This window comes from Pleurodeles waltl, chromosome 3_1, assembly GCF_031143425.1.
Source record: "Pleurodeles waltl isolate 20211129_DDA chromosome 3_1, aPleWal1.hap1.20221129, whole genome shotgun sequence".
In the NCBI taxonomy this organism is placed as follows: Eukaryota; Metazoa; Chordata; class Amphibia; order Caudata; family Salamandridae; genus Pleurodeles; species Pleurodeles waltl.
In genome coordinates this window covers 1,498,267,269-1,498,411,447 of record NC_090440.1, presented here as the reverse complement: position 1 = coordinate 1,498,411,447, position 144,179 = coordinate 1,498,267,269, and positions in this window count along the sequence as shown.

Genomic DNA, 144,179 nt, shown 5'->3' with positions numbered 1-144,179 from the left:
AAAACCTCACAGCTTTTGTCACACCCATCGGGCCTATTAGTTTAAATGCATGTTTTTTCAACTAGGGTCTGCGGTGGCAGTCTTTTAAAGGGTCATGTCAGGTATGCTCCAAGGGACCTCTGCTGTATTTTGCTACCAGGATGATGCGCTGGTTTTTGATCAATCTCAGGAACAGCATGACAAAAAAATCAGGGACGTTTTACAGAGGTTAAGAGAGCAGGGCCTCACTGTGAAAAAGACAAATGTTAAATAAGATGTTCTGAGATAAATTATTTAGGCCACATGATTACTGCTCAAGGTATACAATCCAAAACCAAACTGTTGATTACCAGAAGGGGGCTTGTCACACCAAAAAACAAGGATGAACTTAAATCATTTCTAGGAATGATAGAGTTCTACAGAAAATTAATCAGTAATTTTGTCAGTAGAACATACCATATGCGATCTCTGTTAAAGAGTAGAGTGAATTTTGAGTGAAATGAATAATGCCAAGCAGAATTTTGAAGATGCAAAAATGGCTTTATCCACAGCTCCTAATCTAAAACAATTTACGCCAGGAAGAAAAACAGTGGTAGTGACCAATGCTAGTTTAAAAGTTCTAGGGGCAGTAGTTTTGCAGGAAGGTGAGATGAGCGAAGAAGCCAATTTCTTCGCCTCAAGAACATTAAAGCAAGCTGAAATAAATTATTCAGTTATTGAAAAGGAGGCATTGCCAGTGTACTGGCACTCAACAAATTCAGACATTATGGGGGTGATTCTGATGTTGGTGGGCGGCGGGAGCCGCCCCCCAAGCGGGAACCGCCAGAAGACCGTACCGCGGTCGAAAGACTGCAGCGGTCATTCTGGGTTTCCCACTGGGCTGGCGGGCGACCGCCAAAAGGCCGCCCGCCAGCCCAGTGGGAAACAGCCTTCCCACAAGGACGCCGGCTCAGGATTGAGCCGGCGGAGTGGGAAGGTGCGACGGGTGCAGTGGCACCCGTCGTGTATTTCAGTGTCTGCAAAGCAGACACTGAAATACAAGGTGGGGCCCTCTTACGGGGGCCCCTGCAGTGCCCATGCCATTGGCATGGGCACTGCAGGGGCCCCCAGGGGCCCCGCGGCACCCCCTACCGCCATCCTGTTCCTGGCAGGAGACCCGCCAGGAACAGGATGGCGGTAGGGGGTGTCAGAATCCCCATGGCGGCGGAGCGCCCTCCGCCGCCATGGAGGATTCTCAAGGGCAGCGGAAAGTCGGCGGTACACCGCCGACTTTCCGTTTCTGGCCGCGGCTGAACCGCCGCAGTCAGAATGCCCAGCGGTGCACCGCCAGCCTGTTGGCGGTGCTACCGCGGTCATTCGCCCTGGCGGTTTTTACCACCAGGGTTAGAATGACCACCTATATCTGGGGAATGACATTTAAACTAAGAACAGATCTTAAACCACTTACAGAAGTCCTTACTAAAAAAGGGTTGGATTCTATATCAAGCAGGATCAGACGGTGGGGGGTTAGCAGTGAGAGACGTTTTGCAGCAACTGCCTCTCCCACCTAGTCAGTAATGTGAAGAATGAAAACGATAGTGAAAATGTCAAAGGAGAGGATTTCGAGTTACTCAAAGAAGATATAGAATAACAGAAGGAATTATTGAAGTAGATCTCTGGAAAAAAGAGTTGGACTTTGACTCGCGCAAGTGTGATGTGTGAAAAATTAACTAGAGGTCGGGGGACAAGAAAAACATGATAAACATCTTAGACCATTCTGGATGGTCCGAGAAGAATTGTCTGTGGTTGATGGTTGTCTCTTCAGAGGTATTAAGTTTCCCCTGTTTCTATAAGAATGTTAACACCTGACTGTTCTATGTCAAGCTTCAGACATGAGACAAGATTCTGAAGGAGGGCTGTTGATGAAGTTGTGGCTGAGGTGTAAAGAATAAAGTCAGGTCTTCTCATTATTTTGGGGTGATATACAAATATTACAGTTGTATTTTGGAAAGGATGCCCTATTCCTGATAACCAGTGACCTTCTACATAACTGAGAGATATTGGACATTTATTTTGCATCTCTATTACTGCTTGTGGACATCCTTTAAGAGCACAGAACTATAGGTGTCCTTCTCTAGCACTTCAGGAACGAGGAGATTTTTTTCCATTTCCCTCATGGTAGGCACAAGGCTAATTGGTAAAGTCACCAAAAGGTTTGGTTTAATTCGTGGACTGAGTAAATTACCCCAGGTGTCAATTGAGGGTACAGCGCACACAACAAAGTAGCAAAGGGTGTACTTAAGACACACAATAGAGGGGGGTAAGGGCCGCAATAATGAAGTGTAGGAGCTAATGCGTAGACATTTGGGGCCATTAGGTCCTTTCTCAAAAGCTACAGCTGCAATTAGAAATGTGTTTGTTGACATCGCTGGAAGCTGGAAGAAACGGGGTGCTATGACACGGAAAGACAAATGTTCTTCGGCGTTTGTCATATATCAGTGACTACAAAGTAGGGTCATTGGGAGAAACTGAACACCGTGCAGTGCATTTAATTTCGTGAAATTATATCTTTGCAGTCTTCATTATTTTTCGAATAACATCACTAATGATATGAAAACATGACTGACCTTATTGTGCTAATAATGATTTGTCATTTTTGTACTATTACAGCTGCCTCTATATTCTGACCAAGATTCAGAATGCAATATAATTTGTGACGATTTCCATTTAATTGAAAGGAAGTTTATGTACGTTTCTGCAAGTCAAAACAAATGGCATATCCTTTGTTAATACCGCTAATATGGTTTTAAATTAGCGCTAAATAAAGCAGCCTGTCTAAACATTATGCAGTGCACAATACATTTTCTTCAAAATATTTATCAGTTTGTTTTGTCTGCATATAAAGGACAGAGTAAAAGTTGGAAAGGTTAGAATCTTTGAAGAGAAACTTGGGCATGGCATGCAACTTGTGGAATAATTAGAGGAGTTATCATCTACCAGCATCAAAATGTACAGATATGGAACTGTTGTGTATTCCAAAGGATGGAAAATGATTAACTCATGTTAGTTTACAACAGGTAAAATAGCAATTAAACTATAATTGTATTGGTACCTGGAAATGTTTTAATTACTTGCTGTAAGTGTTTTTGTTGAAAACCTGCTTTAGATATAGTTAAGACTTTTGTTGTTATAAATACCTCCCTTAACAATAAATATTTACACGGACATTCAGTCAGCCCTTTGGTCTGCTGTATTGTCATTCTCATTTGCTTGCGCCCCCTACAGTACACATCATGGGGCAATGGGACAAACCCCTTCTTTCATATTACCCTATCTTTGAGAGTGATTGCCTCTGCAGAATGTAGTCTCTTTCAGACTCTTGCACAGGTGTTCGAATGTATCCTTTCTTAATTAAAAAAAATGTATTTTTCCAGTTTTTTTTTATTTGTATTTGTTTTGCAAAGACCAGCAAGCTGTCAGTCACTGCCACTGAGCTCTCACCGCCACTTATGTTTGTATGACTTAACAACGGATGCATTTACAACACGTGCCTTCACCACACACCCATTACCATGCAATTCCTTTACCACGCATTGCCTTTACAATCTAAGCCTTTACCACACATATGCCTTTACCACTCATGACTTTGCTACCCAACAAACCCATTTGAAATGTTATCAGTAATGTCATAAATGAATTCATTGAACAATTCAAGAGTGATGTAATCTGTGAGATCAGAAGCGGTGCATGGCTGGGGCCAAATTATAGTTAGCTATGCTAACTATAACTGGTATATTTTTTAGGTTTTATTTCAGTTTCAAACTTTAATGTTGTCACTGACATGGTGCAAGGGTGCCTGTGTTGCAGGGCTGATTGATTATGTGCAAGAAGGGACACCTTCCTGCAAATAAATCATGATGCAGCACACATAGAAAAAGCAAACAAACAAGGCAAAAAAGGTATTTCCCCAGGGTGGCATAGGAGTCTGACGCATTTCCAGGCTTAAGAAACGTTGCAAAGATGGGAAGGCGTCAGATTTCATGGGCAACTCCCAGGAATGTACCTTTCATGCAGAGTTATGCATGAAAGGGGACCATAGTTACAAGGCCATGAAAAGCTATACATGATACAAATGATGCTCCGTAGGGGGTTATTGTGGTGCAGGGCTGTTGTAAATATGTTGTAAATATGCCCCTTTGTGTTTGCTCTCACTTGGTGGGAGTTACAAACATGCTGCCATCAGGTGGAGCAAACACAAGTTTCCCTGCCATGCTGGTGTGGGCAGGGAAACCATTGTGGACTCTCTAGGACATAGCAAGTGAGGCGGCCCTGGGGGATGGGGTCCCAGACAACCAGTTTGTCTTTTTTTTGCAGTGATCCCGCAGGTTCTCCCGTGGGATCAGCAAGAATTGCTGATTTTAAAAAGTTTGGCCCAAGTGGGTTCCATCAGGGTCCCCCGTAGAGCCAGGGCTCTCCTGCCCTTATTGATTTTTTTAGAATGTTTTAGAGTTGAGGACAGAAGACTAAGGACTCGATTAGGAATTTGACGGTTGAGCTCCCTAAACTCAAATACAATGGTAGTGAGGCGACCGTCAATGCAGCAGCCTCTCCTCCATTGTATTACGATGTTTTCACCGAGCTGACAGGCGGAAAGGTTGGATTACGACATTTCTGGCAGTCAGCCTGGTGGGAACAGTGCAGAAGCTGTCACAAACTAGCACCCTTGGAATGCACACTGTCTACTATGCAGACAGTGTGCATTCAAAGGATGCTAGCAGGAGGGTCCCCTGCACTGCTCCCGAAATGGTTGTGGGCAGTGCAGGGCCCCCCCTGTAGCTCCCAGCACTACCCTTCCACAAGCCTTTTCAAGCCTGGCAGAAAGTGAAGTTTTGATCAGCATTGTGATGCTAAACTGTACACCGCAGTGGCTGACCATGACTTTGAGTGCTACCAACCCATAGGTGGTCCTGATCCTGGTGGAGGTGGCGGTCTCCTGGCAGTACAACTGCCAGGATCGTAATCTGGCATTTAGACTGCCAGGAGTGCAGAGGTCCGACTCAAATTAGCCACAGTATAAGTCTAGTACTAAGTGCCAGATTTAAGAAAAGTGGTGCTACATTTCATGTAGTGGCATTTAACTTGCTGGCCCTTGCATCCCCCTACCGCCACCATGTGTGTGCCATATTTAAAACATGGCACACCATGGTGCGGGGTAGGGGGAAATAGCATCAGACTTTCCAAAGCTATTGATGCACTGTTCAGAGTTGGCACAAAAATGTTGGTACTAACCCTGAACCGTACATAGGGGCCCACTGAAAACAATGGCATGCCCATTTAACACCTGCTCTGAGCAGACCATAAAAATGCCGGTAAAAATGACGCAAAGAAATCTTTGTCCAATTTTTTTGCCCCTCCCAAAAGGGGAAAGCGACCCCCCTTGCATATGTTATGCCTGGCACACGTATAATGTGGTGCAAAGGGTTACTAAGTGCCACAGTGCATGCATTTCACCACTTTGTAAATCTGGTGCGCCAATTTTGGCCATCTAATGCCACATTAGTTTAAAAAAATGACGCTAATGTGTCAATAGTGGGCGCTAGGTCCTCTTAAATCTGGGCATAATGTTTTTAAGTTAATCCACCACTTACACAGGTTAACTTTAGCACCTCCACAAATGCTAGCTTCAAAGCACAAATAATTGTAAAGGTATCTAAATATTGAAACCAATTCTTCTGAAAGAGAACCATTTATCCGCATCAAGGCACCAACCATTTTATGGTCTATGCACATGTTATGCATGCACCTCACACAAGACTTTCATAACGCCAGTCACATGTGCAATCCAACAGATCAGTGCACTCACATCAACATACTGCCACCATGGAAGAGTCTATGTCATTCATATGCAACAGGAAGGAATCCCCATTTATGTCCAGGCATATTGAAAGTTGATGCATCCACAACCTTAACGAATGAAAAAGGTTTATCCACATTTTACCACCTGTCAATTACCCACCTCCATTCTGAACATTACTGAATGCATACCTAGTGATCCCCATACTACTGGCTCACCTGACAGCCATGTTATACTCAGGAAGACATGTCTTACATGCATCTTTAGCACACTCACTGTGGAAAATCCAACTCTTTCTAGTTTGTGGATGAAAGTTGAGGGTGTCTGAGAATACTTCAAGAAAGAGTCTACAATGTATACCACACCATTCAATTACTCAGACAGCTGCGGTGGGGTAAACATATTGTTCCGGTAAAGTATACTCTTGTATTCTGTGGAGAAAGTGGTAAAACCTACACATACAAGGGTATTCCCAGACAAAGTTAATGTTGGAAAATGGCCTGCTCAGTTCCTTATATAGTCCCATAGAGGTAAATGGATTACTCATGAAACGAACACCTTTGCATTGTGTCATGCCACTGCAGTATTCTTGCTCATATTGCTTACAAGATGCCTTATTGAAGGTCCCAAGTTGAAACAGTTTCTAGGAAAGTTTAGTCAAACAGCTTTTGTTCTGACCCAAAGACTAACTACAGGCCAAATCATCAACATACCCTCCCTAAGTTGCTTCCAAAACATGTTATGGCTCCCCAGGAGAGACCATATATGAACAGACAGGATCATTTCTTATATTTGATTGATATAAAATCCTATTCAACCTTGGGATTTATAGAGTATCCTTTTCTATTTTCTTGCAAATATATGTGTTGACTGTCTGAGCACAACATCGTCTACACTAAGTTGGATAAATACCAAAATGTATCTTGCCCGTATACTAAAGATGTTAAAACAATCATCATACAGGATATTGTGTCTTGTACCCTTTTTCACTAACATTGGTAGTGATACTAGTTACTAATTGAATTTACACACTTTCAAAGCAACTAGAAATGTTAGTGAATAAGTCCCACAGGACATGTGTTTGACTTATTACACTTTGGCCCTAATTATGACACTGGCGGTAAATCCTGCTTACTGCCACGCGGACGGCCGCCAACGTACCGCCAGGGTGGCGGGTATCCGTTCACCATATTATCACACACACACACCAATCTGACAGAATACAGCCACATACACAAATCCACAGCCCAAAGGTCAGTGATAAACTGGCAGTCCCAAAATCTACACCGTAACGCCAACAGAACAACGCCCATCACATTATGACCCATGAATCACCACAGTGGACATTCAACAGCGGTAAACTATTGGCGGTACATACCGCTGCACTCACAATGGACACCCACATCCAAAACAACACTACATTGGCCAATTCAAACAACACACACTGACACTCATACACACACCACACCCACACCACTATAAAACACACACCCACATTACCCACAATCCCTTATGAATACAAATCATTGGCACAAAACTGACACCAAGACCCCTGCGACAACTAGAGCCGCACACCACTCACACCCATACACACCTCACACACTCCTCATCACACACCCCAACATATTACCCAACATACTCTCACCAACACACATCAAATAACATCAATGGCACCACAAAGGCACCCCCGTTTCACTGAGGAGGAGTTAAGGGTCATGGTGGAGGAAATTGTCAGGGTAGAGCCACAGCTATTTGGATCAAAGGTGAGGCAAATATGATTAGCAAGGAAGATGTAGCTATGATGGAGAATCGGGGACAGGGTCAACGCCGTGGGACAGCACCCAAGAACAAGGGCTGACATCAGGAAGAGGTGGAACGACCTACGGGGAAGGTACGTTCCATTGCAGCAAGACTAGCGGTGGACCCCCCACCTCCTCCCCCACAATTTACAGCATGGGAGGATCTAGTTTGGCAATACTGCACCCGGAGATGGAGGAGGGCTGAACTCTGGAAAATCAACAATTATCACCCCATACCTGCATGCCATCACACACCCTCACCCTCACTCCCATCACTCCACTCCATCCTACACACTCCACCATCACATCACACTAATCCCAATTCCAAGCACTGCATAGTGTACCAATGCATGGACACCCCTCACAGCCCTGCATGGGCACTCATCACAAAGCATACAAAGCATAGGGAAACTAACAATCCACCATACACCAACATACACAGTTAAAAGCTGGCAGGGCAACACCAACGACGGAGGGGAAGCCAGGGATGTACAATATGTCATACACATGAAGCATAATACATCATTTACATCCCCACGGGTACCCCAGCCAATACCACTGGAGAGGAGGTGCCATCACTATCCAGTCCCCCAACAGAAGAGGCCTACAGTGATGACAGTAACTCTGGTCTTCATGATCTAGACGACCTACCTGGCCCATCAGGGACCACTGGACTGCCGGTCACCCAAGCCCAGTCACAGACCACCACAGAGCCTCCCCCATCAGAAACCAACACCACAGCACCCACCCAGCATCCCCAAACCTCTGTCCCCAGGACACATCAATCAGCAGTGTGCCCACCTGTACAGGGACCCCAGGCCACACCTCGCACACAAGACAATCAGGGACCTGGGATCAGTGTCAGCGGGCACACCGTTCAGGGGTCAGAGGCACAGACCAACAGAGACACTAGGAGGACTGCTGTGCACCAGGGGGAGGACAGGAGCAGGGAGCTGACTCTCCAGGAGGCACTATCTGAGATCCTGGGAGCCTACCAACATTCCCAGGACACTATAGGCCAGATCATAGACAACGTGCAGGAGAAGAGCTGGCTGCAGGAGGGACAGTATAAGGGGATGAGGGAGGGCTTGCAGGCCATTAACAACACCCTGATCTCCATAGCATGGGTGCTGGCAGACATGGCCAACATTATGTGGGTGGCAGTGTCACACCAGCAGGCCCCTGCCACTAGCCAGTCATCTGAACAGCCCTCCACTTCCACTGCTGCTAGAGGCCAGGTGGCCCTGCCACAGGACCAAGAGGCCACCAGCACCCCTTCCCCTGCAGAAGGTGAACCACTCCGCAAACATTCCCTGTGAACCAGACAGAAGCCAGAGACACTTACCAAGACCACCACCAGGAAATAAGACTCTCCTGATAGTCCCCCTTGTGTCCCTCTCAGTCACCTTGTCCACCGTGAACTGTCATTGCCCCCCTTCCTATGTTCCCATGGACAATGCATCTGTGCAAAAACAGACTGGGACAATACCCTCCATCATCACCCTATCTCATTGCACTTTCCCCCGTACATATCAGCACTACAATAAACACCCTTGGATAAAAATCGACTTTGAGTATTTCATGTATTTTAGATATGTATTGATTGAAACAGCTGCAACCATTGTAAAAGAACTGTACATAGAATGCACATTGAATTAATGACCTGTAGCTGGCTTTTGTGATCACAACAGGAGAATTTGTCAAATCACCAACATCTGCAAAATGAATATACAGAGGGAATGGTAAATGGCATAGAAGTGGGAAATGCCAGCATGCCAATGCCAAACAAAATATAACCAATGTCATGGAAATGTAAAGTGGCACTGTCTCACCTGTGTGTCATTGGAAGTACTGACATATCACAGATGTTCTGTTGTCCACATCCTCATTCTTTACCTCCTCATCCTCACTGTCCTCAGGGTCCACTGCTGCCACAGGGGCATCTCCAGTCTCCTCCTCCTGCAAAAAAGGCATATGTCATCTGAAGGCCAGGTTGTGCAACATGCAGCATGCCACTACTATCTGGCAGACCTTCTTGGGTGAGTAGCACAGGGATCCACCTGTTCGATGGAGGCACCGGAACCTGGCCTTCAGGAGGCCAAAAGTCCTTTCAATGATCTTTCTGGTTCACCCATGTGCCTCATTATAATGTTCTTCTGTCCTTGTCCTGGCATTCCTCACCGCCAGGATAGGTTGGGGGTAACCAGAGTCACCTGCAGATATTGAGGGACAATATTTAGCCACACACTATCCTATATGGCCCACACTATAGGCATACATCAACATATACTGGTGGGAACCAGGGCTCAACTAATAGCCACACCCTGTGCCTCTGTAGTTGGGCCATCAAATTAGGACAAAGGCATCATGCACCGAACCAGGATACTTAGCATTGACATGGGAGATGTGGTTATATGTCTGAACCACGGGTGCTTCAAGCACTCGTGGCTCAACAACGAGGTCGGAACAACGACCTCATTCTAACCACTAATGTCTTTACCACAAATGCATTTACAAAGATTTTACCACTGTAAACACATTCCTTGTAAAGGAATTAGTGATTAGCATGCACGGTTCCAGCATGCTTCCCCCCTACCCCTCACCCCCAAAAATTACCGCGAACCCCAGTCCCACAAGTACCCCAACCCCCACCCCAAATTTTTTTACCAGAACCCCAACCCCGCCCCTAAATCCTAAACACCCCAGCCCCTAACCCACCCCTTAAACCTAAACCCTGACCCCTCCTCCCCCAAACCCTGATCACCCCGAGCTACCCATCCCCCCAAGAAAAATCCCCAGTATCAGCCCAACTTACCTCCTCCTTCACCGCGTCAACTCCGATACCATTCTTCTGTACCTTAACCACGCATGTACGTGGTTCAGACATATGTGGTTAATGTACCAAAACCAGGAAGTCGTGGAAAACGAAAGCATTGTTTCACTTTCGTTTTTCATGACTTCATGGTTTCGGAGTCGTTGTTCCGGGTGTTTCCCAGGAGATGTACTGGTCCGCCATCTGCATATGCATGGAGTGGAAACTCTTACGATTCCAGAACACCTGTTCATTGTGGCAGGGGCACAAATGCAATATGTGTTCCGTCAATTGCACCAATTATATTGGGGATATGTCCCATTGCATAGAATCCGGCCGTCACAGTGCCAAATCCTCAACCTGAGGGAATGCAATGTAGCTGCAAATGTGTTTTATCAGGCCAGACAACACTCTTGTTAGCACATTTGAGGACATTAGCTGTGACATCCCTGCTGCCAAGCCCACTGTCACTTGGAAAGATCCAGTTGCCAGGAAATGGAGAACTGATAGCACTTGCACAAGAGGGGGGATCCCAATGGGGTGACGAATAGCAGAGATCAGGTCAGGCTCCAATTGGGCACACAGCTCTGTGATTGTGGCCATGCCCATTCTATATGTGAGTTGTATGTGTCTTTCCTCTATCGTAGCCAAGTCCACTAGGGGTCTGTACAGGGGGGTATGTCTCCATCTCCTATTCATCCACAGTGGTAGGTATCTAAGGGTCAAAAGAGTGAGGAGCCTGTCACAAACTGAACAATAAAGCCACAACAGCAGTCCGCAATGTGCAAATATGTAATGGGACAGTGTAATTTGTGAAGTATGTGCCTATTTATCGACTGACGCAGCATTAATCAATAGGTCTGTCCCCGCCCCCGAAATGGCGGCGGCCTGTCCTGTGTGGAGGTACAGGTGGAAGTGAGGTAATGCCGCCGATGTTGTGCGCTGTGGCGGAAGGCGGTCGTGAACTGCAGTGTAAGTCATCAATGGTTATAAATGGGCCCTATGGGGTACAGTGGCCAATGGTGATCTACGCCAGCAGTGACCTCCATTTTCTATCAAATTCCTCACTTGTTTCCTGACCTTCCATAGGAGAGGACCTACACAGCATGTGCTGCTGTGACCTGTGTCTGGAACCTACCATGGCCCGTGTGACGGGGGAAAAGGCCCCAGCCTTCACTTCTGAGGAGTTGGAGCGACTGGTAGATGGGGTCCTACCCTAGCACAGACTGCTGTATAGGCCTCCATACCAACAGGTAAGTACACTGTGGGCACTTTGCATGCGGCATGAATGCATGGAGTTGTGTGAAGGCCTCGTGTAAGGGGGTGGGTGGATGTCCTCTTGGCAGTGTACATGTTGTGGGCTGGGCTATGTGTGTGCCAATGGTGATGCAAACATGTATGGTGAGCCATTTGTGTGACAGGCTGGACTGTTTGTCTAATGGTGTTCTCCTATCTGTATTGCCTGTGCAAGTCAGCGCCCATCAAAAAAAGGGAATATGGCATGCCATCGCCAAGGACATGCGGACCATAGGGGTCTAGGGCAGGCGGAACACCCACTGTCGCAAACAGTGAGAGGACCGCAGACGCTGGGCTTGAAAGACCGTGGGGGCCCAGCAGGGGATGGCCTCTCAACGAGGAAGGGGTGCACGTCTGACCCCCCTGATGCCCTGCATACTGGTGGTGGCCTACCCTGAGCTGAATGGGCGCTTGAGGGCCACATGGGGGTGACAACAATGGCTATCATTGCAACTTGCGGCTGGAGGGGTGATATCCGCATTGTTGTTGTGTGTCAGTGGGTGTCCCTAGGCCAGGACAGACACCATAGTGTAGGCTAAGGATTTGAATGTGAAATACTGCTTACTTAGCTTGTTAGTATTCACTCCTGGTCAGGGCTTCGTGGGTCCCAGGTGTGCTGCAGTTTGTGGTGTGTGCCCCTCCTCATTCCTTGGTGACTAGCCATTTCACTGGTAGTGCAATGCATAGTGCGTAGGCCTGAGGGTGCTGTGTACACAAAGGGTGATGTAGGTACAGTCATTGACCCTGTGTATCCTTTGTCTCCCTCCCCCCTTTCTTGTTTTGTCATCCTGTCCTCATGCGCATTAGCATCATCTGGCGGAGGAGCAGAGGTACCGGCGCCAGAGGGAGCTGCATCCCACAGGACCCTGGAGGCAGAGTCCACTGATGCTGAGGGCACCAGTGGGACATAGGGCTAGAGGAGCACCACAGGGGAGACAGGAGGGGACAATACAGACTTTGATACCTCTTCCGATGGGAGCTCCCTAGTGGTGGTGGTGGACACCTCTGTGACCACCCCAGCTACAGGTACATGCTCCACACCGTACCAGCACCACATGGTGGGCATTTCCTTCGCCCCAGGCACCTCAGGCCCTTCCCCAGTGAGCCCTGCTGCCCTGAGTGAGGAGGCTATTGACCTCCTGAGGTCCATCTGGCATCCCAGATGCAGCAATCTAATGCATTCCTGGAGGGGATTCACTGTAGATTGGCGGCCCAGCAGAGATCAATTTAGGCTCTAGCCACCTTTCTGATGAACACCGTTGTCCCTGTTTCAACCGTCCCCCTCCAACTTCCAATTCCCAGTCCCATTCTCCTCAACCCCATCCTATCCCAAGCACACAGCCAGACGAGCATGCACATAAAACAATACCCAAGAGTGTCACAGGCAAACACAAGCACCACACTTCATCCCACAGGCACTCGCAGACACAACATTCATTTGCAGACACAACAACACTATTTCCACTGTCTCCCACTCCTCCTCCTCCTGCACCTCCCACCCAGTCACACCTGCATGCACAACATCAATATCCACTACCAGCATCATCATCACACCAAGCAGAACACATACTTCACTGACAGACACTTACACAACATCCATGCACATGTCCCCTGTGTCCTCTCCCACCGTGTCTGTCCCCTCTCCTAAAGTACACAAACACAAGCACTCAGACACCCAACAGCTATCCACCTCACAACAGCATACAGCCCATGCACCTGCCCCAAAATCCAGCAGACAAACACCTCCAACAACTCCATAATTCTCCACTCCCAATACTCCCCTTTCTTCCCACCCCAAAGTCCCTAAAAAGCTTGTCCTTTCCCAGATTGACCTCTTCTCTACCCCTCCACCCCCCATCCTGCACGTATGGATACGGTAGCAAGGACCCAGCCAAGCACCTCAGCCAAGCGGTAGCACCACCTACTCATGGTGGAAAGGATTCCAGGCCAACAATACTGAAGGGGAGGGAGCCTGCACCAGCCACAAAGAAGGGGAAGGAGCCTGCACCAGCCACAAAGAAGGGGAAGGAGCTTGCACCATCACAAAGAAGGTGAAGGATCCTGCACCAGCAGCAGTCACAGAGCCCCTACCGCCAGCCATGGTTGTGCAGCAATCAGAGAGTGCAGGGGCTGAGCAGGAGCCTTCCACAACCACCACAACTGTGAGGCAATTGGAGGGTACAGGGGCTGAGCAGGAGCCTCCCACATCCACCACCACAGTGGAGCCATCGGAGGATGCAGGGGCTGAGCAGGAGCCTCCCTTAACCACCACCACAGTGCAGCCATTGGAGGGTGCATGGGCTGAGCTGGAGGCTCCCACAACCAGCACCAGAGTGCAGCCATTTGAGGGTGCAGGGGCTGAGCTGGAGCCTCCCACAACCAGCACCACAGTGCAGCCATCAGAGAGTGCTGGGGCTGAGCAGGAGCCTCCCACAACCACCACCATCTGAGTGTGCAGGGGCTGAGCAGGAGCCTCCCATGACCACCACCACAGTTCAGCCATCTCCGCCAGCGAACGCCATATAGTCCAGCTTTCAAGAGCTGCTGTGCAGTCTGCCCCCTCCAGAACCAGTGGGGAAGTCACCCACCTGAGAGACTGTGGCCTTGCACTCCTCAGGACCAAGCACAGGGAATGTTGCCCCCTCTTGAACCAGTGGGTAAGTCACCCACTTGAGAGACTGTGGCCTTTCACTCCCCAGTACCAACCACAGGGCATGTTGCCCCCTCCAGTGTTGCAGGGGCAATGGTATGCCCCGACCTCCTGGAACACCTCTCAGCACTTCCTGATGGACACAGAAACCCCAGTATGTGTCCCAAAATGAAAGGGGGAGTGGAAGAGAAAGAGACAAAACACAGCCACGTCTTGCCAGTCCAGCCAGGCACCCTGTATCTTCGGGGAGCAGGTTGTTGTTGACAGAGTGATAGTAGAGTAAGTGCACTCAACTTCCTTGAAACTGAATCTCTCTTTCTGATATGGCATGGGAGCGGTAGAAGAACATCAGGATTCCCCAGCACTTTTCTTGGATAATAATAACTGTTGGCACAATTACTAACACTCCATTACCAAAAACCCAAACTGAGTACCATAACAATAAGTACTGCGACACTAGGGCTGGCTTCACAGAGATTCACTGTTGCACACTACAATTAGAACTGTGGTTGGACTTATCATACACAAGAAAGACAAACAAGGGCATTCATTATATCACGTATGACTTTCCTGCATGCATAGGGTTAAACTAAAAGGAACAAAAACAGTCCAAGAAATACAAATGTCCACTCTGGGTTTAAACAGTTAGGGTGGCACTGTTTGATTTGGATTCACTGTGTGTGTGAAAAACCCTTCAAAAGCAAATTCCTCAAACATTAAACACAGGCATGAATGACACAATTTAAAGCCAAGAGTTATGCTATTAGAGAAAGAAAAGTCACGTAAATGCTCTTTTAAAATTGCACGGTTACTTTTTGTACTACTTGAGCTCAAGCAGATTTCCTGAAGCACATTTAGGCAAGTAACACAATATACAAGGTCTGAAATACACCAGCTTCTCTAGGAAAGCGTGGCGCTCAAAGAACAAACTCCCTGGAGAATACTGGTCTTTTCCAGAGTGCTGTAGTAATGCCTGGTGTCAGCTGGTACAGGAACGAAGAAAAGAATTGCCTTAAAAGTCCTGAATACAAGGATGACAGCAGGGGCTGGACTGCCAAATCAGATGCTGAGATCAGGAAGCAAGACAAAGCCAAGCAAAGAGGCATGCTTCACTCTGCTATTTATAGCCCATCATGAAAGCAGTTGAGTTTCCACATGTGGATAAGTCACCACACCCAATTAGAAGCACATGTCTACACCACACCCAATTAGAAGCATATGTCTACACCTGCTCACATTAGCAAACACGCATTGGTAAAATAAGCATTAATAAAACCAATTGTGTAACACAGGATATTATGTTTACTTAGAAACATGAAGATTTAACCAAGAACAGAGATATGATTTAACCCTAATCCCTGGGGATGATGACAGATAATGCCGGAGGCATCTTGGGGATTCCTGACATCCAGAAGCAGTGGGCAAGTCACCCACTCCATAGACGGTGGCCTTCTACTCCCCAGGACCAAGCACAAGGTATGTTGCCCTCTCCAGAACCAGTGGGCAAGTCACCCACTTGAGAGACTGTGGCCTTGCACTTCCCAGGACCAAACACAGGGCATGCTGCCTTCTCCAGAACCAGTGGGCAAGTCACCCACTCACGAGAGACTGTGGCCTTGCACTCCCCAGGACCAAGCACAGGGCATGCTACCCCCTCCAGAACCAGTGGTCAAGTCATCCACTCGAGAGAGACTGTGGCCTTGCACTCCCCAGGACCAAGCACAGGGCATGTTGCCCCCTCCAGAAGCAGTGGGCAAGTCACCCACTCCAGAGTCTGTGGCCTTGCACTCCCCAGGACCAAGCACAGGGCATGTTGCCCTCTCCAGGACCTGTGGCCTTGTTTACGCATTCAGCTGAGGTGCCTACCTATCTGCTGACTGATGTCCATGCAGTGTGCTCTCCATATTGGGGCAGGATTCAAGTGGGGGGTTGGACTTTGCCCTGTGGCCATGTGGGCCCTGTGAACTATGGACTGGGCAGTGTCCCTTTTTTGTACATTTGTACATATTGTTTGCATTGCCACATCAACTATTAATTTTGATGTTGATCTTACTACAATCACTTTAGTCAATTCCTGCTGTCCTCACATTATTCTGCCGATTATCGGGGACAAATTGTTTTTCTTGTGCAGCTGTTTGTGTGAATGGTGTGTGTGTGTCGGATGTGTGTTGGTGTGTTGTGCATGTGTGTGTCACTCTCATTTTCCTCCCACCCTCCCTCGTGTGCTAGGCATCTGTACTCACCGTCATCGTCTTCGCCGGTGTTGGTGTTCCAGGTGGAGCATGACGTAGAAGATCATTGGGAAAACTTGCAGTTCTGGTTCCATTGTGGCATAGTTCTTCCCTGTTTCTCCAATAATGAGTCCTTTGACTTTTGTGCTCTGTTTCTGCCAGCCTTTTGATGGTGTTGGTACCACCCCAAAAAAGGTGGCAGATTGAAGGGTCAAAATATGGTGGGTGGTACTTTGTCTTCCACCTGGCAGTAGGTGACTACCGCAGTGGTGACAGTTGTTTCCGACCTTGCGGACGGTGTGGTACATTGGCTGTCTTTCGGAGATATCACCGCCATGGCAGTAATTTGGATGTAGTTACCGCCTGCCTGTTGGCAGTATTACCATACCTTTATCAGCAACCACCAGGGTCGTAATGAGGGCCTCAGTCTTGTTCTCATGAGCAATCAGGGTGATCCTTCTAAATCAAGCTAAGCCTTTACAATTTTGCCACACAGGATACTCTGTGACAAGGTGGCTAATGTTCTGTCCACCATTATTTGCTGTCTGGAGACTATAATTAACTTGTCAATCAACGAATAGAACACCTGCCACATTCTGATGGCAGATAAAGGTGTCAAGCAGGCCATAAGGAAGTCCATGATTTCCTCAAGTAGAGAAACAAACATTCTACGTCTACTTGCCTTGTGAATTAGTGGCCCATGGAAGGTAGGTATCCATGAACAGTCATTGAAAGGTGCAACTAATGGCAGCTCTACCGTAATCAATTTCTCAATATTTCACTTTTGTATGGTACAACATAAAGCAAGTGCAAGTAGGAAAACACTGGGGATAGTATAAAATACTTTCCTGCCTCTTCCCCTGCTTAAAGTAAACTCTACAACAATTACATGGTTGAGTCTTTTTAGCCGTTTCAGAAATGTGATCAGCAAAGTGTAGATTCTGAAGCCTTGCTATGTCCGCCAAAGTGTATAAAATGGAGGCTTATGCTTCAGTAGCACTAAGACTTTGAATGATGGACAACTGAAAGTCAAGGAAAGACATGAGTCTTCTTGTGGTTGTCTGACGATAATGATATACACACTGCATGTTGCCATCTGAATCATGTAGGTAAACAGTTTCTTATACCAAGTGCTAGTTTTATGACTCACATTGTTTGGCTCAAGAACATTGCAATTCTTTTCTACTCTGCCCATGTAGTTGTTGTAATCAAATATATAGGTGGGTTTCTAAACTTCAGCCATTTGACTCCAAACTTTGATGAGGAGGGGCTCTCATCATGAATCGTAGTGAGCACATACACATCACACCTATAAGTGAACTTGACTGAAAGCGGTTTGTTAGAAAGCAACACCTTGCTCTGGAGTTCCTAGTGATTCTTACAAACAATCTCCTGTGGGAATTCTTTGCACAACAACAAACTGTACAGCATGCCACCATGCCAGCATTGTACAGTTCACTGAATAGCTCTACTCCAGTAAAGAAATTGTCCACATAATGGTTATAACTTTTATGAAAGAGTGACAGGAAAAGCTCCCATACAATTGTTCTTGTGACTCCTAGCATGAGAGGACAGTTTACAGGGTTTAGAGTGGAGTCATTCCCTGTATACACTATCAAGCTGTACACATAGTCAGTAGAACTCTCAAACAGCATGTACATCTTGATGCCATAGGGTACTCTTTTGCTTGCAATGCCTGAACAGTAGCCACCCCTTGTAAAGAATCAAGGACTCATCAATGGCTACATTCTTTCCAGGAGTATAAATCTCCGGAAACTTGGCAGAAAATGTTCCATGACAAGGATAATTTTGAATAACCTGTCATGGTCTGGATCATCCCAGGGCAATGCAGCAGGACTGTCATTGAAATGCAGCATATGCTGCAAAAGCAAAGAATGATCTCTGCGCATGTATCGTGTGAAGACAGGAGATACCCAAACCATGTGTGTAGACCAGTAGGACTGAAAGTTTGGAGTCTGCACTAACCACATTTTAAGTGTAAGGTGTAAAATTATTTTCATCTCCTCAATCCAAATGAGAGTCCACTGATGTGCTCTAGAATGAGGCCCTAGAGTGCATCCATGCTCCCTTAGAAATTGTTCAACATGCATGTAGGTGCTGGTTGAGCCAGGGTCCAAAATCTAGAGCTCCTCACATTGGAAAAAAGGCTCAGTGTTTAGTGGAATAAAGTGTTGCATCCATGTTGTGTTTTGGGCTGTTTCCTGTCCAGGGCACTTGTACTATGCACACAAGTAAGATAGCATTTTCATCAGGAAACATGGGTAAATACCGGGAGGACAGAGGTTTGTGGCTGCTCAGAGATTTCAAAACATTCCATCACATAACTGACAAAAATGTTTTTAATTTGTCAAACTTCTAGGTTTCTCTAGGTTCTGTCAGAGATGGGGTCCAAAATCTACAGCTACCTACTTTTCAAAAAAAGGTACAATTTTAAGTGGAAAAATGTGATGAAAACATGTTGCGTTTGGGCTGTTTCCTGTAGCAAGTACTAGTCCCACACACACAAGTAAAGTACCATTTTAATTAGGAGACTAATGGGGATGCTGGGTAGATGGAAGTTTTTGATTTCACAAAGATTCTAGAACTTTCCATCACAGAAATTTAAGGAAAATGTGTTTTTGTTTAAGGTTTTCAAGGGATTATGGGTCAAAAAACTTTGTGAGAGCCACCATACACGTCAGCCCTTCCTGGATACCCACAGAAGTCTAGTTTTCACAAATATAAAGGTTTGCTAGGTTTCCCGAGGTATTGGCTGAACTATGGGTCAAAATCTACAGCTGCTCACGTTGGGAAAAAGGGTTAATTTTCATTTGAAAATGTGATGCATCCATTTTGTGTTTTGGGCTGGTTCCTGCTGCAGGAACTAGGCCTACCAACATAAGTGAGGTACTATTTTAATCGGGAGACTTGTGGAAACACTGGGTGGATGGATCTCCAAAGATTCCAAAACTTTCCATCACAGAAATATGAGGAAAATGTGTGTTTTTAGCCAAAGTTTGATGTTTACAAGGGATTGAGGGTACAAAAGCTTGGTTGCGTTGGAGCAAAATAATTCAGCCCACCCTGAATATAACTAGGCATCTCGTTTTAAAAAGTTTACAGATTTGCTAGATTTCTACTGAATGAGATACTTCCAAAGTATACAGCTATTCGCAATAGAAAAAATGGTCAGTTTTGAGGGGAAAATGTGATACATTTATATTACATTTTGGGCTGTTTCCTGTCATGGGCACTAGGCTTACCCACACAAGTGAGGTACCATTTTTACCGGGCGACTTGGGGGAATGAAAACGAAAGAAATATGAGGAAAGTTTATATCTTATTCAAATTTGATGTGTACAAGGCATGATTGGTAAGAAAACCTGGTGAGAGCCACATGAGTCACCCCACAATGGACACCCCCTAATTTTTAAAAATTCACAGGTTTGCTAGGTTTTTTTAGGTACTGACTGAGCTTGAGGCTAAAATTTAGAGCTACCAACTTGGAAATTAAAGGGTCAGTTTTCAGTGGAAAAATGTGATGGAGCCATGTTGTGTTTTTGCCCATTTCCTATTGCAGGCACCAAACCTACCCACACAAGTGAGGTACCATTTGTATTGGAAGACTTGTGGGAGCACAGAGTAGTAGAACATTTGTTGCTAGCAATTGCATTTTGTGGCATTTGTGCCTTTCAAATATATGCCAGTGCATAGGAAACAAGACATTTTTTAAAATACCTTCTAAAGTTTATGCTTGTATGGGTACCTACAATTCAGTGAATAATCATGCTCCTAAACTTCATATCTTGTGCCCATTTCAGAAATACATAGGTTTCCTTCCCCATTTTCACTCTACATATTTCACTACATGAATTGGTCTATACTCTGTATTCAATGAAAAACTATTGTAAAGTGCAGCTCCTTTGTTCTTTGATCCCGTAGTTACTTTGGGTTCACAGAGAATCTACAAATCATATATATCCCCACAACCAGAAGGATCTAGTGGATGGAATTGTATATTGCTTTTGTAAATCACCATCATAGCAAAAAATTACAGATGGAAATGTTGTCACAAATGACAGTTCTTTCCTACTCATTTTCAATATTAATTTATCTCAACTGTTGTTATTTTCCCTTGGGAATACGTAGAGGGATCTACACTTATGATTCCTTGCTGAAATTGGAACTTTGACTATGTTTCAGAACCATGTCCACACTGATTTCCACCAAAAACTGGAATTAGGTTGAGAATAGAAAAATAGTTAAAATGGACTACCTCTTCTAAAAATACCAAAATAGTGATTCAAAACTAGGTTTTTTGATTCGGGTCTGCATGCTCCAAAAATGTGGGAAAATGGTGACGTTAGTACAGCAAACCGTTTGTTGTTGACACTTTTAGGAAATTAAAAACAATATTGTCTGGAGAACTTTTCTCTATTTAAAAAAAAAAAAACTCAAAATGTTGCTCTATTTTCCCTACTTCATCCCTCACCTCCAGGGGAATCCATAAGCCCTGGGTAACTTTAGAATCCTAAGGATGTTGGAAAAATGGATGCAAATTTGGTGTGCTCTAAGTGCAAATCTCCAAATAGCCAAAGAAAGGGCTCAGCGGCTGGGGCAGTTTGAAGGCTGAGCAGGTAGGGGGTTAACACATACACAAACTTCATTTACATCTGGTAATTCTTTGGTATTTGTGTGAAAGAAATTATTGACAACATTTCTTGCATTTTTATGCAAGTAGAGGAAGGTAAATCTAACTTAATCTGCATTAGGGTACTTCTGTTACAAGCTACGAAATAAATGCATTTGAAATTATGTTTTTTTTTTAGCTCTTGGTTACAGCCAGCGTGAAATACCTATTGTTTCAAAGACATAACATATATTTCTATTTCAACATCATTGCCATTTTATTGTCATTCTAGTTTAAATTGTTCCCTAGAGACAGGCAGATTAATTGACAACTACTTTCAATTCGGTTACAATCAGAATGAAATACCAGATGACAAGACTAGAACCATTTTTCATGAATACTGCCATGACGTTTATACATATGGGAAACTGTAAGTCACTGAGGTGTTGTATAACCATATAGAGGAATAAGGCAGAAGGCTGAGTTCCCTTATAAGGTTATGGAACTCTGAGATAACGTGCAATATTTTTTTATGTATGGCAGTGAGTACCTTATCCCATATAATACAAAGGCTCTCATTATAACACTGGCGGTAAGTCCCGCTTACCGCCACGCCGACCGCCGCCAACATACCGGCACCGCGGCAGATTACCACCACCCATATTATGATACAAACATACCAATCCATCACTATAAGACACACACAAGTCTGCCAGCCCAAAGGTCAGTGATAAATTGGAGGTACCAACACCCACACCATTACACCAACAGAACTACGCCCACAGAATTATGACCCACAAATCACAGCTGCGGACATTCAGTGGCGCAAAACCATTGGTGGTACATACCACCACGCTCAAAATACACACACATATACAAAACAACACCACATTAGACAATTCAGACTACACACACCTGACACACACACCACACCCACACACCCACACCACTATAAAACACACACACACACAATACCCACAACCCCTTACAATGAAAAAATATTGCCAACTGAGAGAGACAGACCAAGAGCACCCACAGAGCCAGAGCCACAAAACACCAAGTCCAATACACCATCCACGCACCTTACAGCACATACCCCAACACATCACCCCACACACCTTCACACACCACACACACTACACCCATGACACCACAAAGACACCCCAGGTTCTCAGAGGAGGAGCTAAGGGTCATGGTGGAGGAAATCATCGGGGCAGAGCCACAGCTATTCAGATCACAGGTGCAGCAGAAAGCCATTGCAAGGAAGATGGAGCTATGGGGGAGGATCGTGGACAGGGTCAATGTCGTGGGACAGCACCCAAGAACAAGGGATGACATCAGGAAGAGGTGCAACGACCTACGGGGGAAGGTGCTTCCGTTGCAGCAAGACACCAGAAAGCCGTACAGAGGACTGGCGGCAGATCCCCACCTCCTCCCCCACAACTAACAACATGGGAGGAGCAAGTCTTGGCAATCATGCATCCTGAGGGCCTGGCAGGAGTAGCAGGAGGACTGGACTCTGGAAAGTCAACTCTACACTACTATCACTCCCCTACATGCATGCCATCACATACCCCTGCCCTCAATCCATCACCCCATCACCTCACATACACCCCACCATCATAATCCACTCATCCCAATGTCAAGCCCTGCAGGTAACACCAATGCACGGACCCCCATCACAGACCTGCATGGACACACATCACTAAAGCAGGCACACTAGAGACAGTCACCTAGCCCACCGAATCAATCACTACTCACACAATGCTAAGCTGCCAGGGCAACAACAACCATAGAGGGCAACACACCCATGCACAAGATGGCACACATAGAAACAATAACACTGCATTTATATCCCCACAGGTCCCCCATCCAGCGTCACTGGAGAGGAGATGCCAGCAACATCCAGTCACCCCTCAGGAGAGGCCCACAGTGATGACAGCAGCTCTCGACGCCTGGATCTAGATGATCAACCTGGCTCATAAGGGAATTCCGAACAGTCGGTAACCCAGGCACAGTCCCATACCACCACAGAGCCTCCCCCTTCAGGAAACACCACCACAGCACACACCCTGCGGGCCCATACCACTGTCCTCAGGACACGTCAATCAGCCGTGTGTTCACCACTACAGGAACCCCAGGCCACCCCTGTAGGAAAGTACCATCTTGCCTGACACGTTACCCCCTTTTTTACTTATGTGGCAGTTTGTTTTTGCCTGTCTCATTGGGATCCTGCTATCCAGGACCCCAGTGCTCATAGTTTGTGGCCTGAATGTGTTCCCTGTGTGGTGCCTAACAGTGTCACTGAGACTCTGCTAACCAAAACCTCAGTGCTTATGCTCTCTCTGTCTTTAACATTGTCACTGCAGGCTAGTGACCATTTTACCAATTTTGATTGGCACACTGGAACACCCTTATAATTCCCTAGTATATGGTACCTAGGTAGCCAGTGTATTGGGGTTCCAGGAGATCCATATGGGCTGCAGCATTTCTTTTACCACCCATAGGGAGCTCAGACAATTCATACATAGGACAGCCACTGCACGTTATTTTACAGCCATTTTACACTGCACTGAAGTAACTTATAAGTCACCTATATGTCTAACCCTCACTTAGTGAAGGTTAGGTGCAAAGTTACTAAGTGTGAGGGCACCCTGGCACTAGCCAAGGTTCCCCCACATAGTTCAGGGCAATATCATCGGACTTTGTGAGTGCGGGGACACCATTACACGTGTGCACTACATATAGGTCAATACCTATATGTAGCTTCACAATGGTAATTCCGAACATGGCCATGTAACATGTCTAAGATCATGGAATTGTCACCCCATGTCAAATCTGGTGTGCCAATCCCATGCATCCCTGGGGCTCCAGCATGGACCCCAGGTAATGCCAAACTAGCTCTCTGGGGTTTTCACTGCAGCTACCACTGCTGCCAACCCACAGACAGGCATCTGCCCTTCTGGGGTCTGGGCAGCCCAAACTCAGCTGTGCTCAGTTTTCTTGAACCCATGTTCAAATGCCAACCCACAGACAGGCATCTGCCCTCCTGGGGTGTGGGCAGCCCAAACTCAGCTGTGCTCAGTTTTCTTGAACCCATGTTCAAGTGCTTCTACGGGTGTTGCCTGCTTCTCATGGGCTCTCTGTGTTGCTGAGTGACCCCTCTTTCTCCTCCTCCAAGGGGCGACCTCCTGGTCCTTCCTGGGCCCAGGCAGCACCCATTTCCTTCAACCGTGAACTTTGCAGCTTGCAAGGCTTGTTTGCGGTCTTTCTGTGTGGAAACAACTCTGCATCCTCCAGCATGCCGTGGGACATCTTCTGTGCAAAGGAGAAGTTCCTCGCATCTTCCATTGTTGCAGAATCTTCAGCATCTTCCACCCGGAGGCATCAATTTTTTATCTTCATTCAGAGTTTAGTGGGCTCCTGCACCCCCTTGACACTTTTGTGACTCTTGGACTTGGTCCCCTTCCCTTACAGGTCCTCAGGTCCAGGAATACGTCTTCAGTGCTTTGCAGTCAGTTGTTGTCCTTGCAGAATCTCCTATCACGACTTTAGTGTGTTTCTGGGGAAGTAGGGTAACTTTACTCCTACTTTTCAGGGTCTTGGGATGGGTATCTTAGACACCCTTAGTGTTTTCTTACACTCCCAGCGACTCTCTACGCACCGCACTAGGCCTGGGGTCCATTTGTAGTTCGCATTCCACATTTAGAGTATATGGTTTGTGTTGCCCCAGGCCTATTGCATCCTAATGTATTCTACAGTGATTGCACAACTTTTCTAACTGTTTACTTACCTAATTTTGGTTTGTGTGTATATTTTGTGTATTTTACTTACCTCCTAAGGGAGTATATCCTCTGAGATATTTTTGGCACATTGTCACTAAAATAAAGTACCTTTATTTTAAGTAACTCTGAGTATTGTGATTCTTATGATGTAGTGCTATATGATATAAGTGGTATAGTAGGAGCTTTGCATGTCTCCTAGGTCAACCTAAGCTGCTCTGCTATAGCTACCTCTATCAGCCTAAGCTCCTAGAACACTCCTAATGTACTAATAAGAGATAACTGGACCTGGCACAAGATGTAAGCCTCCTACATTGGTGGCAGTGATGGGATAAGTACTTGTAACTGTTTTACCTCTTCGTCATTGATGCTTTTCATAAGAAAATCCTACACCAAAGAATATACACGGTTAACCCAGACAGTTTAACTTTCTGAAAAGTTTTAGAAAAGTTTTTAAAAGTTTTGAAAAGTTTGAAAACATTTTTCGCTTTCCTCTAAAAGTTTCTAAACTTTTTTTCTCTGTGTCCTAAACTCTTTCTAACAATCATGGCTGCAGTAGAACTTACTCCCACAGTTGTCCAGGCACTCTATGGTAGTTTAAACTTTAAAGGTTTGTGGGATCTCTGCATAGAAAGAGGTTTAAGCTTTGGAAAGAAGCCTACAAAAGATTTTCTCCTTAGCCTTCTCCTAGAAAGTGACCAGAACCACTCTGGCCCATCCCAGGATCAGGAGGTAGAGGAGGGGGGTACCCAGCAAGACTCAGAGGAGTCCACTGAGGATGCTGGGAAGGGTTCCTCCAAAGACCTACCAGCTAACAGGCCATTTAGTGAAACTGGTAGTGGGAGGGGGTCACACATTAATAGGGCACCTTTCACCCCCAAAGCCCAGGTTACTAGAGTTCAGCTAGTTAGGGACAGGTCTCACTCTGCCAATTCCCATATTTCTTCTGTGTCTCAGAATTTCCAAGCCTCCCACCCTGAGAATAACACTATGGAAAGGTGAATTCAGAAAGCTGAGGTTGGAAGAAGCCAGGCTGAATCTAAGACAGCAGCAGCTGGCCTTAGACAGGGAATCTCTAGATGTAGAGAGGTAAATGCAGAGGTTGGGGTTAGTTCCCCATGGTGGCAGCAGCAGTGTTTGTGATAGCAATCCTGTGAGAGAACAAGATTCCAGAAACCTGCATAAGATAGTCCCCCCTTACAAGGAGGGGGATGACATTAACAAGTGGTTTGCTGCACTTGAGAGGGCCTGTATGGTACAGTTGGTCCGTCAAAGGCAGTGGGCTGCTATCTTGTGGCTATCTTTCACTGGTAAGGGTAGGGATAGGCTCCTTACTGTCAGAGAAAGTGATGCTAATAATTACAAAGTTTTGAAGGTTGCACTCTTGGATGGATTTGGCTTAACCACTGAACAATACAGGATTAAGTTCATAGACACCAGAAGAGAGTCCTCTCAAGACTGGACAGACCATGTAGACTGTTCAGTGAAGGCCTTGGAGGGTTGGTAACATGGCAGCAAGGTGACTGATTATGAAAGCCTGTATGATCTAATAGTTTGAACAATTGTTGTCTGATTTGTTGCACCAGTACTTGGTAGACTCAGATCTGACCTCTCCCCAAGAATTGGGAAAGGATGCAGACAAATGGGTCAGAACAATAGTGAACAGAAAGGTTCATACAGGGGGGTGACAAGGATGGCAAGAAGAAGGATGGTAAGTCTTCTGAAAAGGGTGGGGACAAAGATAAAAAACATTCTGAGTCTTCACCAGGCCCAAAAAAATCCTCTGGGGGTGGTGGGCCCAAATCTCTTCCCACAATCAAAAGAATTGTGGTGGTATTTATGTATAAGCAAAGGCCATTGGGCAAGTGATTCCACTAGTCCAAAGAAAAACACAAAGGCTCCCACTACCACAACCCCAACTGATACCTCCAGTGCCCCTTGTAATAGCAGTGGTGGTGGGAAGTGTACTACAAATAGCCAATCTAAGGGTGTAGCTGGGCTCACCATTGGTAGTGTAGTTGGGGTTGGTCTTGTTAGGGAGAACACAGAGGCTGTTTTAGTCTCTGATGGTGGTATTGACTTTGACACCTTGGTTGCTTGTCCCCTTATTATGGGTAAGTACAAGCAACTACCCCTAATTAACGGTGTTGAGGTTGAGGCCTACAGGGACACAGGAGCCAATGTAACTATGGTTATAGAGAAACTGGTTCACCCTGATCAACACCTACTTGGTCAGCAGTACCAAGTGACTGATGCTCACAATAACACACTTAGCCACCACATGGCTGTTGTGAATCTCAACTTGGGGGGGGGGGCTACTGGTCAAAAGAAAGTTGTGGTAGCCACTGAATTACCTGTAGATTGCTTACTAGGCAATGGTTTGGATACATCAGCTTGGGCTGAAGTGGAGTTGGAGGCTCATGCAGCAATGCTGGGCATTCCTGGGCATATTTTTGCTTTGACAAGGGCTCAGGCCAAAAAGCAAAAAGGACAGGGAAACTTGGATCCTGGAACAATGGACCAAGTGCTCCCAAAAGCTAGGGGAAGGAAGGGTAAATCCTTGCCCACTATCCATCCCTCACCAGAAGATTCCCCTTTTGAGGAAGAGGAATCCTCTCCCTGTGAAGAACCTACAACATATGAGCTGGCAGCAGGCACTGCTGAGCTTTAGGGTGCGGGGGCCTGCTAGAGAAGAGCTGAGTGTGGCACAGCAGACCTGTCCCACACTAGAGGGTTTGAGACAGCAAGCTGTCAAGCAGCAGAATGGGGATGTCAGTGATAGCCATAAGGTGTATTGGGTGACAACCTCCTGTATACTTAATCAAGGGACCCTAAACCTGGGGATGCCAGGAGATTGGTCTTCACTTTACAGTACAGGAAGTTCCTTCTTACCTTGGCACATGACATTCCCTTGGCTGGGCATTTGGGCCAAAGTAAAACTTGGGACAGACGTGTTCCCCTGTTTCACTGGCCTCACATGTCAGAGGACACCAAAGAGTTTTGTCGCTCTTGTGTGACCTGCCAAGCCAGTGCCAAGACTGGTGGCACTCCAAAGACCCCCTTAATTCCACTTCCAGTGATTGGGGTGCCCTTTGAAAGGGTAGGGTTTGACATAGTTGGCCCACTTGACCCTCTAACAGCTTCAGGCAATAGGTTTATCCTGGTGGTAGTGGACCATGCCACTAGGTACCCTGAAGCAATCCCCTTAAGGACCACTACAGCTCCTGCAGTGGCAAAGGCCTTCCTGGGAATCTTTTCCAGAGTTGGCTTCCGTAAGGATGTGGTGTCAGACAGAGGTAGTAACTTCATGCCTGCGTACCTCAAAGCAATGTGGAAGGAGTGTGGTGTAACATACAAGTTCACTACTGCTTATTATCCACAAACAAATGGTCTGGTTGAGAGGTTTAATAAAACCCTCAAAGGTATGATAATGGGACTCCCTGAAGAACTCAGAAGAAGATGGGATGTTCTGTTACCTTGCCTCCTTTTTGCTTACAAGGAGGTACCCCAAAAAGGAGTGGGCTTTAGCCCCTTTGAACTCCTCTTTAGGCACCCTGTAAAAGGTCCCCTTCCACTTGTTAAGGAGGGTTGGGAACAACCTTTAGAAGCACCTAGGCCTGTTGTAATACTGTGGGCGGTACATTGTCTTCCGTCTGGGTGTTGCCGGCTACCACCGTGGTGCTTGTTGCTATGCCTTAGCGGTCGGTGTTTTAAAGTGTCTGTCTGTCTGAGCGGTTTCTGCCATCGTCATAATTCCATTTTTGTTACCGCCGGCCTGTTGGCGGTATTACCACTGCTTTATCACCGACCGCCAGGGTTGTAATGAGGGCTGTAGTCTCATCATCAACTTTACCAAAGCGTTGGTGCTGAACTCCTTCATATGTAAGAGTGAGCCTGTTTGCAAACATGAAGAATAAACATAAAACATCTAGTGCAAAATAAACATATCAAAAACGTGTTAGATATTTGTTGCAAACAGATATTAAAAACAGTTGAATATCATTATTTTTTTCAAAACATCTAAACATATTCTCTCTCCTTGTCATTGAAAGCTATTGAAATAAAGCAGAAGAAAGAAAGGCAATATTACTTTGGCTGCTCTAAACAGCCTCTTCAACTGTGTTACATGACCTCACCTGCCTTTCACCTCGGCTGCTGTCTCTAGCAGCAAGCATTGTTATGTCAGAAATCAACTGTAATAACTTATAATAGTTCTGACATCTATTCTTCATAATTGGAGACTTGGTGCGTCACTAGTTGGCAATTATAAAGAAAATAGAGACTGTTGTTTATGCAGGGATTTCAGACTCCCATGTATTATATACATACGACACCAGTATGGTCCGTTAGAGGCTGCGTCAGGATTTGGCAGTGACTGTAAATGTTCTTTTCCCAACTCTGAGATGTTCTGTTTACCATAATGTTTATATCTACAATTAAACTTTTCAAAATAATCTGCATTAAAACTTCGCTGCACAAAATAATTAATCATTTTTTTAAATAATAGAATGGTTTTCTTTTTTTTGTGCGTTCTTCTGGGAACAGTGTTCCCACAACCAACTAAATAAAATGGATTACCGACTGGATTGGATAGTTTCCTGAAAGAAATTGGGGTAATAATTGCGGGGGCCAATAACCACAACCCTGTCAAGCTGAATCATTAAAGTCACTAAACTATTCTGTGCTCACACAGGAGATCCAGCCTTTAGATTCCATGGTGGTCATCCAACCTGTGGAAGATAGGAGTCCAGCAGTCATACAACTATCTTTTATCCTGTAAACTTCAATTATGTGTCAAGTAAACATACACATGTACAATGTGCAATCTGGTGCAGGTGCATTGCAGAGGATCATTGTTGGCTCAGTATACTCGCTTCTGAGAATATAAAATATCCTAGCTATCGAGAAGGGAAGTTTCAATTCTATTAAGGATTCGGAGTCAAGAATTATGCATTCCTAAAACCTCAGTGGATAATGCCTCCTCTTTTCTTCTACGTAGTAGCGCCTGCTATTATGGGGGTCGAAATAGATCAGGAAACTTCTGGCCAATTATTTAAAAGTACAAAAGCAACGCCACACAGTGAAGTCTATAATTACAGATACTGGTGAGTCCCTTTTTAAAGATGACGACATCTTAGCTGAATTTGTCAATTATTATCAGACTCTTTATACTCCTGAGACAATCCCGACCTCCTTACAGATTGATGATTATTTAAAGAATATTCCATACCCTAATTAGGCTCTAGTTGATGTTTCTCCACTTGAAGTTGATATTTCTGCGTCAGAAAATTTTAAAGCCCTTCAGTCTCTTAGAAAAGGTCAAACTCCTAGTCCGGATGGATTTACAGTGGAATTTTGTTTACATTTTTGTGACTTTTTGCTTCTGAAACATTTACAGCTTTTTCGATTCTTCACGATCTCTGGCTATACAAAGGGAACACTTCAAGAAGCTTTGATTTGTTTAATTCTAAAGGAAGGCAAGGATCATACTTATTGTAAAAATGATAGGCCAGTTTCGCTACTCATTACAGATTATAAAATGCTTGCAAAATTGTTAGCCTTACACCTTGATTTCCTTTTACCTGTGTTGATAAGTAAGGAACAAACTTGTTTTGTCAAAGGTAGACTTGCTTCTGACAATTCTAGAATATTCGTCAATGTACTCAGCAAGGCTTTCGCTCTTTTGTACTCTTTAGGAGCAATTTCCATAGATGCTGAGAAAGCGTTTGATCGGTTAAACTAGTCTTTTTTATTAAAACCTTTAGCCTGGCATGGTTAAGGGCCTCATTTCATTTAATTTATCTCTTTGCTTTATCAATCCCCAATGGCCTTGATATTGGTGAATGAGAAATTGTCCAGATACTTTGTATTACATCGAGGCGTTCGTCAAGGGTGACCACTTTCTCCACTCCTATTTATCGTAGCCCTACAGCGATTTCTATTCTGTATTAGAAATAACATTAAAATTGAAGGCTCCCAATATGGTGAGAAACATTTAAAATTAACCGCATATGCAGATGATATACTTTTATATATTTCAAACCATGAACTCTTGATTCTATCTCTACTTCGGGAGATAGAAGACTTTTCTTTGATTTCAGGTTATAAGATAAATTCGGATGAAACTGAAATTCTTCCTCCAACAAAATTTAGTTTTAGATCATCATTCGATATTATTAGCTTCCATTGGAATACTTCCGAGACTAAATATTTAGGTATTTGGTTCATTTCTTCCATCAAAAAGTCCATTGAAGTGAATATTTCTGATGCTTTAGAGAAGGTTGATAGATCCATTTTTTTATGGAATCCTTGATTTTTATCTTGGTGGGGTCGTCTTAATTCTACCAAAATGACGATTTCTTCTAACATTTTATATGCCCTATCCATGATTCCGATTCCTTTGCCAGTTACTTTTTTTAAACAACTGGACTCCAGATTGTCTAAATTCCTTTAGAACAAAATGAAATCTAGAATTTCTCTTAGTCACTTTTGCCATTCTAAACAGGAGGGGGGAGCCAATTTTCCTGATTTTTGACTGTGTCATAAATTCTTTTGTTTGCGTTAAGCTTCTAGATGGATCTCCTTGTCAAGCTCTGTGTTTGCTCCCTTATGGTTGGATATTGAATGTTCCTTTCTTCTGTCTTTTTCTCCTTGTGAGATGGTATCCTTTTCCTATAATATTTTGCTTATCTCCTCCCCGCTTCTTAAACATACTTGTGCTCTTCTGCGTTCTCACTATTTACCTCCAACCGTCACTTATTCTTCTTTTTGGAATTCTCCTATTTGGCATAATTGTCTCATCACTATCATTAAAAAACCCTTATTTTGGAAATCCTGGCGACAAAGAGGCATAGCGTGGCTCACAGATTTATTTTCCAATGATACTCCGCTTTCATTTTCACAATTCCAACTTCTAATTCATTGTCCTAATTTATTCATGTCTAAATATCCTCTTCTTATTAATGTTATTCTTAATGTTCTTTTTTCATTGCCTTCCCTTCCTTCTTCTTCTGAATTACCCTTATCTTTGTCTTCCTTTCTTACCTTATTTCCTAAGGAATCAATTATTTATAAACGTTTTCAATTTCCTGTTTTGACATGGCCTAAGTCTGAAATTGAATCTCAATAGGAACTGGATTTGGGATGTTCCTTGACTATTCCTTTCTGGAATAAGATATGGCATAGATCTTATAGAATATCTAGATAAGCTTCTACCACACAGTCACTTTTATTTCTTTGCCACAGACTTTATTTTACCCCCTCTACTATAGTTAAATTTTCTGTATCTTCAACTTCAAATTGTTGGTCTTGCAATAGCCCAAAGTGAGACCTTTTGCATCTCCTCTTTGAGTGTCCTCCCACTGTCTCCTTCTGGAGAGGAGAATAATTTGGCGTCAGCTTAGCTCCATTCTTCATCTGCAATCCCAATTATCTCCCTCAGTGCTTTATCTAGATAGCCTCTCTGCCGGTATTGTTTCAGATGATGATAATATAAAGTTGTTGGATCTCATGTTAGCTTTAGCCTTTCAGCAAATTACCTTTAATTGGAAAAATGCATCCAACATTTCCTACAAGACTTGGTGGTATAATGTTCGCCACTATCATAGACGAGGCATTGCTTTTACCTCTTTAAATAGAGATCTTTACTGGTTACCTTTGACTGATTATCTGAATGCTGTTGCCTGCAGTTCTACTAATTGTACATTTTCTGAGAATTTTAAGCTGCCATGAAATAAGCTGCCATGAATTGTTTGTTATCTCTGTTCTTGATTGAATCTAATTTTAGCTTATTTTGATCCTTTACTGAATATCACTGTTTTTTAGCTTTTCAATAACCATTGTATCATTTTTATTTTCATTGGTCTTGTTCCGTTTTTTATGGTTTTCCCCATTTTACACTTTAAAATGTTCAACAGCTTTTACAATTCCTTTCAAGTTTATATATCATTATCTTTGTGACAGATATCTTGTATTGATATTATGAGATCCATATGTATTTTGATTTTAATAGAAGCTGATTTACCTTAAAAAAGAATGATGCATTCCTTTCTCTTCTTTATTATATAGCAATTGTTTAAAATAACATCATTAAAACCAATGAAGAAACATGAAACTACACATCCCATCAACCTCTAGGAAGTGATAACCAGAGTAACAGTCCTCCAATCACAGCATGGGTCAATGTATATAATTTTGTGATGTTCCTTCCTGTTCTTCTTCTTCATATGTGGAGGCTGTCCATTGTTGCATTCCCTATTCATTCTTCTGGTTATATCCTAAGGGTGAAAATGAAAAACATTATCCAGTTCTTTTCTGTCAAACTTGTTACACTAGCGGGAGCAACACTACTAGAGAACCAATATCTGATACTCTACTCAGTATCAATAAATGAAAATCTATCATATGAATTTTCTCATTTAGAAACACAGTTAGTCATTGGAATATAACACAAACTCTGCAAAGTGCATTTTCTCCAACTGCCCAGCCATCATCTGTGGCTCATTTAACCATGGGGACAGGCACTTGTGCAAGTGTCCATTCAGTGCTGTGCATAGAGTGACCACCACCTGTCATTCAATCACCAGGCTGTGTTCATCCCTCTAAGTGACTGATCTTAGCTGTTGGCAGGAATGGGCTTAGCCTGCCCCCACCCATTGGGCATAATGAGGAGCAACATGAGGCAAGTACAACCAGAATCACCAGTGATAGTGGGTTGTAGGAGAAAACAGATTACCTCACACTAACTGCTTTAATGGATGGAGATTACAAGTGAATGATAATTTGGATATATTGAATGCAGGGATGGAGCACCATTAGAAGGCATCCGCCTTCTCTGCCCACAAAGCCAACGGCCTCCAGCAAAAGAAATATAGTTAGAGTGGGAATTGGTTCATGGTTGGATGGCTGTGTAATCTATATCAGTTGTTTGCTTATTTGATGCCCCACCTTAATATTCGTGTGTTTGTCCCACCCAGTAGTAAATTTTGGACAGTGTTCTGATTTGATCAGTTTTATCCTTGTATCCTTCCTTTATATATTTGAGGGGACTCTTTATTTTATACTTGTCATTCCCTGGAAATGCATGTGTTTCCTTGCTCACCCCCCTACTCTCCTTTCATTTTTCCCTCCCTTGATTTATGATATTCGATGACCACCCCCACTTCTCTCTTCCTGCAATGGATTTATTGTTGGTTTATTTATTATTACAAGAGCAAAGCAGCTGAAAATGAATGTCAACCAGTCAATTTCTTATTTCTGCTACTGCACATATAATTAAAACTTTTTGCCCACACTGCCCTTTTATTCCTCCACCATTTTCTCCCCGATTTTCCCCACTGCTTGTCACCCAAATCCCCTTTCCACTCCCCATTATTTTTTTTTTATTAATATTTTCTTTTACATGAGCCTGGTAGCGGTAAAGTTCAGCTGGGGGTCAGGTTTTTGTTTGATCTGTGTGTGCAACTCTTTTTTTTCCTTACATATTTATTTATCGCAGTAGGGCTACTGTGCTGTATGGTTGGATGATAAAATTCACAATGGCCACCTATGTTAAAATGCATGCACGCACTCATGTACATACGTCATGACGTACCTGTAGACATGTGCTATGAGACAGGCAAATAAGTCAGTGGCCATCTTGGAATGCATTTTTTCCCTCTGAAATCCATTCTAGTATTTGCAGCCATGACTGAGCGTGGACATTAGCTAACTAATTCGTGCAATGTGTGAAATTGCCAGAACTCATTCGCAAACTCAATAGTTCCTCTTTCAAAGAAGAGACCTATTGTCTGTGCCAATGCTTGTTCTTTTAATGTAGTGATAAAACACTTGACTTCATGCATTGTGTTTGCCAAATAACTTTGAGTTTGTGATGGTATTTTTGGCCTTGTTGTCAAGGAGATATGTCTTGCAAAGAAACAAAGAAACCGTACACACCTCGTTCACCAAAGCAGAAAAAATAAATAGACCATAGTGAAAAAATGTAGTCTGAATATTTCTCTTTACTTCATTTTTAATTAAAAACTCGAAATCGTACGCATTTATCACCTCATCCTTTTAATCAATCCTTCTCCATAATAAATAAGTAACATCAGAATAAGAACAAGAAATGAAATGGCTTTTCATATTTTGAAAATGTCACATGTCTGGTGAAAGAAGGACTGTGTTGAAACACAGAATATTAAGTACTGTCCTTTAACTCCGGTGGGGCGGCATTTCAAAATACCAAACAAAAGAGCTGAGGGATATATGAGAGATTCTCCCGACACATTTAAATTTAAACCGGAGTTCCATGTTTTTTCCTGCAAATGGATACTGGTAAAGGGAAATGACATTGGTGAAGGTGAGCTGCACGGCCATTTGTAAACGAGCATACAGAGCCACGGACTTCGCTTGAAATCATAAATCAGATAGTCTATGTTAATTTATAAATAATTACTTAACTTTGCAGAAAGTTGCGTGTAGCACGCACTGCTGTAGAAGAGTGTTGCATTCACCTCATACTAATAATTAGTTGTTGAGTATGTCCGGGAGGACAGCTTGAAAACTGATCATTCTTAAAATACATAAATAAATGTAAAATAAACACTGTGGTGTTTATATGTTGAAGGGACATTGCTATAATTTTAATCTGTCTGAACCTGATGAGTTCAGTTTATATTTCCCATAGCTTCATGACTACATGAATCCTATAAATTGAAATGACATGACTGCAGACGGTCCTGCTCCACTCAATTCTCCAGTGTAACTAATAGAGAAGATTAAACAAGAACCTCATTTATATTTCAAGAGAAATATTTGTTTTGCAAATTGGGCTGTCATCCTTGGATTCAATCACCTTTAAAAAAGACTAGAAATGTGTCTTGATTTATTTTTTGTTTTAATTAGGTCACATTTATCTGTTATTCACTGTAAGTGGCCTCCTGACTCGACTCGAAAGCATAACCTGTAAATTAAATCTAATTGTGACAGATGCAGCACCGGCAATACAATTCCAGCAGGCTAATGCATCCTTTCTTTCGAGATTGAATTCCTCATTAACATAATCTTTGCTAACAAACACTATCTATCTATCTATCTATCTATCTATCTATCTATCTATCTATCTATCTATCTATCTATCTATCTATCTATCTATCTATCTATCTATCCTCTTTTTGTTGTTGTTAAGATGATTATAAGGATTATTAAAATTGAGATCTTTGGTCTGGCTTAGAGAAGGTGCACTACATCTGTCGCTGGTGCTCCATTCAAGAAGAGAGAGTACAGGATCCTGTGATTTCATTCTGAATTATCAGCCATCATCATCACCATCAGTATGTCAACTTCGATTTACATAGTTGTTCATAACGATCCAATGCCGTGACTAGGTATTCTACATAGCAAGTGTTTCTATTTTCATATGACTTTAAAGGTATTCAAATGCCATACTTGGTCGGATTTAAAACTGGGACAGCCATGTCGGGATTAAAACATATACGCACCTAACCTGCACTTAGTAAGACCAGTTGTTTGTTTTAACTCAGTGAGCTATCCTAGTCACCAAAAGAGCTACATCTTTCCATCTTATTTCCTCATCTGAATGAAACCACCAATGCCATAACCAAAATTACAAAGAAATAGTGATAAATAATGTTTTTTTAAACTGTAAAGTTCCTAAAAGCTTACCAAAATCAAGAAGGCATTCCAACATTCCAATAATTTCACTGCGTACCAATGAAGCATACTGCTCAGCACTATTTTACCCCCTTGTTTTCAAAATTTTCCATGGGTTCCCTCTCTCAAACGTTAAGAATTATCCAGTGTATGGCTGCCTCAGATATGCCACAGGTGGCTCTTTATGTAAAAAAATTATGTACAATATGCTACACCATAATTTTGACAATGTTGACAAATTATACAATGGGAGACTCATAATTTAAAAATGACCTAAGGAACGTCAAGTCCAGCACTCTTCATGATTGTTCCTCCCTCCTCTATAAAACCGTTATCCTTTTTGCGGGCAAGAATATACATCAATATACCAATTGCGATAGTTGTCTCATAAATTAAAAATAGTGTCCAATATTTTAGGGCCGGCATTTTGCCACAGATTCCCTCTCTTAAGCCAAGAATTGCATCCAAATTTCCAGTGCCTTGATATTGACAAGGGTGGCCTACAAGGGTGTTGCAGACTTAAAAGCCTTAACACACACTTACACACACACTTAATCACTCATTCACACTCACCCCCCCTCACTGACTCTAACTCATTCACTCTCTCAATTCTCACTCACTCTCACTAATTCCCAGTCATGCTGACTGACTCACAGACTTACATTCTCACAAACATACACACATTCACCCTCTAACTCGCTCATTCACACCCTTAATGAAGTTGCACTTGATACTAAAAGAGCTTGTAAAGCACACTCTTCTCAATAAATGCTCCATGGTGCAGAATAAATAAGACATACGAGAGAAAAAGAATAACAATAATGGCTTGCTTACCAAAAAATTAGAGTCCTCAGAGGGTCATTCTGACCCCGGCGGGCGGCGGTCGCTGCCCGCCTGGCGGGAACCGCCATTTGGCCGCTCCGCGGTCAAAAGACCGCTGCCGGCATTCTGACCTTCCCGCTGGGCCAGCGAGCTGTAACAATGTTAGCGCCCGCCGGCCCAGCGGGAAGGGGGCCTGCAACACTGAAGCCGGCTCCGAATGGAGCACCCGTCGCGCTTTTCACTGTCTGCTAGGCCCCTGCACTGCCCATGCCGGTGTAAACCGCCAGAAACAGGCTGGCGAGAAGGGGGTCAGAATCCCCTGGGCAGCGCTGCTTGCAGCGCTGCCCTGGCGGATTCGCCCAGCCGGGGGAAATCTGCCGGGAAACCGCCGGACCCGGTTTTCTGACCGCGGCTTTACTGCCGCGATCAGAATGGGCTAGGAAGCACCGCCAGCCTGTTGTCATTCGGTCTTTGACCGCCAAGGTCGGAATAACCCCCTCACTGTTTTCATAAAAGAAGAAATAGCACATGATGAATTAATCCCTTATAGGAAGAATGTTTAGGAACTTTAGTCCATTTGAGAAATTGTAAAATATAGCATGTGTTGATTGAAACAGAATGCAAGAGGAGATTTCTCTATGCAGTATTAAACTTTGGCCCATATTTATGTTTTTTCCACACAACGTAGCAAGACAACTTCGTAAAGGGAGAGGGCAGAAATGAACTATATTCACCATTGTATAGCTCATTCCTGTCCTCTGATGGCTCTCGTGAACTCAGTGCAGCCTAGCCCCAACACAGGCACCCATGTGTCATGGTGCAAGGATGCATGCATTGTAGCCAGGATTGTTTTTTGTGGAGGAACTGACACTACCCTGCAAAAAACAAGTGTGCTGCAGAATGGGATAAGAACAAGAAGAAATAAAGATATTTCTGCTTGTGGTGCCTCTTTTGGGAAGGTGTACAATTCTGAAGCATTCCCACATCTACCTGTGTTGATAAATGTAGGAATGTATGAGAATGCCTAGATGCATGTGTGGAAATCCCTCCCTCCATCCATGTAACGCTGCACCATGCAGTGCAATGCAAAACAGCTACTTTGCTACAGGGTGGCATTGTATAGCTTGGCAAGTTTTGAGTGGTCCTATGTTGCCTTGCCTAGTGCAAGGACAACACAAAACTATTTTAAATCTGCCCCATGGTGCATAAGTCTTAAATATCGGTCTTTGTTTAACTGAAAGCCTATACAGCGATCTCTTCAAGCCATAGGTTACTCTAACCACAAAATGTTTATTTCTCTGAAATTGTATCACAGAGTAATCAAGAAGTAATCAAGAAGCCCTGGTAAAGAAAACTGCTACCACATATGAATGATACAGAGTTTGCATGAAAGTCAGTATGCTCCTCAGAATTCTCAGATACAAGAAGCAAGAAGATAAAACTGGTTTGATCTGAAAGCCCAAAGATAATTGAGTATCCAACAGAATCCCAGTGATGTAACATTATATGGAGGGGATGGAAGGTTACATAATAATCCCTAACAAAAAGATTCCTCCAATTTTTTGATTTTGTTCCCACCAAATAAGATGTAGTAAAGACTTTAGACAAAATGAATGGCAACAAGGAGCCCTGGGTTACTCCACAACACATCTCCTGTGTTACTGCCCAAAAGGTGGAAAGTGCCACCATTTGAGCACGGCTAGTCAAGAAGCAACAAAATTAAGCCACAACTGTCCATTCTTGACTTAGGTGCTTGGGTTGCTAAAGAAGGATGCAGCAACAGGAGAAAATCTGCGCCATCTAACTCTATGATAAATCCTAATTCATCCAGTGCAAGATCAAAAGAAGTTTCAGTGTTTCTAACCCAAAGGGAACTCAACTGCTTCTAACCGAGATGGTTTTATTCTTCTAAGTACTTAATGAATTGCTTGGATAGTGGCCACTTTGCAATTTTACTCAATGCAGGGAGAGGTGTGATGGGTCTCTAATGCACTACCAGACGTGGGTCTAAACACATATTTTCTAACAAGAGTTTAGCAATTCTACTTTTCAAATTAAATGGAATACCTCCTCTCTCCAGTGAAAGATTAATGAACTTGGAAAATGGCCCTAATAGAGGCTTAGAACATGACTACAAAAAGGAGACTGTACAGAGATCATCCTGTGGAAAATATTTTAACTGTACACCTAAATGTATTTGTCGGAATACTGTTAGGGGCCCCGGGGCATGCAGGTGTTACTGGGCCCAAACGAGATGGTTGAGGTCTTTTACTACCGATCTCCGGGGCTCACCCTTCTTTGGATCCCCATCAGATGAGTCAAGCACCCACTTCAGCACCTGATTCTCAGTTAACAGTGAGACACGAGCAGTCAAGGCTCCCTTGGATGGGAGTACAGACACAGGTCAGTGAACATGACTCATAACTCAGTGTGCAAGCAGAGCAAACGATAAATCAGTGTCCAGCCAAATACTTGTTTTTGTATAAAAGTAAGTATTTAAATTCTAATTCCACACATTCAACAGGTCTAAAACATTCAAAGAGCAGTACCACAGTTTTCCCCTGTGAGGTAGGTACTGTAATAGTTGTCAGGACACTCCCCAGCTACCTGATGCCCATGTAACAATTGCTGTTATTTCCTATTCACATATGGTGACACCCAAGGAGAGTAAACTAGGCCCAGTCACTGTGTATCCCCCTCTCAGACTCATTCAGTAAGATGCAGTCACTTAGAATCCAGTTTGGTTGCAAAACCCAAAGGTGATATATAGCCTAGGGGTCGGTGGGCCCAGTTCTCAGTTTTCCTGCTCTGGCATTACAAAACCTGACAGTGATGCAGTGCGGTCCTGGACCATATTGGCAAAGTCAGGCTGCATGCAGTCACATATGCAGCTCCTGTCAGGCAACGGATCTCTCTCCTGAGCTGCACTCACCAGTGTTTTGACGATTGGAGTTGCTCTGGCTCAAACAACACGTGGTAAGTTGTTTCGCTCTTTACTCGGGGAAAGGTGCCGTCTCCATGCTCCAGCAGGGCTCCAACAGTATCTCCTTCTCCTCTGTCCTCAGGCCTCCTCAGACACAAAAATCTCAACTTCTTGGTCACAATACATTCGGGTCACAGGCAATGATCTGGACCTCAGCGCTCCAAACAGTTCGTGCTTTCATACAGGATCGTCAGGTGAACATCCTTGTTGTCTCTTCCTGGCCACAGGTTGCTTCAACCGTGGCCCCTTCTGGCATATGGGGTTGCAGCATCTTCTCCACACATGGGCTGTGGTGCAAATGATGCAGCACAATTCCATCGCACACAGCAGACTTTTGGGCATACGGGGTCACCAACATCCACCACCCTGCACAAAGGTGACCGCCCGATTGATGCAGCACTTTTCCTTGGTGCACAGCAGCCCCTTCTGGCATACAGGGTCACCACTTTCACAACAACGGACAAAAGAAACAGCCTGATCAATGTGACATGGTTCCTCACATCTCACTTGGGGCCCCCACACATCTGGGCTCCCCGTATGGATCTCACCCCCTCCAAAATACTCCTCTCTCTCACAGGCACACTGGTCTTGGCGAGCAGGAAGGTACTGTTGCTACAGACTCCAGGGCAGGTGCTCTTGGTTTCCCTGGGTGAAGCCTCCTCACCCAGCAGGGAGATTAGCAAGCTGTATCCCCCCTAGTCCTGGTCACAATAATAAATCTTGCAGAGCTTTCCCTCCTCATGCAGCACAGCTAACATCACAACAGATGACACAGTTGGGGTCTTAAACTCCCCTAAGTATGGTTCTTTTCCAGACAATGTAGGGTTTGGACATTTGAAGTTCTATGTTGGGGTTCTGTGTCTTTGAAATGGACATTTAATCCCTTCTTACTTCCTCCTTAAAGGATGTATGTCACAGCACAGGACTCCAAGATTAGTAACCCACAACAAGATTCATGGGAGTGACCAGAGTTTACACCTGGATGTCAGTCACAATGATATGTGCATCAAAGGCTAATCCTGGGCCCTCAATCTTACACTTTATAATTCTCGAAATCGGCCCCATCTCCGTTTTCCTGATATGTGTCCAGGCCCCTTCCTTGTGATTGACAACTGAATCAAAAAGCCCTTTCAAATGCACAGGGCCTGGTCCCTCCTCATCAAGTGCTTGCCTCATCCAGCTTATACAAATGCATCAATGTACAACTCTGTCTGGGGGGATTCCTCTACTCCTCATGTTTTCACCAGCAGGCCTGGGATTCACAAAACGGTACCACAGGTCCTCCAATGTTGTTTAATAGTGCAGGCACGTTTTCACCCACTGTACAATCACAGCACACTCCACTGCCTAATACTGCTGTGTTCATGTACCATGGTACAGCCAGAATCCCCACATAGGAAGCACACACGGTCAGTCTGCGCACACAGTTGAGCTCCACAGTCTCTCTCTACTGTACCAGAGTGTATCACTTTAAATATATACTGCCAGCGCACACACTTGTGCCATGTGTACATTGTACCACTGTGCACGCTAGGTCTAGTGTTTGTCTTGCACTGTCACATGCATTATTCACATGATTTCATCACTCTGCACTTTCACATCAACCTGATGTAGGCTAAGGGTGAAACACAGCAGTGAAACGTTTAAACAGGTGTGTGAGCCTGTAGGCCTCACACTAGTGACAAGGGCAAAAAGGACCTGTTCACTGCTTCTGATCAGTGGTGGTATGCTGTCACCACTGTGCTTGTGCTGTTTAACTTCTGGTGCACGCAATAGCCTTCAACCTTAATGACGGTAACGCTTTGGGTGCCCACCCCAGTCCAACAAGACCACAAGCTGTGAGAAAACCCATGTTTGCCTATGAAACAAATCAGCATTAGGGACTAGACAACAATACAGTTGGGCACTTAGGGCAGTGCTATACGTCTTCACCATGCAGAGCACTTTTCTGTCCCAAAAGTACTACTCCTATCACTTCCTGAAAAAAAGAAATATATGTGATGCAACCTTTTGATTAATATGAATCAATGGAGGTGCCTTGTCATTCATGGTGACTAAACAATGGCTAGTACAGACTTATTGGCTGCTACCAAGCACAATACTGTTTGTTTAAGGCCCAGAACCATAGTTATAGGCCTGAGTAGCAGGCAGGGGCCTATAATGAGGCTGAAGGTGTTTAACAACAAGCATAGCCCTAGGCAGACAAGCTATAAAACTATTAGAACATTCCACCCACTAACGGTATGATGTTATAAGTTAAAAAGGAAGAAACAGAAAGACAAAAATTGGAATGGTGAAGAATAAGACGTGCATCTGTCTTTATAAGCCTGGCACTACTCCATTGTCTACAATTGAGCTCTTAAGATTTCAGTGTTCTACTACCTGAGTAGATCATTTTGATTCGGCTGGTTAAAAAAGTGGCTAAATCATTACCAAAATCTCATGAAAACTGTAGAGAGGGCAAACAGCAGTGAGGGGAGATAAATGGCCTTAGCATATTCAATATTGTTTCCCATCCTAATAAAATATTGCATAAATGTGCAGTTTTGGTAGAAAAGAGTTGCTTTTTGCATAGTTTAGGTTTTTCTTTCTGTGCATTTTGAGGAGCTCTAGAACGTATGAATTATGCCATTCCCTTCGACACTGCCTTAGCACGTAGCAGCTTTTCAGTGATTCAGTAAGCCATCTAGTCAAAGGCTTCTGGGCCTCCTTTCTATGCTGATTCACAGGGATAAATTAGTCCAAATTCGTCAGTAGAATTTTAGTAAAAATATCTAAGGTCGTGGATATTGTGTAAAAGTCTGAAAAAGACTTGAAAACTTCTGCAACACTCTAATTGAGTCAAAAGGTATTGTCTTTTTTCCAAACATGTGACAGCACTACATTAAAAGCCTAGGCTAGAGAGGTTTTAAGCATTAAATCCATAGAAAAATGTGTGACTTCAGTTTGGGATTGGGGGAAATCCTGTTTCAACTCAATTGATTTGTAATTTCAAATTCCCTTTATTAATAAATGCCATATTTTAAGTTACTATTCTGATAATGACTATTTTAGAGAGTTGCCATTTTCCTGTCCAGATCAACAGTGACTTTCCCCCAGTGTCCAAGGTCACATGACTGTGAATGGATTTCTTGTTGTGGTATGTGTATTGCTTCCAGACAGGGTGATATAAGATGTCTAGGTATGAGGATAGAAGGTCTTCCTGACAGGATGGCTGGGGAGGAGCTATACCTAGCCCTGTTTACACCTCTGATGGGCCTGCCTGTAGCACACACAAGGAAATCTGGCACCAAGCCTGTCCTTGTCTTTCTCACACTAGACAGTTCAGAGCCATGGCTGGGGGAAGGGTAAGAACAGGCCAAAATCAATTATGGGGGTAGGTCAGGGAATTATCTACATAAGGCCTGGCACCTGGTATAAAATTGGCACCTTCAGAACCTCTCATCAGAACGTTCCTGAATCTGTGGAAGATTAAAAACAAGAACTGCCCTGCTGCCCAAAGAAGAACGGCTGGACATGCTTTCCTTGAACCCCATAAGTGACTCCAATGGTCAGAAGTGACTACACAGGCTAGCTGACTGACCTGTTGGAGCTACAGGGACACAATAATCACCCGGAGACCTCCCTGCTACTGCTCAGCTGATGAGCAACAACTGGACCTGCCTGTACCTGCCTGAGAACTACTGCAGGATCATGTTGGAGTGAAACCTGATTCCCATTAGGTGCCCCCAGATCCTGGACACTTTCCTGGCATCAGAGTGTGCTCATCCTGAAAAGAAAGGTGAAGATACAGATGTTTTGTTCTCCTTGTGATTGTAAACTGACCCTTTTTGCACTGAGAAATGATTCCCTGCAATGACCGCCAACTTGAGGCTCCAACAGAAGCCACAACGCATATTGACCGCCAATGCAAATCTGCAGTGATGACTCACTCTTTGCGCTACAACAGTGACCGTCCACAATGCCCAATTTGCTGCCCCTACTGCCAACAACCTTGCAGTTCTTGCCACTGAGAACTGAAGCTCCTCATGCATAATTGAGATGGTAACTCTTCAACTAGATGAATCCAGTGCCTGTATCGGACCCATGCTTTTTTGCACTATTTTCATCAAAAATCAAATCTCTGGTTCTACCAATTGAAGTTTGGTCAATTAGGTGTAATTTTATTTATTGATATCTACTTTATTTTTCTAAATGGGTTTGGGATTTTTTCTTGTGTGTGTTTTCACTTTATTGCTGTTTGGGTGCCTCTTAAATACTTTACATATTGCCTGACTGCTCCCTGAGGGTTGAGCACAGGTTTATTTAGTGAATTTTGGGGTTCACCCTGAAAAGGGATGTGTTTATTAGTTCAGTGGGGCCTCACCCTTTCAACTAATAACCCCATTTCTTAGAGTGTCCATATACATTGTTATGAAAACACTATCACATATACTAACTCACATAAAAAATTAGCAGCTATACTGTTCCTTTTTGCTTACCTTGCATCCTCTTTGGTGACTTCTCAATGGAAGCAATAGGACGGGAACCTGGTGCTGGATATAGGAACCAGCTTGACATAATTTAAGTACTCAAAGCAAAGAGCCAGACTGAGTGGAATTATCAACCCGCCCCCGATAAGCAAGCAACTTTACACTGTGCACGGCCTTCACCCATGTGCACTGGAGGTTGCCTGCAAGACCTGGCCTGCAGTCAGACCCTGCAACCAAGCTCCTTAACCACCCAACCCCATGCTGCGCCTTGAGTGGCAAGAGTTGTCCACGTCCTCTCTGGGTGTGAGAATATGTTTGAGAGGGTGTATCTGTGGGTGAGAGCGGCTGTCAGATTGTCTGGGCGTGAGAGTGTGTACATCAGTGTTTTAGTGGGTGCGTCAGTGTGTGCCCAGGTCTGTGAGTGCATGCATGAGGAAGTCAGTGGGTCTGTGAGTGATTTTGTGACAGTCTGTGATGGAGTCAGTGGGTGTGTGAGTGGGTGTGTGAGGGTCTGACTGGGGCTGTGAGTGAGTGCATGAGGGTTTGAGTGGGTCTGTGAGTGGGTGTGTGACTGTCTGAGCGTATCTGTGAGTGGGTGTGGGAGTGTCTGAGTGGGCCTGTTAGTGGGTGCGTAAGTGTCTAGGTTGGTGTGTGAGTGGGAGAAATTGACTGAAAGAGAAAGAAAGAGAGAAAGAAAGTGAGGGAGAGAGATAGGGTTTTTTGGGGGTTTAATGTCTGATATAATTAGAATGTGATATTTGAGTACATTTAAAAATCAAAAATGTATTTGTTATTTTACAAAAAAAAATGTTATTTAAAAAACACAAAAAGTGTCCAGATGGACTCAAACCCCTCATGCTCATTGTGAAGGTCTATGACCTTCATAGTGAGCTATGGGTTTTTAAAAAACTATATTTTTTTCAGACCTCATTGGCTATCTGGGACTGCAAGGGAGACCTCAAGGGCTCCTCTGCACTCCTATTTATTTATGTATTTTTATTTTGCACAAAATGCCCTTCAGGGCTACCTGGCACTGCCGTAGAAGCCTTAAGGCTTCCTTCACAGTGCCAATGCTGCAGCAAACATGGAGCTGCTTTAAGCAGCAGCTCTCTGCTTGCTGAAGCATTTCATCCTTATCTCCTCCATGCTAGCAGGCGACACAGATGAAAGCTATGGATTTTGACTGCGGGACCTGCTTTACAGGTCCCGCTGTTAAAAACTGAAATGTTTCCTGTGGCTTAGCTGCAGTTGCAGAGCTGCAGCCAAGTCACAGCAAACAGCTTTTTCCCAGGTTGTGGGCACCCCAGGAATAGCAGGAGCTGGCCCTGGGGTGTGGTGGTACCCAGGTCCATCAGAGGCACCTCGAGGAGGGCTGTGTGGCCCCCTTCTACGTATGCTTAACCCTTTGGAGGTGGTAGTCCCCAGGACTTGGGAGACCCAAAGACACCCCTTACTTTTTAAAAATATTGGCCGGGCCCCTTAGCTCATTTTTGTATATTTTTCCCATGAAGGTGGTAGTCCCCTGGGCTATAGAGGAGGACCTAGGGCCTACCCATCTTAAAAAACATTTTGCCCCGGGGTGTGGTGGTCTCCCTGGGTGTGGGGAACCACAGCTCCCCCGCTCACATTTACACATTTGTCCTGGGGAGGTGGTGGCCCATGGGGCTTATTAAAGCCCAAGGTAGGGTGCCCCGTGTGCCCCCTCCCATATTGACCTCAAATGCCCCCAGGGCACCCGGGGGGGAAATTAAAAAAAGTGTGGGAGAAAGGATTTTTTTTTATTTTTTAAAGTCTCTGAAAAATCAGCGTATCTATCCCTGGATTTTTTCCAATATTATTTAAAAAAATGTTATTTAGCCATTGGGGGGTCCCTCAAGGACCCCAGTACCAGGTGATTCTACCCTGGCCTCTCTTCTTTATTTTTGCTTTTTTGTCTAGGATTCTGCTGAAGCCGAGTCCCAACATGGCTGCCAACACTTCCTTGCTGAAGTGTTGGCAGCCACTCAGCATGGGAACATTTGGGTAAGTGGAGGATCTGCGTCCCAGTATACCTATATGTTTGTGTTCTTAAATTACTCTGAAACTACTTAACGGATTCACACCAAACTACAAAAGCATGATCTGGGGAACATAATCTAGCTTTGTCCCAAATTGGTATCATTGTGTTCATTGGTTTGGGCTGTAGGAGTGTCTAAATGTCCTATGGGCAAATGAATGCATTACCCCCCTTTTCTAAGCCCCAGCTTGAAGAATCACCCCGAAACTTTCAAGACAGAAACTGAACTTAGCAAATTGTAAGTTTTAAAAATGTCATGAAGATTCATCAAGTGGCTCCAATGTAATATTGAAAACAAAAAGCCCTCTTCCTAAGGAAACTAGATCATAACTATAACTAGCTAGTGGAGACTGGGAATTTGTGTTCACATATATAGTACAACGTGATATACAATTAATAATATTGGTTATTTCTACAATATATAGTTACGTAATGCTATATATATATATAGATATATACATATATATATATATATATTTACATATATATATATTGCTATATGTATATATATATATATACATATATATATATATATATATATATATGTATATATATATATAAAACATTTAATCATTAAACAGTTGAACAAGAAAACATATATTTGTGAATCAAGAAATAAAATATAAAAATGTAAAACCTCAAAAAATCATTTACTAAAGAAATATAAAAAATGCTACTGAATCTATTTGACCAGTAATATAAAAACTATTGGAGTCTAACAATAATAAATATACCATTCCCACTCTAGTTTATGCAACAGTAGGGAAAGAGCTAGATTTCACAGGGGTTAGATTTACTGTTCCAACTCCACTCAGTGCAACAGTAGGAAAAGCATTGGACTTGGGAGGGGTTAAATCTATTATTCCCACTCCAGTCTAAGTAAAAGTATGGAAATTGTTGGAATTCATTTGGGGGGGTGACATTTACGATCCTCACTCCAGTCTAAATAACAATGCAGAAACCCTTGGCCTTCAAAGAGATTACATTTTCTCTTTCCACTCCAGAGCAACAATACTTAATGCGATGGATTTTTGAGAGGTTCAATTTACTATTCCCACTCCAAACAGTGCAACAGTTGGGAAAAGTGTTGGACTCAGGAGGGATAAAATGTACTATTCCCACTCTAGTCTGTGCAACAGTAGGGATTCACTATTCGCACTCCAAACACCACAACAATGAGGAAAGTGTTGGAGTTCAGAGGGATTCATTTTACTATTCCTATTGCAGTCTAAACAAGAATGGGGAAAATAGTTCACTTCAAACAAATTACATATATGTGTAACCACATGAGGCAAGAAAAACGTTAAACTCTCAATATACGAATTATAAATATCAATTAATATTTTTTTGATTATTAATTAATTAACTTCTCATCCTGTTACCTTACAAACCTAGTAACCCTGTACCTAAAATATAACAAAAAAAAATAAATACTCCATAATTTACACATTTAAAATCAATTAAATTGTTAATTAACAAATGGAAATTTATAGTAATTATTTATTACTTAACTGACTTCCTGCGTTAGACCTCCATAAAAGCTAGCACCCTACAGCTACAATATAATTCAAATATAAAATTATGCTCCAATTTACATATTTAAAATACAACTAAATAGCTAATTTACAATTACTAATTGATTTATAATTATTACTTAATTAACTTTCTACCCGACAGGCCTACAAATGTAGCGTCCTGCAAATAACATACAACAAAAATCAATCATTAATGCATACTTTGCATAACAATATCAAGTATATACTCAAATAAAAGTATTAAAAAAATAATAAATAATTATTGCGTATTTAACTTCCCAGCTTGTCCCCCTACAAACTCAAAAACCTGCTACAGCACTATAAATTATTATGCAAAATATATATATTTTAAATCATTTAAAATGACATCCTTTATTCTAAAATGATTCATTAATACGAAAAGGTAGCAACACATAATAGTATTATAGCAACTAAAACTCATGAAAATAATTAGACATTATTTTGAACCACTATTTTACTGCCACAATATTAAAATCATTGATATTATTTTAAACAAGATCAAGTACCTCCTAAAACAATATTCTTGTCAGCAATATTCTTGCATCAAAATATTTATGTATCACAATATTTCATTTCCAATTTTTCTGTCTCATGATATACACAACTCGTTATTTTGTTGAAACACTGTGCATAAGCAGTGTTCATGACAACACAAGGATAAATAAAGCAAAGTGTAGTGCAGAAGCTAGGAACATTTTGCAATGCTGCTGTTGACTCTATAGCACTGGTAGATTACTTAAATACACTACAAACATTCTGGGGAAATTTAAATATTTTGAGACCCTTTTTTTCTCATCCTACTATAATCAATATAATTTAGGGCCTCTTTACAACTTTTGGTGGTCGGAATAATCCAACCGCCAAAGCCTGGAGGACTCTGCTGTCATACTGGCTGCCTCCCCCCAGTCGTATTACAATGTTTCCATTGGTCTGACCAGCTGGATTGTCCTACTGTGACGTTTCCACTGGTCAGACCGGCAGAAATAGTGCCACAGCATTGGCCAATACCGTGGCACAGCAGCATCCTCAGAATGCGCACTGTCCTGCAGTGCAGACAGTGCGCATTCTGAGAGTGCTGGTGGGGGGACCCTGCACTGCCCATGCCACCCTGTGGCTTCTAGCATTGGCTTTCTGCCAGTATTTTCATGGCCCGGACCCATAAAAAGACTGCTGGAAAGTGGATGTGTGATCAGCACGGCAGCGATGAACTCAGTGCTGCCGTGGCTGACCACAACTTCAACTGCCACCACCCCATTGAGAACCTTGTTCCTGGTGGTGGTCCTGGTTGTCCGACCACCCGGGTCATAATATGGTGGTCGGAATGCCAGGAGTGTGGTGGTCCGATTCCCACCATGAGTCTGGTGCGAGGCCCTTATTGTAGACCAAGGCTTCAGATGTTTTTTGCATGATTTTGCAACATGTTTTACGCATTAAATATTTAGATCAGAGTGGTGAGTTATTAATGTTAGACTTTACGCTTAATGAGATTAGATGAGATTAATGTGTCGATAAAAGTTAAATGAGTGAGTAAAGCTTCAATTTTTAAAGTAAAATGTATTTGTTCTAGCTTTCACATTGGTAGAATCAACTAAGATATATATAGAGTGATTATGCTTCCATCACAACATTTCTTTAGCGTGTTCACAGGATCATATTTCATTTCAGCATGATTAACAATTTTCTGTTTGGGAGTAAATGGGTTTCAAAAGGTCCTGTTTGCAAGAAAGAGATGCAGTGTTGTCCTTTGCAGCACTACCCTATGACCATTAAATCACTTTTTTTTCTGAATAAATAAACACAGTGATATCATACACATGCATAAATGTGCCTTTCCATTACAAATGATGGGAACAGAGACGGGTTGGCTGAACTATCTATGACCCTATTTAAGCTTCAGCAGATGGGATACTCCATCAACTCATGAGTAATTTCTTGTCCACAATATTGCAAATGCCATAGGCTATGAAGCCCTTGTATAAGGCCAACAGAATATCTGCCATGTTTGTGATGTATTAGCATGTCCACCAACTTTAAATAAGGTACTCTATAATAAAATCTAAAAAGGAAAACGAGTTAGAATTAAAAAAAAAGAATGCCTCCACCATTGTCACTTCAACATGGGGAACATACCTACAGGAACTTTATACAGTTGGCAATGAACAAGTTGTGGTCCAGTTAAAAACACCTTTCCAACAGCAGATGAACAGATTTTTCTACTGCAGCCCCCAGAAATGGATAGCAGCCAGAAATAAATCAGAGACACAGGGACATATTTTGGGATTCACAATTAAAATGCATCAAAATACTCAAATTGCATTGAAAGCTTTAAAATCACCTCTATGTGGAAAGGCAGTGTGGAGCCAATTTTAAAAACGTAACCTCCCAAAATGTGCTAGAAATGATTTCTTGATATTTCTACTGCATACTTCTGGGGAGTTATTTGCCCGTAACCTATTGTATTTTTTAAAGGAATGGTCATTTGAAAAAAATGCAACTTGCTTAAAACAGATACATCTTAGAGAGGGGTCTCATGCACATGTAGGCTCAAACTTCCATAGAAAGCAGGCAATGGAAAGGCTTCAAGTAAAGAGGTTGCACAATGTTGCATCAACTGAAGAGGGTAGAACAGGGTCATGTCTACCTCTGCTTGCTCACTGTGCTAACACACTTTAGGCAGCAATGCTGCAACACAGACACCCTTCAAGCATAGGTTTTCTATTGGAAGCAGGCCCTGCCAGTACCAAAACTATGCATTAAGGCTTTTCCCACTGTGTATGTGTTCTGTGCAGTGCAGTAAACATACAAGGCAGGAAAAACTAGGAGAAATTAAAATATTTGGAGGAGAAATTTAAATATTTCTCATCTTTGCGCCTGCTTTGAGGAGGTGCAAATTCAAATCCCTATCTACAATTCTTTGTATTTAGGGATTTGCATCAAAAGTCATGGGTTGTTGAATAGGAATGCCCATACACTACTCATGGAATGTCCCATTGATGCAAAGTAATGCAAAGCAATATATTGCACAACTTTGCGTTAATTTGGATTACAGTTGTTAATACCACCACAACACTACATCAGGTTTGCATTTGGAAAGTAATGTAAACCTAATACAAAGCATGTGTAAGACTGGTCCCTGACATGTATCTACACTGCATTTCCTTTCTGAAACGTATGTAATGTTAGAATGTCTGTTACTACTTGTTGCATTAATGATTTGCCATTTGGTGAAGTTTGCATAATTGTCTTGTGACACCTGTTGTGTCAATCCAGGCCATAATAATTAATGTGACAATTAAGGTCTGGCAAATTTAAAAAAGCATTTGAAGGAATCATGTAACTAACAATGATGCATAGGACAGAGACATCCACATGGCAGCAGGGCTTCTCACCCCAGCACCAGTCTCATTTGAATGCTGCAGGTGGCACTAAAGGGTCACAAAATCCTAGATAGAAAGACTATAGGGCTGAAGGGAGCCAGGCACATGCACCAGCTACCTCTGCTAGACCTATTGATCCCACATGATTCCCACATGCCTTGTGTGTTGTTGCCATCCTTGCTGTCCTATCTGGCTAGGTTGTCAAAGAAAGATTGCAATGCACAAGCACTGAGGGTGATTATGACAACTCCTGTAATGTATTTTGTGCATCAATATTCCACACTGATATGATGTAGCAACTCATTTGGAGAAATAAAATCTACAATTGTCTTCTAGATCTGTTTTAGGTGTTTAATTGTTGGCTTACAATTGTATGTCATAACCAAGCATTTTATATATGTATTTAATGTATTGGTTTGTTTTCTTTTTTTATTTATGTATTTTTGTGCCTGGCAGTAGCTGTCTACTTTGCATTATCTTCAAGTTTGAATATGTTAGGTACTTTATTTACCTCCAGTTAGCAGGGAGTTGCACATGTTGGAGCCCGGTTGTTTGTCACTTCTAGGCAGTGTAAAAATCACTTCCATGTCTTTATGATGCCACTCTCAGGAGCCCTATTATTTATTTCTTGTGATTGCTTTGAGGTGGTTGGTCAGTTTGCTAGATAGATTGTTAAATATGAGTGTTTTCAGGGGATTCCTGCAGGATTGAAGACTGTGGGTGCACCTTAAAGAGAGGATTTATTATTTTCTAGATTTTCATTCCTGGGTGACTGTTCTGATAAAGTGATTATCAGGTCTCTAAGATCCACCTCACCATATCAAGAAATTATTTTTAAGGGATAGAAAGTGAATATTCCATCTAGAGTAAACAAGGTATAATGACATAAGTTTCATGGTTTGAATGCCTTATTGAAATAGGGGAGGTGTATGCACTTTCCATATCTATCCTGATGGACAGAGTTATTTTTTAGATCTATGTGATAACGTTCTTTAGCACGGAGGAACAGGTAGGGTATGCTGAACAGGTACGTATGATACCTGCTTGATTACATACAGAAATGGTGAGAGCTGATTGGGTAAAAGGGAATGATTTACATTGCTTTCGCCATGACCAAATACATGACCTTAAGAGTCTTGAGGATAGAGGTACAATTGCAGACTCTTTACTCTTGTCGAGGAATTTCTGGTAATGCTCACGTTTTAAAGAGGAGTTCTCTGTAATACGATATCTGAAGATGAATAGGTAATTCTTAGCATAAAAGTGAAGTGGAGCTGTCCATGATCCTAAGAAATGTGACCACTTAGGGATTAACAGCCTCTTAACTTCTTAGGTTTAGGGGATAATAATATATAGGTTCTCTCAGGATCCTTTAGCTAATACCAAGGTCAAGTGTGACACAAATAGATCCACCTGAAACTACATACTCATGAACAGGACTCTGGTCACAACTTTTAGCTTTACAAAACAGAAATAAGAAAAATGTCTTTAACATGAACCCATTGCACATATGGTGTGCTCATCCATTTTTCACCTTTTTTTACTGTTTCTAATCAACAAGGTGTGAAGTAGGGCGAGAGAGGTGAAATGTGGAAAAGGCAAGGAGAAGGCACACACAAAACAGGGGAAAAAGCTAGGAGAAAGCAGTCAGAATGAGTGAAAAGCAAGGAGAAGGCACACACAAGGTGGGGCAAAAAGCAAGGAGAAATAAGTGAAAATGAGGGAAAAATAGGAGAGGGCACACAAAACAAAACAGGGAAAAGCAAGGTGAAAGCAGTGAGAATGAGAGAAAAGCAAGGAGAAGGCACCATAAAAATGGGAGAAGACAGGAGCAAGAGCAATGTACCATCACAGGGAGACCTGAGCGTGTGCTCTGCATCAGAACTATATATAATCATTTTTCTTCCAGAGAAACTTGGCAAGGTCTGAGCAACGAAAATGGGTTCAATATTTCTGTAAAATATGCTTTGAATTAATTTTGTTTGGAAAAATAAAAACATTGGCAATTAACACCACCTATTTCATTTTATTTTAAAGTAAAGCAGAGGCAATAGTAGATTGTTCAAAGTTGACAGTGAAGACTATGGCTCTGATTTTAATGTAGTAAGAGAAAAAAGCACCAATATACCTGTTCATTCTTGTCAATGATAGGTGAAAACAAAATTTAGGAAGATATGCCCACACCCAGTGTCTATTAGAGGCTAGTAGCTTGCTTGTCTGTCACTAGCTGAGAAGGAAGCATTCACCCTATATAATAAGAAACACTACCTGGGAGACATAACAGTGGTTAGAGATGCTTACATGTATCCACATGTTACTAGAAAAGGTGGTTGATGCTAACCGTTGCACATTTGAAACAAAAAGCAACAAAATGGCAAAATAGCATATCATAGAAAAGTCCTGTGATGGGTGCCAGCCTGGTGCAGGAAACCCAGCCACCAAGGGTTTCGAGATGCACACAAACAAAGGTGGAAAGCCGAACCACCTATGTCATGTGCTGTGAAATACAGACTATAAGAAAAAAGAGCAACCAGGGCACTCCAAAGTAATAAGTCCAGGATGAGTAGATTTGCAGAAGATACTTTAATCCTTTGTAGTGGATAGTTGAATGGAAACGCAATGATATTCAAATCCACATATTAGAACATGTATATATGAGTTACAGAAACAGCCAACACGTGTTTCGTCCTCACGGACTTTTTCAAGGCTCAAAAAACTATCATTTGAGTATCTTAAGTAACTTCGTTAAAACTCCATAAGTGATGCTTTAACAACACACTGAGTAGTCCAAAAGGTGTGTATAAGTCCCTTCTGGTAAAGGGGACAGGTGTTCGTCTCAAGCAAAAGTCCTGTATCCTGTAGTGTATCCGTAGTGTAGGGAAACACTGTCTGACAGGTCTAAGTAGACCCAGCCTGTGCTGACTCGAGACTCTGGAGTCAGAGGAAATCGGCGCACGTCAATCAAGCGCGTTTTACCACAAGGGACTTATATACACCTTTTGGACTACTCAGTGTGTTGTTAAAGCATCACTTATGGAGTTTTAACGAAGTTACTTGAGATACTCAAAAGATAGTTTTTTGAGCCTTGAAAAAGTCCGTGAGGACGAAACACGTGTTGGCTGTTTCTGTAATTCATATATACCTGTTCTAATATGTGGACTTGAATATCATTGCGTTTCCATTCAACTATCTGCTACAAAGGATTAAAGTATCTTCTGCAAATCTACTCATCCTGGACTTATGTATCCACATGTGTTTAACAGCTTTGTACAGCATGAATCAGAAAGGTTGCAAGTTAGAATTAAGCAAAAAAATATTTAATTTAGGTATAGTTTGTGCAATATGACAGTCACCTTTCAATTACTTTATACTACTACTTGAATTAACCGACCCTGCTTTTTAGGTAGCTAGAGTACAAGCGCAGCAGTTCCCAAATAAAAAAGGTTTAGTTGAGCCAAGTGTCAATTGCAATCAAGAACGTTGCAGGCCCTTGAACCACATGTTGTGATGTTCTGTCCTCAGGCATGACCTCAGAGCATCCTACATTAGGGACCTGGAATTCCCAGTGTAATGCACTAATATTTGATTGTTTTTTATGGCAAGGGTTCTTTTATGAATTAGCAGTACAGGTGCAGAGTACGCGATCTTTAGGTGTAGGGGAGTAATAGTCTTTGTATGTATCTTTGCATTTTCCCCCTCTTGCCAAGGTGTTTTTTTTAAATTTGATTAAGACATATTCTGATAACCAGTGAGAAGATATTAAGGCTGGCTTTATATGGACATGACTCATTAGGTTCAGACAATGTCTCATTGTCGCTTTTTGGAGACCTCATCCTGAAAACCCTCTTACCTTGCAGTCCAGTGTAAGTAATCACCAGAGATCTTGTTAACTGCACTTGGAGGAAATGGTGCATTCTTTGAAGAAGGAAGAGTTGCAGGTTGATTCTGTTAACTACATTACATACTTGGAAGAAAAGTGGGATCCCTGCATCAATTTTGACTCCCAGGTTTTCAAGTTCAATGATAAAAAAATGATAATAAATAATAACTGACAGCCATAGATGGTCTTACCCCAAACTTTTTTCATGCTTGCCTCACATTTGTTCTGGATTATTTTTGTTGGCCTTAGGACTCTGAGCACTTTACCATTGCTGACAAGTGCTAAAGTGCACGTCCTCTCCCCCTAAAACATGGTTTGATTGGTATACCTAATTGACAAATTGAATGTGCCTAGGGCCTGTAGACTAAATGCTCTGCATAGACCTACAACACTGCTTGTGCCAACCACTTTAAGTATCACTTTAAAACATGTTCCAGGCCTGCCACTGAAGCCTAAATGCAGTGTTACACTGCCGTGTCCACATGGCATGTGAAACCCCTTGCCAAGCCTTAAATTCCCCTTCTATTACCTTCATAAAATAGGCCCTAGGTAGCCTATAGGGCATGGTACTATATAACTAAAAGGCAGAATATACTTTAAAGCCTTGACCTAATCATAGGATAGCATTGGCAATTCCTTATTACATTTAATAAGCTGTAATTTCTGATTGGGAAAAGGTAGACCTATCATGTTTAGTATCTATGGACTTGATGATAATTCCCCTTTACCGCAGAAGTCGGATTTATAGTCACAATTTTGAAAATGACACTTTTAGAAAGTTGTAATTTTCCTGCTATTAGTCCTGTGTGCCTGCTGTTTGTCTCCAATGCACATCTGGGAAGGGTTGACAGCTGGTCTTGTGCATTTCCTCTAGACAGCCAGACACAAAGAGGATTTAGTTGTGACTGATGGGTCATCAACATCCTGATGGTGCACCCTGAGCAGGATGGGAGGAGGTGCCTCACACTTACATCTGAATAGGCTGCGTTGTGATCCCATACATTAGAATGCATACCCTCCTGTAAGGCGTATGGAGCCAGGGCAGGAAGGGATGACCTATGTGCACTTCAAGGCCCTTCTTTGTTGTGTTCCCCACTTCAAAAGGCACCATTTGGCATGAGCACAGGACTTCTGACACTACCAATTCAGGATCCTTCTGGGCCTGTGGATGCTCTGCCAGGAAGCAGGACTGCTATGCCACTTCAAGGACTGCTACTATTCTAAACTGCCACTCGGGAAGACCTGTGTTCTTGCTATGCTGACCTGCTGCCTACTGCTCTCCTTGCCTGGGTGAGAAGTTATAGACCAACACCACTTAAACCCAGAACTAGAGTGACTCCAAGGGGTTGCTGGCTTATGTCCTGTTCTCCTGACGTCTCTGGGACAAACATGATTTCCAACTCATCATCTATGAGAGAGCGTAGCTTAGATAATCTATATTAACATGAAATGTTTATGAATTAATGTACAATAATGCCGTATAGAAAATGTATTAATATGTTTTGCTAAAACGTGTGCTTGAAATGTGCCCACGGGGAGTGGCCACCAATGTATACAGAGACTAATGAAAATGACTAATGTTGATGAAATATTGCATTCATAGATGGTTTTATACTAATTATTAATAGTTAAGTTACTAAAGTTTGCTAATCAATCTTGTAGGCCTTAGTTTGCATGAGTCGAGGCCTAGCTGCCTGACTCTCATATTAAATGTATTTTTCCTAACGTGCAGTGTGCTGATTTGCTAAAGGACATGAACTCTTGTGTTTTTCCTTCAAACTAGAAGCTGAATGTAACTATAGTAGATCTGTTCTCATGAAGTTCATCGCGCTTGTAGGAATACATTATCTGAATGCAGCAGTGTAGACTAATGTTAAACACAAGGTTGCCCAAACCGGTACAGACAATGGAGCTACTGACCGAAGATGCAGAAAGAATTACAAAAGGATGAAATCATACCGGACATTCTATCTCTAAAGACGTCAATCATAAGGACCAATAAAATTCCTGAGAACTGTTGTAGGGTGACAAATTTAATGACATAATGTAAAAGTTAATTGGCTAAAGATAATGGGGTGCAACTTTGATCCAATCAAATTATAGGGGAATGTACAACTAAAAGGGGATAAAAACCCTTGACACCAGGAAATAAATCCGAACTAGGAATACCAGAGAGGAGAGCTAGGGGAGATGCGGATGCAAATTGCTATGATCCAGACACTTTGTCACTTTGATTAGTGACTTGATAATTTTAGACTATAACCATTCTTGTCCTTAGATTGCCCATTTACACTTTACCTCCTTATGAGGGAAGTGCCCCTTTTCCTGAGAGGTGAGTTCCTGACAGATGGCGAACCAACTGATGTCCTGAAGATGAAGACCAAACCTGAGTGCTAACCCAAATTTGGAGGGTAACTATTCGACAATGAAATTGTGATTGTCTGTTTGCTTTTCCTTTCTAGGTACCAACTGCTTTTCTTTTTACAGAGTCCATAGCTAGATGTTTTTTCCAAATTGGTGTTACTAAATTGTTTTGCATGAAGCCCAACATGCCAATGCTAATTCGAAGTTAGTTAAGGGGTTCACTAAAATGACGCAAATAGACAAATGACTGAATCTATTATTTGTTGACTAACGTGCTAATGATACTCTGCTAAAGATAGCTTATGTTCACGTCTTGTTATGTTCTGATGTTTGTGATTCTTGCCTTGATGAAATCTTATCAGAGTTGCCATATTGTGACTATGCTAATGTGTTTCTTGGTTTTGAGATTAATAAATTTGCTATTAGAATTGTAACCAATAGGGAATAAATATCACAAAACTTTACTAATCTGGTGTGGTTATTCATGACTGAAAGGTCATGGTGGTGTCTTGAGTTTAATTAAATGTCATTGACTAAAGTGAATTGCATTGTTATAGTAAATATTGATGACATTATTGACGTATTGATTATTATGTTGACTAGTCATCTCGTCTTAAGGTGTCTTCAATCAGGGTCAAAAGATTAATCGGCCTAAAAACGAGTCCCAATGTGTGTAAATTTGTCATAAAGGGATGCGTTAACACCTACATCTTGCCCTGTCACATGGCGCCAATCTCGTCTTTGGCCTATTTAAAGTGCTCCTCCATTGCAAAATCTACACATTGATTCTATTGTGCTGCTTGGAACCAGTGCATCTCCTTCATTGCCGATGGATTGCCACTGCTACAAGGATTGGGGACACAGCACCTCTGTTGATAAAGGTGTATTGCTGTGGCTGTGAGGATCGTGTCATCAGCTATGGAGCAACGTGTCGTCTCTATTTCCGATGCCTCTCCAACTTTGCATGGCTCAGAGCAGGCGCATAGCCTACATGTGAAGGATCGACAACAGCTCATCACCGCTTTTGCTCCTCGTCTCTTGTTCTCAATGCTGATGCAATTCCAAACCAAGATACTGTTTTAGCGAGCCAAGTCAGTTCTCTGTATCTGACCCACGCTCTGTCGTGGTCTGCCTGACTTTTTCAGATTTGACCCTGTGTAGCACGACCATATAGCCCCAGTTAGTGCTTTATGCTTTTAAGCACTACATTTCAGTTAATTCTTTAAAACGTCATATCTTGAGTTCTGCTAATGGACGTTTTGTCATTTTGGTTTTGCTTTGTTTATTACGTGAAGTTCTATTTTTCCACCCAGGTGTGGTATATTTTTGTGTGGTGCTTTCACTGTTTTACTGTTTGAAATGTTGCACAAATACTTAACACACTGTCTTTTAAGATACGTCTGACTGCTCTGTGCCAAGCTACCAGGGGATGTGTTTGTGATTTATCCTGGCTAAGATTGTAGTTCCAGCTTGGACAAAGTGCATACCTCTGCCAACCAGAAATCCAATTTCTAACAAAGTATTTCTTAATATTCTCAGGATCAGCTTATCTTTTCAAACCATGATTCTTGAAAGTATAGTTTTAAATATTTAGATGGTTGACTGTTTAAAATAGATGAAATTCAGCAAAGTTTATTATTTATTATATACAATTCTATATCAAACTTTCATATTAGTGTATTTGTTATGAAATTAATTGATGAATTCCTCTAGTATCAGCTGCCAAAGTTGCCTATGGAGGGAGAGAAATATGCCCTTCAGTGCTTTTGTCGAAATTGAGAAGGTTCAGCATTTTGTAAAGGTTGCTTTGAGTTACGAAAGTTACAAGTTTCCCTGGTTACAGTTCCGCTTGAAATATAAATGTTTATCAGAATGGTCACTATAGAAACCAGCAGCTATTGAAAAATGGAGAGTCAGAGAAAATGTACGTAGAAAAGTACAGGGTGACCCACATGTTTTTTAATGGAAAGAAAATTGATATGCCTGCAGTTTCATGCGTCCGTGAAGGCTTATTACACAAAAATGACACTGTATAAATTGCACAACATGCAGTGTGTTTTAGAGACTTACTAAGGCTGATCTCTTTTAGCTGATTTTGTTTGGTTAACAGTTAAACAATCTGGGACAGACAGTGTTGAGAATGGTATTAGCTTTAAGAAGGACAGCGCCACCACCATTTTCTAACCTCTTGCTGTGCTGTGTTAATTTCCTACACTTGGAACAGATGTGCAAATTTATTCTCATCAGGCTGAAAACATTTCCTCTACATTTCACTCCCTATAGTGACTGCTTGCACCTAAAAGAGAAAACATTGGGCCCAGGAGCGTAGTTGATTGGGGGATGTGAGTTTCAGATTTTCTGACAATCAAACTGCCATTTATTTTTAAATGCATTATACACAAGCAGGGTGCATGAGTGGGGCGTAAGGGGGAGTTGAAAGGGAGAGCAATGTGGTTTGGTAGGAGTACTAAGAGAGAAAAACAATAGTCTGTAAAATAACCAGTATTTCTATGGATTTTCACACAGTGTATGTGTGCGTTTTTTGTCTTTTTGTAGGCAAAAATACATGCTGAAATCCAACTGAGATCTCATTATATTTGACTAACAGCACCTATTTATAAAAAAAATACCTTTATTTGGGGGGTGTAACATCCCAAACATCCCCCCTCCTGAAGCTGCTCCCTGTAATGGGCCCATGTAATGCTGTTAAAAAGCAGACTCAGAACTATGGAAAGCAACTTCGAATGAAACCATCTTGCAGGACCCAGCTGGAACTTAAAGAATTGGCCTGTACTCGTAACTCCCCATTTCTAGAACTTATGTCCAAGAATTGATTTGCTAGGTGTGAAATTGAATTCTGCAAATGGGTAAGGTCATTGTTTTTTGTTTCCACAGCGTGCCTGAGCTCAAGTGTATAACGAATATGTATTTTCAGATAGATACCTGAATGCAGCTGGTGGGCGTGCACGCCTTTCACCATGAGAGTAGGACAATATCATATTCATTACTTTCCATGTGCCTGAAATTATGAAAAAAACTATATGACTTAAGTAGGATGTCCGTTGATGTCAATACGCTGACTTCCAGAGGATTGCATGCACGTTTTGAAACCATGTTACAAACTGAAGCAGTTCTCCTCACGATGAATAATGTGTGAATTTTCTAACATGCTTATTAATGGTTTTGGTGTATTCATTATTCATTGAATTAACATGCAAAAACAGGTGACTTTTGAAAATGGTCGCCATAGTTTATTTCTGTTCCTACTGAGCAAAATTCGAACCAAATGTTGTGGTTATTTTCCATAGTTCAATGCTTACATAAACGTGTGTTAAATGATTTAATAGATGTGTACACAGCTACACCTATTGGGTTGCTGCATTATGTCTTACAAGGCCATGTTCTAATTGAGCATTGCATAAGTTAAATGATCTATTGTTTGAGAATGTTACTAATACGTGGTTTCTTCCTCGAGGATGAATGTGAATGTAGCAAGTGTGAAAGTTTCTTCCAGAGAAGAGAAGTTTATACGAGATGGAACAATGGAGCTACAGACGAGACGGAAGAGGAAAAGTCACTGTTGAGAATATATCCTGGTTAATGTGACATCATTGCATTTTAGGTTATCAAATAGAATTATCATTGGATGACTCGTAACCACCCCATGAACTGACCAATCATAAGCTTTTTAAAGATTAGTATAACAACCTGAGGAGGATTTTTGTTAGTTAGAAGAAGATGAAGCTAGAATTTAGATTGAAGTCCTTACATTTCAGAGTTCCTGCTGATGGTCAGAGTCGTATTAGCAGTGTGGGTTTAGCTGTCATTAGGCCTGATTTCTCTGAAGACATACCTGATGATGTCCCCTTGCTGAAGTAGTCTGCATGTTGTTATCGATTAGGGTAATGTATGACATTGTAATATATTTATGTGTTTCTTTTGCTTTTCAGGTACCAGCTGCAACTTATAATTTGATTGCTGCATACTAATATTGTTTTTTTTACTAAATTTGTGTTTCTAAGTTCTTTCTACATGAAGGCCAACATGTTGATGCTAATTTGTGGTTAGTGAGGGTATTAACTTGTTCAAGATTTATATTGACACATTTTGAAAGTTTTGTACTAATGCATACTTTGCCATTATTACCAATTCTGTTGCTATTAATCAGTGTAATCATTTTGGAGATTATTTGATTGATTATTCTAATTAAACGTAGATATATAAGATGTTCTAATCAACCACTATTAATTTTATATGTTTATCATTTGTGTTTGAGAGTTCTTTTTTTGACATTAGCATTGGTAATCTAGGGAAATAAATTCTAAAATTCTTCCTAATAAACCAGTGTGATCATTGTCTAAGGTTCAAGATCTTTGATTATATTGATTATTACTAATGCTAACATTCCTTTTTGATGACATCCCCTCATTCCTTTGTCATGTCGATCCATTGACCTCTAGCACAGAATCCGCTATTCGTTTCAAGTAATAGCTAGGATTCCGTAGCGCTGCAGCAATTTGTAATTCCAAATGTGAGCAGTAAGAGAGATGACTAACCACACTGGAATTTTCAAATGCCTTCGAGTATGGCGGTTTGTGTGTTTTTCAGAGTTGCTCAAAGAAGCTCGCGTAGTGGGAAATAACTTGTGGAAATCAACACTGGTTTTGGCATCTACCGCCACATTTCTCATGGGAAATTGTGGAGACGCAATATCAGCACTTTTGAATGCAGAGAGACTGTGGAATATTTCATTCTTACTCATAATGCAGACCAGAAAGGATAAAGCTGAATTAAATACAAAGAATATTGATGGTTTACCAGTTATTATGCAAAGGACTCTGCTCAATGTCCAAGTTATTGCCTAGGGATGCCATTCTAGGGAGTCAGACACTCATAATCAGAGTTTTGAAGGAAGGCTAAAGGAGTTACGTTCTCTACAAAGGTGGACAGGGTAAACAGTTAACCACATCGCATCCAACTCATATTGGACCATCATGCATCCACAGATCACTGAATAAGAAGAGAAGGTCAGTATCTCAGAAGATTTCATTCTGGAACTCAAGATATGAATTCAGTCCCTCACAACTGAGGTATAGAGAGCAGTGATATGAATGGAAGACCAAGAGGAATGTTGGTCATGGAACATTCATGTATTTCGGATGTGCTGGAGAAGGCAGAGTTTGAAGTCTGTTCAACAGAGCCCACAAGAATCTCACCCAAGAGCATCTGCATAAATGGTACTCTCCATAATCCAATCAGCAATGGCATATGTCCAACATGGACTCAAAGAACCTGATTCACGTTTAGGATTTGTGGATCCTTGATTTGAATGGAAATTAAAGACAGAAAAAGCTTGTCCTGGATCCATGGTAACAAATCAGGCTCCATGGAACCTAAAAACATTTAAGAAAAATAACCACTGACTGACCAAATGCCAATCAATCCCTATGCATTATTAGGGTTAGACACCTGTGGCAGGATTTGTGCAAGATATGGACAATTCCCACCACAGAGCATAGTCAGCAGGTTTGGCCATCCACAGCAAAGGTTGGTTTTCTGTGATGGGTTGGAGGCAGGTCTTGGCTGGAAGCCAGGTACTGCAGCCTACCTCCACTGTGCTTGGCCAAAATGTCTTGCACAGCTCGGATTTGTCATCCACAGCAGGCATTAATGCCCACATCTGCCAATGGTGTTTTTGAGTGCAGGAGTTCACCCAAGGCCAGGCCCTGTGGCATGAGTTGGCAGGTTGATTTTAGGTCCCGACCAGAGGGCAGTTTCAGTGGACAAACCTCACTACACACAGCCAAAGGCCAAGTACAGTGAGGTTGTTTGCCCCTTGGATGCATGCAGGCATGGTCTAAGTAGCACAATGTACTCATGATCTCAGTTGCCATGATGCGGCAGGTAATATTTAGTATCCAATTAATCATTAATTAGATTGCTGTTGTTCTCCAAAAAGAGATTTCATAGAGGTGAAACAAAGAAATGTGTAATAATGCTGTTGTCACTTTCTACAACTGATGCACCAGCTGTGTGCCAAATTCCCTGCAAATCCACAATAGTGGGCATGAACTAACTGCAAGAGCTAGGGTATGTAGAGAACTATTTGTCGCCTAGAAAACACCAGAAGGGCATGGCCACAACTGCTAAAATGTTGGACCAATTTATCTAAACAAGGGCTAGAGTTGCCCATGATAACCGAATGCTCTGAAAATTCGGACTAATTTATATTTGCTACGTTGTCTCCGAACAAAGCTCAGAGCTATTCTCACAAGCGATAAATGCCCTTCAATCCTGACCCCATTTAAATATACTTAAAGAACAACAACTTTTCTGTGTTTTTGCAAATTGATGTCAGTGATTTATAGTAATCCTATTGTGATTATGGAGACAATTGCATACTCAAATATATGTAAGCAAGGAAGAACATGAAAATGAAATAAATTTCTGCTTCACCATAGATTGAAATAACCCTTTGGTCCCATGTTCACATAATCTGGCGAGGAACCTGTTTTTGATTCACATAGCATTCATATTGATGGTTACACTTTCTGAATACATTTAGACCACATTTCTTTATGCACTTTGACTGTGCCACTTCTGCTAAATTTCAGATGAACACTGGTCAATTCCTCGTTGCCACACATTGTTTTCATGCAGTTCCTTTCAGTGTATAAAGTGTTTAGTGGACGACCATCACAGTTGTGATGGGTGTCCACCAAAGTTTTTCAATGTGTTTGTTTATCAGATCTACACTCCCAAATAGGATTTGTTTTGGTGAAAAACATACACTAATACCTACCCCACACACACAAACAACCTGGGAGTTTTTGTCCTGCGTGTAGGGGTCATTTTATTACCTATGATTTACCACTAGGTATTTAATGTTGATGAATGACAGGGAAAATAAACAACTACACCATCCACCCTAAATAGAAGAGTTGGTGTAATGTCCTTCTTTCAACAGCACTTCTCAACCGCAAGAAGTTTTCAATTGACGGAGCCAACAAGGGCTCCTTCCATGAGAAAGGTAGAGTGTTTTCATTTTTAATTGAGGCAGATGGACTGGAGGTTTAGTGGGCAGAGTACTACACAGCATTTACAACAGAACACCCTGTCCATCAAATTTTAAATTGTGCCCTTTTTTTTCTTTTCTGCTTTAAAGAATCCTTGTGTGTCACCATTACCCTGCGTAACTCAGTGTTGTGAGAAATACAAAATGGAAAAAAATTGTAACTTTATCTTTGGTCCAAAAATGTGGGAATGAGTTTTTCAGTCAGCCTCTCTGCACATTGGTAAAGTGCATGATCCAATTATGTGTCATTGTTACAGCTTTATAAGCCATTTAAGTAGGCCTGCATATTGCCAGTGATAGCCAACAGTCCTTCGTCTGCTCAGTCACCGCAGACAAGCATTGTATCGCTTGAGCAATCCTAAGATTAGCCTAATCATTGTTGTACTGCTTCATAAGTGAACTTAGACACCGCTATTCAAAATTCATACTATGATCTTTAAATGAAATCTTGACAAAGATGCGGATACATTAATAAAGGGTCTTCTAATTGGATTTGTTACCATGGACAATGGCAGTAAAATAGTCAAGGTCATGGCAGGTGGTGGCTATTTCAAAGCCCTGTATTTGGTGCACTGCACCAACCTGGTTGTGCAAGATTTTTTCAAGTAAAAAGACAGAATCAGCAACATACTGACCACCTGCAGATGGATCTGCACTCATTTCAGCCATTCTTTTAAAGCCCGGAAGCAGATGGGATTATTCAGCGTGGTAACAGAGTATCATTTAATGCACTGATACAGAGGTGCCAATAAGTTGGAATGCAATCCAGTAAATGTTGCAACATCTATGTGAGCAGTACAGACATATAAATGAATATGTTGTTGATCGAGAAGGTGAAGCAGATGCTAAATCTATGGCCATGGATGTAGACAAATGGGACCTTGTCAAATGGCTGAAACAGATGCTGCTTCTTTTGAGGTTTTCATGGGAGAAGTTAGCAAAGAGGCCATTATGATGGGCCAAGCTATTCCATTGTTGCATCTGCTACAGGAGCAGCTAAAGAAAGTGTCTGAAAGGTTTGCACTCGGAGGTGTGAATGAAAACTCAGAAGTGCAAGCCTTGGTTTGAAATTAATCCTTTGCTTGGATTGCAATGCAAGGCGGCAAAATGACATTATCTTGTCCAAAGGGTACATCTGCGCCACCCTTCTTAATCCACACTACAAAATTCTTTCCACGTTCATTACTTTTTCTAAAGGGGATGTTTCAAAAGATACTAGGTAGATTGTTAAGCAAGCCAGAAACCTGGAAGAAAAATGTCTGGATCTTAAAGTCCCACTCTGCAGTTCTGGGGTGCCACCTTCAACTTCCAGAAAAGCAATCTTGTCTCACAGCAGTTAAAGCCATCAACAAGTACACCAGTAACAACAGCAGCTGATGAATTGGCCCGACCTCTGCATTGGCTTGGTTTCAAGTGGCATGTCAAGTGCAAAGGCAAAAGAAGTCGGGCAAGTGGCAGCACCACTGACACTTCAGAGGATGTTCCAAGAGTATCTGGATGACTCAGAAGAGGTGTATGTGGATCAAAACCTATTTGTGTATTGGTATGGTGCCAATGGCTAGAGCTCATCAGGCTGGCAATAATTTATCTGGCTTGTAATGTACACAGCGTGTCTGCTCAATGTGAGTTCAGTGCAGCTAGTTCATTTGCAACACTGAGAAGGAGAAGGACCAGTCTTTTGCCTCAAAATGTGGAGAGATTAACCATGATCATGATTAACCAGCATTTTATACAACCTGATTACACCGTTCATGAACGGCAACAGGAGCAGCAAGAGGATGATTGGTCAGAATCAAGTATGCTTGCTGACCAACTTCTTAGTGCACCACTTACGTTTGAGGACAAACTCTGCTTCCTAGACTAAGTATGACAGTGTCACCATAGAACCTTTTAATTATTTTTTGTTGAACTTCTTTCTTCTTTGCAAAACAAATTGCTAGTGGAACATTATGTTAGTAGTGTCTGATTTATGCTGCCCTACCATTTTTTAGTCACATTTATGGCCGGTTTTGAGTTGGACCAATGTGCAGTGAAGAATCCCACACATTTCCTTCAGGACACTGGAGACAATGCCTGCCTCCCTCACATGCCATTGCTTATCCTTTTTTTTATATCTCTTAGCAGGCCTGCCCCAGTTGATCATGGAATAAAAGTCTGCCAGTGCCAGTACCAAATTCCAATGTGTTGCTACCATCAAAGAGAAAATAATATTTTGTTCAGCAACTGTGATTGGATTGGAAGAGGTAACTGCTAACTATTGTATCAAATGAGTAATGATATATTGAGTGATTGTGAGTGATGATTGATGATGTATGTGATGGCTGACAATAAGGTAGAAAGTTCAGCAAATTTGTAAACTTGTATCCAATGATTTTCAATGTTTGGGGGCTGATGGGTGATCATTTTTTCCTGAAAGTGATTGGCCTTTCAACCTTAGTGAAATTTACCTGCAGGGTCCACTCCTTCTATTCTGGTTCCTCAGACCAGACCAGTCACTTTAGTTACCAAAAATAAATATACTGAAAATACGCCAGTTATGTTTCTCTATTTGTTCTTCAAAAGCAGTGCACTACACAAATTTATCTCACTCAGTTTGAGACTGGGATGGATTTACTCAGATTCAGGAGAAGGAGGAAGGAAGGACTCAGGCCGAGGCTACCTCAACAGCTAGAAGGAGAAAGATATTGATTTCAAAGAGAAACCATGATGGCAATGAATCTGGGGCCTAGTGCTCACTCAGCTCTGTGGACTGGAGAGAGGATCATTGATTTGGGAAATGCTGCTGAGTATGTGTTTGCTGCATTGCTGGCTCAACCATGAAACTCCTCTTCTGTTCTTTCTCTGCCTCTGAGTCTTCTTGGTACAGTCCTGACTCATTAAGCTTACCTTGCTTCCTTTTGTCTTTCACCTTTACTCTATAATACAGTTACTGTTTTTTTCAAAATGCAGGCCTACTCCTAGTCCTCTCCCGCATGAACAAAACTTGATAAAAGCTTATCACTCTAACTGACTTACAGGACACGTTAAACCAGGCACCCAAGAGTGACATACATTCAAAGAAGAATGAGATGCACCGCTCAATTTGGTAAAACAGAAACATTTTCCTTTTAATGATCATAAGTTGATGAAAAACATGATTGATGATGCTGTGCTGCTCAGTGACCTGTTGAATATTCTTCTGGGTTCTGTTGTGTAGGGTTTGTTTTTGTCACACCATTTTCCTTATCCCCTTTCCGATCCATTCATCAAGTCCCTAACACTCTTCCCCCGGGCTGTGTGATTTATTGAGTTGTGACTTAATTTTACACCATAAATGGATCACACACTTGCTGGGGCGGATGTGGTGAAAGCAACACCAACTCACTACTTTTTACTAGAGCATTATTTTATACCAGCCCCATCAATATAATCATTAAGGACTTGTGTAGTATGTTGAAAAAACGCTTAACCTTGTCCAACCACTCCCAACTCTGAGCCCACTTCACCTCACTCCATGATTTAATTTCCTAAGTTTAGTTTTTAAATACTAGTTCCCCACAAATGCTCAGAAGAAATTGATATTGCTTGTTTTTATTATCATATCAGGTCTTCTTTGTTGTGTGTCAAATAGTCATTGTAGTAGTCTGGGCTCAGTCTTCCTAAAGATATGATATAATGTGACCCACTACCTCTCTGTTTTCTTTCAATCTGATTCACAATGATGGATAAACCTTTGATTAAATTCTGCAGTTGGCGCTTAGATGTTTATAGATGCACCACTATGAACATTTCCCAAACACAATTAGCAATGCATTTGAAGGGTCAAACCTGGAAGATAGTGCAATTGTTAATGCAAACTTCATGAAACTTGGCATAAAATAAGAAACTTTATTGTGAAAAATAGCAACATCTTCATGCACCATACTGAGACATTGACAAAAGAAAATACTCAAGACAAAATACAGTTGCATTAATTTACCAGCACCACAATATGAAAGATTTCCCACTAAAATAAAGAATAACTGACAGAGAAAAATGAAGTTTTTGTAAAAAAATACCTTAGCCTGCTCCTAGCGCATGTTATCCTTTGTTATCCAGGGCTAAGTGAGACAGATAGTCTGTCAATATCACCTGCAAGACAAAGATAATAACAACTTATGCAGAGAAAAGGGATAATTCGTAATTCGACAACCATAGGCCCTTCCTGGCCAAACAATCGATTAATCAATCAATAAAAAAAATGTATAGAGCGCTCACCTGTAAGGGTCTCAAGGCGCGGGGGAAAGGAGAAGAGGGGGGTGGGGATGCTGATTACTGTTCAAAAAGCCACGTCTTGAGGTGTTTTCTGAAAAGCGGGAGGTCCTGAGTCTGGCGGAGGTTGGTGGGGATGGAATTCCAGGTTTTGGGGGCAAGGTAGAAGAAGGATTTGCCTCCAGTGGTGGCACTTTGGACAGGCTACACCTAATCTCCTAGATCCAAATCTTTTTCCCTACCATCTGAATCATATCCTAAATCACACCCAGGGGTCTAGGCATACCATCCGTGTAACACCCAGCGTCTAAGAGAACAACACCTCTCACTTCTTTCAGATACCAACAGTGCTAAGAAACTGGTAGCACTAACAAAACCTTTTTAGACTGAAAAACAAGATTGAGGTGCCATCCTTATATTACAATCGGGGCCCATGCATACCATTTCTGTCATGCCAAATGATCGAAGTGAGGTCTCAACCCTGTATCACACTCAGGGGACAAGCGCGCCATCTGTGTCACGCCCAGTGGTCTAAGTGAGAAGCACCTCTTTCTTATTGAGGTGCTGGCCATGTAACACATCTAGGGCTCAAGCTCACCATCTGTGTCAAGCCCTCAGTCCAAACAACAAACAACATTCACCTTTCCAAGTGTGCTGACTATTGAATAAAGGTGATCTCCACAGGAACGCTTCTGAGGCCTCCTTGTGACTACTCAATTCGAACACATAAAATAGGTACCATGCCAGATTTCTGTCAGTGGCAGGGCGCTCAGGTTACATTTGTAGGTGTATACCTAGTTTGCCATATGCCAAATGCTGGGTCTAAGGCTCTGATGTAGTATCATCCCCTCTGATGGTGGCTTCAGGATGGACCTCTGCCCCGTGGATTCAGCCTAACTTCTAATCAATTTTGGCATCTGCTCACCTTCCTTGTTGCACAATGTGAATTCGTCCGGGCGGGGTCCCATTCCTTCAGCAGCAGTCATGTTAGAAGTACCAATCAATAAAGGCTGCTCGCCAAAATGTACAAATGTGAATTTATCTTGAAAAACAAAAGAGAAGAGGTATTTAGCAAAGAGGAGGGATTGGTTGAATAAAACATTACAGCCAGGAGAACAGTTTCAGAAATGGGGTCTAAGGACTGTCTGAAAGTGCAATTGATCTGAGTGGCCTTTTGTGCATTTTCCTCTCAAAATCAGTAAACAATTTAGCATTCCTTTTAAGGTAAAGAATGTGGGCTGTTGTCTTCAAGTCACAAAGAAAGGTTTCTGATAATTAATGCTGGACACAATGAGGGCCAGTGGGTAACTTAGTCAGATGTCCGACATGCTGGGCGCCTGATCGTAGAGTGTTATTGTGTGGGCTCTGTTCTGATTTGCTGAGTGTTCCTAACCACATGTGGGATCTGACTTCATGGTGTATTGGGATGCACACACCCCTCCGTGGATATGTGCTTTATTGGAGCCAATCTCCTGGGACCATTGTGGTGTTGCTGCGCCTATTTGTGCGATTGATCTGAGATTACTGTTTGTGCATTTGTCTGACAGCTACATGCTGCACCATTTGTGATCTGTCAATCAGTAACCTCTGGGTTAGGTCTCAGAGGCTGCATGGCCATGCATTTCTGAGTCAGGGATGCTGGAGAGTTCTTGATGGGTGAATTTGCTAATAGTGATGTGATTTCTTTTTTTTATTATTAATGTATCATTCTACACATCAGCATCAGCTTTTTCAATATAAACACTCCTAACTTGTGATTTTAAGACCCCAAGGAACCCCTTAGAAGCTCTCCATCTCAGCCACCTCAAACCCCACAATATGATGGCTGATGTCACCATACTGCTGGATACAGAAGATGAAAAGGAGGAGGAGAGTGAACCTCTGTCTGTACTGTCTATCTGTATTGTCAACAGTTGCTGGGACAGTGTTCCTCCCTATTGTCCCTCATGCCTCGGCTTACACACTTGTACACCCATGATTTAAATAATGGAGATAGCCTGCCTGTCAAAAACACAATGTACTTGCTCTTTGACAAAGTCAGGGCCACCATGAAAGCAGAAGTCAATAAGATGTTGGAATTGGGCAACACTGAGCCTTTGGTAGTCCCAAGTAAAGACTAGTGGTGCTGGTACCAAAGGCTGCCCCAAAAGGCCCCACCTAGTACTCAGGTTCAGTTTTGACAAAAGGGGACACAGCCCAGTGACCAAGACTGACGCCCACCCAATCCCCCAACTTATGAGCACATTGACTGGTTAGGGGTTGCCAAGTTCCTGAGCACTTCTGATTTAACTTCAGGGTAATCTAAGATTGCCCTGACTGAAAAGGCTAAAGATAGGTCAGTCTTCTTTACTCCAAAGGCCACTTCCAGTTTACAGTGATTCCGTTTGGACTCAAAAAGGCCCCTTCTCCATTCCAGAGGCTGGTGAACCAAGTCTCTGGTGCGGATAGAAGCCTTCAATGTTGCTTACCTAGGTGATATAGCTGTCTTCAGCAGCACCTGGAAGGACCATCTATTTCACCTGCAGGAAGTGATTTAGGGCCTTCAGTATGCAGGCCTGACTATCAAAGTATGTAAGTGCCAGATAGGGTAGAGGTCTGTGGTGTCCCTGGGATACCTGGTGGGCAGGAGTGGCACAGCCTTTCAAAGCCAAAATAGAGACCATCCTGGCCTGTGAACCCATAAAAACCCAAACAGAAGTGATGGTTTTACTGGGCTTTACTGGTTACTAAAGGAGGTCTGTCAGGGGATATGGAACCATTGTTGCCTCCTTGACTGAACTGATTTCTAAGAAACATCCTAGGAAGATGATCTAAACGAAGGCCTGTCAGAAATCTTTTGACTCCCTAATACACGCCTTCTGCACAGTCCCTGTGCTCAAGGCTGATGCCTTTTCCCAGGAGTTCATTGTTCAAACAGTTGACTCATAGCATGGGATAAGGGTAGTTCTATCATAGCTAAATGAGGAGGGCCTAGACCAGCCTATAGCATCTGTCTCTAGGAGATAGTGAACAGAGGTAGAGTACTATTGAGAGAGACAAACCTTTGGTGTGGTCTGAGTATGGAAGAAGCTGAAACCATACCTGTTTGGAACTCAGTTCCGGGTTCAGAAAGATCACAGGCCCCTAAGGTGTCTAATGAAAAGGAGGGGTGCAAATCCAAAACTGTTGAGCTGGTCCATTTTCCTACAGAAACTGGACTTTATGGTGGAGCACCACTCTGGATCAGACCATGCCAATGTGGATGGTCTATCCAGGTTTTTCCACCATAGTGGAGAGAACTCCCAAGGGGTTGAGTAGTTTTCTCCACTTTCAGCTGGGGGGGCACATGTTAGCCCTGTCAGCCTTAGGGTGGTCTTCCTCTGAACTTTTTATTGCTCCTTCCCCCCATTTTGCTGAAATTAATTTTGTTGGCCTTAGGATTCTCAGCACATTACCACTGTTAGCCAGTGCTAAAGTGCATGTGCTCACCCGTTAAAATGTACGTAGCCACTATTGGCATATTTAATTCGCTCATAAGCCCAAGTGGATTTCATTACATGTGCCCAGGACTTGTAACATAAATGCTACTAGTAGGACTGCCACACTGATTGTGCCACCCACTTTTATAGCCTTTAAACATGTCTCAGACCTGCCATTGCAGAGCCTTTGTGTGCAGTTTCAACTAACATCTCACCCTGGCAATGTAAACCCTTTTCCAAGCCTAAACCTTCCTCTTTAGTGCATATGTTAACCCTAGAATAGGCCATGGGCAGCCCAGGGACTAGGGTGCAATGTATTCAAAGAGTAGGTGTTGGAAATGGCCTTTCTGCAGGGTCACCCCAAAACCTTTTGCCTTTCTCCTTCTCTTTTTCTGACCTCATTTTCGCTGGCTTTAGGACTCTGCACACTTTGCCACTGCTAATCAGTGCTAAAATGCATATGCTCTCTCCATAAAACATGGTGAAATTGGCTCATGCCCAACTGGCTTATTTAATTTACTTGTAATTCCCTAGTAAAGTGCGCTACATGTGCCCAGGGACTGTAAATTAAATACTATTAGTGGACTGAAGCACTGGTTGTGCCACCACATAAGTAGCCCCCTAACCGTGTCTCAGGCCTGCCATTGCAGTGCCTGTGTGTGCAGGATCACTGCCACTTTGACTTGGCATTTTAAAGTACTTACCAATCTAGTTGTCCCGCCTCCTGATCTGAAGTCTCAGGGGCATAAAAGACTTCCGAACATCTTGCTTCTCCACCAGAAATATGTAATCTGTGTCTGTCCTGTCAAGTAGTGCCACTGAAGGCCTCAGCTCTTGGAAGTGGACCTGAGGTGCTTGCTCCAGTGGAACTGACACATTCTCAGCTGTGGAAGCAGAGCAACACATTGACACTTTTGTATCGAACAGAATTGACAAATTGCCAATACTGCATGGGTCAGAACCAATGTAACAGACTCACATTGTTGCACCTTGGGACCAGCACATCAACTTTAGAACAACCTCTGTGCAATGCTTTCCTCTGTGCAAGGTCCTTGCATCTCTCATTGCCTGCCGCCTCAACAGCAAAACTCTGCATCACTGCCACTGCATGGATTGGAATCAACTCATTGTAACTACTGCACAATTCATCCTTCACACTGGTCTTGCATCGGAAGTCCAGTCAACAGGACCCTCAATGTCAACACTCCAGGATCTAACAACGCTGCCTCGATGCATCTCAGAACTGATGAATTGCCCCTCCTGCATGCCACATCTGTTTTTCAGAATCACACAATGCCCTGCAACCAGGATTTAGGGTACTTTAGTTCAGCAAGCCTCATTGGCTCCCTGTAGCCGGCCTGTGTTGCATTGTGGTCGATCTAAATTTATGACTTTTTCCTGATCCAGAGCGACTAAATATTCACGGTTGGCACTTCATGATTCCAAACACTGTTTTACAGTTTATTGTTTAAAAATGTACAACTCAAGTTCTGCTTATTAGATTTATGTTGTTATGGTCTTGTTATATTTATTGAAACAAGTTCTATTTTTCTAACCGGATGTGAGATCCTTTTGTTATGGTGTTTTACTTTTCAAGTGTTGCACAAATACTTTACATATTGCCTTTAAGTTAAGACAGACAGCTCTGTGCCAAGCTACCAGAGGCTGAGCACAGGTTAATTTGGGGTTTGCTTGGGTCTTACCCTGACAGGATTTGTGGTTGCTGCTTGACCAGGGCTCACACCCTAGTCAACCAACAACCTACGTTCTAACAAAATGCCATCTCATTGATTCAGTTTGTACTAATCTTTCTAATTTGGTAGTTAATAGTTCTTTCCCAGTCATTTGGTCTTCTTATTATATATTCCTGAGTCTCTTTTCTGTAGAGAATGTGAGTAGCCCTTTACCCATGACATAAAACATTGAAAAATAGACGACTGTTGGTCAAAACTAGACTAGATTTAATAGGAAAAAACTCTTTTGAATACCTAACTTGACTTAAGGAACAATATTTCAGTTGCGATTTTGAAATATAATGAATCGATTATGGTATCTTTAGAATCAAACATCTTGTTTAGGAATTACAAACCTGCACACCATTCAAAATATGCTCCATGGTTTATTCTCCACTTTTTCATACTTCAAAAATGAGCGCAAATGGCTTGCAAAGATTGGAGAAAGACTTACAACTTCAATAGTAAAGCAGAATGTAAAATAGTACTAAATCAATAAGGCCCTCATTACAACCATGGTGGTCGGGTGTTAAAGCAGCGGTAATACAAAATGGAATTACGACCATGGCGGTAACCGCCAACACGGACAGCCACTTTAACACTCCGACCGCCACGGCGGTAGAAACAAACACCGCAGCGGTAACTGCCAACAGACAGGCGGAGGACAAAGTACTGCCCACTGTATTTCAATATGCCTATCCGCCCCCTTTTCTGGGGCGGAACCAACGCGATCAAAAACACGGTGGAAACAGTACACAGAAGGGAAAATACTCACCTCTCGACACCCAACGAGTGAGTACTGCACCTACAACACAGGGGATGGGGGGAAAGAGAGTGACACACGCATGCAACACGCAATACCCCCACCCTCACCCCCACCCTCACCCACAACAACATAAACACAAATACATGCAGCAACATTACATATACACCCCCCCCCGGAAGAATGCGAGGACAAAAGGAAATTATTGTAACAATTGTAATCATGAAAAATGAGATAGTCAAAATTCAATATTCAGTATATGCAAATATGTACACAAACTATACAAGTCCCGATAGTGTACCAATCATTGTCCGTAGACCACTGGTCCCAAAATGCATGGGAGAAGCCTACACTAGATACTTGACTGGAAACAGAGAGAACACTGCTGGGGCATCAGACCGAAAATATACAGGCACCTCAGGGGGAGGGGCGTATCTCAGACGGATGAACACACAACCCCACTGCTGCACGAGGGGGCTCCATGCCCATTGCTGTATCCTGGAGAGTGCAAAGCCACAGTCTCACAAGTCTCTCAAGTGGGTGGTTTGCCCATTGCTTTATCCCGGGGAGTGCAAAGCCACAGTCTCTCAAGTCTTTCCAGTGGGTGGTTTGCCCACTGCTTTATCCTGGGGAGTGAAAAGCCACAGTCTCTCAAGTCTCTCCAGTGGGTGGTTTTCCCACTGCTTTATCCTGGGGAGTGCAAAGCCACAGTCTCTCAAGTCTCTCCAGTGGGTGGTTTGCCCACTGCTTTATCCTGGGGAGTGCAAAGCCACAGTCTCTCAAGCATCTCAAGTGGGTGGTTTGCCCACAGCTTTATCCTGGGGAGTGCAAAGCCACAGTCTCCCAAATCTCTCAAGTGGGTGGTTTTCCCACTGATTTATCCTGGGGAGTGCAAAGCCACAGTCTCTTAAGTGGATGTCATTCTCCACTGGTTCTGGAGGGGGCATGGTGCCCAGAGTGCTTCATCCTGACAAGGACTGAGGCAGTGGATGTCATTCTCCACTGGTTCTCGAGGGGGCCTGGTGCCCAGAGTGCTTCATCCTACCAAGGACTGAGGTAGTGGATGTCATTCTCTTCCGGTTCTGGAGGAGGCATGGTGCCCAGAGATCTTCATCCTGCCAAGGACTGAGGTACTGGATGTCATTCTCCACTGGTTCTGGAGGGGGCATGGTGCCCAGAGTGCTTCATCCTGCCAAGGACTGAGGTAGTGGATGTCATTCTCCACTGGTTCTGGAGGGGGCATGATGCCCAGAGTGCTTCATCCTGCCAAGGACTGAGGCAGTCGATGTCATTCCCCACTGGTTCTGGAGTGGGCATGGTGCCCAGAGTGCTCCACGTGCAGTGTGGCCGGTACAATTCCCTCACCGTGGTGTGTGTGCCATGAGATTGCCGAGGTACAGGTAGCATGATACGCCATGGAGGCAGTGACATACCCCACACTGCTGCGGCTTCGCTTTCCACCTGCATGTGCAAACAGTGATGGAAGTCATGGCCAGGGTCCAGGAACTCTCCTTCAGCCTTGGACGACTGGCCACTGGGGATTGTAGCCATGTCAGCGGTGGTGCCACTGTCCAAGTATGTCACGGGGCCGGTGGCGGTGTCTGTGGCAGTGGTGTGTGCGGCGGTGTCTGTGGCGGTGGTGATTGCGGTGGTGTCTGTGGCAGAGGTGCTGGCGGCGGTGCATGGGTCAACACCTGCTGAGGGACACAGCAGGACGTCTCCTGCAGCCTCGGATGGCTGCCCACTGGGGAAGAGCCTGGGGACGTGCCGGTGGCGGTGCAGGTGGCGGTTGTGGTGGCGGGGCAGCTGGCGGTGTTCGCCGCCGTACAGGTTGGTGTGGCCGTGGACAGAAGGTGTGACACTGGTCCCTCAGTCGGTGCCACCATGCCCTCTCCTGTCCTGCTCTTCTGCTTTTGGCCCTTCCCCACCTTTGATAGTGCCGCATTTGTCTTGCCACTATCCTCTTTTGTTTTTGCTGAGCCCTTGGTGGTTGGTAGTTTCGGTTTCTCCCTCTGGGAAGTGGGCACCTTTTTCACCTTGGCAGGTGGCGGTATGTCCTTGCCCACGCAACATGGCACACTGGCAGCCCTGACGGGTGGCACCCTCGATGAGGCCGCAGTTGCTGGCACCACTGTGCCTGGGGATTTGGTGGCTGAGTGGAGACAAGACTGGGAGGGAGGAGGAGGAGGACGTGGAGGAGGGGGACACAGTGGAGGCTGTGCATGTTGCTGTGTCTGCATGGGGATGGTGCTTGTGTGAGTGCCTGTGGGATGTGTGGTGCTTATGTTTGCCAGAGCCACTCTTGTGAGTTGATGTGTGTGCATGCTGGTCTGATGGTGTGCTTGGGATAGGCTGAGGTACAGGGGATTGGGTATGGGTGGAGGAAGTTGGAGGGGGGAGGCTGGACACAGGGACAATGGCTGCCATCAGTGCTGAGGCCAGAGCTTGAAGTGCTTTCTGTTGGGCCGCCTGCCCAGAATGAATGCCCTCCAAGTATGCATTTGTTTGTTGCTAATGCCTCTCAACACCCTGGATGGCATTCAAAATGGTAGATTGCCCAACAGTGAGGGATCTCAGGAGCTCAATAGCCTCCTCACTGAGGGCAGCAGGGCTGACTGGGGCAGGGCCTGAGGTGACTGGGTCGATGGAGATGCCCACCCTCCTGGGTGAGCAGGCACTGGACAAATGCTGAGGGGCTGCTGGGAGGGCGGTGCTGGTAGGGGGGGGTGGCGGCTGTTCCTGTTGATGCAGTAGACACAGAGGTGCCCGCCACCGCAGGGGAGCTCGCATCAGAGGATGAGTCGCTGTCACTGGTGTCTGCTCCTGTCCCCGCCGTGGAGCTCCCCTCGCCCTCCGTCCCAAAGGGGGCAGAAACCACTAGGCACCAGGGCCGTTTTTTTGTGTTTTTTTTAAAGATGGGGAGCGACCCCTTAGGCAAGGGTCAAACCCCTTGGGGGCAAAATTATCTTTAGGCCATATCTGCCCCCCCTTGGGGTCAGATCGGACTATTTTTATTAGGCCAATCAGCCCCAAAGGGGGGCTGCAACCACTAAGACCCCAGGGATTTTTTTTAGGTCAGTTTCATGCAAGCTGAATGACCCATTAGGCAAGGGTTGCTCCGCCGGGGGAAATTTTATTTTAGGTCATTTCTGCCTCCCTTGGGGGCCGATCAGCCTGTGTTTATTAGGCCAATCTCCCCCCAAGGGGGGCAGACACCACTAGGCACAACTGATTTTTTTTAGCCAATTTCACGCTAGGGGAGATACCCTTAGGCAAGGGTCGCTCCCCTGGGGAGGGAAATTTATTTTAGTCCATTTATGCCCCCCCTGGAGTCAGATCGGCCTATTTCTTTTAGGCCGATCTGCCCCCGGGGGCAGAAATCACTAAGACACAAGGGTTCGGTGTGTGTGCTTGTGTGGGTTTTGTTCGGGGGAGCAGCCCCTCGGGCAAGTGTCGCTCCCCATGGGGGCACATTACTGATGCCATATCTGACCCCTTGGGGGCAGATGGGCCTATTTATGGAAGGCCCATCTGCCCCCAATGTGGGCAGAAAGCCCACCACAGCCCAGAGAAGATTTTTTTTTTTTTTAAAGAGGGTGGGGTTATGGCCATACCCCCACCCCAAAAGAAATGTGGCTAAAGTTGTTCTTCCCACTGGTTTGCAGATGGGGCAATTACCCTCGATCCACTCCCCAGTGGGGCACAGAGCATACTAGATGCTAAGGAATTAAACAAAATAGTGGGGTGGTGGCTACTAACCAGTATGGGCATGGTTATGCCCCCTCCCCAACTGAAGAGGGTAACAGTCTTTCACCTCTACCCCACACACTAAATCATTGTGTCCCACGGCAAGCATGAGGAGCTTTGATTATTTTGGGTTTTGTTTTTTCACATTTGGGCATGAGAGCTTGTGTAATTCTCAAAATTGTCCCACTTGGAATGGTGAGAACTGCACTTTTTGATCTTTGGGATGCTGCCATGTAGAAAAATCCATAAGTCCTAGACACATCTGAAAATTTAACATCTGGATGAGTCCAGGGAGGTGTGCTTCATATGCACCCCACCCTATTTTCCTACCCACAATGCTCTGCAAACCTCCTACTTTGCTGGAAGTCACACATTTTTGTAATGGAACCTTCCGGAATCTGCAGGAATCCATAAAATTCCTACCACCCAGCATTGTCACATCTATACGGATACAAATTCTGCCCCACTTGTCAGCCTAAAATTGTTTTTTTTCAAACCGCCCTTTTAAACCTGCTTTAGTTCCCCCTCAATTTCAACATGTTTTTGGCTCTTCTCTGTCACAGGCACTTGGCCCACCTACATAAGTGAGGTATCATTTTTACCAGGAGACTTAGGGGAACGTTGGGTGGTAGGAAATTTGTCCTGGTGCACTGATCCCACAGAAATGTGTGGAAAATTAGATTTTTTTTAGCTAAATTTGAGGTTAGCTGAGGATTCTGGGTAATAAAACACTGGGGGATCCACGCACGTCACACCTCCCTGGACTCCCTCGGGTGTCCAGTTTTCTGAATTTGGGTTTGGTAGGTTTCCCTACAGGGCTGCTGATCGCAGGACCAAAAACACAGGTGCCCCCCTCAAAAACAGGTAGTTTTGTATTGATAATTTTGATGTGTCCACATAATGTTTTGGGGCATTTCTTTTCACTGGCACTAGGTCTACCCACAGAAGTGAGGTACCATTTTTATTGGGAGACTTGGGTGAACACTGGGTGGAAGGAAATTCGTGGCTCCTCTCAGATTTCAGAACTTTCTGTCACCGAAATGTGAGGAAAAAGTGATTTTTTTGCCACATGTTTAGGTTTGCAAAGGATTCTGGGTAACAGGTCCTGGTGAGAGCCCCACAAGTCACCCCATCTTGGATTCCTCTAGGTGTCTAGTTTTCAAAAAGGCACAGATTTGGTAGGTTTCCCTAGGTGCCGGCTGAGCTAGAGGCCAAAATCCACAGCTACGCACTTTGCAAAATACAGTTTTGTTTGCTATGGGAAATTGACATGTGTCCATGTTGTGTTTTGGGGCATTTCCTGTCGCAGGCACTAGGCGTACCCACACAAGTGAGGTATCATTTTTATCAGGAGACTTGGGGGAAGTCTGGATGGAAGGAAATGTGTGGCTCCTCTCAGATTCCACACCTTTCTGTCACCAAAATGTGAGGAAAAGGTGTTTTTTTGGCCAAAAATTAGTTTTTTGCAAAGTATTCTGGGTGACAGAACTGGGTGTGAGCCCCACAAGTCACCTCATTTTGGATTTCCCTAGATATATAGTTTTCACAAATGCACAGGTTTGGTAGGTTTTCCTAGGTGCCAGCTGAGCTAGAGATCCAAATCCACAGCTAGGCACTTTCCAAAAAACACAACAGTTTTCAATGTAAAAATGTGATGTGCCCATGTTGTGTTTCCTGTCCCGGGCATTAGGCCTACCCACGCAAGTGAGGTACCATTTTTTTGGGAGACTTGGGGGAACACGGAATAGCAGAACAAGTGTTATTGCCCCTTGTCTTTCTCTACATTTTTTCCTTCCAATTGTAAGACAGTGTGTAAAAAAGACTTCTATTTAAGAAATGCCAGTTAATTCACATGCTAGTATGGGCATCTCGCATTTCAGAGATGTGCAAATAACCACTGCTTGTCAACACCTTATCTTGTGCCCATTTTGGAAGCACAAAGGTTTCCTTGATACCTCTTTTTCACTCATTACATTTCACCACATTAATTGCTGTATACCAGGTATACAATAAAAACCCATTGCAAGGTGCAGCTCCTTTATTGGCTATGGGTACCCAGGGTTCATGATGAACCTACAAGTCCAATATATCCCGCAACCAGAAGAGTCCAGCAGACATAACAGTATATTACTTTTGAAAATCTGACATTGCAGGAAAACGTTACAGAATAAAACGTAGAGAAAAATAGCTTTTTTACCTCAATTTTAATATTGTTCTATTTCAGCTGTTATTTTCTGTAGGAAAACCTTTTAGGACCTATACAAATGATCCCTTGGTGAATTCAGAATGTTGTCTACTTTTCAGAAATGTTTAGATGTCCGGGATCCAGCACTGGTTTCACACCCATGATGTCCCTAACTGGAAGGAGGCTAAAAGCACACAAAATAGTAAAAATGGGACATGCCCAAGTAAAATGCCAAAGTGTGTTGAAAAATGTGATTTTCTGATTCAAGTTTGCCAGTTACTGAAAGCTGGGAAGATGGTGATTTTAGCAGCAGAAACACCTTCTTCTGCAGCCCTTTTTTTCCCCAAAACAATTTTGCTGTATTTTGGCTAATTTCTTGGTCTCCTCCAGGGGAACCCACAAACTCCGGGTACCTCTAGAATCCCTAGGATGTTGGAAAAAAAGGACGAAAATTTCACCTGGGTAGTTTATGTGGCCGAAAATGTATGAGGGCCTAAGCGTGAACTGCACCTAAACAGCCAAAAAAGTCCTGGCACATGAGGGGGAAAAGGCCTGGCAGCGAAGGGGTTAATACATGCTGTTTCAAGTGTTTTGTTTATCTTGCTCATGCCCATTTCCCTTCCCAATCGGTGCCCTACTGCAAATCATCTCTCTTCTCCTTTACATGGAGCATCAATGGAATTACTTCAAAGATTTCAAAATGTACTAACTTATAAGGAAGTGTGTATTGTGAACGAATCATCCATTGTATATCCAAAGTATCATATTCAAGGACTTCAGCTGGAAGTTCTGCTAAAGGTGTGCTAATTCTATGAGCCATTGTTCAAGGAATATTTCATTTTATGTTGATCATCTCCAGAATGCAGTTGCTGTAAGAGTAGGTGCAAGATGTATCTTACCTTAAGAAATAGGGTAGTGCTAAAGATGTAAAATGTTACACTGCTGCTTTGCCAATGCGAAGCTAACCGTGATCCTACTACGCTAAATGTGTGATTTGTGTATAAAGAAACTATTAGAGAGTCTGGATCCAAATTGTTTGGTAAGAACTTGGGGTGTTCGAAATATTGGGGCTCAGATGAGTATTTGATCCAGCTCGCACACTGGCATAGCTGAAATTTTGCCTGGGCCTAATTTATACCTATCGTTTTTAATTTAAATGTTGTTTTCCTGTGTTTATATTCTGTTTTACATAATATGAACCTCTACTAAGAATTAATAACTTTGTATTTTATTTGAATAACTATGGGTGAATGATGTACTCTGTAGACATTTTGAATTAACAAAGGGAGCATAAATAGTATGTAGGGTATCCTGAAGTAGCATAGGTAAACAAGAGCTAATTTGTTTCAGAAAATGTATGCTGTGTTTTATTTTCTTCCAAGAATATGTTAAAGAACATTTGCAAAATTTAAAGAAAATTTAATAAACCTAATGCATATTTGGCTTATTATTTTAATTTTATGAAATAACAAATATGTGGTTTACGTCATATTAGATTTACTTAGCAATTGATACTTGGGTCTAGATTTACCAATGCTTTGCAGTGGTGCAAAGGAACCCAAAACACCTGAAAGTTTAACCTGCTATACAGTGTAAAAGTTGATTGGTGCTGCATAGGTGCTTTTCTATTAGCTCAAAAAATGTTGTGCACCTCTTTGAATTGCTTTGTGTTAAGCGGTTTTCCTGGAGTGGATGACTCCCAACACCCATGGATTCTTATGGTAAACCCAATCTACTAAAATAGTCAGATCGTACCAAAAAACGAATGCACAGTGTAAGCAGGCATATAAAAGGGAACCGGGCTCGCTTCTGCTCAACAAATCATCCTGTGTGTGTGCTGTACAACGCACACCCACCCCTGAGAATTGTGGGAGACAGTAGCATCAGGCCAATCTTACTAAATAAGGCTCTGCATTGTGTCCCTTTTGCAATGCAGCAAATTTAGTCACTGTTTAGTGTAAAATATTAGTCCATCTCTGCCAAAATGTTTTCTTTCAAAGCTGTATAGCTTAACGCTGTGAAAAATGGAGACATTTTAGGAGGCGCTTGGGAGTTTGCTATTCATATCTTTGTCAAATAATCTATTTTATACACTGGCATGGGGGGAATGACATTCTTCAATGATAAGGCCCTGCAGGATAATTGGCACGAAAACAAATCCGACAATTTCCGTCAAAAACAGCAACGTTAATTTGCTATAGAAAGAAGAAAAGGCTGAAACCAGCAAACAATGTTTTTTTTTTTTTTTTTTTTTTACAGAGAGTGCGAGTTATAACAAATGCTTGTGTGGAAATATAGAAAAGATGTAACAAGGAGGATGATATTTAATTTATCCTGTTGTACATGAGCTGTAGCTTTGAGGTGAAAGTGGCTTGCTCGCCATTTCTTGTTGTTGTCACCATGGGACTTTCTGATCTATGGTAACATTTTGCTAATGTACTGCTGACCACCAGAAAAGTGGTGAATTGTTACTCATTTCCAGTAGTAAGTGCTGTTCAATTTTGCCGAGGTTCCCTTGCACTCTCAAGTTGCTTGTCGAGCTAGAAGTGACGGTTATTCTGTAATTGGCAAATACTTTAGCTAGGTAATGCTGGACCAGTTGTTACCTCTGGTTGCGATTGTAGATGTGGATGTCTCCATGTTAAATTATAGATGATGAAAATCACTGTACAGAATGCATTTTTCCTAAATATGTCTCATTAATCTATGAACGGTGCATAAACAAAAAATTATGTGGACAACACTGCGTTCGTGATGATATGTTAAAATATAATAAAACGATTTTTACTTGAGATAAGGTAAATGAAACACACACATAGAAAAATCGAAAACTTTGTGTCTTTTCCTATCACAAGCAGCTGTTAAAAAAGGGTCTGATCCACAAACGTAAACTTACACTTTTGTGTAAGTTTGCTGTTTGCAAATGTATGTTACGAGTAGTATCTTTACGACTGCCGAGTCTCCGCACTTAAAGGATATGACTGTCCTACTTTTTATGTGCAGAAACTTCGCAGTCCTAAGGATTCGACTAGTAAAATTCTTTTGTGAATAGCAAACAATTGTAAACTTACATAAAAGTGTTACCTTCAGAAAACCACTGTTTTACAAAAATAAAATACAATTTGGAAAGAATAAAAAGATGTGCTTGTTTTTGATCCTGTGAAACTCGCAAACTACAGTGACCAGGAGCCCTTATCCTCAGAGGCTGCCCACCACCAGTCTTCTCACTCGGAGGTGCAGCTATTGGCCTGCTGTGCGGGACATGCGCGGGATGCACCCGGGCCTTGACGAGGCTGGGCCCCCCACTTGGCCTGGTTATCAAATCATTGGAACGGGTAAGAGTGGCATTTGCAACACTGATTTTGACACTGTAGCCTCCATGGGCAGAAGAAAGGCAAGTGCTGTTATAGAGGAAAAAAGGGCTTCTGTTTCTATTTCCTCTTGTCCTACTACTGCTATGAGTGCTTTAGCTGATGAAACTGAATCGGCGGAAGAAAGGATGGGGGCAGTGAAGAATTTAATTCCCAGTTTGTCTAACGTGGCAAATGGTGATAATGTCCCTTCGGAGGGCACTGGGGGTAAAGACTGACAATGTCTAGAGAGGTCCCAGTAATGAGACTACGATCTGTAAAACACGACGTACCAACTGCTGTGTGAGTGATGAAGAGGTGAGAATTGTAGCTTATACACTGGCTTCCCAAATGATGCCTGCCCCAGTTAAAAACATAGACCCTCATTACAACCCTGGTGGTCGGTGTTAAAGTGGTGGTAATACCGCCAACAGGCCGGCGGTAAATAAAATGGGATCATGACAACAGCAGAAACCGCCAGCACAGCCAGCCACTTTAACACTCTGACCGGCACGTCGGTAGCAACAAACACCGCAGCGGTAACCACTAACAGCCAGGCGGAAGACAATGTACCGCCCACCCTATCACAACCCGCCAATCCTCCAGTTTTTCCGGAGCGGTACCAACGCCATAAAAAGCACTGCGGAAACAGGACTTGGAAGAGAAAACACTCACCTCTCGACACTCAACGAAGAACCAGAACACCATGGAGCCCGAGCTGCAGGTCTTCCCCATGCTGGTCTACTTCCTCATCCACCAGGCATACAAAATGCTGCGGCAACGACCACAGTGAGTATTGCACCTAGTACACAGTGGATGGGGGGAGGAAAAAGAGAGTGACACACACAAACGCAACACGCAACACCCCCACCCCCACCCTCACCCATAACACCATACACACACAAACACATGCATCAACAGTACATTTACACCCCGTAACCCCTGGAAGAACACAAGGACAAAAAGAATTGAGTTAAATAGGCAGATATACGTAATCAATAGAAAAACAGTATTTACAAAAATATACAATATGTACATAAGACAGTACATTGTCCATTCACAATTTCCGTGGGCCACTGGGCCGAAAATCATGGGACAAGCCCACACTTGACTCCTCCCTCAATACGGAGAGAACACTGCAGGGGCATCAGGTCGAAAACACACAGGCACCTCAGGGGGATGGGGAAGGGGGGCACCTCAGCTGGAAGATGGAATAATGCCACTGCTCCTCGAGGGGGCTCCATGCCCACTGCTTGGTCCTGGAGAGTGCAAGGCCACAGTCTCTCTAGTGGGTGGTTTGCCCATTGCTTGGTCCTGGGGAGTGCAAAGCCACAGTCTCACAAGTCTCTCAAGTGGGTGGTTTGCACACTGCTTGGTCCTGAGGAGTGAAAAGCCACAGTCTCACAAGTCTCTCAAGTGGGTGGTTTGCTCACTGCCTGGTCCTGGGGAGTGCAAAGCCACAGTATCACAAGCCTCTCAAGTGGGTGGTTTGTCCACTGCTTGCTCCTGGGGAGTGCAAGGCCACAGTTTTTCAAGTGGATGGCTTCTTCCACTGGTCCAGGAGTGGGCCTTGTGCCCAGTGTGCTTCATCCTGCCAAGGATAGGGTGAGTGAATGCATATCTCCACTGGTTCTGGAGAGGCCTTTGTACCCAGTGTGCTTCATCCTGCCAAGGAGGGGGTGAGTAGATGACTTCTTCCACTGGTTCTGGAGTGGGCTTTGTGCCCAGTGTGCTTCATCCAGCCAAGGAGGGAGTGAGTGGATTCCTTCCTCCACTGGTTCTGGAGTTGGCCTTGCTCCCAGTGTGCTTCATCCTGCCAAGGATAGGGTGAGTGAATGCATATCTCCACTGGTTCTGGAGGGGGCTTTGTACCCAGTGTGCTTCATCCTGCCAAGGAGGGGGTGAGTGGATGCCTTCTTCCACTGGTTCTAGAGGGGCTTTGTGCCCAGTGTGCTTCATCCTGCCAAGGAGGGGGTGAGTGGATGCCTTCTTCCACTGGTTTGGAGGGGGTTTGTGCCCAGTGTGCTTCATCCTGGATGATGCAAGATCACAGTCTCTCACCTGGGTGTCTGAGGCACAAGATTTTCAGGTAACAGGTTGCATGATAGTCCATGGAGGCAGGGCTAGACTCCATTCTGTGGTAGCGAAGGCTGCAAACTTGTGGTGGTGCCGGTGCTGGTGGGGTTGCTGCCAGTGGTGGTGGGAGACTTCAGTCCTTCTCCTGCAGCCTCAGACGGCTGCCCACTGGGGCTGCTGCTGCTGGTAGTGGTCTTACTGTCAGCGATGCAGGTGGCGCTGCTTGTGGCGGGGCCTGCAGCGGTGCTAGCTGTGGTGCAGGTGGCGGTGTTGGCCGTGATGCAGGTGCCGGTGCTGATAGTGGTGGAGGGAGGCTCCATCCCTTCTACTGCAGCCTTGGACGGCTGCTTACTGGGGCAGCTGCTGCTGACAGTAGTGATGCTAGCGGCGGTGCAGGTGGTGGTGTAGGTGGCGGTGCTAGCGGCGGGGCTGTTGGCGGTGTTGCCCGCGGTGCAGGTGGTGGGGCTGGCGGTTGTGCTGGGTAGCCACGAGGCATTCACCTGCAGCCTCCAACGTCTGAAGTGCCTTGCCTGTTTTTTTCTGCTCCTTCTTCACCTTGGCAGATGGTGGTGCGACCTTGGGTCTGGCAGCTAAAGTTTTTGAGGAGGCCTTGCTAGGTGATTTGTGCTCCTTGCCCTTGCTGCATGTTGTCCCCCTCTTCACCTTGGCAGGTGGTGGAATGGTTTTGTCCTTTGCAGGGGTTGGTGGCACACTGGCTGGGCTGATGGGTGCCCCCTTTGAGCTTCTGTGAGTTGCAGGTACCACAGTGGACGTCGACTTGGTGGCTGAGGTGATGGCCTGGGTTCTGGACACCCTGGCCTGAGGGGAAGGACGGGGGAGGGATAGGGAAGAGGTCAATATTTGCCAGAAAACGCTTCAAAGAGACACTGGGGTGGGAAGAGGGAGAGGGTGTGGGAGTGGAGGAAGAGGGAGTGGTTGTAATAGGTGTCTGTCTGCTGAATTTGGGTGGAGGTGCATGGGCTGGATGCTGTTGTGAGGCGGATGGCTGTTGGGTGGGTGGGTGCTTGAGTTTGTGTACTTTGGGAGGAGTGGTCCCAGACACACTGGGAGAGGACACAGGGGACATGTGCATGGATGTGGGGTGCTGACTGCCCGTGAGGGGTGTGTTGTGATGAGTGTACTGGTGATGGAGGTAGTGGATGAGGATGTAGTGCATGCAGGTGGGAGGTGGACGATGAGGAGGAGGGGACACATTGGAGGCAGTGGATGTTGGTGTGTCTGCATGGGGATGGTGCTTGTGTGAGTGACCTTGAGATGAAATGTGGTGCTTGTGTTTGCCAGAGCCACTTTTGTGTGTTGATTTGCGAGAATGCTGGTCTGATGGTGTGCTTGGGTTAGGCTGGGGTTTAGGGGATTCGGTATGGGTAAAGGAAGATGGAGGGGGGAGGCTAGAGACAGGCACAAGGGCTGCCATCAGTGCTGAGGCCAGAGCCTGAAATGCTCTCTTTTGGGCCGCCACGCCAGAGTGAATGCCCTCCAGGTATGCGTTTGTTTGTTGCAAAAGTCTCTCAACACCCTGGATGGCATTCAGTCTGGTTGACTGCCCAACAGTGAGGGATCTCAGGAGGTCAATAGTCTTGTCACTGAGGGCAGCAGGGCTGACTGGGGCAGGGCCTGAGGTGCATGGGGTGAAGGAGATGCCCACCCACCTGTGTGAGCGGGCACAGGAAACACAATGAGGAGCTGCTGGGAGGGTGTTACTGGTGGGGGGGTGGCGGCTGTACCTGTTGTTGGGGTGGGCACAGAGGTGTCAGCCACTGCCAGGGAGCTTCCATTGGAGGAGGAGTCACTGTCTGTGGTCTCCCCTTCTGTCCCCGTGATGGTGTTCTTCTCGCCCTCCATCCCACTGGTGCCCTCACCGTCAGTGGATTCAGCCTCCAGGCCCATGTGGGATGCAGCTTCCTCCATCGCCGGCGCCTCTGCTCCTCCAGCAGATGATGATTATGCACACAAGGAAAGGTTGACATAACAAAATGTGGGGGGGCAGAGGATACACTTTGTCAATGCCAGCAAAACCACTACCGTTGGCGTACACAACACACAGGGAGCAGCCCTATGCACTAGGCCATGCACTACCAGTATACTAAGATCGTCACCAGCCCATGGGGTACAATGCCTACCGCAATTAGCTGCACACCTGAAACCACAGGACCCTGCCCAGTAGTAGATACCCACTAACACTATTGTGGTAGGAGTGCTTCAGAGCCTGCCCAACAAGGGACCTACCCTGCCATCTTCGCCCTGGCCTAGGGGCACCCGTAGCCCACATCTCCCACCAGATAACTCTTAATGCGCGCAAAGTCATGATTCAGAATCTGTACTCACCCCCTTGTGGCTGCTGTAATGCCTTCAAGCGCCCATCCAACTACGGATAGGCCACCACCAGGATGGGAAACATCAGTGGGGTCATGGTGCGACGGGCACCCCTTCCTCGTTGGGAGGCCAGCCCCAGCTGGGCCTTTGCCGTCTTCTTTGCTCAGCAGCGCAAGTCCTCCCACCTTTTGTGGCAGTGGGTGCTCTGCCTTTCAAAGACCCCCGGATCCGCACCTCCTTGGCGATGGTACGTCAAATACCCTTTTTCTGGTGAGCGCTGACCTGCAGGGAAAAAACAGCAGAAAAAGGATTAGTCATACCATCTGGACTGTTATCCTCATGGCCCACCATATCCCTCCCATCCCCTTACGCACATACATTGACCACCATACATGCAGCACTCTGCCCAGGACCCCTCAGCCGCCCCCTACATGTGGCTTACACACACAGCACTCCATACATTCATGGCCCACGCATCATGCAAACAATGTACTCACCTGTTTGTCTGGAGGACCGTAGAGTAATGTGTACTGGGGTAGGACCCCATCCACTTGTTTCTCCTCTGCAGTGAAGGCAGGGTCCCTTTCCCAAGACACATGAGCCATTGTCGCTTCCAGACACAGGTCACAACAGCACTTTCAGGGTAGGTCCTCTCCTGTTGAAGGTCAGGTAGCAAGTGAGTGACCAGATAGAAAATGGCGGTCACATCCCTGGCGGTGCGCACTGTCACCACTGGCGTACATCGCCATTGGCTCCTGGAACCCATGGGGCCCAGTGATAAACAATGCAAAGTTGCGCAGCGGTCTTGGACTGCCTACCGCAATGGCGCACAACGCCAATGGAATTACCTCATTTCCACTTGTCCCTTCTCACAGATCAGGCAGCCGCCATTTCATGGGGGCACAAGGCATGGAACCTAACTGCGTCACAGCAGACACATTGGCACAGCAACTGACTGTCGGATTCACATACTGGTTCTGTAAAGGAAAAAATCATCATTATTGCAATAGACGTGTGAATATGACCCTCTGCTCACCGTTTTCTTCCATAGGCTTCAACCGCTGAGGCTGAATATGAGATGGCGACATCCTCCCGTGTACAGACCCCTGGTGGACCTTGCAACAATGGAGTACAGAGACTTTATCCTAACCTACCGACTTGATCGGGCCACAATCCAAGAACTGTGTGCCCAATTGGAGCCAGACCTGATGTCAGCTATCCGCCAGCAAACAGGTATCCCCCCTCTAGTGCAGGTCCTATCAGTGCTCCATTTCCTGGCAAGTGGTTCCTTCCAAACAACAGTGGCCATGGCATCAGGGTCAATGTTCTCCAATGTTTTGACCAGAGTGTTGTCAGCCCTGCTGAAACACATGCGCAGCTACATCGTATTCCCCCAGGTGGATGATTTGGCCACAGTGAAAGCTGAATTTTAGGCCCTGGGACATATCCCCAACATCATTGGTGCCATTGATGCTACACATGTGGCATTTGTCCCCCCCCCCACGGAGAAATGAACAAGTTTACAGGAATAGAAAAAGCTATCATTCTATGAATGTTCAAATGTTGTATTTGGCGGACCAGTACATCTCACATGTGAATGCCAAACATCCTGGCTCTGTGCATGACGCCTTTATTTTGAGGAATAGCAACATCCCATATGTGATGGGCCAACTCCAGAGGCGTCAGGTGTGGCTAATAGGTGAGCCCAAAGTCCCCACACAGTATAAGTTGGTGTCTGGGTATGGGGTTGTGCCTAAGGGTTAGAGTGTGTCTACCAGGTATCCCTCGATATTTGCAGGTGACTCTGGTTACCCCAACCTCTCATGGCTACTGACCCCAGTGAGGAATGCCAGGACAAGGCCAGAGGAACGTTACAATGAGGCACATGGGCGTACAAGAAGGATTATTGAAAGGACTTTCGGCCTCCTGAAGGCCAGGTTCCAGTGCCTCCATCTGACTGGTGGATCCCTGTACTTCTCACCCAAGAAGATGTATCAGATCATCGTTGCATGTTGCATGTTGGACAACCTGGCTTTGAGACGCCAGGTGCTTTTTCTGCAGGAAGATGAGCCTGGAGATGGTCTTGTGGCAGTTGTAGAGCCTGTGGACAGTGAGTAAGAGGAGGCAGAGAAAGAAGATGTTGACAACAGAAGAAATATAATACAGTGCAGTACTTCCAGTGACACACAGGTAAGACACTGTAACTTCACTTAACTTTTCAGTTTTCTGTTGGACATTGTACATGGCAGCCTGATTTCCCGATGTCTATGGATACTTACTGTACCCTTTGGCATCTCTATTTTTAGATCTCTGTGTCCCACCCTGGCTCCTGCTATGTGTACTGCTGTCCAAAGGTCATTCCAAAGTATATCTAACTGTACATATGACTTGCAATGCTTTGATAATGTTGAACTAATACATATTTCAATTATTTGACAAACTCCAGATTTGTATTTGTTCCAAGGGTGTTTATTTCAGTGCTCATAAGTAGAGGGGGATGTGCAATGGGCTGGGGTGATGGTGGAGGAAAGTCCAGGGTAGAGGCCAGTCTCTTGGTATCACTGGTGCATTGTCCAATAGGGCATAGGAAGGGGAGTAATGGTAGTTCAAGGTGGACAGGGTGAAAGATTGGGACACAAGGGTGACAATCAGGGGAGTCTTATTTCCTGGCGGGGTGCTTGGCAATGTTTTCTGACTTCTGACTGGATCGCCGGGACAGTTTGTGAGGTGGTTCCCCTTCTGCTTCTGCAGGAGGTGGGTTGCTGGTGCCCTGTTGGTCCAGTCCACTAGTGCCGGCGGAGGTGGAGGGCTGTTCTTCGGTGTGGCTAGTGTCAGGGGCCTGTTGTTGTGCCACTGCCTCACTCATGGTCTTGCCCATGTCAGTCAGCACCTCTGCAATGGTGGCAAGGATGGTGTAGATGTTTTTTAGGTCCTCCCTGACCACCTGGTACTGTCCCCCCCTGCAGCCGCTGGGTCTCCTGCAACTTGTACAGTATATGGCCCATGGTCTCCTGGGAATGGTGGTATGCTCCCAGGATGTTGGAGAGTGCCTCGTTGCGAGTGGGTTCCTGGGCCTGTCCTCCCCCTGTAGCACAGCAGTCCTCCCAGCTTCCTTGTTGTCCTGTGGCTCTGTCCCCTGAACCGTGTGCCCACTGCCACTGACCCCAAGTCCCTGATCGTCCTGTGTTTGAGGGGTTGCCTGGGGTCCCTGTAGTGGTGGACACACTGCTGATTGACGTGTCCTGGGGACAGTGGCATGGGCCCGCTGGGTGGGTGCGGTGCTGGTGTTTCCTGAGGGGGGAGGCTCTGTGATGGGTTGGTACTGTGGCAGGGTAACCGACTGTCCAGAGGTCCCTGATGGGCCAGGTTGGTCATCCTGATCCCAGCGTGCAGAGCTGCTTTCATCACTGTGGGCCTCTTCTGGGGGGGGACTGGATGTAGCTGGCACCTCCTCTCCGGTGACATTGTGTAGGGGTCCTGTGGGGATGCAAAAGCAGTGTTATTGTATCTGTGTGTGTCATCTTGTGCATGAGTATGTTTTGATGTATGATTGTGATTTCCCTGTCAACATTGCATTGTGTGTGTGGTGATTTTGTGGGCTGGGTGAGTCTCTCTACTGCTGTGGTGATGGGTGTCCATGCAGGTCTGTGATGGGGTTCCATGCATTGGTGTTACATGCAGGGCTTGGTATTGGGATGGGTGGGTTGTGATAGTGGGGTATGTGTGAGGTGGTTGAGTGATAGGGTGATGGTAGGGGTAGGAGTTTGTGATGGCATGCATGTAGGGTTAGGGGGATATAGTAGTAAAGATTTGACTTCCAAGAGTCCAGTCCTCCCTCTACTCCAGCGAGGTCCTCAGGATGTATTATTGCCAAGACTAGCTCCTTCCATGTAGTTAGTTGTGGGGGAGGATGTGGGGGTCCACTGCCAGTCCTCTGTATGGCTACCTGGTGTCTTGCAACCATGGAACGTACCTTCCCCGTAGGTCGTTCCACCTCTTCCTTATGTCATTCCTAGTTCTGTCCCACGGCGTTGACCCTATCCACGATCATCCACCATAGCTCCATCTTCCTCGCAGTGGACGTCTGTTGCACCTGTGATCCGAATAGCTGTGGCTCTACCCGGCTGATTTACTCCACCCTGACCCTTAGCTCCTCCTCTGAAAACCTTGTGTGTCTTTGGGGTGCCATGGATGTAGTGTGAGTGGTATGTGTGAGGATGTGTGGAGTGATGTGTGGGGTCTTGGGTTGTGAGATGCGTGGATGGTGAATGGGTGATGATGTGTTGTGCCTCTGATTGAGTGGGTGCTCCTGGCTTGTCTCTCTCTGCTTGCTATCTTTTTTTTGCTGTAAGGGGTTGTGGGTAATGTGGGTGTGTGTTTTACTGTGGTGTGAGTGTGTGGATGTGGATGTGTTTATGTGTGTCAGGTGTGTGTACCTTGAATTGTCCAATGTGGTGGTGTCTTGTAAGTGTGTGTGTATTTTGAGCACAGCGGTGTGTACCCCCAATGGTTTACTGCATTTAAAAGACCGCCGCAGTGATTCGTGGGTCGTGATACTGTGGGAATATTCCTGTTGGCGTAACAGTGTGGGTTTTGGTACCGCCAGTTTATCACTGACCTTTGGTCTGGCGGACTTGTGTGTGTGTCTGTATAGTGGCAGATTTCTTAGTGTGGGTCATAATATCCATAGAGGAATACCGCCGCGGTCACGGTATTTTGGCGGCCGGCAGTAGGTGGCATTTACCACCAGGGTTGGAATGAGGGCCATAATGTCTGGTGAGAGCCTTTCCTCCCAATAAAAGGAAGAAAGCGGGCTCACGTCCCGCACACATTGCCCTTGATGTCGTCAAACCTGGTAACATGATTTATGAGTTTACTGTGTTCACACTATGGGCTAATGAAAAACTAATATCGTTATAGTAACACCAATGGGGGTTACTGTTGATCTGGTGATAGATTTATAAAAACTATTTGAACCAGTGTTTTCGGCCCTAAATAATATAGACAAAAACCTGAAAGAGCTTCTGGGACATGTAAAATTGGATGTATGCCATACTTTGGGGTGGGGGGGTCACCCTGTTGTTGATGAATAGTGGCACTTGTCGACACCTGAGATGGGGGATGCTAATGTTGCTAGGATGGCTGCAACAGAAAGGAAGAAATCAAATCCTGTGAATGTTGATCAGCATGCAGTCAGGTCTCCCTTGAGCGGAGAGCAAGGGGAAAGGATATCAAGTGATACAAAGGGGCTTAATTTAGATATTACCTCCGGCAACTTAGATTGTTACAGTTCCTACTGCCTTGCACCCCATATGTTGTTGTTTTAAAAAATTTACCAGTTCTCTTCCCAACATCCAAGAAAAAGGGTTATCAATTGAAGAAAAAGGTGGTTCACTGGATGTCTAAAGTACTTATGGGCGTCTCTATTGATGTCCTGGTCAGGGGCATAGTTGGGGTGAGAATGGTACGCTGGGTGGGATATATCCACAAGAGGGTGCACAGCGATTGTGTGGTCATTCATTTTTAGGACCCACGTCTGGTGGGTTGGGTATTGGATTAACTTAATGACCACCAGGAGAATTTATACAGCATTCAAACTGCTTCTTTGGGATACTTTTATCCTCCCAGAATAACGGAGAGCTTATCAGTAGCCAATACTTTTTCAACACATATCTAGAATCGATGTTCCTCATTGGAGTAGGTGAATTACTCCATGCTAGTAAAATGAGTCCCTCTAGAAATCTGAGGAGTAATAGTATAGAGGATGGGGAATTGGAGGGATTACTCCCTTGGATGGTATGCCAGTTAGCCACCATGAGTCGCTCCTGACACAGGTGATGGCTGGCAGTGCACCTGCGGAGAAAGATAATTCGGTAAAAGACATTGTCGTTCCCCTGCAAGTCTGGTTGGAGCATTTTTCCAAAGTTAATACTTCCCAGACAGACCCGACTGGGCTTGTTATTGGGGGGAATGCATTTATATCAGCCCCTCATAATTTCCTGGTATATCTGAGGTATTTCAGGCTCCTCAAAATTGCCCCTCTGACAGAGCCCCTGGCCAGATAGAATTCCAGCTGATATATAAAAAGCTTTTTACCGAATTTTGGACCCTTGTTTTCACCTATGTTTTGAGGGCTGCTATGATGGCCCCTTGGTAGACACCTGGAGTGAGGTGATAATTGTGCCCAATTTTAAGAAGGGGGACAGAGCAGATCTGCAGTGTTATTGCCCAATCTTTCTTTTAGATAGTTCTGTCAAGATTATAGGACGAGTGCTATTGAGTAAGTTAGAATACTGGGCTAAGGAGGCCAACAGCCTATTGAAGGTCCACTTTGGGTTTCGACTGGGGTTGGGTTAAATTGAACAGACTGTCTTCTCAACTATGATAGTACAGAAGTACACCAAGGCTAAAAAAGGATGTCTCCATTTATCCTTTGTGGAATTATCCTGTGCTTTTTGACACAGGTGACAGACATAAATTATGGTCTGTCATGTCAGAAATGGAAGTTGATGAAGACCTGATCTCTTTACTCAGTAGACTTCATGCCTGCACTACCGCCCAGGTTCGTTTTAGCCAGAAGGGCGTTATTACTGAAGAATTTCCCTATTTGAAGGGGGTTAGACAGGGGTGCGTGTTGGCCCCTTTTCTCTTTCTGCTCTACATTAATGGCTTAGGAGATTTTTTATGTAAGATGGGGAAGCATCTGCCTATTATCAATTCTCAGCCACTACCAGTATTACTCTACGCAGATGATGCTGTCCTTATCTCATCTCAAGGACAGCAAATGACCAGCAATCCCTTTTAGATGCTTTTAATATTTTATGGGAAATCTTGGCCTTAAAATTAATAGAACAAAATAATTCTCGAAGAAATGTGGTCCAAAGTCATCAAAAAGTAAAAAATTGTTTTGGAGGGTGCTGAAATATTTAAGGTTCCTAATTTTACTTATCTGGGGGTCCCAGTTGATGTTGATTTTAATTGGAAATTTTTAATAGATATTTGTATTTTGCAGTTTCAAAGAGCCATTGATGCAAGTTTTAGGTTTTCAAAGAAACTGGCACATAAACTAGTTAAGGAAATGATGACTATTTTTAAAAACAAATGTCTTTCAATTTCCTCATTTGGAGCTGGGAGTGCGGTTTCATGGACTGCTCAAGTCTACAAGTAGTGGAAAATAAGTTTCTGAGAAGGTTGTTAGCAGTCCCTCAATCCACTCCTGCTGCTTTTTGCCATGATGAAGTGGGGTTGAGGGAGATAGCCAACTAAATAAGAGTTCAACCTTTACTGTTTTGGTGAAGAGTATGGCTAAATCCTGAAGCTCACTTGTGCAGATCTGTGATCAGGGACTGTTTGTCACTGACGTGTTTTATGGCTATCCCTTGGATTAGATACTTAAATTCTATGTTCTCACGCCTTGGGGTAGAGGAATATTTCCAGGATCCCAACTCCTCGCCAAGGGGGGAGGGGGAGGGAGTTATAAAGAGAACTAAGGATATGTACTCGCATTCTAATCACAACCCAAATTTAACTCATAATCTGGTGCTCGGGAGCATTTGTCTCCTAAGCCATTTCTTCCCAAGTTATATCTTAGTATGATCTCTTCTGAACGGCACAGCTTTTACTCACTAGACTCCACCTTAAGTCCATACACTTTTTTTGGCATTTCCTACTCAAGGTACCTGGTTCAAGAAACTGCCCCCATGTGGCTGTGATGGTAGATCGCATTAAAGCACCTTTCATTTTATTCTTTTTTGTAATTTATACAGAGTCCCCAGAAGAAGGGTTTTTTGCCCAGCCCTTCTTTCCTCGGGTATCAGACATAGTTATCCTGCCTTTTATTATTTACAGGACCTGGGTAGAGAGGAGACAATAGAGGTGGTGCTGAATTTTATAAATGCTGCTATCTGAATTTGTATTTGCTATTAACTGTTTAAATCTGTTTTTATATTTGATATTGTTATTTATTTCTATTTATTAAGGCTTTTTTCTGATTATGATGTTTGTAATTGAATGTGTCTTTTATGTCTCTTTTGAGCTGAATAAAGTATTTTGATGATGATGATGATGATGGTGAGTGCTGAACTAAGATGGACACAGATGGTCAAGCTAAAAATTGTTTCTGTGAGCCAACTAAGGGTGAGCCAATTACAACAGATAGTAGAGGAATTGGCTCTGACATGAACATTCGTTTTTGTACCATTGCGGGCATTAGAGGAAAAGAGAATGATAGCAATTTGTTATCCATAATTGTCCAACAACAGATGTTCACAGGAAACATGGGCTTTCACGGATGTAGTTATTGATGTTTTTTGTCAATCTATAACCCTGCCAATCCACCCTTGGCAGGGAATTATAGTGGGAGACTTTTATCACTTATCAGCACATGGCTACTGGCCAAAATTGAGAAAGCTTGTATTGATTCTGTTTCTTTCCAAGTTGATAGTTTTGTCCATCACAGGGCTTCCTCAGATTTCACTAGTAAACTGTTATCATAATCACTTTAGCCCAGCAAATGTTAATGTTTTGGAGTCCTTCGCTAGTAATTTTGAAATTGTGGTGCATGCCTTTAATGATGATTTTATAATTGTTTGGGGGTTGATTTCAATCTTAGCCCCTATACTGTTGAGGATGGTAGGGTGTGTGGGGTCTCTGAGTATGAGGCATTCACATTTTCACATTTCATTTGTAACCTGTGTGGGGATAAACTGAATATACTCCTGAGTGCATATGATTTAGTTATGGTACTTGATTTAGTTTCGGAGCATGATGCTCACCGAGCCACATATGTGGGAAGAGGCAAGGGATCCATAATTAAATATTTTATAATATCTTGGAAATGAGGAAATAAGGTTGCTGATTTTGAGATCTTGGACAGTCGCTGGAGTGACCATAATCCTTTGGCCCTCAGTACCAATGTTGTGTTAGAGAGGTCACGAGAAGAAAAAATGGCTTGTCCCATAGAGTGTATTAGAAATAAGGGGATATTAAGGAAATGGAGGGATGTTGGTGAGAAGGTGCTTTTAGCCCAACTGAGCATGCAAAAAAGAGGGATACCTTTGACTGTTGTTTAGAAATAAACTCAGAACCAGAAATGGTGCTGGATACTTTTAGTGATATTTGTGTATTGATTAAGGCATTTTTAGCCTCTTCTGTCAAAACTATGTGCACTAATCCACTGAAATGTTTTGATAGTACTTGTACGCGTGCCCACAATGAATTGATATGTGCACTGAGAAAATACCCTGGAAATCAATTTGAGATCAGGGTTAAGAAGTCAGCTTTTAAAGCAGCCATTCCGCTAAGGAAAGTTGAAAACAGAAGGGAGGCTTGGGGATCACGGGACTCATCACAATTTTGAAAGGTGATACATTTTCAATGTTTTGCCCCCAATGTCAGTGAAGGAATAGAAGTTACTATCCCAGAGAGTACTTGGATTAATTATTTTACAAAATCATTTGGATACGATGGGGCAGAGATCTCAAGAGATCTGAATGAATTTTATATTTGGGATAATGAAAAGGAGGTAGATATTATTCTAAGTGATGTAGTTTCAGCCATAAAGAGGTCACCATCAAATAAAGCCCCCGCTCTGATGGGGTCCCCATAGATATTTGTAAAGGGAATCCAGAAATTTGGGCACCAATTTTATTGAATAGTTTCAAAAGAGTTGTTAAGTTATCCCCACCTTCTACTTGGTCCAGAGCAATTACTGAATACATTTTAAATAAAGGGGACCGTAATGACCCTCACTGTTACCGCCCCATATCCCTGATAGATGCCACTGCCAAAGTATTCAGCAGAATTCTTTTTGACCATCCTGATGCCTGGGCTATGGATAATTGCAAATTGTCAGCTGCCAAGTATGGATTTAGGTCTGGGCTGTGTACACAGGGCCAATGTTTGATCTCCACGTGTTAATGGAAAATATATAAGTGCACTGGGTGCCTTTATTTGAAAGTTACTGATCTCAGTGCTGCATTTGACAACATTAATAAGAGTCAACTCTGGGAGATTCTGATAATTTAAGGAGCAGAGCCTAAAACAGTGCCCCTAATTGTGCAGATGCATACTAACGGCCAAGCAAAGGTTAGCTGTGGTTGCAACAGGAGTGTACCCCCTGTATAAAGATTGGGAAGGGGGCTAGGTAGGGGTGGGTTTTGGTCTCCTTCCTTTTTAGCTTTTATATTAGTGACTTGGAGTACTTTCTATTAAAGGTTGATACTGACCCTCCTAAGATAGGGGCACGTGAGTAGCGTGTGTTATTATATGCCGGTGACTGTTTCCTTATGGTACGAATTGGTGGGGGACTCCAGAAATTGATAGATAACTTTGCTAAATTCATTTGGACCTCTTTACCAGTAAGGTGAAAATGTACGTAATGATCTGCAAACAACCAAATAGTGAAATTCCATCTTTTCATATTGGGGAGACTTGACGGTTCTTACATTCTCCTATTTAGGGGTACCTTTTGATATCTGCAGCAGATGGGATCAGTTAAAAACTATTAGGTCAATTCAGTATAAACAGGCAGTCGTATTGCTGTGAAGATTTGCTTCCAGAATTGGATCTCTACCACTTAATGCATTTATTATTATTTACAAAGCTAGGACAATCCCAATATTTAAATATATCGCAGGGGTGTGTGGGTATACAGACTCACGCTCATTGCAGGTTTGTGATAGCAAACCACTAAGCTAAGTATTGTCTCTCCCAGGGAAAATTCCTGCTACCATTGTTCATGAGGAATTGGGCCTTTCTTCGGTGGAGGATGCAATTAAACTGGCCCCCTGTAGCACTATGGCTGTGAGATTTGGCAAGAACAAAAGCAGTTTTGACTCAATCTCTGATTCAAGACTGCCTGACCCCTGATGGGATTAGCAACTGTAAATAGCTTATGTATGTTAGAATAATGTTTGGTTATGTTGACATAGGGAGCTATTTACCAACCCTCAGACTGTGAATGAATCCGTTTGGCTGACCGGTAAGAAAGAGTTGAAAAAAGTGCTAAAGGATGAAAGGAGGATTAACGATCAAGGTAAGGGGATAGTGCTTGATTATTTTTCTATTTGTACAACACCTAAAATTGAGCCATACTTGTTAAAAGTACCTAAGTATAAAAATATATTATTTAGTGAGGTTTTAATTGGCTTTGGCAAACTTTTGGTGGCCTACCCATCAAGTGTATTTAGGGGCATATTTATACTCTGTTTGCACCAAATTAGTGTCATTTTTTTTTACTCTAATTCGGTGCAAAACTAACTCCATATTTATACTTTGGTGCTAGACCCCTCTAGCACCAAATTTATGGAGTTAAAGTCATTTTTTGAAAGTGGAGTCCTACTTTGCCCTAATGAGATGCAAGGTAGGCGTTCCCATGCAAAAAATGACTCTATGGCCTTAACACCATATTTAGGGGCATATTTATACTCTGCAGCGTATTTATACTCTGTTTGCACCGAATAAGTGTCATTTTTTTTTACTCTAATTCGGTGCAAAACTAACTCCATATTTATACTTTGGTGCTAGACCCATCTAGCACCAAGGCCCTGATTTAAACTTTTTTTGCACCGCATTAACGTCATTTTGGGGCATATTTATACTCTGTTTGCACCGAATTAGTGTCATTTTTCTTTACTCTAATTCGGTGCAAAACTAACTCCATATTTATACTTTGGTGCTAGACCCCTCTAGCACCAAATTTATGGAGTTAAAGTCATTTTTTGAAACTGGAGACCTACCTTGCCTTAATGAGATGCAAGGTAGGCGTTCCCGTGCAAAAAATGACTCTATGGCCTTAACGCCATATTTAGGGGCATATTTATACTCTGCGGCATATTTATACTCTGTTTGCACCGAATTAGTGTAATTTATTTTTACTCTAATTCGGTGCAAAACTAACTCCATATTTATACTATGGTACTAGACCCATCTAGCACCAAGGCCCTGATTTAAACTTTTTTTGCACTGCATTAACGTCATTTTATGACGCAAAAGTGGCACAAACTTACAAAATATTGGCCCTTATTTATACTTTTTGCTGCAAAACTGCACTAACTCAGTTTTGCACCAAAAAGTTTAGCACCGGCTTGCACCATTTCTGTGCACCAGCCGGGCACCATATTTATGGAATGGTGCAAGCCGGTGCAAAGGGTAGGCTAGAGTAAAAAAAAATGACTTTAGTCGGGTGGGGCTGGCAGTATAGAAGAAGAGGGTTTAGCACCAAAAATTGGATTTAGGCAGGTTAGAGTAAAATGACTCTAACCAGATTAGCGTCATTTTATGGTGCTAAACCTACCATGACACATGACTCCTGCCTTAGAAAAGGCAGGAGTCATGCCCACCACCCCACTGGCACTTTCAAAAATAAAATGCACTTACCTGTACTTACCTGGGATGGGGTCCCCCATCGTTGCAGTCCCTCTAGTGTGGGTGGGGGTGCCCCTAGGGCCTAGGGAGGGCACCTCTGGGCTTATTCCATGGTGTTCCACCATGGAAATAGGCCACAGGTCCCCTAACGCCTGCCCTGACCCAGGTCTTAAAAAATGGGGCAAAGCAAGCTTTGCCCCATTTTTTGACCCCTCCTCCCTCCCTTGCACCATTTTTACATGGGAGTATAAATATGGTGTTAAGGCCATAGAGTCATTTTTTTGCACGGGAACGCCTACCTTGCATCTCATTAAGGCAAGGTAGGTTTCCACTTCCAAAAAATGACTTTAACTCCATAAATTTGGTGCTAGACGGGTCTAGCACCAAAGTATAAATATGGAGTTAGTTTTGCACTGAATTAGAGTTAAAAAAAAATGACGCTAATTCACTGCAAACAGAGTATAAATATGCCCCTTAGCGTCAAAAAATGATGTTAATCTGGTCAGAATCATTTATTTTGACTCAAAACTGCCTAACGTCATTTTTTTTTAAAGCTAGCCTACCCTTTGCACCGGCTTGCACTATTCCATAAATATGGTGCCCAGCTGGTGCTAAAAAATGGTGCAAGCCGGTGCAAAACTTTTTGGGGCAAAACTGCCTTAGTGCAGTTTTGCACCAAAAAGTATAAATAAGGCCCTTTATGACACAAAAGTGGCGCAAACTTACAAAATATTGGCCCTTATTTATACTTTTTGCTGCAAAACTGCGCTAACTCAGTTTTGCACCAAAAAGTTGAGCACCGGCTTGCACCATTTCTGTGCACCAGCCGGGCACCATATTTATGGAATGGTGCAAGCCGGTGCAAAGGGTAGGCTAGAGTTTAAAAAAATGACTTTAGTCGGTGGGGCTGGCAGTATAGAAGAAGAGGGTTTAGCACCAAAAAATGGCTTTAGGCAGGTTAGAGTAAAAAGAAATGACTCTAACCAGATTAGCGTCATTTTATGGTGCTAAACCTACCATACCACATGACTCCTGCCTTAGGAAAGGCAGGAGTCATGCCCACCACCCCAGTGGCCAGCACAGAGGACAGGGGTCCCCTGGGCATGGCCATTGCACCCGGTGCCATATATGGGGGCCCATTTCAGGGCCCCCTATGGCACTTTCAAAAATAAAATGCACTTACCTGTACTTACCTGGGATGGGGTCCCCCATCCTCGCAGTCCCTCTAGTGTGGGTGGGGGTGCCCCTAGGGCCTAGGGAGGGCACCTCTGGGCTTATTCCATGGTGTTCCACCATGGAAATAGGGCCACAGGTCCCCTAAGACCTGCCCTGACCCAGGTCTTAAAAAATGGGGCAAAGCAAGCTTTGCCCCATTTTTTGACCCTTCCTCCCTCCCTTGCACCATTTTTACATGGGAGTATAAATATGGTGTTAAGGCCATAGAGTCATTTTTTTGCACGGGAACGCCTACCTTGCATCTGATTAGGGCAAGGTAGGATTCCACTTCCAAAAAATGACTTTAACTCCATAAATTTGGTGCTAGACGGGTCTAGCACCAAAGTATAAATGTGGAGTTAGTTTTGCACTGAATTAGAGTACAAAAAAAATGACGCTAATTCATTGCAAAAAGAGTATAAATACGCCCCTTAGCGTCAAAAAATGATGCTAATCTGGTCAGAATCATTTATTTTGACTCAAAACTGCCTAACGTAATTTTTTTTTTTAAGCTAGCCTACCCTTTGCACCGGCTTGCACCATTCCATAAATATGGTGCCCAGCTGGTGCTAAAAAATGGTGCAAGCCGGTGCAAAACTTTTTGGGGCAAAACTGCCTTAGTGCAGTTTTGCACCAAAAAGTATAAATAAGGCCCTTAGTTCTAAAGATTTAGGCCCTCATTACGACTACAGCGGTCTTATGCTGGCAGTATGCGTGGCACCCTATTATGACTTTTCCGCTGGGCCAGCAGACGGAAACAGCATTTCCGCCCACTGGCCCAGCGGAAAAATCACATCAACATTGAAGCCGGCTCGAAATAGAGCCGGCGGCAATGTTGATGTGCAGCGGGTGCAGCAGCACCCTTTGCGCACTTCACTGCCCGTAATTTGGGCAGTGAAATGCACGATGGGGGTGTGCCTGGGGGCCCCTGCACTGCCCATGGAAAGGACATGGGCAGTGCAGGGTCCCCCAGGGGCACCCCAAGTCCCCCTTACCGCCAGCCTTTCCATGTCGGTGTTTACCGCCATGGACAGGCTGGAGGTTGGGGACTCATAATTCTCAGGGCAGTGCTGCTTGCAGCGCTGCCCTGGTGGATTACGACTGCCCGACTGCAGCCAGGCGGTGTCCTAGCAGGACCGGCGGTATTATCGTGGAGAATGCGCCACGGTCATAATACGCCAGCGGAACACCGCCAGCCTGTTGGCGGCACTACCGCCAGAGTTCCGCCATCCACCGGGATCATAATGACCCCTTAATGTTGTGTCCATGTGATTCCGTGTCATCTCAATCACAGTCACATATGGTGTTGTTTTGTGGTTTATACCACACACAAAGATGGAATATATTGATTCTGAAAACCATAAGTGTCAGGCAGTGTGAGGACACAATGATGTATGTTCAGCTGCTCCAAATGGATTTAGCTTGCACCACTGTCTACTGATTTATTGCCACTATAGTTAAAGTCAGGGGAAGACTCAAGAAATGAATGAATCATTCTTCTTAACAGTGTGATATTGTACTGTGAAATTATCTTGATTGGTCAATTACCATTTTATTATATATTGTTTTTATTTGAGATTTTAGGTTTTAATATATTGTGTTGTATGCTTATTGAGTTTTATGTCCTGTTTGGCAGAAATAAAGTTTGCAATAAGATAAGATTCCTACATTGCAGATGCTCAAGATCTTGCTCAATATATTTACATTTTTAGTCAAAAAGTGGATATCATAACTGAAAACATGGACGCATTGGTTCTAGAGGTCAGTGTACTTAGGGCCTAATTGCAAGTGTCCTAGAGGGATAAGTGGTAATTAAAGAACCCAAGAAAGTATGAGACCCCGATAATTTTTAATTTATCAACTCCGTTGGCAGCACCTATTAGAAGTATTTTCACCTTAGTGTGAAAATAATATAATGATTATAGTGCTTATTGCAATTCTGCATGTCTCTATAAATAGAAGGTCTCTTTCTTCCATTATGTTTCGGCAGATTAGACCTTCTAACATGTAGCTGAGGCTGCAAAATGGGTGTAAATATCAGGTACAATAAACATTGCACTACTTGTAATTGTGAGCCCCAAAGTGTCTACACAGGAATCACATTTTACCAGACTGCTTGATATTGGGCTCTTAAAATTAAATTAAGAAGAAAAGCTTTGTGCAGCAACTTGGAGAGACAAGTAACATGAAATTCTGAATTAGCACAGCAGTGTGATAGGTTGTATTTACTAAGAAGTTTCATAAATCTCTGAACATCCACTGCTGAACTCTCAGATTGCTCAATGGTGGTTAGAAGGAGATGAGGGCATTTAGAATCCATCCGGATGGAGGGATTGAACTGTTCCCTGTGATTGCTTAACCCAAAAATAGGACAGTTTGCTTGGGTTTTCTAAAGCAATGTTAACTGTGTTTTGTCAAACCAAAAAAGGTTAACAGTATTCGAGTTGAGAGCCCTGTATGCCCATCTGAGCCATCATCTTTTGCTACTTGAAGCTTTTTGGTTAGTGTAAGTGTTAGACCTGTTAGCCTTAGGGTGGTCTTCCCCAAAACATGTTGCCTTATTCTCCCCTGTTTTGATTAATTCGTTTTTTTGGTCTTAGGACTTGGGGCACTTTACTACTGCTAACCACTGCTAAAGTGCTTGTGCATACTCCCTAAACATGACAAAATTGGCTTACACCTGACTTGCATATTTAATTTACTTATATGTCCCTGAAGCACTTAGGCCCATATTTGTACTTTTTTAGTGTCACATTTCTGTCATTTCTGATGCAAAAGCGGCACAAGCTTACAAAATACAATTGCATTTTGTAAGTGTGCACCACTTTTGTGTTAAAAAGTGGCGCAATTGCGGCGCTAAAAAAGTATAAATATGGGGCTCAGTGTGCCACCCACTTACTTAGCACTTTAAAACATGTCTCAGGCTTACTATTGCACCCTATGGGCACTTTTAAACTGATGACTCTACGTGGCAAAATAAATTTTTGCCAAGTCTAATATTCACTTTTTTAAAACATATGTCACCTCTAGGGTAGGCCTTAAACATCATGTATGGCAGAGTGCATTGTATTTAAAAAAGGGAGCATGTACTCTTAGGTATTTACATTTCCTGATGGTGAAAAGCTCACAAATTCATTTTTCACTATTGGGAGGCCCTACCTGACCCTTAGGATAATATTAGGTTGCCTATTCACATTTAATTAGTGATACACTCTGCTTTAGAACAGGTAGAAATTGATCTTTGGGACCTAATGAATTGTAATTTAAAACCGTAATAATTTGTAAAGTCGGATTATAAGTCACAAAACAATTGCCATTTTCTTGTCCTAACTATTTGATGCCTGCAGCCTGTAACCTGGGTCACATGACTAGGTATAGTTAGCCTTTTTGTACTCCTCTCAGATAGTAACAGTTGAAGGGGAAATACCTACTGTCTACTGAGTGCTGGAATCTGTTAACAGTTCATTTTAATGGTTTCGTATCTTCAGGAAGGCAACTTCACTGGTAATGGCAGAGTATTGATTCTCTCGGCCCTAATGCAGGTACCTCTTCTAAACTGTTCTTTGGTTAAAAAATAAAAAAACAACAACAACAACCATAATTAGGACAATAAATTCCTCACATCAGTGGGCCATGTTGCCACTGCAACTGCTATAACAATGATACCTATGCACCTGTGGACAGGGATGGTTAATGGGATTGCCACTGTGTTCTTGCATGTCTGAGAAACTGAGAGTGAGAGCATTCAAAAGGCATTGGTTAAGATTTGTTATGGACAATATTCATGAACTAATATTAAATAATCACCTTAAAAAAAGTAGTTACGTGAAATTCTCATTTTATGCCAATCTGCTTACACTCTCAATGGAGTTTTGTTCACAAATGAAGAATACTACTATTTGTTTATTAGTTTACACAGGAAATATTCCTTCACTTCAATGTTATTGGGAGCTCTGCAAACAAACATTCAAATGCACCGAGATAGTAACAAGAATACTCAATGTTACAAACTTCAAGGTTTCTTATACCTGATTGGTATATTATATTCATTTACAAATGCTCACTCTTGTTTGGCAACAAGTTTTCAACCTCCAGATTACATTTGCATATAGTGGACTGAATCAATATTAATGTTGTACGGTAGTGCTTAGGTTGTAAAGCAGTATGACACTATGATCTTCTGTGGTCTGATTTGCTGAAATTGTATTGTTTTGCTCACATCATGTTCAGGCTGCAGTTTTCATTCCGTCTTATGAGGAGATTTCCTTCATAAATCCTCTAATTTTGGGGCGAGACAGATACTTTTCAATTGCTACAAGAGATGATGTTTGATTTCTGATTGATTTTGCTGCCCATTTGGAACTGAACTGAGACGTTTAAATTACACTGTGCATCTTCACTTGAAATTCCTGTTTTGCACCTTCTGGATTTTAGTAATAAATCTTTAAAAAATTTCTAATTACATCCTAATACTCACTTTTTGAGTATCTACTTTCCAGGCGTTTTTATAGATGTTGTTTCATACCTTACTTTGGGATACATTGCCTCATGAAATTGAGGTTTACCACTGCCCCTGACCTATCCACCCATAGTCGTGTTGTTGAGGTGTCTTTTGGAGGTATAACATTTAAGGTGTTCACTAAGGTATTGTACTAGACTGGTTCAAAGCAAAAGTTAAGGCAATTGATAATGGGTCAGATACAGGGACCAACTTCACCCCGTCTAAACTTTACCTTCTGACTTACAAACTTTGTTGACAGAGCAAGCTGTACTTCGATTGGGGCTCAGCGATGGTGAACTGCTGAAGTGTGGAATCTGTGTGCGGTCGTTGATGAAGGCAGGAACACTTGAAGTGGTTGGAGCTTGGAGTCCATGGCCAGAGATGTCTCAATATCGTTTGGCTTAGGCTATGCTTCAGTCTTTGTGAAGCCCTCTACTTTATGACTTTAAAACATTTCTGGAAGTTGGATCTTCCTAAGTGGACCAAGCCAGTGAGATGAAGAAGAGAGATGACACCAGTATCCATTGGCTATCCATGCAGAAAGTTGACCAAAGGTTTCTAAGCCAAATTTCATGTTTGAGGATATAAGGAGTACAGCAGCCAAGGGTCCAAGCCCTGGGGGGCACCACTAGGAGGTTAGGGTGCACTCCAGCAGAGACTAGCAGCAGAGTCCAGGGCTGGTTCAGCTGAAACTGGTCAGCTGGGCTGTTGCAAGGAGAGAGGCCTGTGGAAGCTTGTTGTGTCCCTATAGCTCAAAAAGGAGGTCATACAACTGAGCTCACTCTCAGTTTGCTTCTCCAAGATAAAAAAATGCTCGTGCTTTTCTTCACATGTTGATATGTTTTATCTATTGGTCAACATTGAGGTGATGGGTTTCATTGCACTGCACAGAGTCATATGTGAATGTCAAAGACCATCAAAAGTTCTACAAGCTTGAGGAAACACATATTAGAATTATCTGTTATCACTGTGTTTGAGCTGCACCATTTGAGAAAACCCCATTGGTATGGTGGCAGAAGGGATTCCTTTGCAATGATTTTTACCTTATGACAATTTGATTTAAAGACTGTACTAACATAGAACATCTTTATGCTGAGTTGGAATATAGCAAACAAAAATGTAGAAAAAAACACCAGCAGATAGGGTGACAGACTTGTGGAAAATTCTAGTTTTAAACATTTGACCAAAATTGGCTAAGTTAACTTCTACATGCTTTGAAAGATACAGAGAGTTGAGCTAGTCCACAGTAACTATGTGTCTGTGCACATGCGTCTCCCACACATTTAGGTCAGTATGGATAAGAATAGGTAGGTGTAGATAAGCATTCTTTACTGGTTTACCCGTAGGAGTAAGATGCAAGGGTGATAGGGGATAGGAATAGGAGTGTTTGTATATTAGGATTTGTTTTGGGGTATGAACATCTATTTATAATGTGAGGATGGATAATTGCAGGGTTTTGTTCTTTTTTCTGCTAATAATTTTAATTGTAAAGTTAATATGCCAATGGGCATAATTATTTTACTTATAAGTTCCTAGTAAAGGGCCTGTAAATAAAATGCTACTAGTGGACCGGCCGCGCCAATTGTGCATGTCTAAGGCCTGTCATTGCAGAGAGCCTGTGTGTGCAGTTTTACACAAAGGCTGTTGAATGGCAAAATAATCCTTTTGCCCGACCCAACCCTTTTTATTTAATTTTTTTTATTATATATATATATATATTTATATATATGTGTATATATATATATATGCATATATAAGATAAGCCCTAGGCAACCCATGGGGCAGAATCCAATGTAACTCCCAAAGTCATTTTTCACTACAGCAAGGCATATCTCTCATAGGATAACATTGGTGTCTCTGGAGTCAAAATTTAAAATCACAATTTATGGTGAGGTTATATTTTAAACTGTAATTCGGAAAATGCCACTTTAAAAAATGTGGCATTTTCTGACTTTAGCTATTTGGTGCCTGCTGCCTATCTGTGATCAGTTATTTGGCATGGGTGACAATTGGGCTCTGTGTATTCTCTTCAGACAGCCACACACAGTGGGAGCTTTGGTGTGACTTGATAGGTCATCCTAAGAGGCAAGAGGTGACACTGCAGTATAGGCTCTTGCACAAACCTCTGCACTATACAACAACCATGTGGGCTGGGATAAGAAATAGTTTTATCATGTAATACTCCTAAGTTTTAGCCCGCAAGTGCAAACACTGTAGTCAATAAAACATAAACCAAGCATCAGGGGGAGAAATCTTCTCACAACTTGAGTACCAGGTAGTAGTGAACCCTGAGTATCTACTATGGCACACAGGGTTATAAAACAGTTCAGGGCTGTTCTCGGCCTTTGTAATATTAATATTACGTGATATTGATCCAGAAGCATTGTCCTATGTTGATGACATATATCTGATGGACGATGACTGAAACACTCATTTAGCCAGAGTAGACTGCATTGTTTTGGGATTTGCAGAACATGGGCACACATTCAATTTCAGGGAAAAATGCTTTTTTCAGTGTTCAGTTTCTAGAATATGAGATATTCATTGTAGGTAAGAGCCTAGCACTACACTTCCTTGAGAAGTGTGCTCAATTACAACAACTAAATACCATCAAGAACTGCAATTCATGTAAGGATTTTTTTTTTCTTCCAGAACATACATACCAGATCATGCACAATGCGTAAAACCACTGTGCAATTTAAATAATTTGGATTTTTCCAGCAAACATTGGACACCAGAACATATACAAATAGTCATATCACTACAGACTGACATTCTTGAAGCAAGACACTTACACACAGGTGTAAACAAAACAAATCTTATCATCTGGATAATACCAGGAGCCATTGGCTTTACCCATGTCATATTCAATAAAAGTGACACAGTGCTGATTGAATATAGATTACATTTATATTCTAATTCAGAAATGCATTTTGCATTCACTAGAAAAATAATGACTACAGTTGAGATGGCTGTCATTAAGTAAAGACCAGTGGCTCAGTGAAAGTGCATCATTGTTGTTACTCCTGTTCTAGCCTCAGAGGCTGTCACAAAGGCTACCGTCCCAAATTCAAAAGCCTTACATCCTAGATGGATACAATGGGCAACTTCCTTGACTGCCACTGATCAAGTAAAATTGCATTATGTGGCTGATGCTACATAGTAATCTTTGAGGACTTCTGGGTAGGTCCCTATCCCCTCTCACTATCATACCAGAAATAGTACTTCAATCATTAAAAAACATCAATATTGTTTCCTCTAGGTTGGGGAGGGCAGATAGTGAACTTCTGTTGATTCCAGTTATTGCTACAAACACAAGAAACAGACCAGATGTACTTCTGCAGTTCTATACTTCTTCTCAAAACAACACAGTTGTTTATGATAAGCCACCTTTAGAGGCGCCTACCAGTTCTCTTTCACATGCTAAGGATCCAGATTTAGCACAGACTGTTTCTGAATACTTTGTTGAAATAGATGATTTTTCTTCAGACTCTACTGACACTTCTCTTCATTGTATACATAAACTCTTTCACGGGCTTACACTTGCTTCTCTGATCCGTCAATGGTCCTATTTGTGTATAATACTCACATAGGCTTGTTCTCTTATTGTGGATTGATTTTGTGTCTGTTTTCTTCTTGCTTACAAATGGGTATTATCTTTCTGAATGCTATGCTGTTGAACTGGTGGATGAGATATTGAAGCCTCATTTGTCTTCTCACAAAATCATGAGAGACTAGTCCCTGGTGAACATTTCTGCTTTTCCAGTTCCTGATGGGATTGTTTGGGATAATGTCCCATACTATATTTTAGATCCTACTCAAACTATGCAAATTCTATATGTTTCCAATGTTGCAATGGATGATGTGATCGCTCCAGGTGTTTTCTCTGATGAGTAGGATGTAGAAACAGCTTCTTCAATGCTTTCTGAGCTTCAATTTTATACTTTATTTGAAAGTGAAGATTTGTACATGAACTCAGATAAATACAGTGAAATGTTTTGTTGCCATCACAATGCACACCACTACCTACATAGAGCTAGTAAACCTGGTACAAATTTCCATTACACACAAATGGAAACATTGCCCGACTTCACCATCAAGGAGGTTCAAAACATACTTAGACACATTCTCATATTTTTCTGGGCATGATACTACAGATTTTGTATCTTATTACACAAACTACCATCAACAAAAGCAAGGAAACACATGCTGACCTATACTAAAGTAATTTACTCAAATGTATGTGTTTCCTAAATAGCATTAAAGACTATGAATACTAGAAACAATTGATTTAAATAAGTTTGGGGAACAAAAGATTGGCAAGTGTAGGGCATGGATGACTTATTTAAAGCATGTCTATATCAATTATCGATGATTTTTCTGAATAACACAGGTCAGCAGAGTACTTCCCTAGGTCTAGTAAAAATACAATATGTCAATGTACCCAGTATCCCTTAAATCGCACAAATTGTCAATTGGCCAAGTTTGGTAAATTACACAGAAGAACAGCTCGGAGATATAGTTTGGAATGGTACATTTAATTTGACACTTTCAGCTCCCAACAGGTGTTTACTGGTGGCAATGGGCACAAATGGTTGTCATGCACATTTTGTAAACTTCTCCTAGAGTATTAAAGACAGCAGACTGGATCCTTGTTATATCCAGACACAACACACAGTGATTGTCACTACTTACAGCATAGGGAAGCTATGTCAGCAGTGGTTGCAACATTCCACTTTATCAGCTATTACAGAGCACTTCTTTATCTTCTTTGATAACATGGATTTATAAGATACATTTTTAGATCCTAGATCACCATGCTCCAAAAGATTCTTGTACACCATTTACTATTAAGTGTGGAAGCTTTCTCAAATGGAAGTTGCTGCTCATTTAAGGCACATAGATCAGGCTAATTTGGATAAAGCATTTGCTGATTGATAATAACAGAATGAATACATCGTCCACTCATATTTAAACACTAAACAACATTATGGGCCTCATTATGACCCTGGCGGTCATCGTGGTGATGGTCGGAGCGCCACATTATGACTGGGGCGTTAGCGCTGCAGTCGGACTGCCAGCACCACCAGTTTTCATCTCCACGACAGTCTAGTGGTCCTGGTGGTGCTAATCCACCAGGGCAGTGCTGCAAGCAGTGCTGACCTGGGCATAATGACCCCCTTCTCTGCCAGCGGTTTCGTGGTGATAATCCCATTATGAAAAGGTTGGCAGAGACGGGATACAGGGTGCCACAGGGGGGCCTCTGCACTGCTCATGCACTTGGCATGGGCAGTGCAGGGGTCCTCACTGGCCAGCCCAGTCACAATGTTCACTGTCCGCTTAGCAGACAGTGAACATTGCGATGGGTGCTGGTGTACATACACAGTACAGCATTGCTGCCGGCTCTATTATGAGCCAGAGGCAATGCTGTAGGCTGTCTCCCACTGGGCCAGAGGGAAACTCGTAATAGCCCCGGCAGGGAGGCAGCCACAATGGTGGCAACCTCCCCATCGGAACATCGGGGGATGGCCTTTTCCAACCTCCAAAGTCATAATGAGGGCTATGTCTTCTGCAAATGACATCATACAAAATGACATCTTTTTACAGTATGGACGGAGTAAGCATAAATCTATAATGCAATTGAGTTGGACATTGCAAGTTCTGAAATTGAACCGCTTGCCTTTGAAGCACATAAATACAAAAGAGTTGTTATTGCCTTTTATTTTAAAAAGTTGCCTTTAACAGTGGATGAAACACCATCAGTAGAATGGCTAATACATAGAGTTATCTCTCTGCCAATTTACTCATTCAGCTCACATCATGTTTGAGACATTTTCCAGTAGGCAGTTCTGAGGCTTTAGAGGAGAGTTTTATACATGAGGTGTAGGAATTACCTTTCAATTACAAATGTATGAGCAAGGAAAAGGAATTGTTTCTAAGGGAAGAGATTGTGAAACTTCTGTAAGCCACTCAATGATTTGTGAACAGGTGACATTGCACAGTGTGACCAATTTGGCCTATTCCTTGAAGGGAGTTTCCGTCTCCTTGATTCACCCAGTGTTTCAGTTACTTTCAAATGGAAGTTACTTGATGCTGAATGATCAATGGTGTTGTGGAATGAGGGCAGGTATCACATAAGTGGATTATGTTTTGTGAATAGTGACTTTCTGTGGCAACATAGTTTTTCCCATCACACATGAGATTAGGGTAGCTAGCTTGTGGCGCTTCCATTCCAACATTTAATGTTAACGTCAACAAGCTGAGCAAACTAAAAGTACTATTTTTTCAGAAACATCTTGTGCTTACATCTGCCTCTGAAACTTTCAAATTGCAAGTTGTAAAGTTATCCTCCGAAATGCAGTCACTTTTTAACACCAAGGGCCTTATTTGTGACGCTCTGGTGGCACAGTATGCCAGCCTATATTTACAAGGCCATGCAAAGCAACTTTGGTCTTATAAAAACGGGACCTGATGTATCAGGCGTTTTTGTATCTGCAAACGGTGGGAATGGCCGTTTGCGAATGTAAAAATGCCTTTCATTATGTATGAAAGGCATTCGCTATGCAATTTTGGGAAATCGCTAAAATAGCGATTCCTTAAAATTGCGACCCCATTTAGAGAATCGGAAATTGTGATTCTCTAAGTAAGAAAACGCAAATAAGGAATCCTTATTTGCGATTTCTCAACAACATGTATCAAGCTTTTCCTTAATGCGAATTGGGCATTAAGGAATCACAATTACCACCAAATACAACTTGGTGGTAACCATGTGCAAATTTTTAAAATGCATTAGAAATGCATTTTGAAAATTGACATGTAACGCACACATGCCCCTTTGGCATGTGTGCGCCTCACATGTCCTTAAGTACATTTTTGGGGTGCAGCAGATGGGGCCTTAGGCCCCCAGCACCCTTGGGTTTTGCATTTCCCAAATTACAAATTACAGTTAGGAATTTCAGTTTACGAAATGCAAAAGATTTGCAAATATGGGCATATAGGCCCATAGGTGTGAATGGGCTCAGAATCGCTATTTGCGATTCTGTAATAGCATTTGCGATTTTTAAGAAATCGCTATTACCGAATCGCAAATATGATACATACCATTTTGCGACTCTGAAATAGTGATTTCTTAAAAAATCGCTATTAGAGAATTGCAAAGTGGATTCTTGATCTGGCTCGTGGTCCTCTTTCACTCATAACAATGCGAAAAAGGGGCATTCAATGTGTGTTGCTTGGGGTTTTCCCACACAGCAACCATGAAACCCAAAGGGATCTGATGTATTTCCAGAGTTACAAGTCTAGGAATGGGTCATATTCCTACACCCCACCAGGAGTGGTGTAAGAGTGATGCAATGGAAGAGTTATCTTTATTCCCCCTTTTTTTACTCTTTCTATGTGTGTTGCATTCTGTAGCACACATAGAAAGAGGAAACAACCTCTTGTGATCAAAAACAGTCATCCCCGCAGTGCAGGCATCCTTGCACCATGGTGCAAGGGTGCCTGTGTTGGTGCTAGGAAGAAATGTATTTGCTAGCACAGGGGGAGAGGACAGGAATGTGCTGTATCTTGCAGATTCAGTGTATTTTTGCCCTTTCCCTGTGGTGCAGGGCCGCAATGTAAGCCACTTGTTGTGCCACCCTGCACCACAGACCTTATAATTGAGGCCCCAACATTCCAAAATACTTCTGTGAACTTGTGAGTCACATTTTTAATGCTTCCAATACCACAACTCTTCTTTAAGACAACCAGGCCTGGTTTTATCCGCACCTTCGAGACTGTTTTCAGAGTGAATCCAACTTTTATGCACTCCTTGTTTTCAAGTGTATATAGAGGCATGCCACTTGTGTTGTTCTTAATTGGTGGTATTGTGTTACAACTTTTTCTGCTATGTAATGGTTGTCCGATCTTGAAGCCAAATGGTGAAGGAACTACTGAATGTCCAGCTGTGTTGTGAATGCATGACAGAGTACTTTGCTGTTACTTTGTTATATGAAGTAAATGACAACTGGTCTTTGACTTTTCAGCCACTATGGTTCTACTGTAAGCAGCATGTGTTCCCCTGTGTTTGGTGCACTTGTGAGTGCACACTGGATGTGTGTCTGCAATGGAATTGATACTATATATGAACATGAATCTAGCTAAAGTTCCTGTTGAGGGCTCATTCAATAGAGTTGTCCTTTGAGACTATGAATGCTTCAGGATGCCTTTTATGAGGTGTCTTACATGGATATAGATGTTTAGGCTCCAAGATTCCCTCCTTTTGGCTCACCCACCGCGGGCATTGCACAGGATGCTACTTCCTTGGAGGAGGCTGAGGCTTTAAATCATGTCTGTTCCTTTGACTTTCTCACCAAGGCTCTTGTGGTTCTGTCGTCTGTGGAGGTGGGAACCATTTTGTATTTCATTGCTACTACCAATATGGCTGACATCATGGACGCCTCCATGACTTTTTAAATGTAAAAGTAAATTGCTATATTTTAATTGGCTCATTCTTTTATATGGTTTGTTTGCTCTGCGTTTTGGTGTGATAGATCTATTCCTTTTAATAATTTGAGTATGAACTTAGAATCTGTCTTTTTTACTAGCAAGGGGAGGTTGTTGTGAGGGCCACTTGTCCCGAGTTGGTTCCTCCTGTTTTTAGCTTCATTTGTTATTTCATTTTGTATATGTTTTAGCAGCACTGCTTTCAGTAATTAAATTTACACACATTTTAAGCATTATATTTTCCTCGGAATATGAGGTACGAGTTGCTTGTTTAGCTATCCTTTGCATGACATGTAATTGTTACTTTCTATTCAAGGCTAGGAACACTGTGCAAAATGCCCTAGTTCCTGTGTTGCCTGTTCAGAAGACAACTTCTAACATCTAGACACAACATTGCATCAGAGCTATGCTCCCAACGCAGTATGGATTTATCATATAAACAGTGCACTGACATGAGGGGGCAGAGGGCATTCTATGATCGACATGCAGCTCTGCAGGCACTAACATACTAGCTTCCCGAGAGGAATGGCAACTACACCAAAGGCAGACTCCTGTCACCATATCCTGGTATGGGGCTAAGGCTAAACCTTTAGATTGAGCCAGGCAGAAGGGTACACCCGCTATGCTATCAGCATTGTCATAGGGTTAGGTAGGAACCTCCGGAACCTCTAGAGCACACTTACCAAAATTGAATTATTCATTATCTTTACCATGTTCATAATGCTTGTTACCTTGCTTAGTTCCATCTGTCTAATTATCGCAGCTCATTCTCTTTTATGCAAGATTACAATTGTGTTAAAGCAGAAATCTCAGCTATATTTTAGTCATAGCAGACTAGATAGTGGATTTCATACTATGAGTCGACAACCCGAACCAAACTGTATCTGCTTTAAATAAAATATCATAGGTATCAAATTAAATATCAAGCAATTCACTATACATCTTATGAAATCGATACAACCATTAATAACCACTCCAGTTTATTGTTAAGTTAAAATATTTATTTCCATATATTAACAATGCTAAAGTCACGAAAATAGTTCTCAAATTCAATTGATACATGTAAAGAAACAATAAAGGTTGATTGAATTGACAAATGTACCTAAGCTTAATCAAAGTAGTTAAAACCAACAACTCAATAGAGAATACACAAAACTATAACAATGGAATCTGAGCAAGAAAAATTGAATACATTGAATCAACAAATGGAAAGAGTCAATGACCAATCATGAGTTTGAGAGTAACACCTCACTAACCACTAATTAGTATAAACATGTTGGACTTCATGTAAAAGATTTAGTAACACAAATTTAGAAAAACCTCTAAACTAATGGCGCTATCAAAGTAAGCAGCAGTATTTCAAAACAGTAACAGTTGGTACCTGAAAAACAAAGGACAAATGCAATATGCCATATACAGATCTATATATTACCTATCCTTAAGTTAATCAGCAATCAGATTATAGCTTCTTCAGTGGGAAATCAACATCAGCATCAGAACAAGAACAAGGAAAGGAAGATTGGATTAGAGTTTGTACTATAAGGTTACTAAACCATCAGAGCATTAGTTCAGTATTGAACAGACTTAAACTCATAAAATAATAAAACACCAGAATGTCAGTAGACTGGCAAAGCATGCAATTTCCAAGTCTCTTAAAAATAATCTTCACCATCTGCCAAGGAAAATCTCTAAAATCTCCCATCCCACTAATGTTGACTGAACAATTAAATTACACTTGCTAAACTATTGTAATTGGCTAAAACATAAGGTAAGAAAAATATGCCCAATGAGAAAGTTACCAGATATCAAAATTGTATAATATTTTAGCTCCGACAATTTTCATATGCTGTTGTTCTGTTGACAAAACTCTAACTAATACAAAATGTCTTGTACATCCTCTTCTCCAGCTGCATCTGTTTGGCACCTTCCGAATACGCTGTTACTGGACAGTAATCACAAAATATGAAAACATTTCTTCAACAGGGAAAAACATAAGTTAGAAACATAACTACTGGCAAATATGTGAATACAATGAAGGAAGTGCGTTAGGCAATGGAATACACTAGAAACATTTAATACAGATAACATTGTACAGTGAACTTGCTTCTGCTTCAACCCAGCAGAGGCCATGAAATACTCATTTTATTTTAGCATTTATTTTAGCAGAGAACATGCTCTTAGAGAGACAGAATATTTTCATCACAGTGTTAATTTAACATTTAGAAAACATATGTAGGCCTTTTCGCTCAATGGCGGCCACTAAGTAGATCACAAATTTCGTAAACATAAATTTATAATCAAATTAATTCACACATTAGTATTTAAGTATGATTACATAAATACAAAGTTATTTATGACAAAATTTCAGATCTCATAATCTCTCCTCTGATGACTACATATGTCATCTCACAAAAACTCCAAATAAAGTTTTTTATTTCATTTCATTATTCAGAATTTAGATCCATTCACATTTTTATAAATTTTCTTTCTCCTTGAATTTTCTCCATATAATTTTTCCATTTGAACATTTACCCTCCTCCGATTCTTTTCAAATCTTCTTCTTTTGATAATTTGAAATAATTAGTATATTCCCCAAATTACATTTAAACAAAACACAATAATTGAAATCCATTTTATCAATGTTAACACAGTACCTTTTCCTAGGTTGCCAATCAATTTCCCACTGATACAATTCCCTTGCCAGCCTTTTCCCAAATATTAGTTTCAGTTAATTCTTTTGAATTAGTTTTATCTTTTGTTATATTGTTAATTAAACCTCTAACTAATTTACTATTGTCTGGTACAAAAGTGATGTGGACCAAGCAGTTTACAAACTCCGCCCTGTTTTGCTAAGAGAATGTCTAACTGAAGCGGTTCTGAAGAGTCATAGCTCTGGTCACAGCCATTTCAGCATCTAATAGGAGACTAGCTCCTCAATAAACAGTTAACATGTTATACACTACTGTAGACAATTTTAGTATTTTCATTGAATTCAGAACAACTCCCACTGAAGGAATTATTTTTCAAAATATGTTACCCACAATGCTAGATACTGATTCTCGCTTGTGTCTCGGTTGTATTTCAGTAAATTTAGGAAACGTACTCAAGTCATCCAGTTGGTACATTTTCAGAAAGACTAATCCCAAATAACATGTGACATACCATCCTCTAGGAAGACGGTAATAAGCATTTTTCCCACGGATGTAATAGACTCAGGCACTGGGGGATATTGACCATTTAACATAAATGTCCATTTGTTCTGAAACAAAAACACTCATTCACTCGTTCCCACAAATATTCTATCTACACTAGACGGTGGCCTATATATACAATGCTTACCTACATGTTGCACATTCAAAGCTAAACTCCCTTGTTTAGTGATATCAATGTAAGCATGATCAGTCCCAGGACTAATCCCTTATCTATCTTAGTTTTAATCTCTCTTCTCCTTTCTTCTGTGTTATCTAGAAAGCTCTTTTCTATATGTGAAAGTAAACAGGTAAGGGTATTTTTATGAGCAAGAGGAGTCCCAAAGATTAATGTAGGTTCAAAGAAACCCTTTAATATATCTATGTTATAGTCCTTAGCTATCTTATCGAGATCCTTAATGATAGGCATGAAGAAAATACAATTTCTACATTGGAGTACAAATATTGAATATACTCTTGGTCATAGAATCGTGTTAGTAAAAGACTACAACTTTTGGCATAAGTAAGCAGCTGACTATGATAGGCAATTCCCTCCTCAACAGAGGCTGGAATCTGTGTACAGACATAACAATCTTTCACATCCACTACATCAACATATTCACACAATGAGCAATAGAAGACATTAGAAGAAAGTTCTTTCTCTTCATGTAAGTATTTTCCATCTATTTTAAACCTATCTATTGGTGAAAGAATAGGAATTGATTTTAAAGGAGTAATAGTTCTATGCCAGCCATAGTATGGTTGGCTCGATTTGAATCAAAGAGAATCACACTCACAATCAATAACTAACATACTATTGCACAAACGATCGTCAAACAAATACCTATGAATCTACAGCATATGTTTCTAGAGTGTTGCCTACTAGAGTTTCCCAGGGTCTGTAAGAAATCAAAAAGTAAAACCAATAACAAATATGGCTATGAAGCAAAAATCAAAACAAAAAGACAAAATCATTTTAAATCTTCAACTTTCAGTCTTTGATCTTCAAAGCCTCATATGTTTTGGTCTTTTTTTTTTTCAAAAGTTCATTCACACTATCAAGACCCTTTGTCAAAGTTCGGTAGAAGTTAGTCTCTCAAAAATATTTTCTTTTCAACAAAGTCTCTTCCATTTAGTTTTCAAATTTTCAACTTTTCTTTTCAAACAAATCTCCATCAGTTTTCGTCATGTGACAAAATACAGACCTGGAATGTCTCTGCCAAAACACAGATTAAAAAATTCTTCTTGCCATTCATTAGTAGTTGCATTTGCCAATTAAGGACCAGAGTATCTCTTATTGGCAACTCTTTCCCTTTTCATTCTTCGTACACTACTTCCTTCTTCTTCACTGAGATCTTCTTTTCTGTTTAACTCAATTTCTTTCCAAATTGGTTGCACCAGATTTGTCTTTTTTGACTTTGAACTTGTTTCTTGGCCAGTTGTCACCTTTTAGAGATTTTCTTGCTGATGCTCCTTTTAGTAGTGGACTCAAATTCTTCTCCTTTGACATTTCCTGTAACTGGTTCAGGAGGAGTCAAACCCTCTTGGCTTGGATCTGTCTTAACTCCCTTTCCACTGGGGTCAATCACTTGTTCAGTCTGGGTTGTCAGATCATCTGCTTCTGAGGACACCCTCCTCTGAGCAGGTTTTCTCTTGACCAGTACTCTCTCTTGTTCTCTTTGGTCTGGTTCTTTTACTGTTTCATTTGAGGATGATTCACCCTCATCTTCCAGGATACCCTCCACTTTGTCTGATTCAGGATTAGGTAAGTCAACTGGAATGATCCAGGTGCAGCCTCCAGCTCTTCTCTTTTTCCTTCTTGTTTAGAGTATGTTTAGGTGCAGGTACCCTCAACAGCTCTTCTTCTTGCTCTATTGGAATAGTTACTTTCTGAGTATGACTTGCATGAATCCAGTTCGAAAGTCCTTCAACTTCACAGCTGTAATCTTTGTTAATAACACCTGGTAGGGTCCCTTCCACTGAGGCTCCAAACACAATTTGCTTGTGTGCTTACGGATCGCAACCCAATCACCAGCCTTCAGGTTGTGTCCTTGGCCCTGAGGTGCTTGAAGTGTGGTAGCTTCCATCGGATGAGAGAAAGATCAAACCACATCAACTAGACCTTTGCAGTACTCTAACACCATATCATCTGTAATGTTCACAAGAACATTTGTAGGTACAGTTGGCAATCTCATACTCATTCTCATGATGATTTTACGGGGAGACCGTCCTGTTTTCCTGTCAGGACTGTTTCTCATTGATATTAGAACCAACGGTAAAGCATCTGGCCGTTTCAAATTCGTGGATGCACACATCTTTGCCAAGCTCGATTCCAGAGAGCCATTCATCTGCTCTACCTGAAGCTTCTGGGTGGTAACTACAATGGAGCTTCTGTTCAATGCTTAAGGCTGAACATAGCAACTTAATTCCTTCACTGTTGAAGTGACTTCCCCTCTCTGATTTCAAAGAAACCAGAAAACTAAAACGTGGAATTAACTCTCTAAGTAGTATCTTTGCTACTGTAAGACTATCATTTCTCCTTGTAGGATAAGCCTCAATCCAATGACTGAAAATACACACAATCACCAACACATATTTCAAATTACCAAGCAGGTATTTCAATGAAATCCATTTGCATTCTGCTAAATGGTCCTCCAGACATGCCAATATGTCCCATATTGACCACTGTCCCTTTGCCAACATTCATCTGTTGACAAACAATGCACCTATGGCAAATTGCTCCGGCAACCTGTCTAATCTTCGGACTGAACCAATGCTGCTTGAAACCACGGACCATAGCATCTCGTCCTACGTGAGCTTGTTCATGATAGTATCTAGTAATTTGAGTCTGTAGATTTTATTTGGCAGAACTACCTTTACTTCTCTTGTTATCAAGACATCATCATCCCTTTAGACACATTTGAGCCTTTACCAGTCTTTGCATTCCTCTTTAGGAACATTATCTTGTAGAGCCTTTAACTTTTCCAAAGTGTCAATAATTTGCATGAGAAAATTTGCAAAGATTTCATCATTTTCAGGCAACACCTCACAGTTTCGTTTAAAGAATATGCCATTCAAGGCGCAAAACTTTGCAACTTGATCTGCATATGCATTTCCCAATGACATGTAATCTTGTGATCTCTGATGTGCACTGCATTTCACCTCAGCAACTTTCTATGGCTTTTGAATGGCTTGTAACAGCTCATGAATTCTCTCACCATTCCTTATTGGTGAACCAGAAGAAGTCAAGAAACCTCTGTGTGACCAAATTTGGCCAAAGTCATGCACAATGCCAAATCCATATTGACTGTCTGTGTAAATGAACACTTTCATTTGATCTGAAATGTGGCAGGCTCTAGTAGAGCTACTAATTCCGTCACTTGTGAAGAAAACATTCCCAGAAGCCATGATGCTTCCAGTATGCCTGTAATAGTACACACTGCATATCCTGCTCTCAATGTGGCCACATTATTTCTCAGGCAGGAACCATCAGCAAATATAGCTTGGTAATTTTCTTCCATTCAGGTATCTTTAATATCAGCTCCTGGTTTTATGCATGACTCTGTAGTTTCTAGACAATCATGTTATGTATAATCCAATTTGTCAGAGAAAGTAGTTTCAATTGGGAGTAAGGTTGCTGGGTTAAGCAATGCACATCTCCTAACTGTGATATTCGGAGGCCTCAAGATTGCAGTTTCATATCTGGTCAGTCTAGAACTGGTCAGATATTGTGTCTTGGACCAGGTAAGCAAAATCTCAATAGAATGTTGTACCATGATAGTAAGAGGATAACCCATCTCTGTGCTCACGCTCTGAGCGAGGCTCTGCATTAACTGCTGCAATGTACCGCAAACACCCAGGTAAAGCTGCTGCACCCGTATCCAAAGTAGCTGAAAAATATGCTACTGGGCGATTTACACCACCATGAGTCTGAGTCAAAACTGACAAAGAACATGTCTCTCTTTCACGACAAAACAACAGGAAAGATGTGGTGTAGTTAGGCATCACTAAATCTGGAGCATGACACAAATTTTCTTTCAAACCAGTAAATGCTTTCATACAAGCTGCATCTAGTACTATAGGATCAGAAACATCTTTATGAGTCAGCTTCTGTAGGAGCTTTGAAAGAACTGAAACATTTGGGATCCACTGGCAACAGTAAGCAACCGTTGATAGAAACATTCTCACATCCTTTTGTGTACTTAGTACTTTAATTTGTAAAATTGTAGCCATTCTCTCTCTGGAAACTTTCCTAGTTCCTTTTTCAATAAGATGTCCCAAATATCTCACCTCTTTCTCACAATACTGCAATTTAGCAGGGCTCACTTTATGTCCATTGTCTCTGGGGAAATTCAACAAAGCAATTGTGTCATATTTACACCCTTCTTTTATCTTGAACATAAACAGTAGATCATCAATGTATTGCACTAACGTATATATATATAAGGCATCACCAATGACTCCAAATTATTTTTGAAGATCTGGTTGAAAATAGATGGTGACTCTGAAAACCCTTGTGGTATTCTGCACAAACAGTAGACCTTGTTCAGAAGTTTTAAACAAAAGAGATCTCTTCTGTCCTCATGAAGAGGCACAGAAAAGAGCTCTCGGCATAGGTCTAACCTAGTAAACTATTCAGTGTTACATGGGATCTGAAACATAATCAGAGCTGGAATTGGCGCAACTGGACAATAATTAATCACCTTGGCCCTCATTATGACATTGGTGGTAACTGCCACTTACAGCCATGCTGACGGCTGCCAACTTACCGCTGCGCTGGCGAATATCCATTCACCATATTTTGACACACACACACCAATCTGAGAGAAAACAGCCACATACACAAATCCGCCAGAGCAAAGGTCAGTGGAAAAGTGGCAGTTCCAATACCCACACTGTTATGCAAACAGAACAACGCCCATCATATTATGATCCACAAATCACCACGGCGGACATTCAACAGCGGTAAACCATTGGCAGTACATACCCCTGAGCTCACAATGGACACCCACAGACAAAACACCATCACATTGGCCAAATCAAACAACACACACCTACCACCCATACACACACCACACCCACACCACTGTGAAACACACACCCACATTATCCACAAGCCCTTATGAATACAAATCATTGCCACCAGACTGACACCAAGACCACTGCGACAACTAGACACACACACCACTCACACCAATACACCCCTCACGCACTCCACATCACATGCCCTTAAACATTACCCAACCCCTTCTCACCAACACACATCACATAACACCACTGGTACCACAAAGGCACCCCGTTTCACTGAGGAGGAGTTAAGGGCCATGGTGGAGATAATAATCAGGGAAGAGCCACAGCTATTTGGAGCACAGGTGCAGCAGATATCAATAGCAAGGAAGATGAAGCTATGGTGGAGAATCGTGGACAGGGTCAACACCGTAGGACAGCACCCAAGAACAAGGGGTGACAACAGGAAGCAGTGGAACGACCTACAGGGGAAGGTATGTTCCAAAGCAGCAAAACACCAGCTCTCTGTAAAGAGGACTGGCGGTGGACTCCCACCTCCTCCCCCGCAACTTACAGCATGGGAGGAGCAAGTCTTGGCAATACTGCATTGTGAGGGACTGGCCGGAGTTCGAGGAGGACTGGACACTGGTAAGTCTACTTTTAACAATTATCACCCCCATACCTGCATGCCATCACACACCCACACCCTCACTCCCATCGCTCAATTCCATCCCACACACTCCACCATCACATCACACTAATCCCAATGCCAAGCCCTGCATGCTGTACCAATGCATGGACACCCCTCTCAGCCCTGCCTGGACTCTCATCACCAAAGCATGCACAGCATAGGGAAACTATCATAACCACTATACACCAACATACACAAGCAAAAGCTGGCAGGGGAACAGCTACCATAAAGGAGAAGCTACAGAAGTACAAAAGTTAGACACCTAAAGCATAATACATAATTTACATCCCCACAGGTATCCCAGCCAATGTCACTGGAGAGGAGGTGCCACCACTATCCAGTCCCCCAACAGAAGAGGCCCACAGTGATGACAGTAACTCTGGACTTCTGGATCTGGCTGATCTACCTGGCCCATTAGGAACCACTGGGCAGTTGGTCACCCAAACCCAGTCACAGACCACCACAGAGCCTTCCCCACGAGGAACCAATACCACAGCACCCACGCAGCATACCCACACCTGTATCCCCAGGACACGTCAATCGGCCTTGGGTCACTGTACAGGGACCCAAGGCCACACCTCAAACACAAGACAATCAGGGACCTGGCGTCAGTGTTATGGGCACACCGTTCAGGGGACAGAGGCACAGGCCAACATGGACACTGGAAGGACTGCTGTGTGCCAGGGGGAGGACAGGACCAGGGAACCAACTCTCCAGGAGGCACTCTCTGAGATCCTGTGAACCTACCAACATTCCCAGGACACAATGGGCCAGATCCTAGACAATGTGCAGGAGAACAGGCAGCTGAAGGAGGGACAGTATCAGGGGATCAGGGAGGACTTGCAGGCCATAAACAACACCCTGGTCTCCATAGCAGGGGTGCTGGCAGACATGTCCAACATAATGAGGGAGGCAGTGGCACACCATTGGGCCCCTTCCACTAGCCAGTCATCTTAACAGCCCTCTAATTTCACTGCCGCTAGCTGCAAGGAGGCCCCGTCACAGGACCAACAGGCCCCCTCCCCCTGCAGAAGGTACATCACCCCACAAATGTTGCCTGTGACCCAGACAGAAGCCAGGGACACTTGCCAAGACCACCGCCAGGAAATGAGACTCTCCTGATTGTGCCCCTTGTTTCCCACTCAGTCACCTTGTCCACCTTGAACTGCCATTGCTCCCCTTCCTATGTCCCAATTGACAATGCACCTGTGCTACAAATAGACTGGAACAATACCCTAGACTTTCCTCCATCATCACCCAATGCCATGGCACTTTCCCCTCTATATTTTGTCACAACAATAAACACCCAGGGATAAAAATTTACTACTTGCATTTAATGTATTGCAAATTTGTATTGATTGAAACAGCTACAACCAGTGCAAATGAACTGTAGATAGAATGAGCTTAGAATTAATGACCTGTAGCTGGCTGTTGTGATCGCACCAGGAGAATATGTCATATCACCAACATTTGTAAAATGAATATCCAGAGGTAACAGTAAGTAGGGCAAAGAAGTGGGTAATGCGAGCATGGCAATGCCACACAAAATATACCAATAGTGATAGATATGTAAAGTTGCACTGTCTCACCTGTGTGTCATTGGAGGTACTGACATACCACAGATGTTCTGTTGTCCACATCCTCATCCTCATCCTCTGCCTCCTCATTCTCACTATCCTCAGGGTCCACTGCTGCCACAGGGCATCTCCAGTCTCCTTCTCCTGCAGAAAAGGTACATGGCGTCTGAGGGCCAGGTTGTGTAACATGCAGCATGCCACTACTATCTGGCAGACCTTCTTGGGTGAGTGGCACAGGGATCCACCTGTCAGATGGAGGCACCTGAACCTGGCCTTCAGGAGGCCCAAGGTCCTTTCTCTGATCCTTCTGGTTCACCCATGTGCCTCATTATAACATTCTTCTGCCCTTGTGCTGGCATTCCTCACTGGGGTCAGCAACCATGATAGGACTTGGTAACCAGAGTCACTTGCAAATATTGAGGGATAACATTTAGTCACACACCATGCTATATGGCCAACACCTTAGGCATACACCAACTAACACTGGGAGGGAACCAGGGCTCACCTATTAGCCACACCCTGTACCTCTGTAGTTGGGCCATCACCTTTGGGATGTTGCTATTCCTCAGGACAAAGGCATCATGCACCGACCCAGGATACTTAGCATTGACGTGGAAGATGTACCGGTCCGCCAAGCACACCATCTGCACATTCATGGAGTGGAAACTCTTATGATTCCTGAACACCTGTTCATTCTGGCGGGGGTACAAATGCAATATGTGTTCTGTCAATCACACCAATTATATTGGGGATATGTCCCATTGCATAGAATCCGGCCTTCACAGTGGCCAAATCCTCAACCTAGGGGAAAGTAATGGTGCTGCACATGTGTTTTATCAGGGCAGAACACACTTGTGTTAGCATGTTTGAGAACATTGACTGTGACATTCCTACTGCCAAGCCCACTGTCACTTGAAAGAACCAGTTGCCAGGAAATGGAGCGCTGATAGCACTTGCACAAGAGGGGGGATCTCAGTGGGGTGACAGATAGAAGATATCAGGCCAGGCTCCAATTGGGCAGAGAGCTCTGTGATTGGGGCCTTGTCCAGTCTATAGGTGAGCATAATGTGCCTGTCCTCCAGTATAGCCAAGTCCATCAGGGGTCTCTACACGGGGTATGTCTCCATCTCCCATTCATCCACAGCGGTAGGTATCTAAGGGACACAAGAGTGAGTAGGCTGTCACAAACTGAACAATGGAGCCACAACAGCAGTCCTCAATGTGTAAACATGTTATGGGGCAGTGTAAGTAGTAAAGTATGTGTCTATGTATCCTGAGACGCAGCAATAATTGATAGGCCTGTTCACCCTTCCTGAAATGGTAACCTCCTGTCCTGTGTGTAGGGACAGGTGGGAGTGAGGTAATGCCACAGACGTTGTGTGCTGTGGCGGTAGGCGGTTATTCACCACTGTGCAACTCCTCATTGGTTAATATTGGGCCCTATGGGGTACAGTGGCGAATGGTGATCTACGCTGGTGGTGATGGTATGCACCGCTGCAGATGTGACCGCCATTTTCTATCTGATTCCTCAATTGTTTCCTGACCTTCCATAGGAGAGGATCTACACTGCATGTGCTAATGTGACCTGGGTCTGGAACCTACCATGGCCTGTGTGACGGAAAAGGGTGCCAGCCTTAATTTCTGAGGACTTGGAGCAACTGGTGGATGGGGTCCTACCCCAGTACGGACTGCTGTATGTGCCTCCAGACCAACAGGTGAGCACATCTTGTGCACAATGCATGTGGCATGAATGCTTGAGTTGTGTGTGAAAGCCTCCTGTAAGGGGGGTGGGTGTATGTTCTCTTGGTGGTGTACATGTTGTGGCCTGGGCTATGTGTAGGCCAATGGTGATGCAAAAGGCTATGGTAGGCCATTTGTGTGACAAGCTGGACTGTTTGTCCAATGGTGTTCTCCTGTCTGTATTGCCTCTGCAGGTCAGTGCCCATCAAAAGAAGGGAATATGGTGTGCCATCACCAAGGATGTGAGCACCCTGGGGGTTATGGCAAGCGGAGCACACACTGTCTGAAACAGTGGGAGAACCTGAGACTCTGGACACGGGAGACCGCGGGGACACAGCTGGGGATGGCCTCCCAACTAGGAAGGGGTGCCCGTTAGACCCTGACCCCCTGATGGCCCGCATACTGGGCTGGATGGGTGCTTGAGGGCATCACAGCAACCACAAGCGGTTGAGTACAGTGGATATCATTACAACTTATGACTGGTGGGGTTGTATCTGTATGGTGGTTGTGTGTCAGTGGGTGCCCCTAGGCCAGGCCAGATATAGCAGCGTAGGTCCTCTGAAGGGTAAGGGTTTGATTGTGAAATACTGTTTACCTAGCTTGCTAGTATTCACTCCTGAGCAGGGCTGCGTTGGTCCTAGGTGTACTGCAGTTGGCTGTTGTGCTCCTCCTCATGCCTTGGTGACTAACCATTTCACTAGTAGTGCAATGCATAGTCCGTAGACCTGTTCCCTGTGTGTGAGGGTGCTGTGTACGCCAACGGTGGTGTTGTTGCAGTCATTGACCCAGTGTTTCCTTTGTCTCTCTCCCCCTTTCTTATTTTGTCATCCTGTCCTTATGTGCATTAGCATCATCTGACAGAGGAACAGAGCCACCGGCGACAGAGGGAGTTGCATCCTACAGGACCCTGGAGGCAGATTCCACCGATGCTGAGAACACCAGTGGGACGGAGGGTGAAGGGAACACCACGGCGGAGACTGGAGGGTATAACACAGACTCTGATACCTCCTCTGATGGGAGCTCCCTGGTGGTGATGGACACCTCTGTGACCATTCAATCTGCAGGTATAGCCACCACCTCGTAGCAGCACCGCCCTCCCAGTAGCCCATCAGGGATTTGCCCGAGGGTGGGCATCTCCTTCTCCTCAGGCAACTCAGGCCCTGCCCCAGTGAGCCCTGCTGCCCTGAGTAAGGAGGCTATTGACCTCCCAAGATCCATTTCTGTAGGGTAAACAACCATTGTGATTGCCATCCATGGGCTGGCAGCCCAGATGCAGCAATCAAGTTAATTCCTGGAGGGCATTCATGGTGGATTGGCTGCCCAACAGAGATCGATCCAGGCTCTGGCCTCCTCTCTGATGGCAGCCATTGTCCCTGTTTCACCCGTCTCCCCTTCAACTTCCACTTCCCAGTCCCATTCTCCTCAACCCCAACCATCCCATGCACACAGCCAGATGAGCATGCATACAAGACAGCACCCAAGTGTGTCACAGGCAAACACAAGCACCACACTTCATCCCACAGGCATTTACACAAACACCATTCAGTTGCAGTCACAACAACATCCACTATCTCTACTGTCTCCCCCTCCTCCTCCTCCTCCACCTCCCACCCAGTTGCGTCTACACTCACACCTGTATGCGCTACATCAATATCCACTACCAGCATCATCACCAACTCCAAGCAGACACCTCCACACAAACGCAAGCAATCAGACACCCAACAGCCATCCACCTCACAACAGCATACAGCCCAAGCACCTGCACCCAAATCCAGCAGACAAATATCTCCAAAAACCACTCCCTCATCTCCACTCCCATTACTCCTCCCTCTCCCCACCCCAACATCAGCTTTTCCTTTCCACTATTGACCTCTTCCCTACCCCTCCCCCAAGTCCTGGACGTATGGGGAGGGTAGCAATGAACCAGCCCAGCACCTCAGCCAAAAAGTCCCCCGGCTCAATGGTTGCACCACCTACTTGTGTTGAGAAGGATTCCAGGCCAACAATACTGAAGGAGCCTGCATCAGCCACAAAGAAGGTGAAGGAGCCTGCACCAGCTGGAATGAAGGGGAAGGAGCCTGCAACCACTGCAAAGAAGGGGAAGGAGCCTGCACTAGCTGCAAAGAAGGTGAAGGAGCCTTCACCAGCAGGCAGAGGGGTGTAGAGCCCATCCACCAGTGCCAGGAAGGGTAAGAGATCTGCAACCAAAGAACAGGAGGAGAGGAGGCAATCTACGCCAACGGAAGCTGCCATTCAAACACCACCACCTCCAGCAGATGTCACAGGGCCCCCACCACCAGCCGTGGTTGTGCAGCCAACAGAGAGTGCGGAGGCTGAGCAGGAGTCTCCCACAACCACCACCACAGTGCAGCCATCAGAGGGTGCAGAGGCTCTGCAAGAGCCTCCACAACCACTACCACAGTGCAGCCATATGAGGGTGCAGAGGCTGAGCAGGAACCTCCCACAACCCCTACCACAGTGCAGTGATCAGATGGTGTAGGGGCTGAGCAGGAGCTTCTGACAACCACAACCACAGTGCAGCCATCACTGCTGGTGGAGGCCATATAGTCCAGCCTCCAAGGGCTTCTGTGTGGCTTGCCCCCACCAGAACCAGTCGGGTATTTACCCATTCGAGAGACTGTGGCCTTGCACTCCCCACGACAAAGCTCAGGGCAAGTTGCCTCCTCCAGAACCAGTGGGAAAGACACCCACTCCAGAGATTGTGGCCTTGCACTCCCCTGGACAAAGCACAGGGCATGTGCCCCCTCCAGAACCAGTGGGCAAGACACTCACTCCAGAAACTGTGGCCTTGCACTCCCCAGGCAAAGCACAGGGCATGTTGCCCCCTCCAGAACCAGTGGGCAAGACACCCACTCTGGAGACTGTGGCCTTGAACTGCCCAGGACAAAGCACAGGGCATGTTAGCCCCCTCCAGAACCAGTGGGCAAGACACCCACTCCAGAGACTGTGGCCTTGCACTCCCCAGGACAAAGCAAAGGGCATGTTGCACCCTCCAGAACCAGTGGGCTTGTTCCCGTATCCAGCTGAGGTGCCCTCCCTCCCCCTGAGGTGCCTGCCTATTTGACAACTGATGCCCCTGCAGTATTCTATCCGGAATGGTGCAGGATTCGTGTGGGGCCTTGGACTGTGCCCTGTGGCCATGTGGGCCTTTTGGACTATGAACTGGGCAGTGTCCCTTGTTTTATACAGGTATACATATCTATTCCATGTACAAATCAGATTGTTGATTTTATTGTTGGGCTGATTACAATCACTTTCATCAATTCCTGTTGTCCTTGCATTATTCTGCAAACTCTCATGGTCGAATTGATTTTGTAATGCATATGGTTCTGTGTATGGTGTGTGTATGTCAGGTGTGTGTTGTGCGTGTGTGTGTCACTGTCGTTTTTCTCCCACCTTCCCTTGCATGCTAGGCGCCAGTACTCAACATTGTCGTCTTCACTGGCCTTAGTGTTCCAGGTGGAGCATAACGTAGAACATCATGGGAAAGACTTGCAGTTCGGATTCCATGGCAACATGGTTCTTCCCTGTGTCTCCAATGGTGAGTCCTTTCACTTCTGTGATGTGTTTCCACCAAGCATTTGAAGGCGTTGGTACAGCCCCTGAAAAGATGGCAGAATCATGTGTCAAAATATGGTGGGCGGTACTTTGTCTTCTGCCTGGCTGTAGGGGCTACCGCCATGGTGACTGTTGTTTCTGCCCTGGCGGTTGGTGTGGTGCATTGGCTGTCTATAGGAGATATCACCACCATGGTCATAATTTGGTGGTAATTACCACCAGCCTGTTGGCGGTATTACTGCCACTTTATCACCCACTGCCAGGGTCGTAATGAGGGCCTATGTCATTTATTTTTCTCAGAGTCTGAACAAGATGCATTTTCCCACATGGTTTTCGTAAACCCATTATTGGTAAATTACATGAGCTACTCAACACTTCTTTCAAGATTTTTTTCTCCACAAACTGCTCTATTAAGTGGTTCACACCCTCAATTGCTTCAAACGTCATTGGATATTGTGGAGTCTGAGGGAAAACTGCATTTGGCTTAACTGCAACTCAAAATGGTTCTGTTCCTTTTATCAACCCAATGTCTTTTCCTGAAAGATCCCAAACTTTAGACTTAACTGTCTTTTTACATATCAACAGGAAGATCTTTCACTTCAAGAATTGGAAACAAAACTAATCAAAGGAGCTTCCTCAAACACTGGCTCATCAAAATTAATCAACGGAAATTCTTTGGACACAGACTCATTGCTAACAGTAAGTGTCGGGTCTTCTTCATCATCACTGATTGTCTGAATTTCAATTCCCTGTTCCTAGTAAGGACACAGGACTTGAATCACAAACCACAAACTTGTTTTAATTTTAACCAAGACTGGTTCTGTGATTTGGTTCGCCAAATATTGATTTGCAACTCCCACAATCTGAATTGTTTTTCCGGATAAGGGCAGGTTTGGAACTTCTTTAGATCTCACTGTCAAGCGTGTAGCTCCAGTATCAACCAGAAAATAAACTTTATGGCCATGCACTTTTCACTTCACATAAGGACCTTTCTGATCCACTTCCAAAGCAGAAGGCAACACACATTCTTCCTCATCTGAACTATCATTCAACCGTACATCATTTATTCTATCCTCACTATGTAGACGAAATTGGTGTACTGGTTTATTTCTATGATTTTGTCTCTGACCTGTGACCACCTGAGAAAGCGTCACCTGTTGATGATCAATAGGATACTGTGATACCTGCTATTGTCCAGGAATTTGAATTTGTTGAACAGGCACCATCTGTACTTGTGGCTGCATCTGCTGTAAGTTGGGTAATTGTACTTGTTGCACGTTTTGCGCATACTGCATTGTTTGTAAGGGATGGAAACCCTGCATCGGATTCACATTATTCTGGAAAAGTTTAATTTGACCTCTCATTCTTGGTCCTCTCATATTCTGAAAAACATGACAAGATAACATTCCTTTTCCCTATGGCTCTCCTTGCATCATCAGAGAATTCAAATCAGGACAACGATTTATACTTCCTTTTCCACCACGACCTCTCCCTCTGCTTTGATTCTGAGACTTGCCATTTCACTGCTGCTGCTGAGGCTGAAAACTTCCCTGAATCCCTGTCTGTGCAGCCGTGATCAGCATCACCATTGCCTTCTCTTTCGACTTCTTCTGTTTCAATTCAATCTCATCGTACAGTATTTTGCATACTGCAACACCTCATCAATCGGCTTTGCTTGTCAACATATCAAATTACTCTTAATCATCTGGATAATTTCTGGTCTGAGTTTTTCAACAAACCTAAACACAAAATGAATCATTTCTTCCACCTCAATTGTTTCTGCACCACTGTAATGTATAAATGCTTTAAACACCCTCTCATAGTATGCATGAATTGATTATTTTGCTTTCTGAGCTGTCCTATCTATGCGCTACCAATCAATGTTTTTTGGCGAAATTCTCATTTTCAAAAACTCAGTAACCTTAAAGTAATACTTCATTAGTTCAGGAGATGGTGCAACTGTTGATGGATCTCTTTGGGGCTCACTTGTTGGTCAATCTACACAACTCTTGCACTCGATCCACAAGTTTGCTGGAACAACTATCTCCAAAAGAGTGTTTAAATCTTCCCACATGCATCTTGCAAGTTTCACAAACCTATCTGTTTTCTGGTACCATTCCAGTGGTTTCTCGCTCAACCTGGGGTAGTCATTTGTAAATGAGAAAATATCACTTCTGCTCCAAGGGACGTGTACAAAATTCCCTCCTGGAATCTCTCTCCTTGGTAAAACTTTTGCTGGCTCTTTAATTTGTGATACATCTAGAGAAGGAGTATCTGAACCTTTCCTCAGCCTCTCTCTTTTCTTGACCCATCTGCCTTTCTATTTTTCTAATGCATTCCAAATTTGTACTCTCTAAAGTAGCTCTCTAAGATGTGTTTTCATCCCTGCAAAACTCATGTGTTCAGAATCTTCGGCTTCAAAATTTAATCTGCAACTTCTTTTCAGGCTTTTTGTTTTTGTAAGATCAATTCTATATTGAACTGCAAACTCTTGTTGCTGATGCACTTCAGCTGCTCCCTCTGTAATTAATGGATACAAATATCTCAACTCAGTTTCAGTTTAAGATTCAAGTCCATTTACTCTCATTGTCCCTTCAAGAAACTCACCTGCTTCCACCTACAGTCTTGTCCTAAAATTATCTTCTTTTAACTGACTCTCTGGAACAGTGGAAACACTGAGGCCCATATTTATACTTTTTTGGTGCCGCATTTGCACCACTTTTTGATGCAAAAATGGCACAAACTTACAAAATACAATTGTATTTTGCAAGTTTGTGCCGCTTTTGCATAAAAAAATGACACAAGTGCTGCGATAAAAAAGTATAAATATGAGCCCCAATTCATCTGACCACTGTTCTAATTGCTGTGCTGTCAAACCCTGCAATGAAATATTACCAGTTTGCATGCACAGTAACTGTTGCTGCATTGGGCTCACACGTTGAGGAGTTACAATTTTTAACTCAGGACCGTTACAAGATCAGGCCATTTCAACATTTCTAATAGGGGTTAAATGTAATAATGACCTTGTTCTATTGAAAGTTTGTTTTAGTGGCAACATTAACCTCACGTTCTTGTTCTGATTTTCAACTCCTTGATTATCTGCACTCTTATTGCCTTGAGCATATAAAGACATACTTTGACCAAATGTAATGGATACCAACTGCATCTGGGTTTAATCTGGGTTCTACATATTGAGATTGCACTACTCCTACATTCTGCATTTGAGGCAGTAACATCAGAGTGGGCTCTGTCTGGACCAATGTCGGCTCCTGTAAAGTTTGTCCTGAGGATACCACTAGATTAGTAGTTGTATTCACAATCAGTACATCTGGGTTAATCCTAGGAACACTAGGTTGTGGCAGTTGTCTATTGTCTGTTGACAGATTGAAGCTACTCTTCATTGGTAATTGTACAAAAGGACTAGTCTGTATGTGTTAGAAATGGGGTCTTTGGTGGCAGTCAGGTTACCCCCTGTTCAAGCAAGGACCCTCACTCTAGTCAGGGCAAGTCACACACAATCCAAATTATCCTGTGTCCACCCACTGGTAGCTTGGCACTGAGCAGTCAGGCTTAACTAACAAGGCAATGTGTAAAAAAATTGTGCAATAAATCATACCACAACACAATATAGCACCACAAAAATACACCACACAGTGTTCAGAAAAATATATAATATTTATCTGGATATTTTCAGGTCAAAACGGTCAAAGATGGAATAACTAAATGTAGAGTTATCACTGAAAAGTGATACAAAGTGTCGTAAGTCTTTTTAAAGCAAACAAAGGGGGTCATTCTGACCCTGGCGGCCGGTGACCGCCAGGGTCACCGACCACGGGAGCACCGCCAACAGGCTGGCGGTGCTCCCGAGGGCATTCTGACCGCGGCGGTTCAGCCGCGGCCAGAAAGGGTAAACCGGCGGTCTCCCGCCGGTTTACCACTGCCCTTGTGAATCCTCCATGGCTGCGGAGCACGCTCCGCAGCCATGGGGATTCTGACACCCCCTACCGCCATCCTGTTCCTGGCGGGTCTCCCGCCAGGAACAGGATGGCGGTAGGGGTTGCCCTGCAGTGCCCATGCCCATGGCTAAGCAGACACTGAAATACGCGACGGGTGCAACTGCACCCGTCGCACCCCTGCAACTACGCCGGCTCAATTCTGAGCCGGCGTCCTCGTTGCAGGGGCATTTCCTCTGGGCCGGCGGGCGCTCTTTTGGAGAGCGCCCGCCGGCCCAGAGGAAATGTCTGAATGGCCGCTGCGGTCTTTTGACCGCGGTGCGGTCATTCAGCGGCGGTACCTTGGCGGATGGCCTCCGCCGTCCGCCAAGGTCAAAATGACCCCCAAAGTCTCTTTCAAGCACAAAGTACCTGGTTAGCGTGAAAAATCTCCGCAATGGGCCGCAGAGGAAGAGAAGCGTGGAAACAAAGGTGTGTGCACACAGCAATGCATAATTTAGTTTCCATGTAGGGACGTCTGTGGGTCGATTTCTGGTGCACGGTCGTGGATCCTCTTCAGGTTGCGGGGTTTTCAGTTGCCCCGGGGTCTGTGCATGGAATCCTGGGCTTGTGGAGCAAAGTCACAAGTGCTGCGTCAATCCGGTGGGCGTTGTGTGGAATTTTCTTCTGCACGGCAGGCGCTGCAGCAATTTACTTTCTGGAAGTCGGCCTGCTTCATCCCCGGTCGGCTGTGCGTCGAGCTGGTGAGCCATGCATCAAAGTTCCGGTTGCAACGCAGGTGCCGCGTTGATCTTCTCCTTGCAAAGTCGCGCTGCGTCGTTCCGGTTTGACGTGCAGTGAATTTCTCACCGCGGGGCAAGCTGTGCGGCAGATTTAGCAAGCTGTGCGTTTAATTTTTGCCATTCAAGGAGTGTAATTGCAAGAGAGAAGTCTTTTTGCTCCTGAGACTTCAGGGAACAGGAGGCAAGCTCTATCCAAGCGCTTGGAGAGCACTTCTTCACCACAGCCAAGGAATAACGCGTGCGTGTCCTTGCTTCGTTGTTGCTTAACACACATTAGTTGGACTGCGTTCTTGCCGAGCTGAAACGACTAAGCGCCCCTTCACCTCCGTGATGGAAATTAGGGAATTAGTTTCCCCAACCTCGGCGTGAATTCTGAATCATTAGAAGCACAGAAGATTTGTTTAGCCATCGAAAGCAATAAACTAGGTCTCGATCAGCTCACAAACGGGTCTTTTGGTAAAGACCCGTACTACCAAAACTATAAAAGAGGTGGCACTGCCCTTCCCGTGTCCTGATGAGGCCATGAGTTGATAGGCTGAAACGCGTCGACCCATTTTTACGAGACTGAGGGCCTATAAATTAATGTATAGAGAATAGAGATATGCACCATACAATACCGTTGGAAAGCAATAGACAGGTATTTGACAGCTGGGTGTACGACAAGCCCTCAGCCATTGTTTCTCAGTGGATCACAATTAGATTTTCTTGATATTGACCACAAAATAAAGAATAAACGAAGGGCATAACTCTTCCCAGTGACACCGCCACAATCCAATGAGCAATTGTTGTTTTCTATTATGTTTGTAATGTGATGTGTATAATTTTTCTAGAATGTCTGTAATGTTATGTACATTTTTGTGTCAATTTGTTTCGTCCATATTGATGAAATATTTATTGAATAATCACTGCTTACCTTTGTTATCATAATGATTGAAATAAACATGGGAAAGAAATAGTCCCTTACAAATCAGAATTTACCACTGATTTTCTGAAATTTATGATTGAATTGATCCCTTCCTGCTAGTTTTTGTGTTTATGATATTGTTTGACCCTTGACAGGTTAGGGTTATAGGGTACCCTCTTTGTTCTCTCATAGACATGGATTGTAAGGCACAGAAAGATTTAAGTGCAGAGAAATGCTCACTTTCTCAAAGTGGCATTTCTAAAATAGTAATATTAAATCCAACTTTACCAGTCAGCAGGATTTTATATCACTATTCTGGCATTACTAAATATGACTTTAATACTCCTTTCAGATCAGCAGCTACCACTCAAACAATGTATGAGGGCAGCCACAATGTTAGCTTATGAAGGGAGCAGCCCTCACAGCAGTGTAAAAACAAATTTGGGAGTTTTACACTACCAGGGAATGTAAACTACATAGGTACATGTCCTGCCTTTTGCCTACACAGCACCCTGCCCTATGGGTTACCTAGGGCATACTTTAGGGGTGTCTTATATGTAGAAAAAAAGGGGGAGTTTTAGGCTTGGCAAGTACTTTGAAATGCCAAGTTGAATTGCAATGTCAGGCCTGAATCAAGGTTAAGGGGCTACTTAAGTGGTTGGCACAACCAGTGCTGCAGGCCCACTAGTAGCATTTAATCTACAGGCCCTGGGCACATATAGTGCACACTAATAGGGACTTATAAGTAAATTAAATAGTCCAATTGGGTATGATCCAATGTTACCATGTTTAAGGGGAGAGAGCGTATGCACTTTAGCACTAATTAGCAGTGGTAAAGTGTGCAGACTCTAAAGGGAGGCAGGCAAAATTTAGCGTGACCACCCTAAGGCTGTCAGGTCTAACAGTATTGAGCTCTGGTTCAAGTTAGTATTAACCTGTACTGATCTCTCAGTCGTATTATGGTTACTCTGAACTGGGCTCTGTTCTACTGCAACTGGTATTGGTGCAGGGTTTGTACCATTTGTACTCAAACCCTCTTGAGCCACATATGGTGGTGGACAATTTCTCAAAATCTGTATAATAAACTTATCATCGTCTGATTCCTCATCATTCATCAAAGACCTTTCAGGTTCTTTTCATGTCTTTTTAGTAACTGAAGAAGAAATTTCTTGACATTTTCTTTGCATCTTTCTCACTGTCTTCAGTCATTGCAGGAAACAACCTAATACTTTGTAAAGTACTAATCTTCACTGTTATTGGTCATTATCCCATCTAGCTTCTGCTAGTGACTTTAATGCTCTTGTCATTTTCTACTCAAATTTCAATGCTTGCTGCTATGTGGCTACTTGCTCCCAGATCGCTAATGCTTGAAACCGAGCTGGTCTTGGTGGAGGTCTGCGACCATACATCACCTGTCGCAGATTCTCCAAAACTCTCAAATTAAATGTACCATTTTCAGGAAACTCTAAGAACCATTCTTTCTTTGTGATTTTAATCTTATGTTTTAACCAAAGGCATGCTCCGGTAACTTTCTCCTCAATTACGATATATGCCAGAGTACCTTCTGGCAGCCAAATTTCTCCTTGTCTAGCAGGAATATACTCATCTGCGTTGAGAGCACCTTTTAAACCTTTTAAAAACTTAATTTTCACAAAGTTATGTTAAAAAATCAATAATCAGAAAGTGACTGCAATCCTACAATCCTTTTTGTCTCCCTTTCTCAACCAATTGCACTTTACGGTTGTCCACTAATCCGTTTGCAACCCTTCTCACTAACCAACATATTCCAAAAATAACGTCACACTTACATAATGCAGCTGACAAAGTCTTTTGGCATGTCCTCCTAAACTCAAAAACACTCAAAACTAATGTAAAATTTATTGCAAGCACTGCATCAAAAATAAAACACATTTGTCTATTTACTACAGGTAGGGTAATACAATAATTTCAGGAACCGTACGGATTTTCACTGACAGCTTTCGCTCTTGCAGCTATTCTTCTTTTTTAGTTCCCCAGATTCGCAAGAAAAATTTGACCTGCAAATTTTACTCTAAACTGATCAAAGGTTACTGTCAAACCACACCTGATCTGCCTTCTAAATAGACAGAGAAAGTCACTTTGGGCGTTTGGGATTCATCTTCACCATGTTATACAACAACTTCAAAACAATAATAATCAAAATAATCAAATCAATTTACACAACCTTTGATGCAAACTATGACATCATTTAAAGAGATACAATCCATCAAATTCTGCTATCAAAACTGTTGAAGCAGAAATTTTGCCTATATTTTAGTTGTAGCAGACTAGAAAGCGGATTTCATACTATAGGTCGACGAACCGAACCGAATCCTCCGGATACACTATACATTATTATACAATCAATACAACCATTAATAGCCACACCAGTTTGTTATTAAGTTTAAATATTTAGTTCCGTATATTAACAATGCTAAAGTCACGAAAATAATTCACAAGTTCAATTCATACATGTAAAGAGACAAATTAAGGTTGATTGAATTGACAAATGTGCCTAACAGCTCAATAGAGAATACACAAAACCATAACAATATAACCTGAGCAAGAGCAATTGAATACATTGAATCAACAAACGAAAAGCGTCAATGACCATTCATGAGTTTGAGAGTAACACCTCATTAACCACTAATTAGCATTAACATGTTGGACTTCGTGTAAAAGATTTGGGTCCAGATGTAGGTATATTCCAATTTGCAATCGCAAATTTAAAATGTAGGATGGTGTCCCTTACACCATCTGCGACTCACAAGGGGTCGCAAAGGCCCACCTCATTAATATTAATGAGGTGGGTCTCTATTTGCGACCCCATTGAGACTCGTGGCACTCACAGGAATGGTGGCCTGCTGGAGACAGCAGACCACCATGTCTGTGACGGCTTTTAAATAAAGCATTTTTTTTTTTTTTTGTAATGTAGCCCTTTTTCCTTAAAGGAAAACGAGATGCATTAAAAAACTAAAAAATGAAACGTTTTCGTTGAATTTTTTCAGAGCAGGCAGTGGTCCATAGGACCACTGCCTGCTCTGAAATTTTTTTTGCAGTTCCATTCACAAAGGGGAAGGGGTCCCATGGTGACCCCTTCCCTTTTGCGAATGGGTTACCACCCATTTCAAATGGGTGCAAACTGCGATTGCTTTGCGACCGCGTTCGCGGTCACAAAGCAATCTGGCAGTGCACTGCGACTCGCAATTAGGAAAGGGACTCCCCTTCCTTATTGCGGCTCGCAAACCCATTTTACCAGGTTAACGAATCGCAAAAGGGGTTTTGTGCATTTCAAAGTGCAGTTTGCACGTCGCAAACAGCGAAATTCGCTGTTTGAGGCGTGCAAACTTTTTGCTACATCTGGCACTTAGTAACACAAATAAAAATAAAAAACTCTAAACTAACGGCACTATCAAAGTAAGCAGCAGTATTTAAGCACAGTATCAGTTGATACCCGAAAAACAAAAGACAAATGCAATATGCCATATACATATCTATATTTTGCCTATCCTTAAGGTAATCAGCAATCAGATTATAGCTTCCTCAGGAGGACAGCAACATCAGCATCAGAACAGGAACAAGGCAAGGAAGATTGGTTTAGAGGTACTAAACCATCAGAATATTAGTTCACTATTGAACAGACATAGTCAACTCATAAAATAATAAAACACCAGAATGTCAGTAGACTGTCTGGCAAAGCATGAAATATCAAAGTCTGTTAAGAATAGTCTGCATCATCTACCTAGGAAAATCTCTAAAATCTCCCATCCCACTAATGGTGTCTGAACAATTAAATTAAACTTGCTAAACTCTTGTGATTGGTTAAATATAAAGTGGGAAAAATATGTCCAATAAGAAAGTTAACAGATATCAAAATTATATAAGATGTTAGCTCTGACAATTTTCATTTGCTGTTGTTCTATTGAAGAAACTCGAACTAATACAAAATGTCTTGTACATCCTCTTCTCTGGCTGCATCTGCAGACCCATTGTTTGGCACCTTCCGAATACTCTGTTACTGGACAATAATTAAAAAATATGAAAACATTTCTTCTGCACCACTTCCTCGAGGGAAAAACATAAGTTAGAAACATAACTAAAGGCAAATATGTGAATACAATGAAGGAAGTCTGTTAGGCAGTGGAATACACTGGAAACATTTAATACAGATAACATTGCACAGTGATCTTGCTTCTGCTTCAGCCCCGCACAGGCCAAAAAATACTCATTTTATTTCAGCATTTATTTTAGCAGAGTACATGCTCCTAAAGAGGCAGAATATTTTCATCACAGTGTTAATTTGACATTTAGAAAACATATGTAAGCCTTTTCACTCAATGGCAGGTACTAAGTAGATCACAATTTTCGTAAACATAAATTTATAATCAAATTAGTTCACATGTTAGGAGATCAGTGTGATTACATAGAGACAAAGTTATTTATGACAAAATCTCAGCTCTCACAATTGTCTCAATTAATGTATTGAAAACGTATCTCGAAATCTCTTGTGTTTTTGCCTGAGCATGCATTAGTAATACAATGAAAGAAAATATCTGTTTCCATGACTTCCTTGAGGAGTTAGAGTGGCATGTTATGTTGCCATAATCACTGTTCACCAGGGGTCCAGGTGAGGCACTGTGAGCTAGTCAGAAATAGGGCCAAAAGCTCCTTATGGTGTGGATGGAGATAGTTCCCCACATTCTGAAGTTCTGTTGTTCTAATACCTAGTCCTAATAACTTAGTAAGAACCATTTAATAGGTCAGCAGTGTTTGAAGCAGCAAACAGACATAAAGATCATGTTTTGTTTTGATATATATTTGAAGCATTTAGAAATACCCAATTTGTGAATAATGCTGACTCACCAATAGCAAAGGAATGAAGTCCATGTGTGTTGAGAGACAGTTCCTGCATAACAAATAACATTTGTTATGAAAAAATTAGGAAGTTGAAAGTTGTGTTTTACATCGTGTCTTAGCAGCAGTCATTGATAAAATATTTCCAGGAAGATCACAAGCAAGGAAAATCAGCAGAGCTGAAGAGAGTAATGGGTGAAATGATGGCACTGAGAAGACTATACAATTATGGCATACCCAGAAATATATGACAAGGATGACTGTGTCTGAGAAAGGGAAAGTTCACAGTCAGTGGTCTTGAAATACCTATGTGAGAATGTATGCAGAAGAATGTAAGGTTGATTTAGAAATCTTCAGGCTGGGCTAAAGTCACCAAACAAATGTGGGTTCACATACAACCATAGAAAAAATAATGTTCACTTGACCAATAAGAACATAGACAAATATATGAAAGGTAATAAGATCTAGGTTTTTCAGATAAAGATTGGTTAGGCAGTGGGTTACTGGACACACCTTAAACAAGTGTGGTACTGAGCACCCAACCACCCTTGACTTATGGAAGAACTCTTTCAGACAATATTCAGACAAGAGGGATGGCAGTAGGAAGCCACAAGACACTAAAAAGTGATCAACTTGAACAAAACAGTAGAGTAAAAGAAATGATCACACTACTTTAAGTTCTATCCATCAGTTGATGAGTATTAAATGCAAATTCTAACAGTGTGCATACGCATAAAAGCATTCCATCCACTTTTCCATCACACAAAACTAAAAAGTCATGTGCTTCGAAAGACAAAAAGTAGTAGAACATATAAGGGATCTAAATATATAAGCAGATATAGAACAGTGGTTAACCTATATAATATTTGCATTGATTTCATTTATGTAATCATTGTGTGCCAACAATGATACAATTGAGGCCCTGTCCTGTGGAATGTCTACAAATGCACAGTGTGCATGTGCAGTATAAGAGTGACTGTTGACTGACATGAACCCGAAAATCTTCTATTGTTTCCATTAGATGCAATATCATATCCAGGCAGTGATAATGCTGACAAGTAGGCATAAGGGACCTAGAAACAAACCTCAGGGCCATGTTGAAATGGCAGGGTAACGACTTCATGTCTGTTGATATCTGTAACCCAGACCTCTATACTTGTCCTTCAAATAGCACCAGAACACTCACCACCTCCACAGCTTACAGAGAGGTAGCTACCTAATATTCTTCCCCTCTGACATTAGAACCACTGTCCCACTACTCCCACATCTGACAGTACAACTAGTTGCATCAGGCTGCACGGACTAGAAAGAATCAGGCCTAAAATGAGGGGAAAGCACTCAGTACCAGCTGAAGACATTGATAGTACATACACAGCGGGATGATTCAGGTTGATGGGGAGAGCAATGCTCAAAGGGCAGGAGATGCAGCACACAGGCTTGAGATTGTCCAATTTTCAATGTTGGATGGAAAGGTGAAAAGGCATTCTAATATTTGACATTCCGTTTGGCTAAAATGCAAAGGGTTATAGGTACATTTGCAGTGTATCTGTGGAGGCATAAACCATACATGTGTGATTTTTGAGGGAGCAGTAGAGAAAACTATCCATGATATGTAGTTCATGAATTAAGGAAGCACTGAAATAACTTCTTATCACAAATGTATACTCCAGTGATATTTGTGTAAACTGCAAGTGTCAAACTGCAATACCATTACTGGGCAAAGCACTTTCTGAAGAAACCTGTAGGTAACTTTCATTTCATAAGCTCCATTTATGGTGATGATTGTTTATCTTGTAAGCATTTGGAAATTGATGAAAAGAGTAATGCTTAGTTGAGGATATTATTTTGTTTTAATTTAATTTTAATTTTAAGATATTAACTTGAAAAAACTGCATAAAAACAATATTACATGCAATTCTGACCTTCAATAACATTCAAGAAGTAAATTCTACATATATAAATCAGCTCCAGCAGGGAGGCGTGAAGATAAAACACATGTTCATAAAAGCCACTCAGACATCTCGTCAGTGGATATTCCCAACTATCTATCAATACACAATATTTTAGGAAAAGCTCATGTCCCATCTAACATATTCTACAAAATCAGCATCCTGCATTAGAAATCGTTGGTTGGTCGAGCACCTTCACAATGTACTCATTTTAAATTTTGTGAGGTAAGATTTGATATAGTG